This window comes from Amborella trichopoda, chromosome 11, assembly GCF_054954075.1.
Source record: "Amborella trichopoda isolate Santa Cruz 75 chromosome 11, AtrichopodaSantaCruz75HAP2 v2.0, whole genome shotgun sequence".
NCBI classification, from domain to species: Eukaryota; Viridiplantae; Streptophyta; class Magnoliopsida; order Amborellales; family Amborellaceae; genus Amborella; species Amborella trichopoda.
The window spans coordinates 1,217,067-1,329,151 of NC_142346.1; the positions used below are offsets into that span (position 1 = coordinate 1,217,067).

Below are 112,085 nucleotides of genomic sequence, written 5' to 3' on the forward strand. Positions count from 1 at the left end.
AAAAAGAAGATGTAGTAACAATGCCACGGAGCTATGCTCTTTGATCACCATCAGAACTTGAAGGGTCTCTCTCTCAAAAGAAGGGTTTGTCTCTGCTTCTCTCCCTCTCTCTAAAGTGTTGAGTCTAAACAGCAGCAATGGAAATTATATCTTCTCACTTGTTTAAGATCTTTCTTTTTTTCTCTCTACAAACTATCAAAAAGAAGGAAATTGCTCTGCTCACCCCTATTTCTCTCTCTAAAGTATAAACAACACCATTTGATGAAAAAGGTGTTTTTTTTTTTTTTAATCTCCTCCCGTGTTCAAAATCTCTCTCTCCATGGCACCAATAAAAGGAGGCGCGAGCATTTATTTTTCTTCTCTCTAACAACCCAACTGGGAGCAAGAACTTCTTCTCTTCATCTTTGTATGAATAGAAAAAAAATGATCGGAAAAATCCCCGATCTATTGAAGACTGATTCATGATAACAGAATCTTCTTGGTTGCATCTCAAATAATAGGAAATTGCAACAGTGGCATTAATTCCAGCAGGTAGCTGCCTAAAGTGTAGGCGTTCCATTGCACGTGTTGTAACAAGAGGCTTCTGAGGATAGTAAAGAATATACTCCAAAGTATCCATTCGAAGCTGGTAATTGGTTACATAAATGCCCATGACTTGCTTCCCCATGGCAGATTGGTATGTATTACGACGAGACTCCTACTTCAGTCTGTTGTTGATATTTCAAAAGGTGACAAAAGGGACCATATTGACGTCTTTAGGGGGATCGAGCGTCTTCTTTCGATGAAGGAATGAACGGGGGAGGAAGGAAGGAACGGGGCGTCTGCCTCTGAGGAAGGAAGAAATGACTCTGATACTATGTTAGAATTTGTAGGAATATAGAATGAAGAGAAGAAGAGATAACGCAACATTTACGTGGCTCAGGCCGAAGCCTTATGTCCACGGATCCAAAGCCCCAACCGGCTATATCTTCATTCTTTTGGATAAATGTTTACATCAATAAGTATCTCTATAGATAAAGGATAATTATACAATTTGAGGATAAATATGACATGATTTTTAAGATAGAGGAAAATAGTAGGAGGCATTATCACCAAACTAACTTGATGATCAAATAACTTTCACTTGGTCTCTTCTTATATTCTAGATACCTAATTTTATCAAAAGATATATACCCATACATCCATAATAATGTATATCAATACGGACCCGAGATATTCACATACCAACATATATAATTTTTTTATTTTTGGTTCAGGTCGGGTCCAATACGGGTTTGGCAGCCAGACCAGACCCGTTGCCACCCCTAGCGAAAGATAGAAGGTGTGTGTCTCATCTTGATTTGACCGAAAGTTTTACGTTATTCTGTGTAAAATTTGGGTCCGAACAAATGTCTCTAAGACCCTAAAAAACAATATAGGATGGATACTATAGCAGTTCGCCCGGGGCGGGCAAATTCTCACTTAAAGTACCAACCAATGGTTTAAAAACCGGATCGGTGACCCGGATCGGGCTTTTCAAAAACCGATCCGGATCGGCTAATCGACGATCCGGATCGGCGAATCGGCGATCCGGATCGGAATAGGGTGAATCGGTCAGAATAAAGCTTCAAAAAAATCCGAAAAAATTATTAAAATTCATTATAAATATTATTTTTTAGGAATTCAATAAAAAATGAGGGTACTCCATTAAGATTTTTCATGTTTTTGAATGAATATGCGAATATTGATATGTTCTTTCCCTACATGAACCGCCATTCAACATTTAATTTACATCACACAAAAGGATAAACATAGAATTATCATGGAATAAGTATATCAACATACATGGACTACAATATAGCATAAAATTAGTAACATACGAACTAAAAATAAAATGATAGACGACGTTGTTGTTCTTCTTGGTCACGCTGGTGCCATTGATTGAATTCATTTGACAATTCATTGATTCGATCTAAAAACAATTCATTTTCGTACATATCAATTACAAATATTTAGAATAATACAAAATGCAAGCTCCAAACATGGCTACAACTCAATTATCAAGAACATACATTTTTTGTATTAAAAAATTAATAATAAAAACAATTCTTCAAAGAGCCGGCTAACATCAGTCGTTCCAACTAAAAAATCCATGAACAACAGATAAAAAAAATACAGTTTTGTATTGAAAATATAATAACATGCATTTTTTTGCATAAATAATCCATCAACATACAATTTTTTCAACAAAAACTTTAACAATAAAAATTTAAAATATGGTTTAATACCTCATGATAATTAAAACCTTGTCACGATTTTCACATCTTTTCGGAAAATCATCATTTTTCAAAAAATTCGATCATGGAAAAAAAAAAAAAAAAATTTACAGCAAACTCAAACAATAAAAATTAAAAATTGGGTTTAAATGTTTAATACATCATGATAATCAAAACTTTATCACGATTTTCACATCTTTTCGAAAAATCATCATTTTTCAAAAAATTCGATCATGGATAAAAAGAAATAAAAAAAAAAAAGTACAGAAAATTTTCAAAAAATTCGATCATGGATTAAAAAAAAAAATTAACAAATTTTCAAAAAGTTCGATCATGGATTAAAAAAAAAAATCATAAATTTTCTAAAAAATCGATCATGGATTACAAAAAATTCGATCATGGATTACAAAAAATTCGATCATGGATTACAAAAAATTCAATCATGGATTACAAAAAAATCGATCATGGATTACAAAAAATTCGATCATGGATTACATAAAATTCGATCATGGATTACAAAAAAAAAAAAAAAAACATAAAAAAACAAAAAATTCGATCATGGATTACAAGAACAGAAAAAAACAATTCGATCATGGATTACAAAAAATTCAATCATGGGTTACAAAAAAAAAAAAAAAACAAAAAATTTGATCATGGATTACAATTAAAAAAAACAAACATTTCGATCATGGATTACAAAAAAGTCGATCATGGATTCCAGAAAATTCTATCATGGATTACAAAAAATTCGATCATGGATTACAAAAAAAAACAAACATTTCGATCATGGATTACAAAACATTCGATCATGGATTACAAAAAATTCTATCATGGGTTACAAAAATAAAAAATAAAAAATAAAATTCGATCATGGATTACAAGAAAAAAAAACAAACATTTCGATCATGGATTACAAAAAATTTGATCATGGATTACAAAAAATTCTATCATGGGCTACAATAAAAAAAATAAAAATAAAAATAAAAAAAAATTGTTCTTCACAGAGTTCGTTTTACATAAGCGATTTTAACTGTAAAATTCACCTCTAAGTGAATAAATTACATCCAATTGAGTATATTTTCTGATAAACAACAATATAAGGAATCAAAAACCTAAATTTCTAACACATTATTTCTAATATATCATGAAAACAAAATCAAAAGGCGGAAAAAAAAAAAAAAAACAGCGGAATTCGGTTCCGCAGACATCTCACTGTTCATATCAAATTTCTTGCTGTAATTGACTAGATTACGTAAAATTGAAATTTTTAAATCATACTAGACACAATAAATATTAAAAACCCTAATTATTGAACTCATTTTGTTCAAAATATGCCGTGAAATAAATCAAATGGCGGAAAAAAAAAAAAACCCAAAGTTCTTACCTGTTTTTGTGAACCGAAGCCTTCAATCTCCAAAAAACTCAGTTTTTCTCAACGATTATCACAAATTAGTAACAAAAGGTTTTGATTCACAGCTTTAAGATCAAAATGCCTACAAATTTTGAAAGATTCATGCCCTATTTGGCATGAAATTTCAGAAAAGGCGGAAACCCTAAACCCCGAAATTTTTGTGATCCAAAAACAACCAATTTTTCCACCATTTAATTCTTGAAAAAGCTGAATAAAGCTGTTTACAGCCTGCAAATCAGATCACATGCCAAAAAAACAAAAAAAATGATCAAAAAATGACAAATTTGAAAGAATCCGTGAAGAACATTGTGCAACCCGTGTTCTTCACGGACTCGCCGATTCCGCACAGTGAATCGGCGAGTCACTGTGCGGAATCGTCCGGTTCTTTCTAGAACCGGACGATTCCCGATTCTTGAAACGATCCGGTCCATTTTCGTGAAATCCGAGTCGAACCGGGCGAGTCCTGTTCGACTCGGCGATTTTTTAAACGCTGGTACCAACTATTTATCCGTTCACTAATTTATCAAAAACAGACTTAAAATATCAACTATTCGAATTCATGATTATGTGTCTTTGATGGGCATTTTAAAATTAAATAAAAAAATGATTGATATGTTAAAGAGCTAATATCTTTGGTGTTTTTTTGTTGTATATTATTTATGAGATGGAATTAATCTCAACACTCAACTTAAGAGAGCAACATTCATTCAAATCATGCTAAAACCAAACACAACTCTCTTGAAATCCATGTTTTTGATGGGTTGAGGACCGACGCCCATTTTAAACCCCTGCGGATCCTTTTTAATGAGGATATGGATTCGAACTCTTAAAATGATGCAACTCTGAACGTTGAATTCGGTGATTTAAAAAAACAGATCAATGACCTAGATCAGGCAACGCAAAAATTGGTTCGACCGTGGTCTGGAGCACCATTTTACTATGTTGAAAAAATAGTGAAGTGGTGAAATAACACATGCAAAAACAATGAACCGACTAAAGACCGGTCCAGATCGATGACCCAATGCTTTTACTATATAGCAAAAAGGCATTTTACTATAGCAAATTGCTAGTTCTATTCTAGAACTGGTCAATTTCTTATATTTTAACAGAATTGGCATGGGGTGACTAATTCCAAAATTGAACGAGACGATTTTGTGTCGACTCGACGCTTTTTAACTCATTGGTTGAAATGAATGATCTAGGTCAGATGGAAATAATGATGGAGCTTTCTTAGGGATCCAAAACCAAGGTTTCTTTTCAAGACAAGAACTTGATCTTGGGGGGTCAAGAAGATGGGTTTACATATTTTGGATCGTTAATCATCCAAATTGTGGAGAAATGAGGAGGTTGCACACCTTTTTGGCTTGGGCCGATGCCTCACCAATTACTTGCCCTTTTTATGTAGATCCATGAAAACTTGAAAATATATTGTCTAGATCGTGTGTTGCAAAATGTATTATTTTTTGGACTACAAATCTGTGCATACATCGCAACTTCAAGATGATTTCCAACATCGACACGTTTTTCAATCGAGTTTTGAAGAGCACCTTAATTCTACAATTTAAGGTGCCAACCTTATACGAACTTTTTCCTTATCTTTTTAAGTAAGATGCCAAATAGATTTTGTACATTGTGGGCACATAGGCCATCTACCTCGTCTCCTCTTAAACAATGGAGGGAGATAAGCTGCCACTCTCATGCTAGTATGTTAATTATGAGCCAACTTCGTCTCATCTACATCGTCCATTGATGAGGATATATGGTGATCGTTAAATAAAGGCTATGTACAGTATATGCGTGTGCTGAACAAACAAACATGCATACATTATTCGCAACTTTATTCGGAAGGAGTACTAAATAAATGTATATTAGGACCATTTATTTTTTGGTGCAGTTGGCATACGGATGCATCCATAGCTGTAGAGGTAAGGTGCACCTTCAAATTTTATCATGGTATATAATTTTGATGTAAAATATTCTTAGGATTATCTCAAAATCTATTTTTATATCTAATTATAAAATTTTAAAATAAAAAAATGGTTAAAATCAAGTAGATCTATAAACATATGAAAATCTTGAAAATGGACGGTGTAGATAAATATGTTGTAAAATGCACTATCTTTGAGACTTAAAATCTTTTAATGTTTCATGGTCATACATCTCGATGTCGAGATGATCAATCAAAGGGTTTTTCAACATTAAAACTACCTTTTCCAATGGATTTTTGAGGTGCATCCATAGTTCTACATTATAAAGTTGTATTGTTATATAAACTTTTTCCTTTATTTTTTATACAAAAAGGCCATAATTTTTGCTAACCTTCATATGAAATCGAAACGCAGTGGATCTACTATTGGCTGCATTCAAAGTTTGAGAAAAGTTTTGCCCGAACTTTGTCGAAGAAATAACCTATGTTGTCAGATTTGCTTTGGTGTCTTCTTTGGTTTGGTGAGAAAAATGAAGTAACTCGGTGTTTCGGCCGATTTAAGAAAAGACTTCATATTTTTTTAATTTAACATAAATAAATTAGATAGTTATATATAAAAATAATAAAAAAATTTAAAATGGAAATTTTTTAAAAAAACTTTTATATGGATATTTCTTTGCTTAGGCCAAAGAGGTATGAAAAATATGACTGAAGTGGCTCGAAGCGGACCGAATCTGACCAACGTGACAACACCATGCTTCACTATGCTTTGGTCTAGGCCTAAAATCTGAAATCTTCGGTCTCTCGAGCCAAAACAAAACGAATTTGACAACCCGGGAAATAACACACGGCGACCATGCTGGGTTTGGGGTTTCTTGTGACCTGTATTTGCATGGAAAAATAAGTTTTGTTATGTATGCTTTTAGACTTTAAAGACTTTCTTTCTTTCAAAGCTTTTTCCTGTTCTCAAATTTGGGATTTCTTAATCACATTTGGGCAAGTCTTTTCTTTGATAATCTTATTTCTTAGCCCCTAAATTCTTACAATTTGACATAATAATCTGCTCTTAAATGAACTTCTCTTAAAATTTGTATAGTGTGACTTGAGCACATGAACTTGTGATACAAAAAGGATGGAGGGTGATAAAGGAGGAAGTAATAAAAAGGTTTGAAAATAGTGTTTTAAAAATGTGAATGGATTATGGACTCCTATTGGAGATTAATGATATTTATTCCCTCGGGGAAAACTCTAGCTAAAGTATTTTTAGGAATCTAGAAAGTATTTTTAGGTGGCCAAATTTTATAGATGCGAGCAATTCAACTCACTAACCAATTGAAAATAAAAAAGAAAGAAAAAGACTCGGTATGCGACTTATCATTTGCAAGAAGGTGTAAATAGAATATTTGCTTTGCGGGAGTGAAGTTATACAATTGCATTGCCTAGTGATTTCAACTGCTGATCGGATCGATCATCGAATTAGTGAGAGGTTTGGTTTAGTTCGAATCGAGTAGTCTATTGACCGTAATAATTTTACCAATTTTTTTTTAAAGATATAGATAATAATTTAAAACGATATAATATATTAGAAAAAAAGTTACCATTTTGTTTGCCTAATTGAACTAGTCAAAACTAGCAGTTGGACCTACCAAATACTGGTTTTAACTGTTTGCTACCAAATTTGATTTTTACTTTGGACCAAACTGGCCAAGATACTTGTCGGCAGTTTGACCAGTCAAATTGTGGATTTGATGGTGTTGATAACTATGATTTTAACCCCTCTCTCTCTATCTTAAAAAAAATGTAAACCCCCTCTCTAAAATTATGATTCTAAGTAACTCTCTGGTCCTACAAACATCCTATAGAACCCTCTAAGTTAACCCTACTGACCTTTTCTACTGTTCAAATTATAAAATTTACTTTTTTTTTTAATCACCCTATTATCTAAATCATGGAAAAGTTCCCATTGTCTTTCTCTTTCTTCCTCACCCGTGAACCTCTTCCTCCCCCTCTCTCTAGCAAACTTCCCTAAATACTTATCTCTCTCATCTCGTGAACCTCATTCGTAAGCTAAAAGAGGTATATCACAAACTCGATGTTTATAATGAGGTTATTAGGAAAAAAAGAGCATAAATTCTATAATTTGTATAATGAAAACGTAAGGAAGGGGTTAAACATCATATTTTGTTTAACTTGAGTGTTTCCATGGGATATTTGTAGGACTAGAGGGCTATTTGGGGTTATAATTTTAGAGAGGGGGTTTCTTTCTTTCTTCTTTTCTGTTTTTTTTAGACAGTTCGACTTCTCTCTTGAAAGAAAGACTCGTGTGATGTAGCCGGAGTATATTATTATTTTTTTTTTTCAATTCTTTTTTTTTTCTTCATGGCCTAAATCACTCACAAGTAGTCCTTTTACAATATAATAACTTCAAATAAAATAAAAAGAAAAGAATGCAATGAGATCTTAAGAACTTGAAGCCATTCTAAACCTCACTTTCATTAACAAAGAAAAGACACAACTTATGCTTGGGAATGAATAAAGCAATAAACAAATAAGTAAGAAAAAAAAGAAAGCAATAAACAAATAAGTAAGAAACAAAAGATGGTGCAGGAGATTACTTCAATCGGGCTTCTTACACTTCACACCGAGCCTTATGGTGCGAGATCTAATGGTCAACCTTTAATCTCAACCGGAAAATCAAGTTTTGGATAAGCCACACAAATGAAACATAAACCCATTGATCACAAACTCAATAGCTAAGTAAACCCCTTGATAACCTAGTTTGATAGAGATGCTTCTCTTTCTACCACACCCTATATACTTAGACCCAATGTGAGATAAGAGATGATGAGAGAAGAACCATGAGATGACAGAGTAGGGTCTGCCCCCTTTGATTGCATTAGGGAGAGAGAAGGCTTCCAGAGAGAGAGAGATTTTCCTAGTGTGGGGCGTGCCCCCCTTAGATGGATGAGAGAGTTGAAAATTGTAAGATGTAGAGATTTGGGTAGGGTACAACCCCTTTTATAGTACTTAAACAAATTTAAGGTTTATTAGGTTTTCCTTGGTTTACTACTCATGTGATATTGAATATATACCATTGATCTTAGGTGACTTGTGGGGTAAGAGATATGGACTGTCCATTTCATAGATAGGTCATCAAATATCTTATGAAAGGTGCTACAATCATTATCTCTCACTTTCTAAACTATTTTTCCATCAATTAATTCAAATAAGAAATTAATATATGATAATATTATATTTCCTTATTTTATGCTCAAGCCTTCTCACACATACTAAAAATTTGATTCAAAATCTGTACAAGACTCAAACTTTTCAAAATACATCTTTCTTATTCCACAAGACAAGAGCTAGTGCCCGTTAAAATAGTAAGTTCCCTAGGTGGAGCATGCCAATGGGCCCCACCTAATTTGCTATGGTAGGCCCACAAGTCCTATTGGGCCTCCCATATAATTTTAAAATAATATATATTTTTAAAGATTTATAAAATTCATATTTGACTATTTAAATTAGTAAAAAATCAATATCTCTATTTTTATGGATTCAAAATTGATAAATAAAATATCTAGATATTTAGAAAAAATCAAATAATAATTTTAAAAATCATATATTATTAAAATAAACAAAATTAGATACTTTGATGGGAAAATGATCGATATGATTTATGAATAAATGTGTACCGGGGCATTCCACCTCCAACTGTGGAGTACGAACCATACATGCTTTCTCAAACCAACTCAGCGTTGCTCATGACCCACAATCCATGCAGAAGATCATTAGTGAGTCACCAAAGTCGGGCCAATGAGCAAAGGGTCGTAGTCCCTGCCTATGTATTTCAGGTTCCCCTTGGATACGAAACCAAGGTCATCCTGACCTAATGCAATCTTTGCCTCGATGGTGCATAAGGGTTATGTCTCACAGATACACATGCTTCACCCTGAAAGGTGGTTCACTTTCCTGAAAACAACTATTAATGTGTACGTGTGATAACACACGGATGAGGCTTTGGCCCCATCTCTGAAGGCCTCCATCACATATAAGGATCACACAATCCCTTGGCTCACTCTTATGGGCTTACTTCGACCTCATCAAGGGATGACACATCCAACCTTTATCGGTTTGTTTCTCTATGCCCATGTAACATGAGTTTTCCTCAACCAGACTGACATAGCACGTCAAGCATAGTCTAGTATCAGCAAATATCATTTGCTTAGTATGGTCTACACATGACCACACTTCCATTGAGTTAATATTCTATTGTATAATTTCATTTACAAGTACTCATAAAGCCTTTAATGGCCACACAAACCTAACATTTCCCTCTATCAAAATGGTGTCCCAAAAATCTCAAATCGATAGGCCACTTTGCTTGAGTTGTGTACTCTCCTGTATGCATATGATTTACTTGTGGTGCCACTTTAATTTCAAAATACCCTTCAAAAACCCAATGATTTTGAGTTCGAATTGCTGCAAATAGGTAAAATGTTAAAAAGTTCGTCTCTTATAGGTATTTTGATAAAAAAAATTTAAAAAATATATAAATCATGTACCTTGAAGTTTCGGACAGACTCGAATGAGGCAACTTGCCAACCTGAAAGAACTCGAGCAAATCTAAGTCTACTTTCCTGTATATTCTTTGAAGTATAATCCAAAACATACATATAAGTTTTTTGATCGTTTAAGCACTAATGAACAAAATTAAATTATAAACTAATATACATCATCAATCAAGTCGGTTTTGAGTTTCACATCATTTCACAAGTCTCACTTGAGTTTCGCATTCTTTTCACCCTTGTTTCACTATGCATCACACACATTTCACTTGCGTTTCACCTTCACTTGACATGTGCTCCACATATGCTCGTAACATTGAAATCTCCAACCTCCCGCAGGACATTACTGTCAACTTGTTTCCTCAGGGAAAAAAACCTACTTAGGACCTATTTAATGGAACTGAAATTCAAAATCTATTTGAGAATCACTATGTGATTATTTAAAAAAGAAAAATAGTGGATTTTGAATTGGTTAATAGTTAGATCTGGCTCACCAAAAATATAGTGGTTTGTGTTGATTTTAAGACGGTATGTTTTTTAGGTTCAGACAATGCATTTGAGTTTCTTTCCTTTTGAATTTGCTTTATAGGTCAAAGAAAATATATCTCCAGTAGTTGGTGCACTAAAAAATTACGCTTGGATTGAGATTTACTTGAGGGATTAAACAGATAGTATGCTCCCACGGAGCATGAAATCTTTTAACTACTTATTCTTGGATAACTCCACTGTGCCTACGTGATTTATTTATGTGAAAATATTTGTTGCTTCAATGGGAGCATGCTGTGCATATGCTCCCTCAGAATAAAACTTTATGTTAAATATACTTTTTTGGACCTAAAATTTGGGGATGTAACTTCTAGAACCTAATAAGCAACTTCAAAGGGAAAAAAACTAATAAAAAACTCTGTGTCTCATGAAAAAAAAAGAGTCCCAAGATTGAACACAAACCGTCTAATTTTCAAACGGGAAAAAATAAATATAAAACTTTGTGTCTTAGAAAAAACAAAGAGTCCCAAGATTGAACACAAACCGTCTAATTTTCAAACGGAAAAAAATAAATATAAAACTGTCTCAAAAAAAACAAAGAGTCCCAAGATTGAATACAAACTGTCTAATTTTAAGAGGAAAAGATATAGTGTTTAAGAACTCAGATCCCAAATTTCTTTCCATGAAAATAAGCATATGATAACACACACATATATCCCGAACTTCTGCACAAAAAAGTCCTAGCAAGTAGGTTTTCTACAATTGGGAGTAGGTGAAAAGATCCCAATGGAGCATAATATATATATATATATATACTCTTTATTTTTTGTCATCCACTTTACTATTCACCAGAATATACTCTTTATTTTTTGTCATCCACTTTACTATTCACCAGAATAAGTGCATACCATATCTCTTTAATGATGGGAATGTGTCCTACATGTTCTATAAAATTAGGGCCTCTTTTTATTTTTGCGATACATTTTTACTCCCTGACTTAATAATGTAGTATAGATAAATAACCCTTGATTCCTTAAATATTCATATAATTCTTTTAATTGGAATAGTGGCAAACATGTTTGGAATTTGATGCCCCTCCTTACTTTATACGGTTCCCACATTTTTTGAGACAACCAGACATTATTCTCTCCTTCCTCGAGAAGGCGTCACAAAAGCAAAAAAAGGTTATTGCCAAAGATTATGTGCTCCGAGGGGAGCATCTTATGCAGTTACTCCCTCATGTAAAATCCTATCTATGAATATTTGTATTATCGCTAATTTCGTTAGTGTGACCTATTTAGCCAAGAAAAAGAAAAAGACACTTTATATTTTCCCGAAGACAAATAAATGTCTGACAATAGAAAATAGATATTCTAGTTTTTGGATGGCCAGAACTGGGTGTTTTGAAATTACTCATCTTGTGATTCTAAAGTGGATTCTAAAATTTGACGATCAAGCAAATCTTCTTTGGCGCTTTTGCCTGAGAGAGCAAGTATCTAGTATGCTCCTACATGACCACCAGAAATACTTTAGAAAACTAGTTATTTTGCACACCTCATAAAGACCAAAACAAATGCTTGGTGAGTTGGAAAGATAGGCCAACACTTCTCCCAATTTCTGGCTTTGACATGAAAAGGGGAGAGATTGAGAGGAGGAATCCCAAGATAAAAGAGTTTATGGAATGACAAGTCATGTTTCTCTTTCTAAACATTTTGCTAAGTCATGTTTCTCTCTCTAAACCTTTTGCTTCTCTTAGTATTCATGTTTTGTCTCCCTTATCTTTCCAAAGATACACACCCCAAATAGAACCTCAACCACAAGCCCCTAAGGTCTCTCCAATGTAGTGGTAATGGCAAAAAAAAAAAAAAAAAAAAGCCACTTAGCAAGACAATCCAAACACGCATCAATAAGTTTATGGTGAAATGATGTTTTGCTCCCGTAGGATTACACTGTACATTTGCTCCCCAGGGCGTATGCTTTTTGAATTCCAATTTTTGGAGATAGAACCTCTTGAATCTAGGGACGAACCTCAAAAAGAAAAAAAAGAAAAAGAAAAATTCAAATCACACACTTTGTGTGCCTCAGTGTGAGGAACTCAAAATCTGAACTTTCTTTCCTAATAACCATCCAGTGATTCTTAGATGGATCACAAAGGTTTATCAAGGAAATTCTTATAAGCAACTCTTTTGCCCGAGAGAGTTAATGTATAGTATGATCCTGCAAGAGCATGTGTATGTGCTCTATTGTTTATATTGTCTCTAGGTTCTAGTGGCTTGACCATGGCTCCCATGGATGCATAAATGGCATAAGTTTATTTGAGACTCTTTGATATACACAAGATCTTATCATATAAATAATAGTATTAAATGCATAGTTGCCCTCATTTTGAAAGCCAAAAGCCAATCTTAAGAAATTCAACCTCGAGAACTAAAGCCCCTCCTTGTTTGTTAAAATACAAGTAGGGAAAGCAAAAGGGAGACGGCTCAAAGATTTACTTTTGGATGAGGTGGTCATTTGCTTTGCCACAAAATACACTTTTGTTTTTGGGTGAAATAAAATGTACTATTTAATTGTGGGTGTGGTTTGCATAAGGCTGAGGCCTTAAACAATCAAAGTAAGGCATACTTTTAAATAGTATTGAAAGATGTTTTAGAACCGAAAATCTTTATGATAACCTTAAAGGTTATTTTCATCTCTAATTATAAAATTTAAAGCTTAAAAAATATGGTAAATCAAGCAGATCTATAAACACTTGAAAATTTTGAAAATTGACAGTCCAAAAATACATTACAAGATGTATTCCAAGGTTTCAATTCCATTTCTTCTCATGTCCAAGCATCTTGAGGTCGACATGATCAATTTGAATATTTTTAGGGATCGAAACAACTTCCAGTGAAATGTTAAGGTACGCCTTAATTTTATTGTTTAGGGCCTCGCTCTTATATAAACTTTATCCTTTTCAACGGTTAGCTAGTTTCCTTTTTCTTTTAGTTTTTGACAATTGGAAGAAAATTAGAAAAATGATGGAAAATGGCTTTGTAAGGAGGCCATGATTATCAATTATAGTAATAATGGGCTTGTGTAAGTTGTTTGTTCATTGTTTCGATTCACTTTCGTGGAACTAATCAACTACATTTTTTTTGTTTTAGATCTAGATATCAATAGTAAAAATGCTAATTTTAATATTAATTATTCAAACATGACACATCTGTACATCATTTAGACACACAAATACTATTTAAAGTATCTAAATTAATAAAGTATCAATCATATGTGTATATATCCTTCTTATGTCTGATTTATGCCAAAAACCATGTAAATGCAAGTCCATGTTGCCACGAGACCTAGTCACCTAACCAGATAAAATACCATATGTGCCACCAGTGAACTATCCCTTATGGGTAAAAGAATTATAGTTAAACTATACAAAACATATAAGTATATAATGAGACCATTGATTTTTAGTATAAAGAGGTCACAATCTTTTTTAGCCATTGGATGTAAAATCCAAAAATGTGTTACAACATTAGATAAATTTTCTTTTAAACTTTGGCTCCAAACAATGTTATATCATCAGCCACCCAATTTTAAATCTAATAGTTAATGATGATTATGACCTCCATGTATCAAAAGTAAATAGTTTCATTGAATACATTTCCATATAACTATATACAATATAGGCTCTTCCACAAACTAACTAGTAACTAGAGCATTCAAATAAGCGTATGGTTTGTATAAGGCCAAGGCTCTAAACAATTAAAATCAGGTGCACCATTAAATAGTACCGAAATATGTTGTTTTATTATTAGAAATCCTTATGACGGCTAGAAAATTTATTTTCATCTCTAATTATATAATTTAAAGTTAAAAAATAGTGTTGATCAAGCATATCCATGAATACATGAAAATCTTGATAATTGACGGTCTAGATAATACATTACAAGGTGCTATATTTTCAATACTTGAAAACTCTTTTTTCTCATGTCCATACATCTTGAGATTGATATGAACAAATTGAAGGTTTTTCAGCATCAAAACAACCCCTTATTAATAATTTTTTGATATGCACTTTAATTTGATTGTTTAGAGTCCCGGCCTTAAATAAACTTTTTCCTTCAAATCATTTTAAATTTTGAGACACTATAGTACCTAATTACCCCAAAATTTTGTAGGCAGCCTTCTAGAACTGCCCTACATAAATGGTGAATACTTAAGTGGCCTTAAGTTATTTGACAATATGTGGGACCTATTTGCCCTAAAAAGATTTCACTTGGTTTGGCAGCTTTCACGCGCGTGCAAAAGAAGAAGTTTGTGATTATGAGGTCCAGCTGTGGCCTACACACACAAAGGTTGACTTATAAGACTAAAAGCTCTTTATAGGTCTATATTTATTATTATTTTTTTCAAAGAATTTCTAATTTTAGTAATTGTTTTTTTATGGTGTCTATTTTTATTATTATTTTTAGCAAGGAATTTCCTTGTTTTTAATAATTATTTATTTACAGGTCCATTTTTTTTGTTTTTATTTGCAAGAAATACATCACTTTTATAAATATTTCTACGGTCAAAACTGTGGTCCTATAGGGAAGACCAAATTGAGACCAATATTTGAAAAAGCATCGAGGATTGATTTCGTTTTCGGGGCCGAAACCGAAACTCTACAAAATTTCAAGATTATGGGCCGCATTTGAGGCGACGACGAAACGTCCGAAATTTTTGATTTTGTCCGAGGTTTGGGAGCTGGGCTCCGAAATTTTAAAGCTATGGGCTGATATCAGTGGCCTCGACGAAACTTCCGAAATTTCGGAGCGGGGTTCACGCCGAACACGTTGCCTTCCGCGCACGTGTGCGACACATGAGTGAGATCTGTTTGTTATGGTGGGGCCCTGAAAATACTATTCTTGATAATTTTGGTGCAGTATGATGGACGGTGTGGATTGGATAAGGGTGTGAGATGGGGCTATGTGGGCCGTCGATTTGGGTTCAAAAAGTGGTTCATAATATGTCCCCACCCTGTGACGTGGTGCAGCAACTGCCCTTCTCATGTGACTACCCTCTCTTCTTTTGCCATTGCATGTATTTATACCTGTAAACTCTGCACAGGCCACAACTCACCTCCTCTTCTCTCTTTTTTTTATTGCCTTCTTTCGTTTCCTCTCTCTCTCTCTAGATTTACTTTAGACTCTCAAATCCCCTCTCTCTCTAGAACCTAAACTCTCATGTCTCCTCCTTCTTAATGCTCAAATAAAAACAAACACCTGAAGCCTCTTCTCTCTCTCTTTTACCATGGCCAGTAAGCATATTACTCTACATCTGCAACTCCCTGTGCTTCTTTTTATCTTATTCTTCTGCACATCTACTAAGGCTACTCGTCTAGTAACTCCACCAAAAGGTACAAAGCCCTTTACCCATCTCTCTCTCTCTTATATATATGTATATATATGTCTGCAACTCCTTGTGGTTTCTTAGTACTCAAATGTTTTTAAAAAAAGAAAAAAATCTATGCGTTTTTGTTGGGTCAATCTCACAATCTTCATCTCACTGTTTACAGATAAAATTGACGAGAGAGAAGGTGGTTTGGCAAAGCTTGAATCTCCAAATGAAGGCTTTTTTAATGAAGAAAACATGCAAAATGTATGCTAACTTTGATTTGTTTTTCTATTTGGTGTTGGGTTTTTTATAACAAAGGCTAAAACCCCTCCTTCTCTCTCTCTTGCAGCTTCTTGGACAAGAAGAGTGTGAAGCCAAAGATTTCAATGAGTGTTTGAGGAGAAGGGAGCTTGCAGATGCTCACTTGGACTACATATATACTCAGGAGCACCATAAGCCGTAGATCACATCTCTCTCTATATTAACACTGACGGTGATTACATACTGTTTGAAAGTGATAGATGATTATGTTTATTCCAACTCTCTCTTAACACCTCTTATTTAGGGTTTTTGAAGTTTATACCTCTTTCTATGCTCAAATATTTTTAGGAGTTTCATACTATATTTAGCAAATAGTAGCTCTCTTTTCATAGGGGCCATGGGCTGTCATCATTGTATGGGTTTTTGAGCTAAGCACTTTCTCTTTCTAGCCATGGCTTGTAACTAAGAAAGAGTCAGAAGTTTGTTGAAATTTGGATGTAAAAGTGTAAGTGTCCTTGGAGAAGTGTTTGTTTCATGTGATACTTTGATACTTGTGTATTGTTTGGTGACATGTGTAATTAGGGTCGGATAAGGGTCGTTGCATATTCATGGTGACAACTATGGTCTCCAAACATAAATTTCATGCCCACTTGAATTTAATGGGTATTCCTACCTCAATAAAGGGCGTTTTAGAATTAAATATGCCAAAAGTATATCATAATTAAAAAAAAAGAAAGTGACAATCACACTGTGCTGTTACATGTAAAGTTAGGTATTCATGGGCGAGCTATTGGAGGTACGCTTTTGGAAAATATTTTATTTGAACTTTGTAACTCACGCTTAAATACCCAACTTTGTATCTGACAGTTAGGTGTAATCGACACCTAAGTGTGGTTGTGATCTTCTTATATTAGAAATAAATAATCTTATTTTATGCAATCCATTGATTTTATGGTACTAGGAGTAAATGATCTTATATTATGCAATCCATTGATTTGATGGTCTTTGTAGCGTTCTTCTTCTTTTTTTTTTTTTATAGTTAAACGTATAAAACATGTAATTCACGATCGCTTGTAAAGTTGTAATTAATGTGTGTTTCTACCACAATAAAAGCTTCCCAGGTGGTTCAATTGAATAAAAATATACAATAAGGCTAGTAGTCTTTCGTGAAAGAAGGTTATAATCATGATAGTACATATGAATTTAGGCAATTAGCGTTTGCTATTGAGCCCCATTCAGACTTTTTAAAAGGGATTTGTTTTTAACTTCTAACACAATTCTAGGTGCCTAATTTCATATCTTAAGGATGATTGTTTTAGTACAATAAATATTATGCAGTCCCATGGCCATAATAGGTTCATCCGAGCTTGAATCATCAGATCATGATTATATGCTTAACATAACATATGTTTTATATATGGGTGGCACATATGTGAATATTTCTATTTGCTCCGTTACTTTCACTAAATTATGAACACCCATAGTTATAAAGCGAGTTATAAATGTTAAGGTACGGGCTTTGTATAATATGCAAGCATTTGGGCACAGGACAGTTTACTTGCATCTCCCAAACCGATGGATATGGACCACGGCAAGCGCTTCTGAACTTTTTTAAACCTCGATGATGCCAACAAACCTTTCATTTTTTAATATTTTTAATTGCGTGAAATGTCGTAGTTGTGTATTTTTCCAACAAGCCTTTTCTTAGTCCCTTTTTTGCATCACTGTTCAATTATTTAATATGTATCCTTTTGTACTATGGGTGTGGTTTGCACAAAGTTGCACCTTAAACTATCCAATTATGGCATACCTCTAAATTTTATCATAAATATAATTTTGATATAAAAAATTCTTAAAATGGCTTAAGAATCTATTTTCATCTCTAATTATAAACTCCAAAAAACTCCAAAGAATCTATTTTCATCTCTATTTTAAACTCCAAAAAATGGTTCAAATCTTGTAGATCTATAAGTATATGAAAATCTTGAAAATGGACGGTCCAGATAATATGTTGCAAGATCACTATTTCACGGACTCAAAATCTTTTTTTCTTTTTGTATTCATAATCTCGATATCGGGATGATCAATTAGAGGGTTTTCCAACATCCAGACAATTTTTTATGAACTATTTTTGAAGCACACCTTTAATTCTACATTTTAAGGTTGCAACCTTATATAAACTTTTTCCTTTTACAATCCAATTAAAAATCATGAGTAAGCATTTTGAAATTAAATCAAAACACAATGGGTAAAATATTAAGGAAAAATTTTATATAAGTGCAAGGCTCTAAACAATCAAATTAGGGCTCACTTCAAAAATTTCACTAGAAGAGGTTGTTTTGATTCCCAAATGTCGTTAAATTCAACATCTTGACCTCAAAATGTATATACACGAGAAATAAATGGATTTTAAGTTTTGGAAATAGTGCATCTTGTAATGAGTTTTTGGACCGTCAATTTTCAACATTTTCATAGAACTACACTATTTTTTAAGCTTTAAATTTTTTAAGCAGAGATGAAAATATATTTTAAGGCCGTCACAAAGATTTCCAATATTGAAACCACATTTCTCGACATTATTTGAAGGTGCGTTTTAGTTTGATTGTTTACAGCTTCGGCTTTATACAAATTGCACCCAAATAAAATATTAAAAGGTGAGTTTAGTATAAGGTTGCCTCCTGTAGAAATAAGGCAGACCTTTAAAATTTTCTTACAGATGACACGTTATGATGGTTTGAAAATCTATTTTTATCCCTAATTATTTAAAAAATTATACAAAATCGAACAAACCAAAAAAAACTTTGAAAATATTAAAAATAAATAATCTAGAGAACTTGTTACAAGATACACTGTTTTTTTATTCGAAATTTCTTTTTTCTTCATGTCCATACATCAAAAGGTCGAAATGATGAGTTATAGAGGATTCTCGAGTTAAAAAAAAAAAAAAATTTCGTGAGCTTTCACCCAAATGGAATGGTTAATATCTGAGGCTTTGACATATTTCCCCTTGTTTTAGTTTTAAAGTGTTGGGCGCTTAACCATAACTCCCCCCATCCCCCCCCCTCCCCCAAAAAAAAAAAATTTTGGAGGGTTTATTTACACTTGATTTTGTGCAAACTCGATTAACCTTTTGATCAAATTTCAGAAACAAAAAATATTGAGTTGGACCTCTTAAAATAACTTATCATCCAACAACTGAAGCATCTAAAGCGAGTTGCTCTCCAACAAATCAATGTCTGCTTTGGGCCAAATCGAGGCCCTAGGAAATGTTAGTATGGTCCACAAAAGTTTTCTCCACACACATATTTTCTCAAACAACTAAACGATGACTCAATAGGCACGGTCCAAATGAACCACAAGCCAAGCCTAAAGCCTAACCACCATCACCATTCTCGTCAGAGCTTTTTTCCAACTAATTGGTGAAGCCTAAATCCTCGTTAAAAATTAAAACTAACTAATTTGGATTAAGAACCATTTCTCAGAGAACAATCTCAAAATGGACTATGAACATATCATCAAAAAGAAATGTTCTAACAATTTCTTTTTTGGTAACTCCTAATTGGCTACCATGATATGCATGACACTATATTAACCAGATATAACTTTATCCTCAAGCACAACCAACCCACTTATCCTCAAGCACAACCATCCCACTTAACACCTTTCACAGGTGATGCAGACTTTGAAAGGATTAGAGTGCATGCCCGATGAATTTAGTAGAACATAAGAAAGAGAAACCATTGCTGGTACATAGAGATTCTAGGCTCCCTGCCATAGACCACATAAAACACTCTCCATGCCACACACAAACAAACAGAGAGAGAGAGAGAGAGAGAGAGAGAGTCCATAGAAAAGTTAGCACTAACTGTATATATATATATATATATATATATATATATATATAGAGAGAGAGAGAGAGAGAGAGAGAGATCAATAAAGTCCATAGAAAAGTATTTTAAGTGATAAATGTATAAAGAGAGAGAGAGAGAGATCCATAGAGTCCATAGAAAAAAAAGTTCGCACTAACTGTATAGAGAGATAAAGAGAGAGATCAATAAAGTCCATCGAAAAGTTAGCACTAACTGTATAACATGAAGTCGATGCCAACGCAATTGTGTACCCGGTTGTATGAAAAAGCCAAAATGAGGATCTCATTAGTTTTAGCTGCCAATACTATAAAGGTACAATTTTTGCTGTGCCAAGGTAGACTGGAAATGAACCCAAGTCCAGCCATTGTGGATGGGCTTTCCATAAACGATTATCCGATAATGCTCCGAAATCCCAATGACAAACCAGTTTGTTAAATGTGTCCTGATTCAAACTAAAACAAAATGTAGGCAACCAAAATGCAAACCACATTAGAGAGCTCACAGAAAGCAACTTGTCAGAAAATCTATTTCTTTACCAATGAAGAAAATTTGGAAACAAAAAATAAGATCAAGAGGGAGTCTAGCTCCCCAACTGTAGGCACAAACCAACAAGCGTGGATTGCATTCATATTCCATTCATAACACCTGCAGTACAAAAAAATATAGAGTGTGTGTTTTGTTCTTAAGTCTCAACCATCTGCCTTATCCTGCACAAAGACCCAAAGAAAAGCAGCATCAAATTAGTCTTAGACATAAATGATGAATACAGTTAAAGTCATCATCAGTAACAGAAAACCAAACTAAACAGGTGTAGAGTCACCAGTTGTATGTGAAATCCGATGCTGATATAATTCAAATGCAATATTTCCTGAATTAATATCAGAGATTTGGGGCTTCTACATGAAGGGCCACAATAAATTTTTCGGGTCTAACCATATTAAGCAGCCTTATCAAAGTTCATTAAATGAGGTTTCCCAGGCCTAGATTGTAATCAGGTTTAGACGCTTAATATTATTTATTCACAAAATTGTTTCTTCCCTGGAGTTTAGGATAAAAAAGGTTTTGTTAACTCCAGAAAAAAGTAGATCACGTTCAGATGAGCATCATTGAACAAGACATGGCACAAGAAAAATCGATGTGCACACAACTTCCAGAATGAAGAAGGGAGACACACTTGGCAAGCATACATACCTACAGATACACAGACATAGCGGATAGATATCTAAATACATACGTACATACATGTGTGCACATACTACATACCACATTATCGTTTTCAGCCTCTAGCAAATCATCAGCTGCACCTTTTGATATACAGTTCACATGTACAATGGAAACTGGAGAAGAGCTGCCATCCCCACCATTACCACTCATGTATGTGGCTCCTTTGTACATCCATTCATCTCTCTCGTGGCTATAATAATCTTCAAATGGCTCACCACATAGAATGCATATGCACTGGCTCTCATCAGCAGGGACTACAGGTTCCTCTTTCTCTACATTGGAAAGCTTTTCATCCAAGGGAAAGGAAGCATCTCCAGTTGAGGGCCCAACATCACCTTCAACCCAGTTCCTCAAGCTTACATACCAGTTCCTCAACACTCTCTTTCCACTACTCTGTTCATGGTTCTTTGAAGCATGCCACTCCAAGTGTTTGCTAAGCTCTTCTTGACGATTAAACCGCAGGCCACATGCACTACATCGATGGGGCATCGCATCAAAAAGCCCACTTATCACAGATGGGTGTCGCTCCCGGATTACTTCTGGCTTGAATTCAATACCTATGAGATTAGGTTCAATGGCTATTGGGTCCTTGGTATCTACTCTTGGAGCTTGAGGAGGGGCGCTGGAGATTGAAGTAGAGACCCAAAGCTCTGGTTCATCTATAGGAATAGAGGTTGGTGGAGTTGAAGAAACTAGGCTCCTAGAACTAAGCATTGAAGTTGCACTGGTAGCAACAACTGCGGTTTGGTGCTGAACTTCTGTTGGGGCATGAGAAACAGGGGGGTTTGATGACTCAGAGGTTGGTGCTGAAATCAAGCCCTTTGCCACGAGTGAGCTAAGGAGTCCTGAAAGCTGATTAGATACACCACTTGCCGTGCTTGACGCCTGTGATGAACCTGCAATGGAAGAAGCAGGAGGTGGGCCCGGAGGTAGTGGAGGCTGCAACATTCCAACGGGTTGCGTTGACAATGATGACATATTTCCAAGTGGGTTAGGACCCAATAAGGATGAGACTGATGTTACAGGCAAAGAAGAAGTTTGCGGGATGGGAGGTGGACCAGTTGGTAACGGAGGCTGGATGTTCAAATTTGATGGTGTGCTCATTGAATCAGAGTGCCTAGGGATTGCGGAACTACTGGTCGATAAAGGCTGAGTATTTGAAGGAGTAGATTCTAATGGCAATATTCCACTTTGCAAAATAGTGGCCAGTAAAGTCTCTGTGCTTGACTGGCCCTGGGGTTCCACAGGTAGGTTCTTTGGGAGACCTGCTCCAGAATAACCTGAAGTTCGAGGAGGTCCAAAAGTTGGAGGTTGAGCATGTGGAATTTCTAGATTGGGGGGCTGTCCAAAGTGGAGCTGGTGATGCCCTTGTTTAGAGGGAGGCAGTAATGAAGATGAAGCACCATGAAAACGTAGAGGTGGTTGTATCTGTAGAGGTGCTTGGAGACTCTGCAAAATGCTTGAATTGTGACGCTTCGGAGAAAAGGAATCCTGGTTTTGTGTGGACTGATTTATTGCTTGTGAGCCCTTTTGACCTGGTTGAGTAAAGGACTGGGCTTGGGCTTGTTGCATGGGGTCAAGATCATGCAGACTGGGTGGTTGATGAAGTGGAATCTGAGAGGAATAAGGTAAATGGTGAAAAGGAAGCTGAGAAGATGGTGAAGGAGGTCTCTGAGGTTGTTGTCTCTGGTGTCCAAATAACCCACTTGACCCAGGTATCATTTGTGATGTAGGTCCAAAGCTAGAGGGAATTGACCCAAGAGGCATGCCTAGGTTGGATTGATTCCCAGCTTTCCCAAAAGAAGATGACGCCAAACTGGTTGGTAACCCTGTTTGGATCAAGCCATCAACTGGGTGAATCCTTGGTCTTAACTGGGACATGCTCATATTTTGTTGTGGTGGCCACCCAGATAACAGTCTTCGCTCAAATTCAGAGGGTCCTCCTCCCTGAGATGGAGATTCAGCTGAAGTATCTCTCCTGCTCCTTGGATCAATATCTTGTTGACCATGGGATTGTAATTGGGGATCGTCAGGCTCCTGCGGAGGATCAATTCTTAATAAGATTTCTTAATAATATGAAAATAATGGTTAAAGAAAAAGTTAGATTGACTTGCCATATCTATTTAAAATCATAAAGGGAATAAGAATAAAAGAAAAAGCTCAATATTTTGGAGTTCGGGAGTTTTTTCTGACTTTAATAATCAAGAATTTGTGGAATTTGGATGCAATTTCTTAAATACCCTGACATTTTGCAAATCAAATGTAAAAAAAGGAAAGGAATTATCTCCCAAGCTACATTCATTTCATCAATATTAAGATGCAATTTATTTCAAGAGATTCTTAGCGAAAATTTAGGCTATAAGAAAGTAAATGGGTGAATGTTGTTTTACTTATTCTAATTTTGGAAAGGGTTACAACAGAATTCTAAACTAACTCCAAATTCCGAGACAGTAGTTATCATGAATTTGCAAAATTTGGATTCAATTTCTCGAAACAACCTGTCATTTCAAAAACCAAATAAAAAAAGAAAGGAATTATTTCCCAGATCCCATTAATCTCATCAACATTAAGGTACAATTCTTTTTTCTTTTTTAGAAAGTGTTAGGATGAAATTTATTTCAAGAGTTTCTTCGCTAAAATTTAGGCCATAACAACCAATACAAGTGAATCTTGCTTTACATATTTAATTTGGGAAGGGCTAATACCAGAATTTCAACCTAAACTAACAAAATAGAAAACCATGCCCAAAACCATATGTATGTAAATATGAAACAACTAATTTCAATCAACAAAAATAAATCAAAGAGGGAAAATACTCTTTTCAAAGACATTCCATCTTCACCGACTATGGGCTTCTCCAACCGAGATGAAGTTTCCAGTGAGTTCCAGTTGGCATCTAGAGGATCAGACTCAGATGGCATCCACTTGCCCCTTGTCATGCTTGTTGGGTTCCCTGCATCATCAGAAACCCAAGGGTCTTTAGATGACCTATCAGCCCCTCCATGCTCTGTTAATCTAGAATTCATATCATCCCACATGTATTCTTCTTCTTCAGAGTTCTTCCAGTTCCTGGAAATCCCCCCTCTGCCGCTTTTGCCAGCAACATCCTGAGGAGGAGGTAGTTGAGGAACCACATGAGCAGGCCTTGATGGTCTATGACTTCCATATGCATCAGTAAGACCTCGTTGAGGTAATTGTGGCATGCTGTGTCCATTCTTTGGTCCAAATGGTGGGTTTGTTGTAGTGCCTTCGACTCCTCCATATCTACCCCTGTCCAATCCCTCCTCTTTCTCAACAACCCTTTCAATGCTTCTTACAGTTCTAATGTCTGAACGCCTAGCACGATCTGATGCAAATTTATAGTCTCCATAGCCTGTGCTGGGCTTCTTCCCAAACAAAGATTCACTCAATGGCTCTCCACTTTGAGGACGCTGAATGTTCTGAAATTGTAAAGCCCAATTTGATATCTAAGTAATCCAGAAAAAAAAAGAAAAGTAACATCTCATTTATCCAACACTAGAAGCAAACACGAGTATGACCAAGCAATTGACAAAACTGCAATCAATGATTCACAGTCAGGGATTTGATTCACAAAAACTAACAAATGCAGATATCAAATGGTGATGTCACAAGCTCAAGCCAGAGGATTTTATATCAGAAGTCAACCTGTGAGGGCATTATCTTATGGTAACAAGCAATAAGCAAAGCTCAAGAAATCCAAGGGAAACAAATGTCCCCACTTCCACACAACATAATGGGCACACACATATCAGCCATAAGTGGGGTAACAGATGCCATTATTGAAACTCTTTAAGAGGGGGAGGAGGGAATTAAGCTTTAAACCATTATGAATGCCTGGCCTCCTACTTAATCTCAATCATCGCTTCTCTAGCAGTCATTCTTACCTTTTTAACAGTTTAATGTTAATTCTCATGTACAAATAGAACTGCTTCTTTTCGAAGTACAACTATGATAGCTCAGCAGTTTAAAAGTGACACCAGTTCAATTCTGTGTAACACAAAAGAATTGTCCATTACAATACAAAATTCACACGTTTGCAACGGGCAAGAAAGCTAAAGAGATGAAAGGGGTGCTACTCATTTCTTGATTAAGAGCTATAATCTTCACCCCAGCTAGTTAGCATATGAAAAAACCATCCATCAGTTACTAATCATCCTCCATCTGTAACAGGTTACATGGGAAATTCCCACATTTTGTATAAATAGTGACATTTGAATCCTGAATGATGTGAACTGTTTCGTATCCTTCTGCTGATAGCTCAGTGCCTTCTGCATGTTGCCTGATTCCAGTGCGAGTCTACTGATAACATATGTACAAGTCATAGATGCAATCATTACATTAGTAACCCCACTACAAGTGAAATGTCACTCTATCTTAAATCCAAGTTCAAAAAAGATAAATTGTGGGTTCCACAAGGAGCCTATATCAAAGCATTTAGTGATGAGACATTATGCAGAAGTAGATATCAAGATAAGAAAACCAGCCATCTATTGAAAAGATCAGGTTTGTTTTTATTTGAAATTCTGAAAAGATCAGGTTAGTTTTTATTTGAAATTCTGAAAAGATCAGGTTAGTTCTTTTGGGTATTCAGAATATGTTGTACCAACATGCATACGCAAGTAAAATATGCTGAATTGCTTTGGCATTCAACCCGACAAGACTGTGATAGGTTATAGAACATGTACATTTGGGCAGTCATTAGCTACAGAAACAAGCATTTCATACTTTGTTAGCACGAACACATATACCATCACTTCACATCTAGTATAGATAACCTTGTACCATTAACTGACCTCTCCAATCAAGGATATCAGATCGTACACAATTTCAAGGCTATATCATTTATACCATTTAGATATTATACAAGAGAATTCCACTGATGCTTCTTTATTGTGCCTCGTCTGAATTTATTGCAATGGTTCTAAAAGTTCCACAACCTTAATAAACTAGGCATGGAACAAAAGCGTCTCCTTCTAGAGTGTGACAGAAATATAAGACAGCCGAAAACTGAATTCCACCATATGAATCTCCTCCCCACCAAGAGAAAAAAAAAAAGAAACAGAACTCATGTATCCAACAGGATAATGATCTATCATGAAGAAGGCTGAAATCACAACAACACCAAGATATGCACAAAAAGAAAGGGGTTAACACAGCTTCAGTCATATCTGGCATAATCTAATGAATAAAACTAAATTAATAACATATGGCATAAAGGTAAACAGGGAAACTAATGTAAACAGGGAAACTAAGGTAGAAAAGTCATTACATTGAAGAATTGGAATTCCCAACAGGTGTTAAAGCCTACATTGAAAAGAGAAAAGATCATAAGGGAACCAAACAGGTATGAAACTGCAACAAAGGTACCTTAACAGGAAGGTCCGGCCACTGCTTTGGACTCCCACTGGTCATAGCTCTGTCAGAACTCTCCATATGATCGGCCAACGAAACGCCATTGTTGTCCGCGCTTATTCCTTTTGCCTGGAACATATGGATTCCATAAAGGAATAAAAAGAGAGAAATTTGTAGACATAATTTTGAACTGACAACCAAATAAAAAATATTCCATCAGATACAACTGCATCAGCACTATAACACACTAATTTAGTAAAAACCATGTAGTGCGATTTTGCTATATAAACAGCAGTGAACTTGAAACAAATGGCTTGGAGTATTACCACATTCTTTCATGAAAGAGAGATTGAAATGGAAAAAGGATATTAGGAAGACGAGATGAAATTGCCTCACAGAGATCTTATATCATTAACATGAGATAGTTAATCATTACTGTTACTAGCCAACATACTCATAATCATTGTCGTAAAGCATTTTCCCAACTATCTGGGGACTAGCCAACATACTGTTCGCACTAAATAAAAGAGTAGACCAAGAAAAATACAAATCGATACAATCTCAAATTATTTTTGGACAAAAAAATAGTCAGTTGCATTAGAACCACAACCAGAATGACCAGCCCAAAATCATTTCAAGCAAACAAAACCTTAGAAGGACATGATAGTAACTAAGATTGAAAAGGGAGCAGAATATGGGCAGTCTGAGGCAGAAGCAATACTTTTATTTTAACATCACAGTGGAGGCATTGCGCAATTTGAACCCATTCCTCATATGAAACAGATGAGATCATTAATTGATCCAGCCACAATATCACATTCAAGCAAGCTTCTTTTATTTACAACAAAAGCCTTCATAACGGCTCCAGTGGGATTCTAACGCATGCCTCCTACATGCAAGAGAAGAGGTTCTCCAACTGAGATAGCTGTCATATAGCATTCTGACTATATATTATGTGTTTAAGACGTAATATAATTTATATTACGAATTTCCATCATTATACTTGGTCTAAGAAGGGTGAGGACCTTAAACTTTCCCTTAACCTGCCCCATGCCCAGGTGAAGGAGCTGGGGTGTGTTAGGTAGGCAGCCAACGTAAAACTTTGTCAACACCTGTCATGAGTCTTGAACTATGCTAGCCTCACTAAGGGATGACCCTTAATAGAGCAGAATGGCAAACCAAGACTTGTGTAGCGGACCCCAATTAGTTGGAAAAAGGTTTTGACGATGATGATGATGATTTCCATCATTATAGTATACAATATTTGCATCGAGTGAATGCATTTTTTAGAGTGACCAGAACCAGATAAAAAATATGGGCATAAACATCACCTACATTTGAGAAGAATCCAGATTCAAACACCAAACCAGTAAGTTCATGTCATTCAATTTACAAACTTTAACTTAGGGTATGTTTGGTTACACTCTAATGTCCTGATATTTCAGGATATTATAGAATCTAATATAATTCTAATAATAGAAGTCTGTGGACCATGTTTGAGATGATCAAATCATATTATGTAATATCCAAATAACCGTCTAATATCAATATCCCCAAGTATTCAGCTGAGTTGAAATTTTGGGGATACTAAAAATTTAATGGGCGGCATTCTATTTCTCCATCACTTGATGGGGCTCACTTTCTCGTTCACACAGAGGCCTTACCCTTGCTTCTAAGCCGAGACACTTTGTCTCTCATCCAGCCCTTTCTCGTCCAACAAGGGTTTCCTCTATTACCGTTCTACTCTCGATGTTGTCAATCTCTTCACTTCCTCTCCTCCTCCGAAGCCCCATCGCCACCACCATCATATCCCATCCAAACGACCTACTAATTATGGCTTGTTGCATTATGGTTCAAGCCCCATGTAAAAGTGAAGCAAAGCTCGGCTCTCTGAAACCATTGGAGCCCAATCCTCCATAATCGCCTGCAACTCATCAATGGCTTTGAAGAAGATTGCAGGAAAATCACCAGATTCTGGCCAAATCGGGTTTTTCTCCAGCTACCTAAGAGAGGATTACTGGCTCTAACGCCAGTATCGATCTATCAAGCTCAAAAGGCTCTAGTCCATCCAATTTTTACCCAATTTTCATAGGGCTTCTTGTTTACTTTTTTTACTCTTTCTTCTTTGGGTTTTTGTTTACTGTTTTCCAAATTTCTCTGGTTTTCTTGTTTATTGATTTTTTACCCAATTTTCTTTGGCTTTTTGTTAGCTGGCTTTACACCCATGTTGCCACTTTCTTTGGGTGTTTGTTTACTGTGTTTTTTGCCCAATTTTCTGTGGGTTTTGTTTACTGTTTCTACCAAATTTTCTTATGAGTTCTGATTACTTTTTTTTCGCCCAATGTTCTTTGGGTTTTTGTTTACTATTCCTTACCCCATTTTCTTTGGGTTTGTTTTTTTACACTGTTTTTTACCCAATTTCCTATGGGTTTTGTTTACTGTTTTTTTACCCAATTTTCGTTGGGTTTTGTTTGTTGTTTTTTCCTCAGTTTTCCTAATTATTTAGTTTATTGTGAAGGTAAATATGGTGAAGGTGAGTTAGGGGACAGTTTCAGTCTTCAAGAAGCCTTGGCTTTGCTCATTTCGAACTGCAAAGGTATAGTTTAATGTCAATGGAGGTCTCTTTCTCTCTCTATATCTTACCTTTAGATTGGTCCCGAAAGAACTTGCTTTTTACTTCAAATCTCCAAGGCACTCACACGGCCAAGCATTCAAAGGGTGGGAGAAAGGCTTGAGAGAGAGAGAGAGAGAGAAATAGGTTCTATGCGTGACTAGTTCTGATAAGATAAATGGATGAGGGACGTAGAGCCTATGAATTTGCCCTCTTGAAAAAACCCCCACCATTGCAGACTTGCTTCTCCATTCTCTAGCCTTGGTGTTTCACAGGGAGAAATTGTGAGACCATGCCTTTCCCATTTTCTGTGTTCCTAACAATCAAATATTCTTGACCTAAGAAAATTACAGCCAAACATGCATAAAAGAAGATATATAAGAATAGTATATAATTCAAAAATATGCAAAGCAGCCAATGCCTTTATTCATATTTTTTAAAATTGAATATTCAGATTCTGTTTTGTCAAACAGAGCCTTAGAATATATTATAGACGCTTGCTATGTCCTTATCCTGATGTTAATTCCGTAGTTTTTTCATTAATATAGCCTTTTGATGAGCTTTCTGCAGATTTTCTGTTCTATATTCCAAACATAAGTTCCTACATGATGAAGGAGTTCTTTAAACGTTAATATCCAATGAATTATAGGAAGAAAAAAATGGACTAAACATGCCAATTCTCAGAAGAGGACTTTAACTGAATGCTAAAGCTGAACTGTTTTATTGGAGATAGCTGAACTATTTTATTGGAAATACCTATTTACCTTTAGTTAAGGAATGAACATACACAAAGAAGGATTTACTGGCAATATACAATTCATTAACACCTACTTAAAGTCATTACTGTGACTGAGTTGTTAGTCCAGGTTCTAACCACTTCAAAATCAGAATATCCAAAGATGCCAAAATTCTCCAATAACCAAACAAGGATGCCATGAACCCTTGAAACTATAACAATATGATGTTTGACAAAACATGACATACAAAACTGAATAACCATTATATCAGATGAATCAAGCACCAGTATTCATGAAATATCCATAACCAGTATCAACTTACAAGAGAACTTCATATACTAGTACAATCTTACTTACCCTGCTTGATTGTTGAAGGCGTTGCCTGGCTTCTAAGTACTTAGGATTTACATGAATGCTATGTGGTGGACGCTGAGAATCAGGCCTTGAAGCTGGTGCTCCCGAAGAGGAACTGTTTGTGGCAGGAGGAAAATCCAATTGCTTCTCAATGATCTGAAGTGGGGCAGGAGGAAACACCCCTTTCCATGTCCGGAAAAGATGATGCATACCAGCATGAATAGAAGGATCAACCTGTCTATAGGCCTTGCAGAATACCTAAATAATAAAGAATGTGTTATGACATATGAGAATCAAGAAATAAAAGCTAAAATATAATTTATGGAAGTATAATTTTAGCCAGAAAAACTCACATCAGGTAGTCTGGCTGCAAAATACTTTATATAATCTCCTCCAATATTTTTTACAATGCTATCCAGAAGATAGAGAGAAGGAAGTTTTTGCTCACTTGGAACCTGCATTTAATGCTAAATTCATCAGTGATTACAGATTATGAAAGACCAAAAGAAGGGGCAGAAACCAGAAATCATGCTGGTACTCTGCAATCACAACACTCCCTAACAAAAGGAAAAAGTACCACAAAAACAACAAAGGGTGTGATTATTCTGTCTGATCTCAAACCTCTCAAGTCAAAGCCCAATTTATGCTGCATACTACAAAGATAGTTCCTATATCCAACATGTCATACCACTATTCTTTTTGTCAAAATTACTCATGAACCCTAGCAATTTAAGGTGTCTTTGTGACATTTCTAAAACTAACGAATTTTACTTTTTCAAACATAAGTTCCCCTCCTCACAAGCAAGTGTGACCTGACCTCTTTTGGCCCTACTTCGAGGTGAACATGCCAGACCACCTCTCGCCTTGCCTTTTGAAGCAGCAGAAATGGCCCCTAGAAATCACACCATATCCAATGATCTCCCATGGTTCGCTCATTCCCAGGCCACCCATTCTTTCTTTCTTAATTGACTAGTAGGTTTTTAGTTTTCCTTTATAATTATACTTCCCTTTTCCTCACTCCCTCTCTCTCTCTTTTCAAGTTCAATTTTCTTGTTCTGTCTTTGGTTCCTTTTCTAAAAATGCCCTCTAGTCATGTAGTTTTATTTGGTGGTCCAATAAGGTTGAGGACCTTAGACTTTCCCTTATCCGTCCCAAGCCCAGGTAAAGGAGGTAGATTGTGTTAGATAGGCAACCAATGTAAAACTTTGCCACATCTTATAATGAATCAGAAGAACGAAGGAACAAGATTAGCCGACCCCAAATAACTAGGATAAAGCTTGGATGATGATGATGATAATGTTGTTGCATCTGGTAGTTTGCTTCTTTTCCCTTTTGTTGTAATGGGAAATGTATGTAAGTATAGAAAGACAAAAAACAAAACAATTTGAGTACTATAAGAGCTTCAAATTACTCCAAACAGAGAGACACTAGTGAGTTCGCCAATGCATATATCCTTTTCCCTAAAAGATAGCTGATGAAAATTTCCATGCATACAAAATGTACTCCAAATCAAATAGATCAAATTTTTCATTGAAGCGGTCAGTATTTTGAAAAATATTTTCTTTATTTTTTATAGTTTGGAAAACAATTTATTTGATTTCTGACATTTTCCAGGACAAATGAAATAACAAATACAAAATAAATGGCCATAAAAATGGTAAATTTTACAAGGGGGAAAAAAACAAGCTTTAACACAGTGGGTGCACACCCTGCATCAAATGGATCCTATGCCCACCATGAAAAGAGAATAAATTACACTGCATTTTTAAGGAAAAACATGCACTTTTTCTTTTATGCCCATTTCAAAACATTTTCATAGCAGTCTCCCCGAACCCTACAAGAATCTGGACAGAATTGGATTCACAAATCACTATTAACCACCTTAAGGGTCTCAGGATCCCTCCATGGCATTGCTTACCAGATTTGCTTCCATTCAACAATCTTTGGAAGGTCTACAAAGGTTAGCCTTTCATATTCTCCATGAAAGAAACCAATGTTTGAAAACTTGGACACAGTGACGCCCGAGCCCAAGTCAGCGGTTTGACTCAACCAGTCTCAAAAAGACTTGGCCAAATCTTTGACAAAAGTACACAATAGGGTCCCAGACCTAGTTTGACTCAGAAGATTCTTGAGGTTTTGGAACTGGAGCCGAGGACCCTGCCAGGTCCCAGTAACTAGGGTGAGTCTGAACGCAAGTCAATGAGTTCTCAATCACTGAAAGAAACCAATCAAAAGGCATTATTGACTGTCTTCGGGTATCAGTTACCCTCCATACAATCATTTAACAATCCTTAAAAAGCATAAAATGGTTCATCACAATAATTTCCATGAAGGAAATAACCCAGCCAAATGGTTGCCCAAAAGGGGCTGCAATAATCAGTTACTATTGACTAAACTTCCAGCACTCTCCACATTCTTTATTCCAAGCATTGATCTTAGAAGACATTAGCATCGTCCCTTTCCTTGATTTCCTCTTTCATTTTGTAGCCCACTTTTTCTATTGGGTTTTGCTCCCAACTATTGTACGGGGTGACTTTGTCATTCAATTCATTTTTCATTCAACAAAACTTATACATTTACCCAAAAAATGAATTCTATCAAAATAAAATTGCATATGCTATTTGTTAACAACCCTTGTACCTGATGACCATGTCATTCAATACAGTTTTCATTCAACAAAAACTAATACATTCACCCAAAAAAATGAAGAATATCAAAATATGATTTCATATGCTATCCATACGACAAGATGGAGATGGCAAAGAACTTATTTGCGTTCTCATGACAACAAATTAAATCCTTGCGATCCGCAAGTTAACACTTACAAATGATATCATAGTACTTCAATGCACAGGCCAGGTTATGAACTATACAATGGTCTCAAATATAATTCAACAAGCTTCAAAGTCACTACCTCCTTTTGCATCTTTTTCACAAACAGAAGTCTCAGTCCATCAAACATATAAAAAATCAGAGTCTCTCAAAATACTTTGTTGTTGTCTAGCAATAATTTCAGAGCTGTTGATATGATAAAACAAGATTTCTAGTGGCCTCGAAGTCAGAAAGATACCAACCTTTTCTTTTCTTTTTTTTCTTAAAGTTAGAATTATATCAACTTTCCCAGTTAAAAGAAAACCATCCAGAACATGTGAAATCAACATAGGAAGACATAGATAGATAGATAAAAGGTATACAGAGAAAGAAAGTGAAAGAGGGACTAGCTAGAGAGAGACAGGGAGAGGGTAAAGACATATAGAGAGAAGAACTAGTAAAATAGGAAGGATTCATATACAGTATGAAGAGAGAGAAATTGTACCAAATTACCTCGAGAATGTTACCGCAAACAGTAGCTGCAATCCATTTTGCAGCATGAGTGTTCTCACCTGCAATAATGGTGAGATTCGTGATAATTGGCTTTGAATTGAATGTGAGCTCAGCAAGAGCAGTCTTATACTGGCTCAAGAGCTCTTGAAGGTGGTGTTGTTGCTGAAACTGAGCTCCTCGACCTGAATTTTCTCTGGGGTTATCAGTTTCTTCATTAGCCTCCGTTCTTCCTCTCTCCCCTTCTCTATCTAACCTATACCTAGGGAGCAATGGGCCAGAGGTACCTCTAAGCCCCGGCCTTTCTCTCTCAACAAGGCCATTAGGCCCTCGATCTCTCTCGACGCCCTCGATTAACCTAGGCTTCTTTAGAATCGAACGGTCCGTCGGTCTTCGAGAGCTATCCATCTCCATTTCTAACCTAGAAACCTCTCAGAAACGGTAGCCCTAGCCCTAAAACCCTATTTCTCAGAGGTTCTAAGAGTATGGGGTGGGAACCGAGAGAAAACGAGTGAGAAATTGGAAAAGGAGTTACGGGGTGGTGCAGAGAGAAAAGAGGGAGGAGATAGGGAGGGCTTTGGGGTGGTTTAGAGAGAGAAAGAGGGCCCATGGTTGCAGAGGTTCTAAGGGGAAGTTAGAAATGGCACATAGCGGAAACATTTGAGCTCAGTATGTCTTTCGAGGGCTTTGCTCATAAATGATACCACCGTCCTGACATTTTTAGAGAGAGAAAGAGTGTGAAAGAAAGGGTGAAAAAATTTTAGTGAGAGGAGAGAGAGGGCGCAAAATTGTTTTTTTAGATAAATGGGCGCAAAAATGTCAGTGACATAAGGGTTAGAGAGAGAAAGGGTGAAAAATGTTAGTGAGAGAAGAGTTAGAGAGAGGAAAAGTGCAAAAATGTTAATGAGAGAAGAGGGGGCGGGGGCATAACACTTCGAATCACTATTTCCAATGAAAATTTGATGGAATCAAGTCCCGAGGGTGTATACTATGCTCCTGCCGGTGTAAAGTGTATACTTACCCTCTCAAGCAGAGGAATTAGGAAGGTTGTTTCTTTGGGGGTGTGGTTTGTAACGCTCTAAAGTCTAAACAATTAAATTAGAGTCTACTTTTAAATAGTATAAAAAAAATGTGGTTTCAAAATAAGAAATCTTTTTGATAGCTTTAAAATATACTTTATTTTTATTTATAAAGTTTAAAGCTTCAAAAATAGTGTAGATTGAAAATATAAAATATACTATTTTCAAAACTTGTAATCCATTTTTTTTTCATGTGTATGCATCTTGAGGTTGAGATAACCGATTTGAGGATATTTGGGTATCAAAACAACCTCTTCTAAATTTTTGATGCGTGTTTTAATTTGATTGTTTAGAACCCCGGCTCTATATAAACTTTTCCTTCTTTTTTGTATCCAAAATTTTGGAACTTATAGGCGGAATCACGAGATGATTAAATTAAAAAAGTAAATTTTGAAGTTTGTGACGCTTGAATTTTACTATTAAAAAATTGGATCGAAAATTTCAATTCAATCTTAAAGACATTATTTTTTAAAGCACACATAGAGTGTGACTAGGAAATTTTTTTATTGAATTCAGGTCATGTATTGAATTTACGGTTCTAAAACTTGGGGTCGTACGGATACTCTAAAATTGGTTCTTACTTAAGAGAGTAAATAAACATTATGCTCCCTCAATAACATAAAACCTTTTGGAAATAGTTGGTGTTTGAAATCGGCAGATAGGAAATCAATGGTAGAAATGGTCCCGTTTCTTGCCCGAACCAATAATCGGCTGGTTCCTTATTAGCGAACCGACCGATTTTCTCAAAGAAGTGGAATGTTATCGTATTTTTACTTCTTAATTAGTTGTTTCTTTTTGAAATTTTGAAATTTTTTATTTTTTATTCTTCAATTGACTAGAGCTATCAATTTGAATCAACAATTCCATATCGATTTTCCGAATGGCCGATTCACCTAATTAGTGGGGGTTTTAAAATATTAAAGGGAATCTTTTAAACATAGAAACACTAAAAAAATAAGACATTGCGTCTGGCTACCTAAAAATCTATTACATCATAATCGATTACGAGAAAATATAACTATTTCCGCTGTTTGGATAAGAAATAGAATAACATTACCGGAGATTTTCTAAAAAATCATTAAATACATTTTTTATAAACACTCTTTAAACCCCTTCTTTTGATCTGTATTTTTTTAAAACCCTTTTATCTTTAAGCCCCTTCCTCTCATAGGAATGCTTTTCTTTTTTTAAGCCCCTTTACTCTCTCCTTTGAACTTTTTCCATTCTCTCTTTTTAGCATGTTCATTCTCTTTATCATATCTAATCAATGAGAAATTACACATCACAATTATAATAACAAATTTCACCCAACATAAAAAATTACATAACACAATTATAATAAAATATACATTCTCCTTACTATATATAATCAATGAGATATTTACAGTGCAATTATAATAAAAAATTTCACCCACCATAAAAAATTACACAACACAATTATAAAAAAAAAATCACCCAACATACTCCTCATAAGAGATTAGTAAAAGCTCAATTAAAATAAGATACTTCTTTAGTTTCCTCCAATACTTCAAAATTTTCTACTGCAAATACCAAACTTCCAGTTTACTAATCAAACTTCTTCCCATTTTTTAACTTGTACCATAAAGATTTTTAATTTGGTATCATAAATTTATTGCTTATTTGAAATTATATAGATAGGCATTTGAAATACTTCTATAAAAACTAAATAAAAGCTTATCACAATAAAAACATGTTATTCCAATCATATTATTCCAATGACTTATCATGTTGAAACCAAAGTCTAACCATTTTAGAATATATGTGATTCCATGTAAGTGCCAAAGGCATGTAAAATAAGTAAAAAATTATTTTGATGATGACTTTTGAATAGTACAAGTTATTATTAAAAAATCTTTTTGAAATGGTGATGATGTTATTATTAGGAAATCTTTTTAGAATGATGTGATCATAAATTTAATTTCACATTTCAATAGAATTTTGTGACAAAATAAAGATAGAAATGATAGTTTATAAACAAGTACTGGTAAAATGTTGGTAATACATTTCCCATATTTATTCTAGACATAGTCAAACAATAGCCATGTATTTCTTAAGTTACATCTAAATACTATACAAACAGTAACAATCCATTTGCGGTATTACGCAGACAATATATTTCTAAATATCCAAACGACCACTAAAGGCATATGGAGAGAGAGTGGGGAGGGGAAGCGATAAAAATAGGAACTTTGTTATTTATATTGTTTCAATATCTGAATAAGTGGAGTGGACTGATCGTAAAACTTCTTATCCAGATCAGTCCACATTATTCATCCTAACAAAATTTAAAATTAAAATATAAAAGCGAATAAAATAAAGCTTCAGGCTGGAAGGTGAATATAGGGGATCTAAAAACATACTATATAAGCATAAAAGAAAAGAAAATATGAAAAGGGTAAATTTAGGGGAACGAGGTCATTACCACTATCCCGAAATTTAATTGATAGGAGTGAATATAGAGCGGATATAGAGAACAGAATTAACAAACAGTCCAAAGACGAGAGAGAGTAAAATTTTTTGAGAAATTTATCGATTATTATTAAAATTTGAACTATTTATCAACAATATTCATCAATACCATATCTTATCTAATTTTAAAAGAAAAAATTTATATAAGGTCGTGACTTTAAAATGTAGAATTAAAGATGCACCTCAAAAATCCATAAGATAAGGTTGCTTTAATGTTGAAAAATGCTCTACTTTATCATCTCGACATTGAGATGCAAGAATATGAGAAAAAAAAAAAAAAAAGATTTTGAGTCTTGGAAATAGTGCATCTTGAGACACTACATCTAGACCGTTCATTTCCTAGATTTTCATATGTTTATAGATCTACTTGATTTTAATCATTTTTGGAGTGTAAAATTTTATAATTAAAATAGATTTTGAGATAATCCTAAGAATTTTTTAGGCTAGAAATACATATTATGATAAAATTTTGAGGTATGCTTTAATCGGATTGTTTCAGGTTGCAACCTTATAGAAACCATACCCAATTTTAAATCATTCATCGTTCTTTTGATCAAATTCCATATAACAAATGAAACATTACATGACTTTTCAAATTTATCAAATTACGCCTAATAAAATTGTTAATTTTTTTAGAGAAAATTACATATGGATACCATTGGAGGGCCCTCATTACCATTTGGTGATATTGTTGCCTAATATTATTAGCACCCCCCGCCCTCCTGGGTGATATTGTTGCCCAGTATTACGAGAACCCCCCCCTCCCCCCTCCTTGCGGTTTTTTTTTTTTTTTTTTCGTAGTTTTCCTCCTATACGGTAATGACAATACCAGACAAGAAGTCAATTTTTTCTACAATCACCAAGTGTTGTCCAACGTTCGAATTACCGAACAATTTGCTCTTTTGTTAAAGTTGTTGTCTGGCAATGTTGACATCAGACAACTCTTTAGTTCTATGTTGTTCGGTGTTTGTATTATTTGACAGCTCTTTCTTTTTATTTTCTATTTACAAATAATTCAGGACATGAAAATACGCTATATTTTATATTTTATATTTGCTTAACACAATATATTTATATAACATATATTTTATTATATAATACATTTTATTTATGTAATAGATATTTATAATATATTATAAATAGAAATATATTAATAAAACCCCAAATTTTTCATGTCAAAATTATTTGTAAATAAAAATTGTTTGGTATTAGAACTACCGGGCAACAACTTAACAAAAGAGCTAGTTGTCCGGTAATGTGAATGTCAGATGACTCTTGACGACTGCGGAAAGAATGGGCTTCTTGTCCAATGTTTTCATTGCCGGACAGGAAGGCAACTAAACAAAAAAAGAGATGGATAACACAAAATTTTAGAGATGGAGAGGAAGCATTAGATAAAGGTACTAATTCACATTAAATAGCTATAAGTGATTGTGACGTCTTTATGCCAAAAATAAATGGTAACCCCAATTAGAGAAGAGAAAGTACACTGTCTACAGAAACATCTATGGAACTGACATAAAATTGACATGTGTGAGAGAGTAACAAAAGGCTAAAGGTACATAAAAATCAGGGTCGGCAATGGCCCGGTCATCGAATGATAGAGAGATGAGAAAGAGAGACAAGATCCACGTGAACAAATGGAGAGAGTGCAAAATTTTAGAGAGGGAGAGGAGGCATTAGATAAGGGATGCTATTTCACGTTTAATGGCTAAAAGTTATTGTAATATTTTTGTATAAAAAATAAATGATCTCATTACGAGAATGAGGTTGGGATCATGTTGGTAGCACCACTGGTGCCCTAACTAAAATCTATGCTTCCATACTCACTTAACGCATTAAAAAACCACTAACGATTGAAAAAACAAATAGGGGCTCATTATCCCCACCGAATTACCTCAAAAAAAAAAAAAAGGATTGCATAGCTTACAATCCCAACTAGATAAGAAAAAATACACCATTTACATAAATAGCTATGGATTACGGCTCAACTCCCAAGGAGTTGATATAGAATTGATATGAGAGATAGCGAGCAAGTATAAAAAGATTAAACGTACATAAAAATTAAGGGTGGCAGCCCGGTCAGACTGGGCTTAAGAAATAAGGGCCTGGGGCCACAAAATGTGGCCCGAACGTCGGGCTTGAGTCAGGCCAAGGCATGCCCAACCTGGCCATTATTTTTCATTTTTTGCATTGTTTTCTTTTAATTTTGTCCAACATGGCCTGGCCTGGCCCCGCCATGACAAAGCCAAGGATGGCCCGGCCTACTGCCTGCCCTAACAAACATAAAAGAAATGAAAGAGAGTTGTAGAGAGACAAAATCGTAAAAACATAAGGGAGTTTATGGAAGAAATGGAAAGGTGAAGAGACAGAAAGCTGGGGTTTTATTCTTAAAAGAGAGAGAGATTAGGTGTAAAGTTTCCGGGAAAGTATGTATAACAAAAGAGAAGTCATAATTTTTTCATTCTCTCTTTTTCTACTATAATGAATAAGAGCTTCACGTTCCTATGCGCTATTTTAAAAGAATGAAACGAATATAATGAGCAAAGCATCAGTAAGATTTTCAGGTATAGAGAGAGAATCATAATTCGACTTATAAAAATTTCGAAAACTATGATCTAAACCATCTAATTTATTTGTTACATTATTAATAGAGAAATGATCCAATAGGACCCTCTCCCCTCATGTATATAGGACCCCAAATGATCACCATTAAATTTGGCACGGATCTATAAAAATGTCAAGTCCCATACCCATATAATAACTTTTCTAGAGATCCATATCAACTTTAATAGTAATATTTTGGAGTCCTTCAAACATGGATGGGAGAGGGCCCTATATGACCATTACTCTTATTAACATCTTATTCCCAAAAAATACTTTTTATTAGCTACGTATTAGAACGGAATCATCAATTTATAAAATCAATGGTTAAACTGCATTAACAACAAACAACCAAAGTCTCGTTTTCATCTTTATAGTGCTAGTTCTAGCAGCCATCCAAACAACATTGTTTTCAAAACTAACTTTTACATACACTGGAATATGCAAAACCAAGTATTGAGAAAAACCGAGGATTTGCGTATGTAAAGACCCAAATGACTTTCAAAGGGGTCAAAAGTTTATAAATTACATTTGGGTACGCTTTTAAATTTTTATATCAATCAAGTATTTTCTTAAAATATGTTGAAATTTTTTCCAAATTGCGCCTATTTGATGTTGGGATGCGAGGACCCCCACAGTTGGAGTTTAGGGGAAAATACTTTGGGAAAGAATACAATTTAATCCCTGTTTTATCCTACAATAAAATCCTCATTGGTAAAGTTCATTGAAAATGTATTGTAGGCAATCTAATCAGAAAAGGAATCTCCACCTTTGATAAATACTTATATCTTTATTCAAACCAAAAGTAAGTGTTTTGCTTGTATGCACAGACAAAAGAGAGATCCTCTCATATTTTAAGGATTGCTAACTTCGACGACCTAATCCGTAATCCCTAGATTTTAGAAATTTTGTTTTTAAAAAATATTTTTCTTCCTGCCCTTTTTCTATCTTGAAATTATAATAACAATATAAACGTGCAGCGCGCAGGCCTTCAATTAGTATCTGTTATACAGTATGTACTTGGCTCTCTTCTCATGCTGTCACAGCCGATAATGTCCCTTGCACATTAGCAGATTTTCTTCCCTGAAATGAACAACTGCACAATTCAGAAATCTTCCCAACACATTCTTTTCATTTCTACAAATCAAAAGACTAACCCAAACATTTCCAGACAATTTAAAGAGTAAGAAACACTATCATGTATGTTGATTTCTAATAAAAAGCTCAAGCATATTCATCAAAATTTATGCAAAATGCAGAAATTCACAGAGGAAACCTGTCCAGCCATGCTCCACATATGCCATAGAGCAAAAAAAAAATATCGCCCCACATGACAGTAAGTTTCTATGACAATTTTCTGAGATATTCAACTCCTTTCGTAGTAGGAAACCATATGACTCATCAGAAAACCGGTCGACCATATGGTCTAAAGATCATATTTGATTTTCTTAAAAGCTATCATCCAGGATTAAATCTTTAAAGTACAATAGTTGTTCTTCATCAAATGCTAAATAACATATCATGCGCCATACCTTTTCAAGACCAAAACAGATACCCGACATTCTGTGCTACTTATCTAATACCCATTAAAGATGTGTTATTTAAGATTCTACCCATATCTTTTGGTTTAATTTCAAAATACCCCTAGAAATGCACATGATCATGAGTTGGAACAGTTGCAAATGGCTAAAATATTAACAGTTCATCTCTTAAGAGTATATTGATATATTTCCCAATGTAAAATGACAAATATGCACACATTTTTCTGGAATGTTAAACACACACAGTATGTTAGTATCTGCATCAGTACCAAGATGTATCCAAGTAAATAAGCCGCCAAGTATGATGATAGAGCACAACTGGATTCTTCTGTTCACATGGTACCGTAAGTCCTTTTTTGGGTAAACAATACAACGATGCGCACTCCTCGATTTATGTGTAATACAAATGTTTAAGTTTTTCAAACAAAGTAAAGAAACTTGAGCCCTTAGGGGCATAGAGCCCATACAAGGAAATAAGGCACGATTCATAAACCGCCTTTATAGCAATACGGGCATACAAATGTTTCCTAAGACTACTTGCACGCAAGAGGATGCACAACAGACAAAAACTAGCCTTGATAGTATATAAATGAGAAAAAAACATACCATGCAATCGACAGTCTGCATCAAATTGGCACTGGGATACAGCCTCCTGAAGAATCCTTATCAGAACATTATTTAGGTATAAATGGCGGTAGTGCTTTATATTAATCTAGGAGGAGTGATTAGTTGAAGTGAGTGCGCTAAAATACTAACTCGGGCTACAATCTAGGCACCTACCCAAGCCAAGCTACTCGGAAACGACTATGACTTGCACAAGTCAAGGCCAAGGTATTAAAAATAAAACCCTAGAAATATCAAAAACATGAGTAAATGTTGTAATAAAGAAAAGATCAAATTTCAGAAAAAATAAAATTCCCAAAAATATACAAAATCAATAAAAATACAAAACAATGAATAGCAATAAATTAATGTTATTAGCTTAAAAAAGAAATATCTGAAAATTGGAAAACTTCAGAAAAATATAAAACTGTAAAAAACATCGAAGAATTAAGGTATAATGAAAATGAATTGTAAATCAATTATATTTTATTTAATAAAAAAAATCAGATTATGAATTCAAACTAAAAGATGAAATATAGCCAAAATTTGGGGGCCAATCCCCAAACCTTCGGCCTCAATGGAAATCATTGCCTCCAATCCTTATCAAAGCTTCTTCAGGCAACCGAAATAAAAACCTCCAAAACCAATTTGCTTTGAGTTCAGTTCTAGGAGATTTGAGCTCTTAAAAATTATGATAAATAGTAAATCTGAAATTTCGGTCTTGTGCTCTATTGAGGAAATCAAGCCTATGCTTAGATCAAGAACAAAAAGATAGGCTTTAGGGATTAATTTCCATAAAAAACCGACCACCATTTGCGAAGAAATTCATGATTTTTCAAAACCAGCCAAAATCTTGGCCGATTTTTCGATCTCAAAGTCTCTCAAATCCAGTGTTTTTCCTCATCCATTTTTTCTAACAACTAGATGGGGCTAAAATCTAATGAAGCAAAAAATTTTCACTTAGATAGACAACCCTAAGCCCACAAATGAAAGTAATAAAGAAAAAGAATAGCAAATTTCTGCGCCTTGCACCAATAGACAGTACACACCCAAAACAGTACTCAGACAAGTACTGAAGCAACTCACCCAAGTACTTTGCAATTTGAGCAAGTCATGCCTGAGATACACATTACTCAGATGAGTTGCTACAGTAATCACCCATGAACAGGGTACATAAAGAAAATCATATGCAACTCTTATTGGCACACAGTGGGATGATTTAGTAGATACTTCATTAAGTTATAAGGTTTTGTTCAAGTATTTTCACTAGGAGGAGAGTGAATGCTCATGACCTACTTCTCCAAAAATTTGAGGTAGGCTTGGTTTCGAGAAGAGAAGCATGAACTAAACGAATAATTGCATTAGAGAGTTTCAGGTAGGGCATCCAAAGAACAAATAAATAGTAATGGGAAACCTATCATGAGGAGGCACTACTGGTGAAAGGACTCAAAAAATTTCAGGATCATGGGGGCCGAATAGAACAAGAATTTGCCTAAAGGGGACCTTGAGGGAGTTAAAATATACAATTCAAATCTCCTGCACAACAAACATATACACGCACACAGACTCACGGGAAGTGATACAGTTTCTTGCGGAACATCCGTTCATATTCAATTTTGGCTTCATTCTATGAAAGCTATGTACCACTTAACACAAAGAATGCATGATAGTTTAGTTAGTATTGCATTCAATGGGCATGGCAAACTTGCTTTTTTGACCAGCTATGAGCACATACACTTTCACCTTTATCATTCTTGAATTGAAAAGAGGCACATCAAAATTATGTATATTCAGAAATCATTGTCATCACACAAGAACATGCAACAACAACAATGGTAATAACGACAATGATATTAAAATCTGACATGATAATTATTAAAAAACAGAAAAATAAAGATAGATTTTCATCAGAGAGCTTTCAACCTTAATGTCAGGGCCACTGAAGTTACAGATGACAGATTGAAGTTTAACAAACTTCAAGATGTTCTCAGGCAAGAAAAATATACGATAACTGAACAAGAAAGATATCTACAAGCAGAGCCAAGAGATAGCTCATTAACTTTTGTCTCTTCCTAAATACCCCTCTCAGGGGCCTCCTCCCATGCACAGGTGTCCAATACACCTTCACCAGCCAGATAGATCTGAGACTTTGCTGCTCCTCAGGTTCGATGTGTTGGTTGGTTGGTTACTCTGGACAAAGCCCACAATTGAGATCACCCACAGCGTAGGGATTTTTTATTCCATTTCATTTCCTTGTGTGTCGTGATGCTGAGGACGATGGACCACCTCTTTATTTGTTCCAGCTTCACCAGGGCTGCACGGTCTCTTATTTTGAGACTTTTTTTTGGGCCATTTCAATTTATCAATACTTGGTGGATGAAATCCTTTCCAGCTGGTTAGGGGGTCCCTTCATCCAAAAGGGAGGATCATTTGGTTACTCAGTCCACTGTATTTTTTCGGTCACCTGTCTTGAGAGAAATAAAATGATTTTTGAAGGAAAATACTCCAGGGCCAATACAGTAAGAACTCAGGTTCGACATTTCATCATTACTTGGTTTTGGTTAGCATGGAGTTCTTTTGATACTCTGCCTTGACCTAGATCAGGAATGGTATGATCCTGCACGCAGTAGGGTGCTGGGCCACATTCATGTTGTGTGGACTGCTCCACCTCAAGGCAACTGCCCTTCAGGTGTTACGGTTGCATGTAGGGACTGTTTGAGCAACACCAACTAGTCTTTGCCAATCCTATGGGATCATGGATGCCAATACACCTGAAGCAAAAGAACTCTGTAGGGCCTCAAAATATTCCTTCAAGGATTCATGGGTCCAACCATTGCTCAAGATGAGCCCTTGAATGTCAGTCAATGGGCCTGTGAAGATGGACCTACTGGTGGAAACTAGCCAAAGTGATGTAGGAGGTCCTCAACCTTTGATGGGATTGATCATTACATGAAACACATGCAAGGCAAGCAGATGATTTGGCAAATCCCCTTGCACGTGTGGGCAACAGTACACTTGGCCTTTCTGTTGGGCAAGGCCCCCCTCCTCAATACCCCTCTCCCTCCCCCTTTAACCCACTGAGCACATCTACCTTTGTCTCTTCCTATCGGAACAACTCGATTTAATCAGTTTTCTTCTACCCCTGAATGTTCTCTATCCAAAAGAAAAAGAGGTAATCTTTAGCTAACTTTGTGTTCAAATAAGCCATATATGTGATACATTGAATCAGAAGAAGAAAGAAGAAGAATGCCAAAGAAGATGCATGCGAATAAATGTGTATGAACATGGTTGAGTTTGGAGAGTTAAATGGCTTGCACAAAAGGAAGCATTGCCAAATACAACAGAAGAAGGACATATATAGGGAAAAGCACCTAATACAGAAAAAGAATAAAACAGTCCTTTATCAACCATTGACAATGGAAAAAAGACCCAAAAAAAACAGGAGAGAGAAATTAAACACTTCAAACAAATTTAGACGGTACATGTCATCATCAAACAATGATTAAGAATTTTCAGGATTCCAAACTTACAATTACGTTACTCAGCCAAATTAAAAAGGAACAACTCATTTTTTTATGCATAATTTACATGACAAGGTTACATTTCCAAAATGGATGGGATATACGCCAAGGTGCAAAAATCAACTTTGGCTCCACTTTATCTTGGATTCCAGACCAAAAAACTTCAACCCACAATGCACCAAATTCGAGGTGGTTTTTGTCAAATGTTCAATGAGCAATTTATCATACAAGGCTAAATTAGCCTCTGATAGCAGATTACGCTGCCGCATGGCTGCAAAGACCTTTCGTGCTTCCTCTACATTCCCATGCCGACACATGCCACCAATAATGGCACAATATATCACATCCTCAGGAGGGCAGCCCTGTTGCATCATCTCATTCAAAACCTCAATGACTTTATCAGCTTTACCTGACTTACAAGCATGGAGAATGTTGAGAGTGTACTTGAACACCAAAGGCCCGCTTGTGACATGGCCCAAACAATCCCGAACAAGTAGAATAGCCGCATCGATCTCCCCATCTCTGCAGAGCCCTTTAACAAGGGAACAATATGCGGGCACACTAGGAGTCCAAGACATCTCCTTCAACTTGTTATACAATGAGCATGCCTCTTTGAGTTCACCCTCATCAATAAAGCATGGGATCACATTACTATAAGTAAAAGCATCAGGTTTAAAAGCCTCACCTGAGCCCTTCTCCATTTCTTCAAAGAGAGAAAGCGCACTCTTTACCTCCCTGACTTTGTGAAGCCCGCTGATTAGGATATTGTAGATTGAGACACTGCAATACCCTCTCTCCTTGAGGGCCTTGAAGACTTCCAATGATTTTAATACTCTCTGCTTCTCCCCTTTGCCAACCATGAAGGAAAAAAACTTGAAGAGGTTGTCCTCGACAGGCTGTGGCCCCAGCCGCGACATCTGTTCAATCAACATGAACATATCATCCAATCTATTTGCATCTGCATAAGCAAGAAGCAATGGATTCGTGGTCAAGAAGCTCGGCACAAGGCCCTCTCTAATGGCTATCTGGAAGAGCTTGTAAGCCTTGTTCACTCCATTCTCATTCGCATCACAAAGCCCCTCTATCAGAGAATTGTATATAGAAAGATCAGCTCGATACCCACTATCATTCATCTCCTTCAACAACCCACATGCAAAAGCCACCTTGCCCATGGCCACAAACGAAGAGATCAACGAACCGTACACTGACCTATCGATCAAAAAGACATCGGCCTTCATCTCTTTAAAAACCCCATATGCCTTCTCAATCTCCCCTGCCTTGCAAAGACCACCAACCAATGTCGTGCAACACATAGCATCTGGATGAACGCCATCTCTCTCCATCTCCTCCCAAACTTTCCAACATCCATTGAAATTTTCCGACGAAACAAGAGCCTTTAGCATCGCAGTATAAGCAAATACATCAGGCTTACATGCTTTCTCTCTCATCTGCCCCAATAGTGTGAATGCCTCATCCAACCTGCCTTCCCTACACAGCCCCTTGACAAGTATCATGAAACTGATTCCCTCAGGGACCAATCCATCTCTGTCAATGTCCTCAAACACAGCCATGGCCAAGTCAATATGCTCAGTCCTAATCAATGCATCCATGACCCTGTTGATGACAAAAACACTGGGCTTGCACCCAAATTCTCTCATCTTTTGATAGACATAGTGAACCCGAAGGCCCCTTCCAGATTCAGCATGAAGCCTAATGAGGAGCTCAAACTGTTTTGAGGTGGGCTCTTTGTTATGAGCCCTCATAAGGTCCGGGACTTGATCAGCTGCTCTGTGACGGTTGGCACGATGAAGACAGCACGCAAGGGCATTGTAGCAAGAGAAATTGTGGCGAAAGCCCTTTTGGTTAGTAGCCCAGTTGAAAAACCGGGAGGAGAGGGAGGGGTTGAGGAGAGAAGATTTGAGGATTTCTGTTACAGTGGAAGGGGGTACCCTATGAAGCTTGTTGAGGTCAGAAAGGACTTGGGGTCCCCATGTTCCGTGGCGACGGATAGTATCACATACGTAGCGTGCGATTGGGGAGAGTTTGCGACTGGCGGACGAGAGAGAGGAGGGCTCAGAAGATGAATGGGTCTTTGTTTGCATCTTTGGTGTAATGCAATCTGGATTCCAGAGGTCAGGATTGAAGGTTTTGGTGGGGGGTTTGTTGTTGGGTTTGTAGAGAGGAGGGAGAACGGTTCCTCTGGTTTTGCGATTTGTGAAGAGACCCCCTTCAACAATGGGGCGGCTCTGAGAGGGCTTTCGGCGGCCATAGAAGAAGTAATACTTTGAAGGGGCCATCACATGCCTTCTTCGCTGCTTCTCCTTTCACCCGGTTTCAACTCTTCTCCTTCTTCCTTGATAGAACAACTTTGAATGCTGCTTCTGTAATTAAAATTAGTTTCTTGTCCTTCTTCCTTGATGGAACAACTTCTCATGCGTCTGCAAATTAAATTGGTATGCTCCTTCTTCTCCTTCTTCCTTTCCTTCTCCTTCTTCCTGAGTGGAATTACTTCCCATGCTTATTCAGGAATTAAAATTGGTAGCAGACAGCAAAAGTCATGGACCAAAAGAGCAAAATATTTACACCAAACTAAAGCTGCAATGGCATTATAAAGGTGATTCCAATTGGAAAAAGGAACATCAGAGAGTAGATGCATTAGGTCTGAGAATTATCTTGGTGATGGCTCTGTGTCCCCTTTGCCATATGATCCATCTATAGTTCAAGGCAAGCACAATAAAGAGTGAATCCATAGATAAAAATAAAACAACATAGATTGGAGCAAAATGCTCTAAAAATACAGCATAAATGAATCAATCAAAGAAATACAGATTGCAGTTCACATTTCGGTCTTGATGCTAGGTCAAAATCCAAATTTTTGAAATTGCTCAAAATACAGATATATCACGTGATAGGCCGAAATTTCAGAAAAAATATACATAAAATTTGCCCTATAGTAAACAATCAAGCTCTTCAATATTAGGGTTTTTGGAGGCCCTTCAGTGCCGGGAATGAACAGCAAGCCCGAAAAAACTTATAATTTGGATTTAAAAAAGGAGTTTTGGCGCAAGAGGTCACAATCAGTTTTATTCATTGCATATCAAATCTAATAGGTTAGGGATATAATATGCAACCACTATTCTAAACAATCATGTATGTGGTATTTATAGGACTTAAAATTTTAGATACAAACTCTCTTTTTTATCTCAATAATTAATTTTTAAAAAATTAATAATAATTTATACTTGTCAAAATGAGTCACCTCCAACAATAAATTTTAGACAGTCTATTTGATGAATTTCAAGATCTAAATCTTTATGAATTCAAAATCTTTTATTTTTTAACATTGTTAATATGATGAATTTCAAGATCTAAATCTTTATGAATTCAAAATCTTTTATTTTTTAACATTGTTAATATGATGATAATGAAGTTATTTAAAAACTTTGAAAAGAAATAAGGTCATTCTAAGACCTAGATCTAAGAATCTCACCAAAATAGACGGCATATATTAATTGGGTTAAAAAAATACGATCTAGATTGCTTTTTCAATTATTATTTTTTTTGCAATTGTTCATTAGAATGAAAAGAGTGTATATTTTAAAATTTGGATCCAATAAATGGCCCTAACATGATTTATCATTATATTACTATGCAACCGTTACATGAAATCACTCCCCAATCGTTTAAAGTGTGTCACAACATTTGACAAATTCTATTTCAAACTTTGTACCCAAACTATTACACATCCTCAACCACCCGATTTCAAATTTAGCTATACGTGATGATTGTGACCTCTTTGTATAAGAAATAAAAAGAGAAAATTACAAAAAAAAACCTCTTGAGCCAACTTTATTTACAACTTATCCCCAACCCATTTTTTTATTGCAACATTTACCCTAAAACAAACTTTTCTAGCAAATACCCCAAACAAAAAAGTTAATAACTGTTTGGACCAAAATGCCTTCTCTCTCTCTTCTAATACGGATTGCTTAACTTTTCCCATAAAACACAAAAAGGCGGTTCGACAGTATAAACAAATGGTCCGGCAATATACCAAAGCGGTTTAGCACTGACAAAGAATGGTCCAACAATAGGCCCATGCGGTCTGGCATGGCCAAAGAACAGTCTGGGAATAGGCCCATGCGGTCTGGCAACAGGTCCATGCAGTCTGACAACAGGTTCAAAGTGCGGTCCGACAATGTCAAAGAGTGATCCGACACTTTTTTTAGTTTGATGGGGTCTGGCAATTGGTGCATGGTGGTCCAGCAGCCATATCGCCTTTGGTACTGCGTAAGCCCACGTGAATGTCTGGTCATAATTAAATTTTTATTTACAAAAAGGGTATTTTCGTCAAAAAAAATGTTCATGTTTTTACTTGAGGGTATTTGCTAGGAAAGTATACTTTAGAGTAAAAAGTGGAAAACAAAAGTTGGGGTAAATTGCATAGGAAGTCTATTCTTGGGAGTTATTTGTAATTTTCCCAAATAAAAATAAAAGAAAAGTATATAATGAGACAATTTATCTTTGGTACAAAGTGGTCATATTTAATCTTGACTAATGGATGTGAAATTAGATGGTTGCATGTATTCCATTGACTAAGCTCAAACTTCAATATATAATTTATCAAACTTTGTGACACATACAAGCTATCAAATTTCATATCAGATGGTTGTAAGTAATTGTGACCACCTTGTATTAAAGGTAAATGATCTCATTGTATACAATCCTAAAAATAAATAGTTTCAGTGTATACATTAATGAAAAAGCTATGCTAGCAAGGGACACCAACATAGGGTTCCGAAAGTTGCCTTTCAAGTGCTTATTTTAACCTCTAGATGTATGGATCTAAAGAAAAAAATTTTAAGTCTTACAAACATTGTATTTTATACGATTCTATTTTAAAGATTTTTTAGTGTATATAGATATACTCAATATTTATAATTTTTTAAATTTAAATTTTCATAAGTATGTTTAAACATGGGTTTTCAAGGCATCATAAGGCTTTGGTCACCAAAACCATATCTTCTAGTCATATTTAGAGGAAAAAGTTTATGTAAGTGTGAGGCTCTAAACAATCAAATTAGCGTGTAACTCAAAATTTTCACTAGAAAAGGTTGTTTTGATGCCCAAATATCCTCAAATTGATCATTTCGACCTCAAGATGCATATGAATATGAGAAAAAAAATGGATTTCAAATTTTGGAAACAGTGCATCTTATAATGCATTTTTGGACCGTCAATTTTCAAGATTTTTAAGTTTTCATAGATCTACTCGATCTACATTATTTTTGAAGCTTTAAATTTTATAATTAGAGAAAAAAATATATTCTAAGGCTATCTTAAAGATTTACAATATTGAAACTACATTTCTCGACACTATTTGAAGGTGCGTTTTACTGTGATTGTTTAGCTCATCGACTTTATACAAACCACACCCATATTTAGATGTGCATCTTACTTGTATGGTGGGCACCTTATGCAAATCTCACTTGCAAAGGAAAGGGGGGAAACACTATATTTGGAAGCCTATGATCAGAACTCACTCATGATTGAATCATGACCCTCGTGTCAAAAAAAAAGAAAAGAAAAAATAATTGTATACTACAAGATATGTACAATAAGGTCACAATCATTTTTAATTATCATTAGCTATCATATATAAAATTTGGTATCTAGGATATATGATCATAAAGCTGGAGAAATCTCAAAACATACAAAAAAGAAATTTTAAATTTTGGACTTTGAGTTCCCCGGTTTTATGTACAACAAGATCATTTACATCTACTACAAGATCATAATCACTCTGTTACAAGAAGTTACCCACCCTCAGTCATTAGATGTGAAAATGTGTTAGTTTTCTGCATTATTTAAGGAAAGTTTTCTTAAGAATTGGGTGCAATCAATGGGACAAACTCAGGCTTTCTTATATAAAAACTCAGTCTTAGGTCTGAAACAAGATCATTTACCTTTTGGTTTTTTTTTTGTGGGGGTGGGGTGTAAGGGGGGTTTATATTCTTCTAGGACCTGTTTGATAACTGGAAGCAAGTTCATGAACTGTAAATTGGAAGTTCCTCTTTGCTGGGTAGAAAAAAGTTACGGTAAGAAGTTATAGGTTTTTATATTTGATAATCTGCTGGAATGTTAAAGAAATTCTATGTTTCTATATTTGATAATCTCCTGGAATGTTAATTAAGTTTTTAAGTACTTGTGTTTGATAACATGCTGAACGATTAGGAAGTTCTGGGTATCTGCGTTGGATTAGTTATAGAAGTAATAGACAAGATGTAAAATGTTAAAATTGAGACCTAAATATTATTTATTATTTATTAATTTTTAGAATTTTATTTTTTGAGATAAAATATCAATTGAAAGTAAAGCACGTGGATTGAGAGAGAGAGAGAGTTTTATTGATGAGTGAGACAAGCTTCCTAGAGAGAGATATATCAATTGAAAGTACAGTACTTTTTGATGAAGGAACAACCTAGGATTTTCAAATTCCGAAGTTTTTGTTGAGGGCGAGGTTTGTATAAGGTGTCAACCTTATACTAGTGAAGTAAGATTCACCTCAAAACTATGCCAAAAATGCAATTTATGTGCAGCAAAACCTTGCAATAATATGAAAATTTATTGTTGCCCCTAATTATAAAATTTAAAGTTTTAGAAATAGTGACGATCAAGCAGATCTATAAACACTTAAAAATCTTGAAAATAGATGATTCAGATAATGTGTTAGAAGATGAACTATTTTTAGGACTAAAAATCCCCTTTTTTCATTTCTATTAATCTTTGGGTCGAGATGATCAATTTGAGGGTTTTCAAGCATAAGAACAACCTTTTTTAGTGGATTTTTTAGGTGCTTTTTACTCATATAGTATAAAGTTGACACCTTATATAAATTTTTTCCTTAGGTTAAAATCAATACATGAGACAATTTAACAATACAAAAAGAACGTTGGATTTTTAAAATCCAAAGATTGTAATACATGAAGTTTTTGTTTTGAATGACAGTCACTTTTGTATACTTCATAATTCAAACTCTCAAAGTCCGAAGTTTGGGTATTTTTAGGAAAAATTCAAAAATGGAGAAAATAGATTTGGCATAGAATTTAAAACTTACGGAAATTTATGCAATGATGACACATACAGAAATATTTTACATATATTTCTCTTTTTCTAGGATCGTAGTAAAGTCCAGTTGGTAATGGTATTATATTGGCGAATTGGATCATAGAATACCAGTGCTCGTTTCTTTGCTTTTACCATGAAATCTTGAACATCAATTAATAATTTGCAACTGTTGATGTCATAACATGACAATAATCCTGAATCTCTTTCAAGTTAGAAATTGATGAACCACAAATTTATCTTGTTTCAAGTATAATATCATTGAAATGTTCAAACCAATAAGAAAAAATCCAAGCCATTTTAGAAGATCATCATCACTAGAGCTTCATCTCAACTATTTGCAATTAGCTACATGAATCATATTTCATTATTCTGCTCTGTCAAGGGCCATATGGTATCTTTCTTTGCATGATATTTCCACATTTCTCTTTTTTTATCATTGCTATTTCTTTTTGGGCAGATTTTTTAAAGGGCATGGCTTTTACGACATCTAGTAAAGCAACACCTCAAAACACTGGTGAAAAAAATACAGTTTTGGCACTTAAAACCCTAGTGATGGCTTGATGACCAGCAAATCTATTTATACCCTTGACTACAGAATTTAAAGCTCTAAAAATGGTGCACAATTGGGGAATTGTGCACACTATAATGGGCAGTCCTTAAAACACTTACGAAAATAGAGCATTTTTAGGGCATGAAATCTATTTATTGTCAAGGTTGAGATGATCGACATATAGGTTTTCCGGCACATAACTGCATTTCTTTAGTGAGTTTTGAGAAGTGGCTTTATAAAACCGCAGCCCTACAAGATGCTGTGTGTTTATTCTTTTCTATTTCTTGAAATAACAAAAATGTAATATATATCTTTACTAAACATATCTTTGTACAAGAGCACATGTGTAGACAACGACATAATTCATTGTAACATACATAAAATACAAACGTAAATGCCCACAATGCAAGAAAATGCCATAATACAAAAGAATTAAGTGTACAGTAAAACTGCAAAAATCTCAAAATAGGTGGCCTCAGGTTTCACTTCTAGGTCTTTCAAGCTTTCATCAATTGTTAAAGCTTCATTCATCCCCAACTTTGGCCAATCATGTTTTGAAATTTATCAGTGCTCAGGTTGGTAAGGAGTAAAGGACCACCAGCTCCAAGGCTCTGAAATGGAGTAAAACATGTCAAACAGTAATTACAGCCCTAGCAGTTTTTAGGGGGACCTATGCACAATTTTATCTCATAGCTTTGAGGGACACACACATACAGGAGATGGAGTAAAACATGTCAAACAGTATTTACAGGCCTAGCAATTTTAGGGGGACCTATGCCCAATTTTCTTTCATGGCTTAGGGTGGCACACGCACACATGCACAAACACACACACACAGGAGATGGAGTAAAACATGTCAAACAGTAATTACAGCCCTAGCAGCTTTTAGGGGGACATATGCCCGATTTTCTCTCATGGCTTTGGGTGACACACACGCACACACACATGTGAGCACTCGCCTACACACATATCTAATGAGGATTTTCTTTTTTCTTGAAAATATAAATTATTATTTAACAAGTTAATATTAATATACAAGGAATATACAAGTTTATTTTTTGTTATTATAAGTTAATGGGTTTTGTTAGGTTACATCATTTGTGGTTTATACCTTTAAAGTCCTCAACATTTTTGAACATTTAAATACCCTTGAATTGTAATGCAAAATTTTATAAGTAGGGGTAGAATGAAAATTTCTATAAGAAAATAGTGGAATTCTATTAGTAGTTAAAAAAACAATTAATGTATGTTGTGGGTGATGTCACACACCATGCCGATGGCGTCATTCTCCAATATTGTTAATAAATGCTTTTGTTTCTATTAAGAAATTCTAATTTACCCTTTGCTAAGTACTTAGAATACCCCTAGACAAAAAGTTATTACACTATAGGATAAGGGTATCTAAGTGTCAAAAAAATGATGAGGACTTTAAAGGTATACATGACCAAGTGGTGTAGCCTAACAAAACCCTTAGTTAATATATAAATAAGAAATTCAGTTCAAATAAAATAATTTCATCTACGATTAAGTGAAACCTATAAGTATTGGTCATTTGGATATAGGAGTAATTTCAGAATAAGATTTTTAGAGTTTTTCAGATCTTAGAAACAAAAATTACAGTTTCTAAAATATTTTAAACTTAAACATGAATATAAAAGTTTGAACTTTTTTTAGTTAGCATTGAGAAATAAGTTTTTATTCAAATTTCACTATTTTCTCCAATTTAAGGATGACATGAAACCTAAAATTACATGTGTACTTATGAACAAGACTAATTGTACAATATAAGAGAAGTTTGAAAATAAAATTGGTATGGTTTTCAATTGAAGTGTGTTATTTTTTAAATTAACATATTTCAACAGGGGTAATTTTAAATGTGACACAAGGCAAACCTCCAAACCCACCATAGCTCTTAAAGTTTGTATTTAGAAATCCTATTGCAGAATGCAAATGTAAGTAGATGATTGTTAACAAAAAACAAGAGAGAACAAAGAAAAACAACCATTTCTTTACTAGGAGTATGCATGAAACTGCTTCAAAGTAATGTACTACTATTCAAAAGAAGTAATGTAATTCTCCTATTTGACAAATTCACTCTGCTGTACAAATATCATTTTGTGTATCATGCCATTCACCTAACAGCACAGTTCAGGGGTAACAATCGGGTCGCCTTGATTCACCTATGCAGGTGTGGCAAGGGAGTCTACATCCCTTGATGTGATCACTGTTTCTTAATGGACGGTTTACAAACTGATTTTCTCGATGCTTCTAGATTTATACAGTTCTTGGCACATAGATAAGTCCACTCATTCCAGGTGCACTTGAATGACCAAGGGGCTGGAGCAAAAGAAACAACCGTGGAGAAGGGGGGGTGGGGGGGGGGGCGAGGAGGGGATTGGGGTTGGGAGAAACAAACGAAGAATAAGACGACATGGACAAGACCCACATCTTCTTTATCAGCTTTGGGGCAATATGTTCTTAGTGTGCAAAACTACCATCAATCATGGTAAGGTCTTTTTTTTGGTCCACTGGATCTTCTTAGCTTCTAAGAAACTGATGGATATCACATCACATTGCAATCCTCCTTTGGTTATTACTGCAATGCATGACCTCTTTGTTTGTGGTCCAAACAAGAGCTACAGCGGATGGAAAAAGGTCAAGAGCATTTTCATTTCCAAGAAGGGGGCGGAGGTTAACATCTACCTCAGCCAACAATCAGAAGACCATATCAATTGGGCTTGGTTAAAAAGAAGAAAACCCAGACAAGGGGCAAAAATTTACAACTGTTCGATCATAGACTTGTCCCTAAACATCATTTTTTATTTCTTATGTTGTTTCCTAGGAATGATAAATTTTAACTAAACAATCGTTGTTAATAGAATGATGGTTGAACCGACCAGGTAGATACCACAGACCATAACTGGATTGTTCTGTTTTCTGTTTGGTACCCTAAATACTTAAACCAACAAATACCTATACCTTGATTTTGTGAGTCACATAACATCAAAATGATTTGCCAGTTTGTCAAAGTAAAAAACATCAAGTATCAATGAAATTAAAAGTATGGTGAACAAAAATCACATGATAAAACAACGTCAAGACAAATCTTTTCAATAGAAAATAAAAGATTGCTATCATACACCTCTTGGGTTGAATGACTGAAGCATAAAAAATAAAATAAAAAAAATAAAGAAACGTTAAAAGTAGAATTTGTTACTTTCGATTCTACTTTTTCCTTTTGTTACAAGACCAAAAAGAACACCGCACTTAGATAATGAATGTTACAGTAAACGCCACTGCATCTTACACAAGGTGATCCCACAGTTGATATTCGTTCCACAATACAATTGCATCTAAAGGAGGGATGCCTTTGAGCATATAAAGAAAGGGGCAATGAAGAGGCTGCCCTTAGAATCATACAACAACCACGATAAGACGTATCACAAAATAAACGCACGAGTAATCTGTTAGACCAAATGGTAACAGTGATTATAATAGATATTAAGGAATGGGTATTAGAAAACCAGCGGGAAAGAGTCCTGCAACCCTTTGTTGTCACATGTTGGCAGGTTATAGGGCATTGAATAAACATAACTCCATATGTTACAGGGCCATTTCAAGGAGAGAAGATGTATACTCCAAAAGATTTGGCCTAGGCTGTGATTTAGTGAAAGGAGAGAATAAAACAAAGGAACGACCTGGTTGGGGAGTTTTATCAGGTAGTGGATTCAATAAAAAAGTAAATACAGGAAACCATCACACTATCAATGAGAGGACCCAAAAACGTTATAGGCCCAGGACAGGGTCTGAATTTAAAGAGCATTAAGCCCTTGGAAGCCATCAGGAGAGAGCTATAGCAGGCAATGCCGTCTTTCTTATGCAGCATTAATATATGCATTCATAGATTCGTGGGAATTAACATAGTTTCTTTTAGTAAATCTGTTCACCTTCAATTTGAGCACTATAAAATCAACGCATTACAGCACAGGAAGAATTTATCACTGTTTAAAGCAGGATTATTGCATTCAACAAGTGCATACACTTTTGTTTGTCCTTTTTTTGGGTAACAAGCACATTACACTTTTAGGATCAAACATTCTTGGACAGAGAAAAAGGTACTTCAAATTATGTACAAGTGGAAGGAAAGATTGGAGTTGCATGAACCGGGCATCATAACAAAATTATAAACAATAATTGTGAAAAAGTTTTTTCAATAACAACGGTTGTAATGATAATGATATCAAAACATAGATTATAATGATGGGAAAACATTATGCATGATCCCAGCCACACATATTTTCCACCAATCAATTTTGATCAGACAGCAGGGATAGCTCTTTACATGATGTGGCAAACCCGCATGGGCATTTGGAACCAGGTTTGACAGTTACTTATTTCTAAGTTTCGAGTCCCCCTCGCCACCCCAAAACTCTTTCAAAAATCTCAAAACCCAGTGACAAAAATACCCAGACCTCCTCTTTTATGGCTACTCTTGTGGCCAAACACTCGCAAGAAAACATTAAACATAAGCACAAAACAACCTTCCCAAATTCAGAGGCCTCATCCCTCTCTGGATTCTTAGGGGTCAGTTTTTTAACTTTTGTAGGTGAAACCTCTGCTAATGATACAGGAATGGAGATGTATTAGAGATTCTAACCAAAAATCAGCTGCCAACCTTTTGAGGTTTGAGACTTCTAAGAAAATGGAGATTTTCTCACAAGGTTCTGGATAAAACCAGCTTTATATTTTTCATTGTTCTGGCTAAAAATCACAAGGTTTTGGCTGAAAATCACAAGGAAAGGATACAGTCGATATTCCAGCCAAAATTCAGCTATTTTTTGCAGTTCAAACTTTTGACAATTCATCAAGGAAATAGAAAAGATCCTGATAAGATTCTGACAAAAAGATTAGCCCCTGTAATTTCCAATTACTTCCTGGAAAAAACCTTTGCTGTAGTGGCTTTTCCAGCATTTTGTTTGAAAGAGGGAGGGGTTTCAAGAGGAAGAGTGAGACAGTTTGGCAAGGGATTTAAAATTACTGGCTGAAAGCCAGTCCCACAATATAGCGAACTTTTATACAATAAACTATCCCACATCCAATTAAATCAGACTGTGGGGAGTCCATGGCAACATATAAAATATGTGGTTAGACACATAGAAAGTCTCCCCTATAATGATTATGATAGTCAAATATAACAAGGAAATAATCAGATACCAAGTCATCAAGAGATATAGCGGTAGTCATCAAGGTGTATAGTGGCCTAAAAATTGAAGAATTGAAACGAATTTCTCTTTCAACCTTAAAGACCGCCATTGAAGTTTATATGACAATAGGCAGACGGAATCTTAATACAAATCAATAAGTTCTTTTGAAGTTTCAGGGGAAAAAATATTTGATTGCCATGTAAGAAAGACCAGTACAGCCCATAAAAAGATTGCAAGTTGCATTCCAAATAACATAGAGGAATATACTCACAAAGAAATCTATAATTAAAAAATATCTCCTGCTCATAAAGGAACTTAGCAAACCAGAAATTCAACTAGCACATCCATGAAAGTGTGTTACTTTCAAACAGTGAATATTCATCACACACAGCACCCAATCATTCAAATTACTACTATCAAACACTTTCCACAATGGATGCACATGAAGAAGAAGGAGAAGGCAGAGTGTGCATGGCTTAAGTATCCATATGCCATTAGTAAATGCAGAACAAGCCCTCAATAGTCTTACCAGAAAAGAAGAGAATATTGATTCTTAAAACAGTAGAATGGGTGAGAAACCTGCGTGCTCTTTCCCACACTCCAAACGAAAGAGAAATGGTTTGTCAACTAACCTGCAGAGTTCCACCACTCAAAACTTTCATCAGTGAATGAACCATGAAACGTAGGCCTACCCTAAAGGGCAGCCATCCAAGCTATAGATATATCCACCTGGTTCAACAGAGAAAACAAGAGCCATAATAAGAGGCCAGCCAACCCCAACCCTAAAAATCACACAAGACACTACCATAAAACTCAAGAAAAAATAATTCATTTCAAAGTTAAAGTAAATAATGTTCCAGTTCAATGAACTCAACTAATTAGAGAGAGGAGATCAGCAAAGTGTGCCAAAGATGCTATCACTAAAGGCCTAGGTATTTGTGTCTTCATTGTGATCTTTCGTAAGCTGTTTCATTTGTTTTGAAAGATCATCTAAAGAAGACTCATTCAATTGGTTGGTTCCCGAACCTTCAACTCTTTGCTGTGAACCCACGTTCCAAAAATTGGAAACACCAGCTGCATCATCCAGTTCTTGACCCTCATAGTAGAAGAGATCTTCCCAAACAGGAACAGTAGAAGTAGGATCACTTCCGCTAAAACCCACATCTGGTAAGTCTTCTTGTTTCATAAGGAAATCAGCAGGAGACATCAGTTCTGAAAATATCTTAGGTGACAAATGATCAGGAAAGGATACAAAGTATTTGGCACCAGTTGAGCTTTCATCAGTTGGAGAGGTCATAACATTCTTCCCCATAAGCAACATGTCACTAGGATCATGAAATGGAAGACCAGGATTGAAGACTGGGACTGGTTCTGGTTCTGGTTTTCTCCCCAGTGCAATAGATTCATCGTCTTTCCCTCCTACATGAGCAATATCCCAAGTTTTTGCTTCTCCTAAATCAAATTCTTCTTGACCATCCAAATCTCCTAATATATCATTAGCCAATTCAGCAAGTAGGCCTTGACTTGCCAAAGGTGAGGGAGAGTCACCTGACTCAGCCTTGTATTTCACAAGTTGGGTTTCCTCAGATGAGGCAGAGGAACTAGGTCCAGCTTGCTGATGCTTGATGAATCGCCTCTTTCTCCCCCTAGAGTCAACTTGCTGGTTTTCTCTTAGCTGAAAAATTTGAGCCAAGAAAGCTGGATTTTGCAAAGACTTCGCAAGAAAGGAAACCATTTGCTTCTGCCTTTGCTCTGCAACTTGAATCCTCTGATTCATGGTCTCCAGACGGTGATTTGTCATTTGGTGTTGCTGCTGAAGTTTCACAACCTCTTGCATCAAAACATTCTTGTCCCTTCTTAACCTTTCAATCTCATTTTCCAAGCCAAATTTCCCAACTTCAACACAAGACCCCAAAGGGTGACCAATCTGTTGCATTTGTTGAGACCTTCTCCTGTGAATGTTCTTCAATAGGTGCCTCTGCCCTCGAAGAAAACCCTCATTCGCAAACTCCCAACGATCTGCGTCAATCTTTCGAAAACCCTGAGAGGATTCACCATGTTTCAATCAGGAAAAGAAATTTGGGAGAAATACGCAACAATTGCAAAAAATAAAGTTGGCAAAACTTAGACATAAGTTTGTCAATAAAATCTCCACAAACACAACGAAAAAGTACGAGAAATTTACAGAAAATTAGCTCAAAGAAGCAGCACACCAGAAGAAAATGGCTATTGGCTGAGAAAAGCAGCACACGCATCTTGGGTTCAGTTATTGATTGGGGTATCACATCATGTTTTTACAATTGATCTAGCCACCACCCCCAACCCCGCACAAAGAAGCAAAAAGACAATACTTGTGCCAGTGGTGACTCAGAAAAGATATTTATTTTCAATCTGTAACAATAATTGATCCATGGGATAGGAAAAGTTGGGTTCTATGGGCTAGTCTAGAAAAAAATAGCAAAATGGGTTTTAGAACAAATCTAATACTCCAATAAGGAACAATAAAGGGCGACTCCATGAACAATAAAGGACGACTCCATGAACTCAAATGCATGTTATAATACATCTCAAACTATGCAACATAGTTGATCAACACCAAGTAACAAAGAATAGAGGTACCATAAGCATCAGAATACAAAAGCAGACAAAACAGAATGCAATATACCCTTTAAAAGTGCCAAAAAGGTTCAGAATTAACCCCCTGAGTTTTACACTTAATTCATTGTCCATTTTCATGAATTGCACCCACCTCTCTATGTTTATCATCAACTAACAGACCCAAGTAACAAAGAAAACAAAAGAACTATGATCACAAAGAAAATACCTCTCAAAGTTCCCATATGTTCTCAAACCCCACATGGGTGTTCAGCCAGCATCCGTTATCATTGTTTCTATTCTTCAGTGATATATATCATCAAGAAAAGCAAGATGAAGGGGGGGGGAGAAACCTAAAAATTTTGAATACAAAGGATTTTTCTTTTTTGTGGGGTTGGCCTGTATAACCTGTGTTTAACTCAACTCATCATCAGCAGCCATTTTTGGGAGAAATGGGGTTTATCTGATAAGAAAAAAAGAATCACAACCAGTCATTTTTGGGAGAAATGAGGTTTTATCTGAGAACAAAAAAGAATTATTACCATTTGATCCCTCGAAGATCACCATTGGACCCTGTCGTTCTCAGGACTCTCTCCACTTCTTTCGGCTTTAGGTCTCTATCTTCTACTTTTCTATGTGAATATTATTCCCTCCCCTTTATTGACTTTCATCTAAACATGTTACCTTCATTTCTTTCTTCTGTTCCCCTGTTTTGACTTTCTTCTAAACATATGGTTTTGTATATTTTCATTTTTATTTAACGAGTTAAGCAGTTTCAAAAAAAAATAATCATAACCAGTCAGAGAGAAGATGGGGTTTCCACATAAGAAAAACACAGAAATTTCTATAACCATAAACCCCAATTTGTTTCACCTAAGAGAACAAAATCAAAAGACCAACATCTGGTCAAGCATCTGCTCTGCAGCTTCAATAAAGAGAAACCATCAGAACGAGACATGGCAATTGTGTCTTCATTGTAATAAACAAAAATTACATACAAATATCCTCCCAATTTACAGAGTTTCAGATACAAATTCCAATTACACACTCTCTCCCTCTCTCTCTCTCAAATACAATTTCACAATCGCTTTCTTCCTCTCTCTATCACAGCAAAAATACAGCTTGTGACTACAAATACATGAAAATCCACCTAAGCTAAACCAAATTACAATTCGAAAAAAAAAAAAAAACAAATAACAAATAGGAAAAAAAAGAAGAAGAGAAAATTTAGATACAAATTTTTTGTCAATTGCAAATGAAAAGTACATACAAAATTACAGGAAACCCACATATGTATTAAGCTGGCGAACGAAGCTAGAGAAGTTGTTGTGCTTGAAATGCCTTGGCAAAACAGTCCTTGCAAATTCCATGGGGTCCCAGACCACGAAGCTCTCACCACTACGACTCCATGACACCACTGGATCCAGCAATGGATCATCAACCAAATCGTAGGTTTTTGTGAGGAACGGTGGTATTGGGACTCCTTGCAGTGATTCCAAAGGCTGAGGAATGGCCGGAACCCCTTCCTGAAAGTCCCCTCCAGAATCCAATGGCTCAGAAGAAAGCACGGGTTGCTCGAGCAAATGGGAAGAGGAGGCACTTGAAGAAGGTCCAGGATTGGAAGCCATTGCTTGAGAGGAAGAGAGATTTTCAGAGAAAATTAGGGTTTTGAACGAAGAAGCAGAAAATGTAGGTTTTGAAGATATTTTCTCACAGAAAACCAGGGTTTCAAGGACTGGAATGGTTTCGAGGACTGAAATTGCAGAGAAAATCAGGGATTGAGGAGACTTGAAGAGCAAACGAGAGTCTGTAAAGAGACGCAAATAAAATTAGGGTTCGAAGCGAGTTGCAGAGATAATCAGGGTTAAAGCCATTGAAACCAAACTGGGGCGCGGAGCAAGGTGAAGTAGGTTTTAGAAATACGAAGGAGGGTTCCTTTTATAGTAGAGATTTGAAAGGGACGCGGGAGCAGAGCGCGTAGATAAACAGTAGAGAGAGAAAGTGATTTGGGATCCAGTGGATAATGAGAAGAGAGAGAGAGAGAAATGGAGACAGGTAATAATGAAATAATATTATAGAGAGAGAGAGAGAAATGGAGACAGATAATAATGAAATAATACTATAGAGAGAGAGAGAGAAATGGAGACAGATAATAATGAAATAATATTATAGAGAGAGAGAGAGCAAAGATATTAAACAGAGAGAATGGTTAGGAGGTAGGAGAGAGATGATGAAGAAAACATAGAGAGAGACAGAGGAGAAATAGCAAAAATAAAAGGATATAACATAGAGAGAGAAAAAGCGCAATAATGGAAAAATTACAGAGAGAAAGAAAAACTTAGAGAGAGAGAGGAGAAATAGCAAAAATAAAAGGAAATAACATAGACAGAAAAGGAGTAAAAAAGTCAAAATAGTTAAAAACTCAGAGAGAGTAGAATCCATAAAAATTATCAAAAATACGGTTTGTATAAAATCGACGCTCTAAACAATCAAAATAAATCGCAACTCCAAATAATGTCTAAGTAATATTATAAATCTTTATAATAGTTTTAAAATATATTTTTATTTTTAATTATAAAATTTAAATTTTAAAAAATAATTAAGATCGAACCAGATCTATAAAAACTTAAAAATATTGAAAATTGACAGTCAAAAAATACGTTACAAGACGTACTATTTTCAAAACTTGAAATGCGATAAACAAAGAAGAGGAAAAATAGTTAAAAACATCACCTCATAACCCATCGAAAATTGCAATTCAAGCACTAAAAAACCATTCCAATCAATCATCTGGGTTTGAATATTTTGGTTGTGAAAAAAAATAAAGATTTTTAGTTTTAAAAATAATATATATTGTGACAAATTATCTAAATTGTTTATTTTATCTTAAAAATAAATGCTTATAGTTCCGCAAGTTTTATGTTATTTCTTAGTTTCAAATTTTATTATTGATTTTAAAAATTGATTTTAAAGTAAATATTTTGATTGTTTTTAAAGATGAAGATTTGAGATGATGCTTTATTTTATTTTAAAACTCAAGCTTTGTGGCAAGACGAAAACAAAAAAAACAGAAGAAAGAGAAAGTATAATCGATTAAAAAATGATGAGAGAGAGAAACCGACATAGAGGGAGGGGACACCCTTATGGCGGTTGGTTTGTGGCGGGCGATATTTTTCGGTTGGGTGTTGGTGAAAATATACGAAAATACCCAGTTGTTTTTACAAGATGACGAAATTGCCTTCAAGTTATTTCTCTAGCTCAAGCCTTAGGAAAGGTTTTTATACATCGATCAAAGCTTTCCCTACCATCGAGCCGTGAGTGAGTCATTTATCGTTTGATCTTAGATTTAACGTCTCTTAATATTGTATTTTTAAGTTTTTAATATAAATTGTATGAATATAAAATTTGGCACGTGTTATCTTTTCATTGGGGTGTACTTATAAAAATATTAAAATAATATTTTGATAAAATATAATGACCAAAATACTTTTTTAAACTTTTAAAGATATTTTGGTATTTTTATTTTATTAAAGATTTTTTTTTTAAAAAAAAGTGCGAGTTTAATAGATGATTGGACACCCATATTTTGGTGTTAAAGTGTTTTATATAAAAATCATTAAAAATAAAATGGTGTAAAGACATGACATTGTGATTAGGACAATCTTAACCCTCCATTCAAAATGAACGGTTGGATAAAGGGAAACATATAAGTTTTATATTGTAGGGCAAGCACAAAAAGCTTGCCCCAAACATTAATCTAGTCATAGTTTTACCCATTGTAAAAAAAATTATATAGGGTTGTAACTTTAAAATGTAGAAAAAAAGCACACTTTAAAAATATATTTAAAGTGTTATTTTGATGGTGAAAAACCCTTTAATTGATCATCTCACCTCGAGATGTACAGATGTTGGGAAAAAATAGATTTTATAGTATAAAAAATGGTACAGCTTGTAATACATTATCTAGGCCGTCAATTCTTAATATTTCAATGTGTTTTTAGATCCGGCCGATCGGTATTATTTTTTTATTTTTAAATTTTATAATTAGATTTGAACTAGTTTTTTCCAGGTCTTCATTGAAATTTTCGACACTAAAATTACATCTTTTGGTGAGGTTTTGGTGGTGCGCCTTAGTTAGATTGTTTAAGGTCGAGACCTTAAACAAACCACATCCTTTTATTTTTCTTCTTGATTGTTCGGTTGCTTGATAAGTGTTTTTTGTAATTAGTTAAAAATAAAATATTGTAATAAATAAATTAAGAAAAATAAAAGATAAAAACGATATGAAATTTTTGAAAAACCAAGAATAGTTAATAGTGTGTTACCTATAACTAAATTTTATATTTGGCGACTCAAATTGATTGTGACTTTTTCATATCAAAATATTTACAACTTTGTTGAATAAATTCTCGATTAAGATGTTTGAGCATAAAATTGACCACCCCTTAGCATAATTATATAAGAATCTAAAAATGCTAAATTTTAAGCAATTGTTTGTTTGGTGTGAGGCTCTAAACAAACAAAATAAAATTCATATCCAAATAGTGTTGAAAGATGCCATTTCAATACAAAAATATTTATGATTACTTAAAGTTTTATTTTTATTATAAAATTTAAATTGATTTTAGACCCATCATAGAGATATTTCCATTGCCGAAAGTGCTTTCTAGATGAAGATTCGAGGGGAGGCTTTATTCTGTTTTCATAAAGCCGAGGCCTTATAGAAACTTCATCCATTTATTAAAGCTATGTAAAGGGCAACCTTCTAGCTAAACTGAGCCCTTGGATTCTGCTTACATATATAGTTATTTCATCATGGTGAATCAATGAGAGAATAAGATATGAAAATATTAATAAATGTTTAATTTTTTCAATGCTTTCGAAAATACAAAGAGATGGAGACAGCATGTGAGAACCCCATGATCTCTTCATCCTGCTCTTTAGTAGATTGCTTAGGGCCATGAATGAGAGAGAGAGAGAGCCCATATGTCTAGAGAGAGAGAGGGCCCATATCTATGTTACAGGAGAGCAAGAGGGCCCAAAAATATATTTATGTTAGATCCCAAAAATATCTCTATGTTGGATTTTTTAATTAATTTTTAGGATTCAAGACAGCCATTAAGTCTAAGGTATTAATTTAAAAATCGTCGAGCTGATCAAGAATTACTCAAACTAACATTGGAGTCATATTTCTTGTTGGACAAACATGAAGTTTTTTTAGGATTAAAGACGACCATTACGTCTTAAAAATTGCCGAGCCAACTAAAAATTACTCAAACTAACATTGAAATCTTAATTCTAATTAGAGGAAGATGAAGTTGCCCGATTCTCTTAGGTTTTAGTACTATTAGCAAGTAAGAAAATTTATGAAATATTTTATTATTAAAATTTAAATATAGCTTATTATATTTTATAATTTATGTTCAAGCTTACTTTTTGAAAGCATATATTATGTTTTAATTTTGTATTATTTATATACAGATTAAGTTTAAATTTTGAACGTTCGTACTGAAAGTATAAAAAATCAACTTAATAAACTAACATAACTTTATCATTGTAAGTTCTACGCATACTTTGGTCATTTTAGTTATTTAAAAATATTTTTCAAAATTTTCAAATTAATTTTAAGTAATGTAAGTTCTATCCTTGTAAGTTCTAACATATCTAATGAGGAGTATGGATACCTTAAAATTTAAGCTTAATCTAATATATAAAAAATAAAATTAAAATACAAATATGCATGGCAATGGGACCCAAGCATAAAACTTAAAATATAATTTATTGCTTATAAATTTTGATAATAAAATAAGAAATTTTTATTTTGTAAATTACTACTTAAGATTTCATTTACAAAATAATATTTTTGTAATTTCTTAACAATTTTATTTCTTTACAATTTTGTTAGATATGGCTTAATTCATGTCAGAAATCACCTAATAAGCCGAGGCTGAATTAGAAGCCAACTCCAATTTAAAATACTGATTAGAAAAAGCGGTGGCAATGGACTGGGACCCGAAGACCAAACCCGACCTGCGTCCAGGTATGGGTCAAAAAATTGAACCCAACCCGAATAGTGTTATTATTTAAATAATATTTAATATATCATATTTTAATAATATTTCATTTATATTTAAATAAATATAACTACATATTTTAGTTATAATATTTAAATGTGGAGTGCTCGCATTATAGAGTAATTTATCATTGTACTCAATGAATTTTAGACACTTCTATACTATTGTTTTGTACATGGACTATTTTTTTAATAAGGGTATTTTTGTCATTAGGGACGTCATCTATATGACATGTGATATCACTCACATAGAACATTAAATGCAGATGATGTCACACCCCATACAGATGATGGCACACCTCTCCTAATGACTAAAAATACTATTATCTAAAAAAAGCTTCATGAACAAAATAAGGTTATATAAGTGTCCAAATTTTACTGAGTACAATGATAAATTACTTTATAGTGTGAGCATCCTAACACAACCCATATTTAAATTATATATATATATATATATATATATATATATATATATATATATATATATATAAAATAATACTTAAATATATTTAAATACATATATTTTTAAGTTTTGGGTTGGGGTCCAGGTATGGTTGGGTCTGGGTCCTACAAGTTTTTTCGGGTCCAAGTCCTGGACTCGATCTTGGAACTTTGGTAGGCTGAAATGGGGGCAGAAAATGATACAATTTCAAAAGTTGAGAACTCGAACTCTTCTTGTTTTCGGGCATGCAGGAGCGCTATCTCAATAGGATATTTATCCCCTTTCGATTGAGTATTTGTTGTGCATAAGAAGGGCAATTCGTCCTCAAGATACAAGAAAACAGAGAGGTCTTTTACAATGTTCATAAGTTCTATGCACTTGAACTTGGAATCCACACATGAGACACTAGAGTCTTAAAAGTTTAGAGAGAGAAAGAGATAAAATCGAGTGGAGAGAAAGAGAGTTAGGCGACTAGTTTGCTTGCTGGAATCGCAGAGAATAATCTATTGAGAGAAGCTAAAAAATTGTTCTAAGTGTCCAAACTTGTAGGGCCTTTGTTATAGAGCACCAAGCGGCTGTCCATTTAGTGTTGTGGTGGTTACATGCACCACCCAATAACTACAAATTACATGCACCCTAACAGCTACAAGTTACATGCACTTGATGATTGTTGTTATAAGTCTCCCTCTCATTAATGTCGAGATGACCGTTGAAAGTCACACACGCATCAACGGCTAGATAACCGTTGGATCCCCTAAGAGCCGAGCTCACAAATAGATAACGAGTCACGAGCCCAACCTGCACACATGCTCGGGCGAGGGGCACTTCATAGGCTCGACCCGCACACGTGCTCGGGCGAGGGGTGCATCATGCGCCGATGCAAGCGTGAGAAGTGCAAAGTGCGTCTACAAATCTCCATCTCATCTATGTTGAGATGACCGTTGGATATCCCACACGCATCAACAGCTATATAATTGTTGGATCCCCATGAGCCGAGCTCACAAAACGATAACGAGTCACGAGGCCGCCCCACACACATTCTCGGGCGAGAGGTTCCTCATGTGCCTGACTTGCACACATGCTCGAGCTAGGGGCGTGTCGATGCAAACGTGCGAAGTGCAAAGTTTTTCTACAAGCGCCCTTGTGGCCACGCCCTCGCACTTGCATATGCACACGCATGTACATGTGTGTGATGCTTCGCTTGCTCTGCACATATGTATTCTCTCTCCTTTGTACTTGAAGTATATTGCATAGGAAAACATGTTCTTAAATATGGCTCAACAAACTCTCTCATCTTCAATATGGGATCAAACTCACTTCTTTCTCTCTCTATAAAAGCATTTTTTGGAAAGTAAAACCAAAGTTGTTGTTTTGAAATACACTTAATCATTTTTCAAGCAAAAAATACTAACAATTTCCTCCACTATCTCAAAATAACAAAACAAAATATAAGAAACATATTATTTGCATACCATGAAAGTATCTTTCGATTCGAACTTTCACTTAGAGTGTATAAGACAAAGTCCATCAAGTATTGTGATAGAGTATATCTTTGACCCATGTTGCTTATTTAACATACTAGTAGTATAACTCGCAAACAATATTAAACTCTAGTGTCTTTTTAGCTGATAGCACGTTTTGGGCCTTGTGCTTATATCCCGATTTCATAAATATTCTAGAGACGAAACCAACTCACTTCCACAATTATATAGGCAAAACTGCCCCTGTATATAAAACACTCGGACTTATAAATATAGTTCATAGACTACATTAACAGCGTAGCTCATCCTACTAACATACAGGTCATCACTAGACTTATCCACTATATGGGTTTCCTTAGAATGGGTACTTACAAAAAGTTTATGTCTAGTGACTAAATTAATCATACGTACAGTTTATTTTTACCACATTGAACCTAGAATTTTGAGGTTACAAAAGACTAAGTTGGGTTCCCACTATAAATAATTATTGAATATACTCTAGCCCCATTCGTATTGACATCTTACTAACGTCATCCATTACAAGGCCTTTAGTCAAACGATTAGCCAAATTTTTCTTTAATATTACATATTGTACATTAATCACTCCATCCCCAATTAATATTTTAATGGAGTTGCGCTTTCTCACAATATGTGTAGATTTTCCATTATATAGATTATTACAAGCTCTCACAATAGTAGCTTGATTATCACAATATATTGTTTCTGCATGTCTTGGTTTTGGCCATATGGGAATGTTATATAACAAATTATTTAGCCATTCGGCCTCTTTGTTGGCAGAGTCTAAAGCAATAATTTCAGACACCATCTGGATGTGGATAGTGAATCTTGAATTTCATTATTCCAATTAGCATCACTATACCTTTCCAACATTTCAGGATAATCAACATATTTTATATCATAATTGATAGTTCACTTCAAGTACCTTAATACTCGAGATATAACATCTCAATGCTCTTTACTTGGACAATTTGTATATCTGCTAAGTTTGCCAACCACATATGCAATGTCAAGCCTCGAGCTAGTCATTGCATATATCAAACTACCAATTACCCTAGCATATTCAAGTTGAGATATACATCTCTCATCATTTATTTTTAACTTAATATGAGGATCTATAAGGGTAGAGACCAACTTACTATCAGTATGCTCAAATTTATTAAGCATTTTCTCAATGTAGTGAGTTGAGTCAAGATTAATACTTTCTATTTTCTCACTATTTTGATACCAAGTATCACATCATCCTCTCTTAAGTCCTTCATATCAAAGTTAGATACGAAGAACTTTTTAGTTTCCTCCACAATTTCAAGATGGAAAAAGTTTATATAAGGATGCAACCTTGTAATGCAGAACTATAGATACACCTCAAAAATCCATCGGAAAAGGTACTTTTAATGTTGAAAAACCGTTTGATTGATAATCTCGACATCGAGATGTATGACCATGAAAAATAAAAAGATTTTAAGTCTCAGAAATAGTGCATTTGACAACATATTATCTACACCGTTCATTTTCAAGATTTTCATATGTTTATAGATCTACTTGATTTAACCATTTTTGAAATTTAAAATTTTATAATTAGATATAAAAATAGATTTTGAGTTAATTCTAAAAACATTTTACATCACAATTATATACCATGATAAAATTTGAAGGTGTACATTACCTCTACAGCTATGGATGCATTTGTGTGCCAATTTCACCCTTTCAAGATTAGAGCCAAAGATAAACATGTCATCCACAATAAACAAATTATGACACATAAAGAATTTATTTTCTCACTATACACACATTTATCAGCCTCATTTCTCTTAAAACCATATGAAATTTCTTATGCAATTGTTAGTTGCTTGTTTTAGTCCATAAATAGATTTAACCAATTTACACACTTTATTCTTATAACCTGACATTACAAATCCTTCGGGTTGTTCCATATATATATATTTTCATCTAAGTCACCGTTTAAAAAAGTAGTTTTTACATCAATTTGATATACGACTAGATGATTGATAGAGGTAGCAATTCTTGCCAGATGTGCATATGTGTTAAAAGAATCAATGCCTTCTTTTTATTTAAAACCTTTAGCAACTAATCTTGCTTTATAGTTTTTAATAGAACCCTCATAATTTATTTTTCTTTTAAAAATCCATTTACAACAAATGAATTTAAAATTAGGTGGAAGTTCTACTAATTTCCAAGTTCTTCTAGCTATAATGGAATCCATTTCATTATTTATAGCTCCTCTCCAAAAATTCTGCATCTTGAGAGACCAAAGCTTCATTTAGAGATGTAGGATCTTCTTCCACATTTGAGACTATAGGTAAAGAATTCAAAATTTTATTTTGATTAGCCTCAACAAGATAAATATAAAAATCAAGTCCAAAATTATAAGACGGATCATCTCCGATTCTCTTACTTCTTCTTGGTTATATTATTTCATCATCATTATTTTCTACATGTTCTTTATCAACACATTCATTATTTTCATGATTATCATCATTTTACATGCTACTTGATTCATTGAATTCACTTTTACAAGTGAGATTTGCAAAAAATTCAGCATCTCTAGATTCCAAAATTGTGTTTTGGAATTTTGGATGTTCTATATTTCCAAAATTCTATAATTTTGGATGTTCTATTAGATGGATCATCTTCGATTCTCTTACTTCTTCTTGGTTATATTATTTCATCATCATTATTTTCTATATGTTCTTTATCAACATATTCATTATTTTCATGATTATTATCATTTTGCATGCTACTTGATTCATTCAATTCACTTTTACAAGTGAAGTTTTCCAAAAATTCAGCATCTTTAGATCAAAAAATCTATACTCTTTACTGTTTTGATAATTTCCTATAAAAACACATTTAGATGTTCTAAAACCCAATTTATTTATTTTAAGATCTGGAAGTCTAACATTTGCAAGTTCAAGATGCATTCTGAAGCAATGTTTCTTCTTATTTTAAATATGTAGTATACATCTTTTAAGGTGAGTACCTTACCCAAACTCAACTTTAGATCCATCGTACTCTTTTCAAGCATATTTACCATAGCTTAGGTTACAAGTTGAACTGAATTACCATCACTCGCTGGTTCAAAAGTTTTAAACATGTCTCGATTATTAGACACATGAATGGTAGCGCCGGTATCAACCCACCATCCATTGTCTTTATCGCTCATATTTACTTCGGTTACCATTGCAACAATTTTTTCTTCAGTGGTCAAGTTCACTTGGTCTCTAGGCCTTTTCAGCCCTTTTCGGTGTTGGCACTCTCTTGAATAGTATCCTGGTTTTTCACATACATAACAAGTGACTTTCTTTTTATTATTGTTGGCAATAGACTTTCGGCTCTTATAATTTTCATTATAGACATTGGGAAATAAAAGCTTATTGTTATATGGAGAATTTGATTTTTGCTTAAAAAGATTTGCCTTAATTGATTCTTCCTTTTCTCTATTGTCTATTCTCTTATTCAATGTGAAAAGATCTTTGAAGTTGAACCAAATCAATATCAACTTTCTTGTGTTTCATCATTTTTTGGTAACTTATGAATTATGGAGCCAACTAGAAAGTATTATCCAAAGAAATACCACAAACTTTAAGTTCATTGACTACAAACTGCAACTCATATACTTGAGATAGTATAGGCATGTTTTCAATAAATTTAAAATCTAAAAAGTTCGAGATTATAAATTTTTTGTTACCATATTCTTCCGTGAGGTACTTGGTTTCAAGTGGTTTCCGAAGCTCTCTTATTGTACCAACGGAACCATACATGTCATAGATCGGGTCTGCCAAGGCATTTAGGATGTGATCCTTGCATATATAGTCATCCTCCATCCATCTCTTATATGATTGAGTTTGCTCATTGGTGGAGTCACATAATGGTGGCCGCATTACAGGCATCGACTCGGTGATTATATAAACCACTTTGAGAGTGGTAAGCAAAAAGAGAACCTTTTGCTGCCATCTCTGGAAATTAAGCCCGTCGACGTGTTCAAGTCGAGTAAAGTCGTGATTCATGACTTTCAAAGAATTCAAGGCAGTCTCATTTCTTTCACCCATGAGATGTCGTCTTGAATTGTAGGAGTTTTTATAAGGTGAAATAGGGGTAGAAAATGATACAATTTCAAAAGTTGAGAACTTGAATTCTTCTTGTTTCGGGTACGCATGAGCGCTATCTCAAGACAATATTTGCCCCATTCGATTGAATATTTGTTGTACATAAGAAGGGCAATTTGTCCTTGAGATACAGGAAAACAGAGATATTTTATAATGTTCTTAGGCTCTATACACCCGAGCTTGAAACCCACACATGAGACACCCTAATCTTGATAGTTTAGATAGAGAAAGAGATAAAATCGAGTAGAGAGAGAGAATTAGCTCACTAATTTGCTTGCTGTAATTGCAGAGAATGGTTTATTGAGATAAGCTAAAAAATTATTCTAAGTGTCCAAACTCCCATGGGTAGGAGGACCCTTGTGATAGAGTATTAAGAAGCTGCCCATTTAGTGTTGTGGTGGTTACATGAATCACCCAACAGCTACAAGTTAGATGCACCCCAACGACTACAAGTTACATTCACTTGATGGCTGCTATTACAAGTAAATGCGAGCGTACGAAATGCAAAGTGCACCTTCAAGCGCCCTCGTACACGCACGTGTGCGTACCCGTGCATGTCGCACTTTTTGCGTGCTCCGTACATGTGCTTTCTCTCTCCTTTGTACTTAAAAGTATATTGCATGAAAAAGTGTGCTCTTAAATATAGCTCAACAAACTCTCTCTTCTTCAATAATGAACTCTCTCCTCTTCAATATTGGACTCAAACCCAATTATTTCTTTCCCAATAAAAACATTTTAAGAAAGTAAAACCAAAGTCTGTCGTTTTGAAATACACTTCAGCATTTTTTAAACCAAAATTACTAACACCCAACCCAGCCCATTGCCACCCCTACTTCGAATACTAACACCCAACCCGGGCAGTTGCCACCCCTACTTAGAGAAAGAGAGGGGTACGTAAGTGTTAAATTTGTTGTTTAGTTTGGGTGGCTCACAAGAGTCACCATCTCCTAAGGGAACCCAATTTATGGAACTCTTTGAACAAAAACAGTGAATAGTTTGAATTAAGCAAATGTCGCATCAAATCAGACTTTTTGAGTAAAAACAGTGGAAGGCTTGAACCAAGCAAATGCCACCGCCTTTTGGGATTTGAGGATTATTAAGTGATTAATAAATGTCTCACTCGAAAATGACCTCAACTTCCATGTTAGCCTTTCTTATTAGCCACCTCTCTCTCTTTCTCTCTCTCCAATGAGGTCTATCTCCCTCTCTCTCTCTCTAACGGAGTTAACTTTGGAACACGTTTAATTTTAATTTTGTTCTACAATGGGCAATAGTGATCCTTCTAGAAGTCTCTCTCTCTTTTAATGTTATTGGTCACTCGTTAAGACAATAAAATGGTAAAAATAATCCAAATAAGAAAAGGTGTGGTTTCCATCAGGTTGCAATCTTAAACAATAGCACCTCCAAAAAATTTATCATAACATGTAATTTTGGGGTAATTTTTTTTTTAGGATTATCTAAAAATCTATTTTCATTTCTAATTATAAAATTTTAAACTCTAAAAGTACTTCATATATGAAAATCTTAAAAATTGACAGTCTAGATAATGTGTCGCAAGATGCACTATTTCTGAACCTCAAAAACCTTTTTTTTTTCATATTAATGCATCTTGATGTCGAGATGATCAATTAGAGAGTTTTTAACATAAAACCAACTTTTTCGATAGATTTTAGAGGTGCATCTTTAATTTTACATTTTACAGTTGTAACCTTATATAAACTACTTTTCCCAATAAGAAAAGATAGTTTCGAAGAAAGGAAAAAAAGAGAGACAGATATAGTAGAGTAGGAAGAAGAGGGAGAGAGGTGAAGTACGAAAAGGAAGGCAGAAATGGTTGGTTGTAAAGGCTCAAGCGCCAGCTGAAGGAAGTAGAGAACCGTAACTTGTTTAGCCATACGGCTGACAATGAGTCGGATCGGGTCCAGATCCACTGAGATCTGGATTTGGATTTAAAAAGTATATATGAGATTCGGATCTAGATCTAGACCTGATTCGATCCAGAATATTCAGATCTGAATTTGGATCCAAAAGTATACATGGAATTTGGATTCGGATCTCGACCCTATCGGATCTAAAAATTTATTTTATATATTATTTTATATCTATAAAAATATAAAATAATACATAACAAAAAATATTATGTAACATATATGCATATCTACAATAATATATAATATTTTAATAACTGGGTCGGATTTAGATTAGATCCACCTGTACCCGAATCCAATCCAAATTAGTATTTGGATATGGGCCGTACCTGGATCTTGATAGGATCCGCAATTTGGGTTTTGGATCCAAACCATGTAAATTCTCACCTCTATTTAGCCATAGTATCCGCGCTTGGTGATTTCACACCCTGTTTATGTGGAAGGATTCAACAATCCTTCATTTAAGTAGATATAGAATTTCATCCATAATGGAACTCCATGCTCAAGGGATAAGAGGCAATTTACACCACCTGATGATATTTGCCGATTCTCCATCTATTGATTATTCTTATTATGTTCCGGTTGGAGTTGATACCCAAGGTTTTAGCGCCCAAAGCTGAGCCTCATTGATCCCACATTGGTGCAGCCATCCCTGAAATGGCCATAAAGTAGACCCCCTACTGTCCTATAGAAGACCTCCATTACCAACCTCTCCCCATTATATCTTACACTCCCATCAAACTTTAGTTTTACCCAATCCTCAGGTGGGGGATTCCATATGGACGGTTTGATAATCCTAACTGTTCTAAGAAGCAGTGAGTCTTTAAAATTTCGAATAAAGTACTCACTGGGGATGTATTTATATTGCTTCTACGCTTGTGCCCACAAATTCAAAATTACCTCGAGCACTTGTAAATCTCTGCTGTTTCCTTCAAAGGTCCTGCGATTTCTTTCTTTCCAAATATTCTAAGAAATATCAGAGATACCAATCGTCCATAACATCTTCCTGTTTTAGCAAAGGATGTAGCCTACAACTTGCATGATGAGCTATCCTACAATTTCTGGCATCATCCAAATGCCATTGGGATTTGGACATAAGCAACTCCCAAATCTTCCAAGATAAAGGCCAGTGTAGGAACAGGTGTGAATTTTCATCTTCTCCCCTTTGGCATAAAAGACATGCATTAGTAATTATCATCCCTATTTTCCGGTGCGGCTCCACTGAAATAGATCTGTCCTGCGTAAGTAGCCATAGGAATGCTTTGACTAGATTGGGAACTGATGGACGGTGGCAGATGAGATAAAAAAAGGGAAGTAGAATATGTGTGTTTGAGAGAGAGAATACCTCTTACATCAATGGTTGAGAAGCAACAAAAATGACAGATGAAGAATGGGGCATGTCCCATTTTAGAGAGAGAGAGAGAGAGAGATAAACGTGCAGTATCCCCCTCTTTCCTCTATTTAATAATACTTACCCTGTTATTGGATGCCTTTACATATACTGGAGGGGGTACATGGGAACTAGCACATGATAGAGGCTGAGTAACTTGGTTGAATCCGCGTCAATTCTAACAACTTCCTGAACATCGTTACTTAATTTTAGCAAAGATCTATTGGTGTACATGCTGATTTACAATCAATATGTTCAAATTTATTATCTTTTCAAAGAAACTCTTTAGTTTTCCCCACTACTAAGATACGACAAAAAACACCCAACGTATAACTAACACAGACAGAGAATGACACGAATAAAGTTTCCTGAGCATGTACATATTTATCCATCTCATTTCCCCAAGTTCTTAACTTCTCTAATTTTTATTGCATTTTAATATGGAACTTCCGCAGCAACAATCCCAATAGAAACTAAGGTCTTGCTACCATATTTGTTGCTTGGACAAAACACCCATTCTAGCAGCTGAACATTCTATCAAATACATGATAAACCCAAAACTTGAAAACTCCTATTAACAAACAAGAAGCTCAAAATTTGTAAATGGAAAAGATTTTTGGTAAATTTGTTAACTCAGGAATCATTTAAACATTTTGGGACCTTAAACTTTTTTTTAACCCATCTCATGCCCGGGTAAAAAAGCTGGACGGTGTCAGGTAGGCAGCCAACGTAAAACTCTGCCAAAACTTATGATGAAGACCATAAACACATCCAAATCACTACAAGTCCATTAGCAGCTCAAATCCATGAATTTGGACAATTAGAATGGATCTAAAGATTTTCTTAGAATTGAAATGAATGGTAACAAGAAGCACAAGATGAATGACTTTCAAGGCTTACACTATTATTTTTTATATATTCATGATCCTGGTGATCAAGATGATAAACTAGCTAAATTTTGCCTCATGTCTCTATCTCCAGTATGGATTTTGAAAGGTGGACGCACTAGAATAGATGCGTTTGAGAAGCACCAAAACCCTATACTTTGCAGACTCCATTTCACAGACATTAAACCCACTAATATTTGTAGGTTCAATATAACAGAACAAATCCAATTTGGTTACTCCTCTTCTGAAATTTTTAATTACTTCCACAAAAAAATAACACGACATTGTTACCTAAAAGGCTTCATGTTAAAAAAGGCTCATATGCACATTACAAGGATTATATCCAATTAACTTCCCCCAAGGCTAAGGGAAATTGGATACCATGGTCATCAGACCAAATTGGAACATTGCTAACTGTTGATTTCACCATGAGATATTGCTTTTAAATGCAAAAACTTGTTCATAAAAAATGCAAAAAAAAAAAAAGGAGGACAAAATGAATACATGATCAAAAGATAAAAGTGAAGAAATTTACACTTAGATTCGGAAAGGCTGCATCAAAAACTCATTGGATTACGAAATAACATCTGCTTGTCATGTCTGGTAAGCTCGCCGAAGCAGTAAGCAGCAGATGAGAGTACTATACACTCAATAACACCCTGCTATGAAAATCCAGAAAAGCATGAATCAGGCTGAAATAGTTGAGAATGTTTTTCCCTTCTTTTTCCTTTTTTATAATTGGTGGTTTTCTTATGTACGAATTACCTTTGTTTTTTCCTACAAGTAATCCTTATGCAAAGGACCCATACCCAATGGGTGATCCCTTGTTAGTTCCGCATGATGGAGAGGAAAAGCTAACTGTAGTGGAACCCACCAGGACATTCACCCCTTCAAAATTCAACTCCACCATCCATCACCAGGAACAGATGGTGGTTAACACTCCGGGTTATTTTCGAAAATCGGGGCATTAAAATCAAATTGGGGTTCACTTAGTGATAGTTGAGACTACTTTTTTCTTTTCTTTGAAAAAAACATATCATGTGAAGCCACAGAAGAAAGGTAAATGCTAATCTAAGAAAGCACTAATAACCAATAGGGAATGAGAGTACTTACATGAACACCTAGACTTGTGAAAAGAAACGTAAGAAACAGCATATGAATACTCACCTCAATGGCTAATTCTGGTGAATGGGACCCCTGCCACCATGGAAATTGTTAGAAGAATGTGTTGGATGTGTACTGAGAGCAATAATTCGTGGGTTATTGGCCTTCAAGTGAGTGATGAAGCCTCATCAATGATGGTTTGAGAAGACGGAGATTTTATCAGTGACTTCAACTGCTCCATAATAGTGGCAAAAGAAGGTCGTTGCCAAGGTTCACTGCCAAGATTTAGACAATTGAAGAGAAGCATCAGAGTGATGGCACTACAGTAAAACTAGTGTTCTGTAACCTGCACTAGAGCCAGGACGCAAGGGGTACCAGGAACCAGTCGACTCAGCATGGTCCCGAATTTGACAGAGACCCCCAAAAAAAGCACAAAAAATCCCCCAAAAAATGAGGGAAATTCAGGAAAATTAAAAAAGGAACAACCAAAAAAAAGAAAAAAGAAAGCCTTATGCAAAATGATAAAAAATGAGAAGTTAATTTTATTGGCATACACTCGATTAAATTTATGATAATCCAATGTAACATTCAATGCTTCTATAATTTCTAATTTTCTATTGCAAATTCAAATGACTTCCATCAATTTCCGAGTTCCCAAGTCATATTAAAGAATAAAGATAAGCAATAAAAAGCTCCACATCCAACAACCAGATACACAATATACAATGGTAGTGACAGTCTCACAGACATGGAGAGTTAGAAACAAGGAGTAGAGAGCAGAGCCTTGGATTTGATAGAGAACACAAAAATAGGCTTACTGACAAATTTCAACTTGGGTCGAGCTAGGTTTGCAAAACAAAAAATGCAAAACCAAAATTTTTGTCTTTTCTTCTTTTCTTTTTTTAACATTGCCAAATTTGATATTAGGAATCAATAGAGGACATAAACACATCCCGAGGGGTGCATTTTCAGAGAGATCTAAGCTCAAATGAGGGAGACAATGGAAGAAAGAGGGGTCATATTTCTGCCCCCCCTCTATATCATAAACTATCGGTCTCAGCGAGTTTTTGTGGATTCGCCTGAGTTGCCACAGTAACTTGAGCGAGTACTGCTACAGAGGAGGCCCCTAATGAGTTGGAGGGCTTCAGAACTCAACAGGTTGCAGAGCCCAAGTTGGATACCGTAATTTTGGAACACTATTTTAGAACTATAAAAGAAGTGTAAAAGTTAAGACTGCAAAAAAAATCGGAGTAACATGTTTTTGTTGACATACTTCACCCAGCACAAGTCGATTATGGAAGCTATCTCCCGACTCACATTGCTTGGAATCTGAAGCCTTCTGTTCTGGAATGCAACAGCAGCAACCACCTGGAAACAGATAAAGAAGTATTTAGGCGTGTTGGCTCAAACCTAAAGTTTGACTCTGTGAGTGTGCGTCAGTAGATGAATAACAAACCTGGGCAGGATTCAAATTACTCCATGGTTGTTGCAATGTCACAAGTTCCCACAAGATCACCCCAAAGCTATACACATCAGATTTCTCATTTGATGGTTCATCGCGAAGAACTTCTGGAGCCATCCACTCAGGCTGATGAAATATGAAGGCTTTTGGACCATTATTAAGAAAGTTGAATTCTTGCAAAGAAATAAAGAGGTAAAGCATGGACATTTGATGTTTAAACTAGCATAAAGATACTTACAGTTCCAGCTAATGACTTTGAAGAAAGAAATGTGTTTGCCTTCAAACGAGAAAGGCCAAAATCACAAACCTGGATATCACCATAACCGTTAATCATAATGACACTAGAAATAACATGTGACAGGAAAAGGGGAACACTCAAATTAGAATGACATGTCAAAGAAAGAGCTTCATGGTAAAGACAGGTACTATAAACAACATTAAAGAATCCAAAAAATCACACTCTTATTCCCAATCAAACGATATACATATTCTCTAGCTCTTGACAAGGTACTTCAGACGTTTTCAGAACGAGCAGGTCAATGGAAATGAGCATCTACCAAGGTAAATGCTGATATCCTTCTTAGTGGACTGAGGAGAACCTCACAGATGAATATAGTTGCTAAATCTTACCTTCACTGTCCATGTCTTATCAACCAAAAGATTTGGGGACTTTAGATCCCGATGAACAATGGGAGGATTATGGCGATGCAGATAATTCATCCCCTTTGCCTATGCATAACACAAGTAGCTAGTAAGTCGGAAAAACTAAGATATTACAAGCAGAAACCACAGAGAGGCGCTACGATGTCCCTTACCTACATCTAGCAAAAACATCGTAAATAAATTCATATTAAATAAAAGTCTTCTTTATTAATTGTAACGAAGGGTCAACCAACTAACCACATCAAGTGCCATACGCAGCCGGCGCCTATCATCCAATAATTCTCTTGCAGCAGGTTTACGTAAAAGCCGATACAAACTTCCCCTGCAAAGCAATGCCTCAAAAAGTGTGAATTGACGCATTCATTTCCTTATCCCCATCAAATTTAATAACTAAGCAAAAGATTTCAGGAAGCAAACCTTGACAAATATTCAGTGACAATTGACAAGTTTGGAGGGCGAGTCACAGCACCCATGAAAAGAACAATGTTTGGATGCCGCAAGCGCTTCATAATAGCCACCTGATGGACAAGGTACAACCAACACTGAGATCCCAATATAGAAATATTACAAGTATTTTCAAAAGCTAGTGGACTAAAATAATTCTTCGGCAAATCTGGAAAAAATTAACCAATTCTATTTCTAACAACTTTCAAATTTGACCTGTGCAACTAGCAAGTGATGAACCATTTGTCATAAATCAATTAAGCCATCACTATACATCCAGACCATTAGGAAATGGCAGAGGGCATTGTGGGTAGATATGGTTGAAGAGGAAGGCAGACTGGTGAAGAGCTAAGATGCACAGCTGCGGATATGGATACAGCAGTGATGGTTACAAGTACAATACCAATACATACATCATCGTCGTCGTCAAAGCCTTTTCCCAACTAATTAGGATCGGCTACACGAATCCTAGCCTGTCATTCTGCTCTATTAAGAGTCATATCCTCAATGAGGCCATACGTCCCCATATCTTTTCTCATTACTTTCGACCATGTCCTTTTTGGGCCTACCCTTGGTCCTTTATGAGCCTTCTACTTAAACTAACTCGTACCTCCTAACTGCGTCTGCACCACACGTAACCAGCCCACCTAAGTCTACTCTCTCTTATCATATCGCCTATATATATATATATATATATATATATATATATATAGCTTATGTGTTAGACACATTGATATGCATATACCAAATCATAATGCATAATTTCTATTTTATCAATACCATATTTGCATATTGCATATTAATATCATTTTAGATTTCAGAGGTATCCTAGGAACAACCAGTAGAGGTATCATTGCCATCTCTGTTGAAATAGGTACAGTGAGGCATATACAAGCATCCAATAACCATAGGGAGAGAGATGCTAAAAGAATTTATTTTTTTATTTTTATTTTTTTTTGGGGCCACACCGGGGAAGGGGGTTAGGTGGGTATGTTGTGGCTTACAAATTTCCCTTCAACAAGGTGGATGAGGTGTATGTTATTTAACCTGGATAGAGATACAGGGGTCAATGTTAACTAGGGCTGCCAAAGGATTCTGCCATAGTAAACATATTATAGAGTACAATGTGGGTTTGTGTTTGTGCAAATAAAACATGTATGCCGAAAAAAAAGGCAACAATAACCTGGGCAGGTTTGGAGAATTTCTTTCCCTACTCTAATTTGGATCATTCCAAAAAAAAGAAACAAGAGGGTGAAAGAAGATCATAATCAATCTTTTTGAAGAGTGCTAAGGGAGGTAACATGGAAGATGCAAAATAACACTCTGGAAGCAATGTAAGTCTCACCAAAGAATGTAACAGAAATAATTATTTAGCGAAGGTGAGTGATCGAACATCCCAACTCTCCTTTAATGACATAGTGCACATGTGTAGTGAGGGTCTTGTGTGTATAGAGGGTGCCAACAAGCCACGATTCCTGGGTTTTGTGCTGCCGAAGCACGGTGCGAAATTTTTAGGATTATGCCAGGCCCAAATTAACTTTCAGGCAAGGCACAGGCCCAGGCTGAATGCCTTTGATAAAGCCCGGGCCAGGCCCAACCTGGCCCAAATTTTGGAGTTTTAAGGCCAAGAAAGATACAGTTTGTGGGTCAGTTTTGACCACCTTTTATTACGCTCTCTCCAGCTCTACCCCTCTCTTTCTAACCAATATGGGACTAGACAGAGGGAGAGCTAGAGAGGTGAACATAGAAGATGTAATATATGATGTTAAACATCAAAAGAGTCTAAGATTAAACTCATGCTTCATATTAATAGCCTAGTTTTCTCTGTCTTCAATCTAGGCCATCCCAAAACCTCAATTTTGTTGATCTGAAATCAAACCCCATCTCTCCTAGAAACCCAATTTTTTCTCCCCAAAACTGTTTTTCTTTAAATCAAAATCCACATCCACAACCGAATTCCTCTTCTATCTTTTCTATAATCAACCGAAAACCCATTGTTTTATGGAAAACAACTCCTTCACAGCTCCTTCCCCAAGAAGCTCATGCAAGCGGCCAGATAATCCCCAAATTCCCTACTGAATATAGCTTCCATCAAGAGAAACCCACCATGGAGAACCTAAGAAACTAAAAAAAAGTAGCCGCCAGACTCCAGCCAATGAGCAATCACAAAAGCAGCACATATCCCTACATCATAAAAATCTACCAGAGTGAGAGAGACAGAGAGAGAGAGAGAGAGAGAGACAGAGAGAGAGAGAGAGAGAGAGACCTTGTCCACCACAACGGCCCATGCCCCATTGACATCCACTTACAGATTACATACCAGATGCATAGTACCCATCCCCAAAGACCCAAAAATCTCACCAGATACCCAACTTGAATCATATTGGCTCGACCTCTAAGAGAGAGAGAGATGGAAGAATGGTGGTAGCTTTGGGTTTCTAATTGTTTTTTTTTGGTTGGGGGCCGGGGGAGGGGGGGGGGGGGGGGGGGTGCTTTAGTTCGACTTTTTAAGGAACATTAGAAATTTCCATAGACTACGGACAGTCTAGTACACATGTATCGAGTATATAATTCTGAGGCGGGCCAAGCGTATGAACCAAAACTAAAACAAACTTCATTGCGAGGCCCAGGCGTTGCGTGCAGGCCCTAAATTCTAGCCCAAGCATGGCCCGATGGAGGCCCATTTGGCAGCCCTTTGTATATAGATTGACAGAAAGAGCTTGTAGTGATACCATTGTGATCCTCACATCTTGTATATAGTATGACATATTAATACAACTTGAGGAGCATAATTAATTCAGAAATCATCAAAATGCTAGTGATTGCAACATGCATTTACTGCTGCACAAAAATTGTGAAAATCCAATGCAAATAATATTCATACAAAATCCAATGGAGCACCCAACGAAATTTTAGTTAGCAAACTCACAAGTTTAACTCTTGTATATATTTTCATATGTATTTTCAGTTAACAGATTCAAATAAACAATACAACATGAGAAGCATGATTGATTGAGAAATCACCAAAATGCAAGTGATTGCAACATGCGTGTACTGCTGCACAAAAATTGTAAGAATCCAATGCACATGATATTCGTACAAAAGGCAATGGAGAATCCAGTGAAATTGTAGTTTGGAACTTGTGAGTTCAACTGTGGTATGGGTAGGACACATTAGAGTTCATGAACTTGAGGTTTGAGATGCATACCCCTTATCTATGTTTAGGGTTTACATAAATAAAAACTTAATAATGAAATAAATAAAAGTTCAAATTATATTATTGGATTCTTTTAGAAGAACTATCCTACACATCCTGAGAAGAATCTAGACTTGTCGGATTCCACCTGTTGCAAAAATCCTCCCTTCAAGATTCTTCGGAATGGAAAATCCAGCCGTGTCCAGGTTGTACTTGTACCTGTGTCCAGACGTGTCCAACACGGATATTGGAGCCTATAGTGAAATCCATGCAATATAGCCTATGTGCAAGCCCCACAACACCGAAAGGCCACAATAATTCAAAATCCAAAGGCCTTTTCTTGACAGATGTTGCAAGCCCAATATACAGGCAGTGAATCCTTACACATGAACATGTGTAGAATTTGCACAAAAAGTTAGTTTGCTTTAATTTTTCTATGGCTCTATGACATCTTTGGTAAACAGAATATCACATCAGATTATATGTTAAATCAGAGAAAAGATGCCAGTTGTACACCACCACTTCTCTATATTTTTATAGCATATTTCATTTTCTCAGAAAGATCAAACACTTTAAAGTCAATTCGCAAAGCAAATATACGACCATCAAAAAAGGTGAGACAAGGAGACAACAACAAACCTCCCTCAAGAATTCCTTAAGACGCTCTTCTTGGAAGTCTTGCTCCATGAGTATTTTCACAGCAACATCCTGTCCACCATTTGTTTAAAACATGAGTAAACAATCAAGCGTGTACTTTGCAGAAGTCTAGCAAGAAAAAAGGCGCTGTCTCTACACCAATTGAGAGCCAAAAGGAAACAAAAACAAGATCATGGATAACACAAGGCATCTTGAAGTTCAATAAAAACTTAAAGACACATAGAACAGGATGACAACTTGATCCATAGATAGTGAGATACCAGTACACATCCAAAATGCATTTCAAAATAGTTTTTCTTAAACATGATCAATATGAGAAACCAACATGGATTTCCATTTCAAACCATAATAAAAGAGTGATATCAGAAAACCCAACTATTCACAGAACTTATGGCGGATTACGATTCCTATGTAGCAATTACAATGATGAACATCTGTTATTTTACAATAGATATTTTCATCACCTAAGAAACTCTTAGTCACGAAACACAAGGAAACAAGGAGATAATACTTACTGATCCATGCCAATCAGCGCGATGGACTGTGCCAAAGGAACCTGAAATGACAACAAATTATCAAGTAAGCATAAAGACATCAACATAAGCATTTCAGAAGGCTCACTTCAAAAAAGAACAAGATGCTACCTGCTCCAATTCTCTCCTTCAGTAGAAGATCACTCCATGGAATATCAAGTTCATCCACAGCCAGAGGTAGTTCACGGGATGATTTGCTTGGTATCATACGTACAGGATCATTGAGTCTCAAGTCCTTGCCCTTATCAATCGTCTGGTCAACCAAGGCTAATATTTGTGGAACATTTCTATGCCCATGTGGTTGAATATGTTGCAATGGCACAGAATCATTGCCACTATCATTGAAATGTATACCTGTCAGTTGGCGACGATTAAACCATTCATCAGAAGGCTTGGCTTCATTAATCCCTCGATTATGGAGCTGGATAAGAGCAGGCTGAGAAACTTCATCACCGCTACTGAAAACATGAGACATACACATTGTGTCTGGGTACTTGCTGTCAAAATTCTTCATGGGCAGTGCGTCTTCTTGACCAGAACCTCTACCTGTTAACGTGGAAGCATATTTCATAAATTAATCACACTTTTCCATATAAACATGCTTATGCATGTCAATTATACACAGATTTTATGCACAACTCTGAGAAGGAATCCATCCCCTCAAAAAGTAAAACACAAGCTACCAATTAAATATTTCTTCAGATTATTTTGGTGAAAAGCAAATTAATGTCACTTTGATAGTATAAATTCTGTAGTCGTATTATTGCTTTCACAAAAATATGAAGTGAAACCTATAATACTAGAAGTTTTTTCATGGTTTGGCAGTGCAGTCTACATTGAGGTTTTGATGTTTTATCACTACAACAATGAACTTCTGAAGTAGAGGCAGTAGCTACTCATCAGTTTCTAGTTTCCTATCTCTTTTTAAGTGTCTCGAGCATTTCTATTCTTTTGTTGCTGAGATTTTTTTTTTTTTTTTTTTTTTTTTGAGATTAATTGACTTTGTTTGCTGAGAAGTTGCACATACGTCAATCAATTTCAAGCATAAACATTGTTCTATAAGGGCGATTTTACATCATATTAAAGCAGGGTTCTGCTGAGATGTAAAATTCCAGACCAAACCCAAGCTTGTGATCTCCCATATTGAACTGGCCTCATAAAAGCCTCAAGATAGGTACAGTGCAATTATGTTCCAGACAAACTCAGCATGCACCTTATGATAATATATAGCCCCATAAGAGGTACTTACAGAATGTGGCGTTATATTAAAGTAGCAGCAGCCTTAGCGTAATCTATATCATTTTTATGATAGGCAGAAAAGAAAAAGAAAACAAATAGAAAACAAAAAAATGTCCATCTCATTATTTCATTGCAGCAACAGCTTGCTTAAAGAAAAATCATATCCAAGATGAAAGTTAGTGGACAGAACAAGCCATATTGATTATAACAGCCTAGAGAATCACCTGTTGAGAGACCATCAAAGATAAGATCCAAGGACTGGCTATCCATGAAATATTGTTTGGCCAAAGTCTTGAAATTTTCAGTAACCTCTATTGATTTATATCTTGGAGGACGCAAAGGCGAAGATATCGACAAGGAAGATGGGCCATTCAAAAAGGAATCTGGCTCGCATAAAGATCCCGGGTTCCCAATCAAATCAACTAAGTATTCCCTGAAAGGAGATTATTGCATTTAGCAACTAAGCAAATTGGGAATATGCCTTCACACCATAAAATCCTAACAACAACCGTTGAGAAAGGTTCACAGTTATGATATTCCATATAGTAAAACTACATTTACAATATCAGGAATAAAAATTATAGCACAAATAAATAAATTTAAAATATAGAATGAAAGCTGAAAATCATGGGGAAGAGAAGAAATTGCATCCTAAAACACAAAAACTATAATTTGTCAACATATTTAGACAAGCAGTTACCAGTAAATGTAAACTCAATAACAAACAATCACATCTACCCACACGCCAACAAAAATAAATTGGCAACCAATTATACAGTCATAGAACACAGATGACTGACTCAATGCACGAAAGAACTAGTCACCTCTAATATTCATCAGTGGATAGAATGCACTGGAGCCAAACCAAATCTAGATAAAAAGGTATGTATTTTGGGCAAGGAGAAGTTCCTGAGGCCAATATGATAAGAAATCATGACAAACTTGGGGAATAGTAGATTTTTTTTTTTTTTTTAAAACTGGTATAGATTATTATTATCATTTATTCATTTCAACACAAAAGAAAGAAAATAAAAAAAATAAAGATGCGTATTGTAGTTGACTAGGAAATCGACTTCTGATCCACTGGAAAGAAAGTAATTCATCAACCAGCATACCTGTCTGCTCCGAACCGCACTATGCAGGAGGAAGCATCATCTAGCCCACAGTATTTGCAACCTTTAGCAATCCGACAAGGTAGATCTATAGTATCAGCTAACACCTGTAGAGGCCACAGTAATAAATATATCACAGGAAGGTCATTCACCTCATACATCAACAAGACTTAAAGCATTGCGACTGGGATAGGATTCCACGGCGCAATGCCCAGGTAAGCTACATGGCATATTTCTGTATATTTCGTAAAACAGGTCAAATAAAAAATGAGAATTTTCTAATTGGTAAATTCAGGGCAGATATTGTGAAAACAACTAACTATTGCAAAAACACACTAAAAAAAAACTATAATACACAGAAGGAAGTTTGAAGTTTACTTTGAAGAGTAGGGTGCGGTGCCTGCAGAGACCAACAGATAGACTTCCTACAGGGAGCACAACAGAGCCCAAGGAACCCTTGAGCACCTTAGTACACTCCTTCCATTGGTCCATTAACTCCCCTTCTTCAGTAGAAGCTGCAGCCCTTATTATTCAAATAATATCTTGGTTACTAGAAATATTGAGGGGGTATACAAAGCATTGTAGCCATCCATAAGTAAACTGGAGTAAATGACAAAGAAGGGGGAAGGGAGAAATAACTCACCCCATACGCGAGCATACAAGCTTCCCCAATTGCTCAACTACTTCTTTTGTGGTAATACAAGAGAATGACATACCAATCACCTTATTTTCAAGCTCTCTTAGCTCAAAATCACTCCTTTTATCAATCAAAACCACCTCAATTGATGAATCATTGGGAACAACAGCCATTAGCGATTCAAGCGATGGCATCCGTCCACTTTCTTGCTGATCAGTACATACAGCCCATACGTACGAATCCAGACCCCAAATTTGGTAGAAACCATCTGGTACCTTGTCACAATAGGATAGACACCCATTTACCTAGAAGATGCCAGAAGTACCACCAATGACAAGATCGTTGAATACCAAATAGCCAGAAAACAAAGTCAATATCAAAAGTCGTTTTAATAAATGGTAATTTACTATGATTGTAGAAAGAAACAACTTGTAGTATACAAACTAGGGAGGATTGAATGTGTAAAATTCAAAATATTAAAAATGATTTTGAATAAAGAACTGTTTAACTCAGCTGATAAGTTAGAGCAGTTTCATGCAAAATACATGCTTATAACTAACAATAAAAATCAAACTTACATCTATAATTTCGCATGAAAGAAAGAGGTTCAATCCATGTCAGGATGACTTTGTGGATCTTTATCAGAATCAAGAGACAAACATACATTATATATTCGAAGGGAAACACATGATACCAAGTAGATAAAATGCGGATTGAAACATATAGGAGGAAGAACGCAACTACACTGAATCCCAGATTAATTCATCAATATTAATAGAGCCTTTAAATTTCAATAAACAACCATTTAATTTTAACAACTTGGGTCCATTCTGGCTGATACTGAATTCTGGCTGATACTGAGTTTCTCTAAAGAAATTTCATAAGAAATCAGGATGAATTAATCACCTAATTATTAAATAAAATAGCGTTAGCCATCCACACATTAGCTCCAATTCTTGTCCTTCTTCCTCTTCTCATTCTCTTTTGAATAATTTATTCTACTCGTCCTCCTTCTAACTAATTCTTGTTGGTTGCATCAGATGATTTTTATGAAAAGGATTACAATGCATTAACCACCTATTGATTTTAAAGGGGGGAAAAAGGCCTTTGCCACCAATATCTCCATAGCACAGTGATATCTGTATCCCAGAACATTTGTCTAGAACCACCAAGTAAACAAATTCATAGAGAGAGACAGAAAAAGTAAAAAATGTACCCAACAACCATGAGGCAAAGTTCGAGAGAGAGAGAGAGTGTGTGTGTGTGTGGAGGGGGGGAGATGAAGAGAGAGATTTACCCAACCATGAGAGAGATTGAGAGAGAGAGAGGGGGGAGGGAGGGTCAATGTACCCACAAGCATGAGGTAAAGATTGAAGGAGAGAGAGAGAGAGTACCCAATATCGATAAGCCAAATATTCGAGACAATTACGAGGGGACCCGAGCACAATATCACCCGGTCGATTGTCCATGAAATTGGGATCTTCAGTATGAGTGGCTTCAGCTGATAACCTGAGAGCAAGAGCCAATTGCAACTGATAGCTCTCCTCTGTTTGTTGAGCAAAGCTCTTTGAATTTGAAGAATTACTAGTGACCTCAACCTGTTTGAACCTAGAATCACTACTACCATTTTTCCAAACCTCTTCTTGTAAAGGATTGAAAAAAGCAGGATCATTTGTATTCAAAGAAACACTTGGATGATAATCCCCTGATAAAGAGCTTTCTGCAAAGCTGCTACCGCTTGATTGTCTCTGTAACCCGCTGTTGGGAAAAATGGACGGCCCCATCCTGCCTCCTGGTTGCAATCCGACGGCCAGATTTGATCGAAAATCACCATCAGACCAGTCAAAAACCCTATCTGATTTGGCCTTGTTCTTGTCAGAGGGAGGAAAGGATTCATAGGTTGCAGTGTACTTGGATTGATGGTCTTCTGATGAGTTTGGGTACTGGCTCAAGAGGGAGTAATTGGATCTCCTTCCAGGCATTTCCATAGGAAGATGATGAAGAGAAGTTGATCAATCAATAAAACCTAACACCCATTTTACTTTTGAATTCGACCTAGACAAAGCTTGACAACTCACTGAACCTTAATTCCCCATTTTTTCCAACTAAATCAACCTATAAGCAGCTCAAATTATCAGAACCTGCGATTTGTGCCTGTGAAATGCAGCTTGCGCTCACAGATAATCAAACCCTAACTCACCATTTCCAAAAACCAGATTTTGTGCTCTACTGAAAGGTACTAATCTCAAAAGAACCAATTCCCCCATTTTTTTTCACCTGTAAATCGTCCCAGGACACAGGTGATGGATTAACGAACCTAATCCATCATTTTCACCAATAAATTCAGCAGCCCATGCAAAAAATCAATAAATGCGTAGCTACAATCCGCAGTTTCTCAGCTGAACTGTCACAAATTCTCCGTTATCACAAGCAAATTCTTCCCTGAAAACAGATTCACACCAAAGGCCAAAACCCTATCTCATCATTCCAAACACCAAATTTGCCCCCGGATCACTCTTTTCACCAATAAATTTTGCCCAAAAAAACATAATCCTCGGAACATCAAAACCCTAATTCACCGTTCAAGCTTCAGAATTGAGGTCCAGAACACCATTTTTCGCCCCTCAATCCTGCCGTAGAAGCACCCGAAACCAATCAATATGCCCTAATTCACAGGTCCTGCAAGTTCGTCATTTCATAGATAGAGAGAGCAAAGAATCGTCGAGCGCTAATTCGCCATTTTCAGAATAAATTTTCTGCCAAAAACACTGATATTTGGAAAAGCCGAACATTTGGAAAATCGGAAATTTCGGCGAAAAAGGCATACTCTCGGTGGTCAATGCCATTGGTTCTCTTCCATGCCCAGAGGACCGCATTTTCATACTTTCGGCGGCCGATATAATTATAAATTTCTTCCATTTAAAAGCGCACGTTAATATTGATTAAATGGAGTTCGCACGTACGGAGAGAAAAATGAGGGGCATTTTTTTACATTTTCTTGGTCATGAACTACTTGGGATTTTTTTCAATCTGAAATTTTACGAACTATTTAGAATTATTAGATATTTATTTTAAAAAAAATGAAATTTAAGTCTGATTAAATTTTGGATGGTCCTTATTCTATCTGGAGACAAGAATGAAAATTTAAGAGTTTTTCTTATTGAGGTTATTCCATAAGTTGCATAGTTTGGGGTATTAAAAATAAGGACCCAGTTTGGGCTCATATGTAGAAATGTGCTGCCCCCCCCTCAATAATAGATTTTTCAAATGGATTTTCGCTTTAGCTTTTAAGGACAATATAATCTCTAACATGGAGATCATTAATATATAAAAATAAATAAGTTTAAAAACTAAAAAATAATTTTTTAAAAATATTTCGACTATTTGTTTGGACCACAATTTACATTGTTTATCCATATGGGGGAATGCAAATGTTAGCATGCATCCCCTACATATAACATTCTACATAAATTTAATTTTAGGTGGGATTTACCGAAGGGAGTAAATAAACATTCTACTTTTGTGGGAGTCGAATATCTTTTGGTGAATCTATTTTATAGATGATTTTGAATTCCAAACCTTATGAAAATCTCAACCTTGACAAGTCCGAGTTTGGAAAAATAAATAAAAATAAACTTTTTTTTTTTACATTAACATCGTTTGATTGTAAATTTTTGTGGGGCTACATTTTACAACATGCGTCAAGGGACACTATTGTAGAAATGCGTCACCTAACGCACAAACTACTTTTCCTTTAAAGATCCATAACCCTATGATTATCACATGGAAAATGTTAAGGGTGTGGTTCATATGAAGTATCAACCTTAAACTGTCAAAATAAGGTGTAGTTTCAAACTATGTAAGCTTTGATCAATCAAAGTAATGCAAACCTCCAAATTATGTCAAACGTTGCAATTCTGTTGTTGGGGATATCCCGCGATGGTTTCACTTCTAATTATGAAATTTGGAGCTTGAAAAACAGTGCACGTCCAGCAAGTCAGTATATCATAAAATCTTGAAAATATATAGTCCAGATAATGTATTATAAAATATACTATTTTTATTTTGAATTTTTTTTTTTTTTTTGACATCAATACATCTTAAGGTTAAGATGACCAATTAGAGGACTTTTCAACACTATAACATCTTCTCTTTTTGGGTCTTTGAAGTGCGCGTTACTCCTGTTGTATAAAATTGACACCTTCTAAAAACTTTTAGCAAATAACTAAGGAAAAATATACAACGAGAAACTATTTACTTTTGGTATAAGGAGGTTAGAAACACTCTTATCCCTCATATTTCAATCGGTAGTTGTAAGAGTGTCATTGATTGAATTAAAAATTCAAAAAAAAAATTCTCAAATTTCGTAATCAACCCAAATCATCTAATTTGAATAATTAGATGTGAATAATTATGACCTCCTTATAATAAAGACAAATAGTCTCATATTAAACGATCATCATCATCATTAAAGCTTTTTTTTCTAACTAATTTGAGTCATCTATACGAACCCTAATCCGTCATTTTATTTCATTAAGGGTCATACCACTCAATGAGGTCATAAATTCCCATATTTTTTCTCCCTGCTTCCCACCATATCTATTTGGGTCTACTACTTGTTCTTTTTAGCATTTCCCTTCAACTAATTCGTACATCCTAATAAGTGTTGTACTAGATATACGCCACACATGACCAACCCAACTAAATATATAATCCCCAATATAATATATGAATAAAATTTTAAACTTTTTTAATACAATATACGAAATCCCAAATTTGACCCACCTCTCTCATCCCAATTCCAATCTCTCTCAACCCCATCTTCTCTTAGCACAATGATTTCTCTCTCTCATCTTTTCTCTTTGCACAGTGATCTATCTCTCTCTACCCACCTTATAATTCCTCTCTCTCATCTTTTGTCTCTGCACAATTATCTCTCTCTCTACCCCCTTATAATTCCAAGCATCAATTGGCGAATGGGAACATGTTTGCTTACACATAAAAATGTAATGGAGAATTGTGCTTTTCTTAATACGAAGTATTTCTCCAAGTTGATGGGACAACAATTAATTTTATCTAGAATAAATTCTCTCATCTAAACTTTTAATATACTCTAAAGGGTGTGGTTTACACAAGATTGAGGCCCTAAACAACTAAAGTATGACGCACTTTCAAATAGTTTCAAAATATGTTGTTTCAGTGTCCGAAAATTTTATGATGGCATAAAAATTTATTTTCATCTCTAATTATAAAAATTAAAGTTCAAAATAGTGTAGATCGAACAGATCTATGAACACTTGAAACTCTTGAAGATTCACGGTGTAGATAATACATTACAAGATGCATTATTTTCATGACTTTAGATCTATTTTTTCTCATGTCTATACATCTTGAGGTCGAGATGATCAAATTGAGGGTTTTTAAACATCGATACAACCTTTTATAATAAAATTTTGAGGCATGCCTTAATTTGATTGTTTAAAGCCTCACCTTATATAAACTTTTTCCTACTCTATATAATATTATGTTCTTAGTTTTCTAGTGATTTTTAGCTACTTTTCATTAAGAACTTGTAAATTTCAGCAAAGTATTTTGAATGAAGTAAGAACAATTTTTCAAAAGGATAAACTTGTAAATTGTTTATAAGTTTATCTCATATCACCTTATCACAGATCATGTCAAACAATTGGATATTATCAATAATAATTTTATTAAACTAGTGAATTATGTGTGATAATCAATACATCCAAACATAATCTACCTACTCCAATTTAATGAAAAGTCATAATTAATAACGCCTCGTAGCAATTACGTCTCCCAAATCAAACATACCTACATGGAGAGAAGAAATAAAGAAAAGAAAATTACTACATTTGTTTTTATCTCGAGCGCCGAAATAAGATGCAAATGTCTAAAAAATTTGTTTTATTACTTTTTAGAAAAAATACTAGTGTTTAATTCTTCATTATATAGGGTGCAGTTTGTATGGAGCAGAGGCTCTAAACAATCAAATTAGAGTCCCACCTTCAAATAATGTCGAAAAATTTGGTTTCAATACGATAATTTTTTTACTAGCCTTAAAATATATTTTCATCTTTAATTATAAATTTTAAAACTTCAAAAATAGTGTATATCGACCAGATCTATGAAAACTTGAATAACTTAAAAATTGACGGTCAAAAAATGCATTACAAGTTGCACTATTTCCAAACCTTCAAATTCAATTTTTTTTCAAGTCTATATATCTTGATGTTGAGATGATCAATTTAAGGATATTTGGGTATCAAAACAAATTTTTGAGATAGGTTTTAATTTGATTGTTCAGGGCTTAGGCTCTATATAGACCTTTCTTATATATATATATATATATATATATATATATATATATATAACGATAAGTAATATCCATTGAGATAATGAAAAGGTACACCACAACAAAACAAAAGAAAAACTGCTCCCATATAGGAAAAGGAAGAGAACAACGCACAAAAATGGATGAGAGCGAACGATACAAAAGGGACCTAGGTTGGGACCAGGTAGGAAGGGCGTTGTTGCCTCCTTGGCTAGTCTCAGCTTTATCCCTTATGTTCCCTATGAAAATATAGTTTGTGATTCGGACTTAGACCCAAACCCGGAGCTGGACCTAACCAAACCTTATTGGACTTGGACATATATATGAAAATATAGTTTGTAATTCGGACCTTGACCTGGATTTGAATCCGGACAGGATTGGATCGGACCCAAAAATTACAATATCTATGCATTTAATTGTATTTAAATATATTTTATAAATTGAGACTCAAAAACTATTATTAAACCCAAATTTGAATAGTATTCAGGTCCAAGATTTGGACCTGAATCCAGCTGAGTCTAATTTTTGGACACATACCAAGACCCAAATCAAATCTACCTCTTGGGTCCCAGGTCAGGTCCAGATCCATTGTCACCCCAAAAAATAGACCCCCACACACTATATGTATTTATGTATTATGGGTCCATGCCCTAATCCTGTGAAGCTGACCGGACGTGAACCCAACCCATTTGTGGGCCCGGTGCAGCTAGGGTTTCGCCTCATGAGCAATGTTTGCTAAAGAGGGAGCAATATTTTCATGACAATAAAAGAAAATATTTTCATAATTTTCTTTAACGCATTTCGCCCTAAATTTCGTTCCAATACCGAAAAGTAGTGAAAATTTCGGTTAATCACGTAGTTGAGAAGGATGGGAAAGCGTGACATGTGGGCCAAAGGCATTACTTCCAATACATAGGTTCAATGAACTTTACATGAAACTCCAAAATCAATCCAAATCCATTTGTATTCTAAAAACCATCAAACTGATAAGGACTTTGCACTTTTCAAAATATCCAAACCCACCTCCACCATTTTTTCAACAATGGGAGCCACATCCCCAATATTTGAAGGACCACAATACCCATAGCTTCGTTCACCTAACTTTTCCATATGGGGTAAGATTTCTCTTTTTGGTCTAAGAATAAATGGCTTCTTCCTCAAGTGTGTAAAAGTAAAACACTCTTCTCAATTTTATAATGAGCAATTATTGTAATTTTTTACTTTTTTTTTTTTGCATTTAAGGGACAATATTGTGTGGATGAGTTTATATAAGGTTTTATACGGTAAAAGTAAAGTGGACATCTAAATTTTGCCATGAGATATACTTTGGATGTCACAAATCATGGAAAATCTATTTTCATCCATCATCATTATTGTCAAAGTCTTTTTCTAAAATCTATTTTTATCCGTATCAATAAAATTTAAAATCTTAAAAGAGGTATAGATCAAACATATTTATAAATATCGAATTCTATACAATGAGATCGTTTACTTTTGATACAAAGAGGTCACAACTACTTACAACCATCCGATGTGAAATCTGATGGCTTGGGTGTGTCACAAAGTTTGAGACAATTTCTTTTAAAGTTTGAGCTTGGTCAATGGAATAAACGCATCCATCTTATTTTACGTTTAATGGTCAAAATTAATTGTGACCACCTTGTACCAAATATAGATGATCTCATGGTATGATTTTCCTATAAACACTACAAATCTTGAGAATAGATGGTCTAGATTACTTGTTACAAAGCACACTATTTTTAGTATTTGAAAATGCTTTTTACTTCACATGCATTCATCTCGAGGTTGAGATGATCAATTAGAGGGTACTTAAAGTCAGAACGCTCTTTTGAGAGGACTTTTTAGGTGCACCTTATTTCAATAGTTTAAGGTTGACAACTCATATAAACATTTCCTTATTCTATTGGCCTTGGTGGTAATTACTATAATATTTTATCTCAATAAATGGAGAAAAAGAGTATGTCGCCGTCCCCTCACTTCCTAGGGCAAAAATCATTTTTTTAGGACCCAAAGTTTGGGGATGTAGCTTAACTACCACGCTTAGGAAAGAAAATTAAACGCACTGTAGATGTGCTTGAGAAAATTAATGTATTAACACTAAATAAAGGCTGCTAATGTTTTGGATGTTTAGAGTAAATAATTAAAACTGAAAATATTTTTTTTATTTGTTCTTTTTTAACTTATTTGGCAATTTTAAAATGGATCCTAGATACCATATCAAGAGAATCATCCGAATCAAACAATATTTTTTGATTTTTTGGGTAATTCAATGGGGAAGATAGAGCCCTGTCATTTTTTCTCGAATAGTTTAGGAATCAGTTTTTTGAACGTATGAGTGAGGTGGTATCAGTGGAGTCAGATTTTTGAACATATGAGTGAGGTGGTATCAGTGGAGTCAGATTTTTGAACGTATGAGTGAGGTGGTATCAGTGGAGTCAGTTTTTTGAACATACGAGTGAGATAGTATCAGTGAAGTCAGTTTTTTGAACGTATGAGTAAAGTAGTATCAGTGGAAATAAAAATCACAACGTATTGACTAAGATGTGGGGTACTGCCATCATGACCCCAACCCTTTTCCCAAATGAGTACAATGGCCTCAACCTCTTGTTGAGGTTGCATATCCTCGAGGGAATAAATATACATTATATTCTCATAAGAGTAAATTATAGAGTTCACCATTAAATTTGCTTGTACTTTACTATTTTTTTTCCTTTTAATATTAAGTTCATTTTTGCCCTACCATCCAGCGATCTTCCATGGCCAAGCAAACCTTGCCTTTACCTTCTTCAGAAATCAATAATAGAGGTTCATGCAATCTTTCAACCATTGAATACATTGGACACCTTACTGAAGAAAAGTCCGTGCCCTTGCTTTTAACAAAGAAAAGCATCTGTACCGTTCTTATAAAGCAACTCTCTCTCTCTCTCTCTCTATTTTGTGTGTGAAAAACACTTAAAAACACATAAAAACGCATATAAGTGAGATTTTACTTTATCCAAAGCTCATCACATGGTCCCAGTTGTCTCATAATATTTAAATTTTAATCATTGTTTTACTAGTCATATTTATTTAAAATTTGAGGTGTGTGCACATATGACCAACACGCATCAAAATAAAATATTTAAAAAATATTTATTGAAAACTAAAATAACAAAAACACCCTTGAAACTTCATAGGGGTATTTTAAGTTATTTTTATCATCCAAATTATTTGGTTTATATTTTATTCAGGTGTGCCTCACTAAGGAACACATACCTACAAATTAGGTCACTATGATTTGTAATTTTTTATTATAAAAAAACTATCATATTTGCGACCTTGTGATAGACTTTAGATGGTAATAAGTCGTAGGTGAATATATATATATATAACCACATCTCTCTATCTCTAAAATAAAATATATTTGAACCCACAAACCAAGGTGTTAAGGCAAGTACTCCAAACCGCAAAGCTACTCCTTGTATTTATAAAGGGTGTGGCTTGCATTAAGTTGCAATGTTAAACAATCAAATTAAGGTGCATCTTCAAACTTTGTTATAAGATGCATTTTTAGTGTTGAAAATTGTTAGAAGGGCGTGAGAATCTATTTTCATCCCCAGCCATAAAATTTTTAAAGTCTAAAAATGATTCAAATCAAGCAGACCTACAAAATGTAGGAAAATATTGAAAATGAATGGTGCACATAATGTATTGTAATATATATTATTTTTAAGACTACAATAATTTTTTTTTCCATATCTATACATCTTGATATAAAGATGATCAATTAGATGTTTTTCCTACATCAAAACAGTCTCTTTCAAAGGAGTTTAGAGGTGCACCTTGATTCTAGATTTAAGGTGTTAACCTCGTAAAGATTTTTTCCATTTATAAATTATCCATGACTATTCTTTAATCACACATCCTTATCCCACTACAAATAATGTGCTTGGTGCTTATGACGTATGAAACCTGTATTCGTAGCAATGCAAATGACTACTTTTCAAACAAGATACAATTAGTTCTATTTAGTTGTATAATATTTCTCTTGTTGGGTAGGTAGGTTAGCTTCATTTAAATGGAGCACAAATTTGGAGATTTTCACTTATAAAAAGATAAAGAAAAGAAATTGGAGATTGGAATCTTGACTTAGGTACGAAAATTAAATCCCTTACAACTTGACCAAAGAAAAAAAAAGAAAATTGAACACTTTCTCTAACAAGTCTTTAAATATTTACACTTGGGCTATGAGTCGTGAAAGTCGGAGCTTGAATTCCCTTGGTTGGACTGAGCTATTATTGTTAGGAAAAGTATTAAATAAAACTATTTATCTTTAATACAAGAAGGTCACAATCACTTTTGACCATTAAATGTGATATCGAATGAATGAGAGATGTGTCATTGATCACTTTCAAAGTTGAAGAAAAGTTTTTCCTTAACTTTGTGATTCACCTTTCCTCTCCTAATTTCCTATCTAATGGTTGGAGGTAATTGTGATTTATTTATACGAAAAGTAAATAGCCTTATAATATAAGGAAATTTGTCAAAATATTTGTGAGAGTTTAGTTATTTAATATTCTATTATTTTTTAACCATTTTAAGTCATGATTATGTAATTTTTTATGGGTATTTTAAAATTAAATCAAAAGATATGGGTAGATTGTTAAATTGCTCATCACTGATAGGTATTTTGATAAATTTGCCTATAATATATAGTCCCTTTAAAGGAAAGGTCACTGCTCACCCTATAGAGCATATATAATCGTACTCAATAAATTTTGGATATATTTTATTATTGTACTCAACAAATTTTGAACATTTATATACCCTTGTTTTATTTTCGTAATAGTATTTTTAGTCATTAGGAGCATTGTGACATCATTCACATAGGGTGTGATTGATCTTACCCACATGTAGCACACATAAAACACATTTAATGCTCCATATAGGTGATGTCATAATCCATGTGGATGATGTTATACTCATTCGAATGACAAAAAATACCCTTATTAAAATAATATTGTATTACAAAAGAATTGTATATTTCTAAAATTTACTGAATACTATTATAAAATACTCTAAAGTATAAACACCATAATACAACCCTTTAAGGAAATGTTAAATTCATATGAAAACAGTATGGAGACTTGATCTAAGTTTTTTTTTTTTTTTTTGGGAAGAATTCCCTAACTTCGGATCACAAACTTAGGTAGATTCCAAGTCAATTGGGCGATTTTTAAATGAGTGGTTCTCACATCTAATACCATTAACACAAGGGAAAAGTTTTTATAGAGCCGAGACTCTAAATAATCAAATTTGAGCCTACCTCAAAACTTTCATTACAAGATGTCGTTTTGATGCCTAAATATCTTCAAATTGATTATATCAACATCAAGATGCATGGACATAAGAAAAAATTGGATTTCAAGTTTTGGGAATAGTGCATTTTGTATATAATTTTTAGACTATCAATTTTCAAGACTTTCAAGTTTTCATAGATATGTCGATCGACACTATTTTTAAAGCTTTAAACTTTATAAATAAATATGAAGATATGTTTTAAGGCTATCACAAAGATTTCCAGTAGTGAAACCACATTTCTCGACACTATTTTGAAGGTAGGCTCTAATTTGATTGTTTAGAGCCTGGGCTCTATACAAACCGTACCCTTAAAACAAAGACCTAGGAGTAGGTTAGAAAGTACACTATGCTCCATATAACCTAGTGTTCGCAAAATGGGCCGGTCCGAACCGAAGCCGGCCGATTAGATCAGTACCGGCAAGGTACCGACTCCGATTAAGGCCGGTTTTGTGGTAGTAATGGATATCCCGGTCTCTCCAAAAAAATTCAATACCATAACCGGCCGGTTTGTCGAACCGACATTTTTAATTAAAAAACGATCGATTTTTGCTAACCGGTCTGGTTTACCTATATAACACCTGATATAACGTAAAAAATGATACATCTCAAATAATGGCCGTTATTTGACACATCGGGCGTTATTTGTAACAGAACCCGTGAATCTAATTTTGCAGCCTTCTTTTTATTCTAATTTCTAATTTTTTTTGTTTTTTTCGATCAATTATTGCACTTATACACTTGAAATTTTCTATAAATAATTGTTTATTGAATCAAAATCGAAGCAGAACGATTTTTGGTGGATTGAAAATGGTGGATTTCTGAAACTGTAAAATTTCCTCCATTTTATCAATCTGAGCTTCAATACCCCATGAATATGCATGGAAATGGAGGAATTTGATGCATTATTGAAGGTTTAAACTTTTCCCAATTGCGATTTGTCGAAAAAGATGAATATTTGAGGTTGATTTCGGCCAAAAGTGAGCACCAGCGAAGAACTATATTTGACGAAAAAAATTGATTTTTGATCTATGTATTGATCGTTTTTTTTCGAATTGATCAGTGAAGTTCGATCATCAAGGCTTCATCAATCGAATACATTAGCTATGTTGATTTATTATTGAGTAAATTTATTGATATGATTTTTTTTTGCTGCGTTTTGTTTTGAAAATTTTGTGAAGTGAAATATCTGCCATTTTTTGCATAACAATCTCAATAGTGAATGGATCTTCATGAAATTTGGGGCATCTGAATCCTAATTGAAGTATCTATCATATCCCCATGTCAATTTATTCAAAAAAAGAAAGATTTGGGGTTGATTTTGACTCTAAAATTTATGTGTTCTTTGGCTCGATTTTAGGGTTCTTAAATATATATATATTTTAATAAAATTACATTTTATTTTTATAAAAATATGTTATTTGTGATGAATATGAGAAATTTTTTTTTTTTTTTTTTTATTTCATATATTTTTGGTGAGCTTGTTGGATTGTTTTTAATGTTATATATTTTTTTTACAAAAATATGTTTTTTTGTGATGAATATGAGAAAAATATGTTTTTTCTTTTTAATGTTTGATATTTTTGGCGAGCTTGTTGGATTGTTTTTAATGTTATATTTTTTTTTTATAAAAATATATTTTTTGTGTGATGAATATGAGAAAAAAAATTTCTTTCTTTTTAATGTTATATATTTTTGGTGAGCTTGTTGGATTGTTTTTAATGTTATATATTTTTTTGATAAATATATGTTATTCATGTTAAAATTGCAATCTTATATAATTTTTTCATCTTAATTCTACATTTTAAGTTGCATGTCTATAAAAGGCACAAATTCTATGGCAAACAGGTTAATATCTTGAATAACTTTGTTGCCGAGGTGATTATTTTCTGGTTATGGAGGTTATTTATTGATTCATGGTCATGATAATTTAGGGGAATAATCTATCAATGGCCAACTTTGCTTTTCTTTTTCATGGATGATCAGTAGTGTTTCATTATTTTTCTCTCACTATTTATTTATTTATTTTTTTGTTCGTATAATGATTTTGTTTTACTCCATAATTCCCATCGATTCAAGGTCTCATGGCTCCTCATTCCGATAACCGTGCACCATTTTTTTGCTTCTTAGTCCTATTTTTTTGTTAATGTATTGTTGGTTTATGGGATTATTGTGGATTTTTTTTTTTGTTTTGATGAAAAATTTGATAATTGACTGTTGATGTATCTGTTGTCTTGTGTTCTCAACTTCTTGTTTGGTTATGACATTTTCTTCTAATTTATTTTTTTATTTGTTATGAGTTATCTATCATTTGTTGCAATTTCATACTCCTGAAATTCTGTTTATTAGCTTTTATGAGGAAAAGAGGTAGAAACTAAAAAGTGTTTTACTCATCTCTCATGTTTCCACATGCTGAAATGGATAAAAAATTAACCCGTGTTTTTTTAAATATGCATTTTAATTCTACATTTTAAAGTAGTCATCTTATATAATTTTTTTTTTTTTTCATGTTAAAACTCAACTCAAAAAGTTACTGAGCAAGTGAGGTTTGGCATATCTCCATAGTATAAATGTCAAATTATAAATCGTATTGCATATCTCCATAGTTTTCAAATACTAATTTATATAAAACGTTGTTTCAATTTTTTTTTGTAAGATAAATATATGTAATATGATAGTATGTACTTAATATAAGCTTTTTTATTTTATTTTTTAAATTTTTTTTGGGGGGTTTTTACCCTTTTTTTTAAAAAAAAAATCTACTTGACAGGTTAGTCTGGTTAACTGCTTTGGTTAGTTCGGTTCCAATTCTAACCGCTCCCAGCCCCTTGATCGGTTAACCGTTCTGGTTTGATTTTACGAACACTAATTCCAAATCATGGTCAGATTTTGATGTATGTTTTGTTACTTATTTAAAGTTATAGGTAAAATGTTGATCTCTTATGTGAATTTTGATCAATCTCTAAACGGTAGTTGATAGGGTTAATTAAGCAAATATTTAACGAATATCTAGTGCTCGAATGGAGTTGCATCCTACCACCCAAAACTGATCGGCAAAAGTAACAAAAAGGAACATATTTTAAAAAGGTCATTCTTAAGGGGGTTTTTTGAAAAGCTTTTTTTTTTGGTAGAAAGAAAGACGATGTTGCAATATTTTATCTTCTAAAAAAAAAACAACTATATTCTTTTTGACAGCTATTTTGATTATTACACATGTAGAAACATTAAAAAAAAAAAAAAAAGCATTTGGTAGGGCTGCACCTTTATAAAGCTGAACTTTAAATCTGATTGAAAAATGAAGTATGTTTTAAAGATCACGGAGTATCTTAAATCTATCATCTTGACCTCGATGATCATGGATTTGAAGAAAAAGGAAAAGGATTTCGAGCCTCAAAACTAATTTTGTAGTATGTTTTCTAGATCGTCCATATTGAGTATCCCAAATCTACCATATCTGTACCATTTTTTGAGTTTCTTATTTTATAGTAAAAGGTGGGAATAGAATTGCAGGCCACAAGGATTTACCATTTCAACAAGGTCCTAATGTGCAACTTTACTAAACCACATTTTTGCGGCCTAGTGAAAATTGCACCCTTAAGAAACTAAAGACAATTTTCGAGAAAAGTGCACTTCCAACCATAATAATAAAGACTACCAGATTAGCTAGTCGAACTGGTCAGAGTGCTGACTACCTGGCCCATTTTATCCAAATAAAAAATCAGGGTTGGCAAAAACCTTTGAAAACCATTGCTTAACCATTTTTTGCCAATTGGACCAGTTAATTTTGACCAGTTAAATTGGATAAACAATATTAGAAATCTTTTATTGTAATTTGTATCACATTTTTTTATTATTATTCCTAATTGTTATTTATTTTTTTAACCATTAGTTAACCAGTTTGACCATCGGTTAACCGGTTTTGCATAGACCAGATCTTTTACATGTTTGATGACCAGTCCGATCCTAATGCCATGAAAACAACTTGCCAATTTCTTATTTTGGGATAGGTTTGCTAGAATTCAAGACCTAGACATAGTGCTTTAGTCATCTCACCTTAACCACCAAACAAACTAGCTAGAATCCTTAATCACTAGGATTTAATTAAGTCCACAACTTACATATTCCAATTGTTTTGGAAGGCCATGTGATTTCAAGGTTTAAAAACCAAGATCCGTTTGCAACTTTCATTTTCCTTATGTCTGTACAACCCTGTCCACCAAACTAAAACCTAACATGACAACGTAATGGAGAATAGCTCAAGTGGGAGGGCTTTGAGGAATAGAAGAATACAAGCAATTTGTTCACTATTATATGAGACCAATTTTAGGGGTCTCCTCTACATTGGCTAATGATCTCTTTTTCTATTTTCTTTTTTTTTGATTTTTTTGTTTTTTTTTGTTTTTTTTTTGTTTTTTTTTTTAACATTACCAAAGACTTCCGTTTGGGTATGTGATAATCCATTATGAGGAAATGGATTGTCATGAAATAGCTCATCTTCAATGTTTGGGTACACAAAAAATAGGTTTGAAATGAAACGAATTATGGTGAAAAGAAACAAAATTATGATGAAAATCATGAAATCCATTTTCCGTATAAATGGATGAGAAATGAATTACGGGAAGTGACGAGTAATCTATTCCCCATGGGACCCGTATGCCTCTATTAACCCATTGAAAGTTGAACTCCGTTTAAAAGGCTTTCCATATTTGTAACGCAGGTCCATTCTTGTAAATGGTCCATTTTTACATATTCCAAGATATTATATTTTTTACAAGTCATTTGAAGCCCTATTTCTTTCAAAGCATTTTTCAGTATATATGAAATGCAAATTTAATGGACGTTAATATCTTATTATTATTATTATTTTTATGTTGGTAGCAGTGTTGTCAAATTTGCATCCTTTGGCTGAAGAGGCCAAGTCTTCACATTTTAGGTCTAGACCGAAGCGAAGTGAAGCTTGGTGGTGCTGCTGCTTTGTTCAGATTCAAGTTGTTTTGATCAGATTTAGGTATACTTAAAAATATCTATATAATTTTTTTTTGAAATGTTTATTTTTAATTTTTCCATTATTTTTATGTATAAATATATAATTTATTTATATTAAACTAAAAAAAAATCTGAAGTCTTCCTCCAAATCGGCCAAAGCACCAAATTGTTTCATTTTTTTCACCAAATAAAACTTCGAAACGAATCTGACAACGTTGGGTAGGAGTTGGTTTTTGCTAATTATAATAACGAATAATTTATGAATCATTATGCCAAATTGATATATTCTAAGCCTAAGAAATTTAAATCAAGTCTTCAAATCAATGTTCGAGCAATAAAAAAAATAAAAAGACAATAATAAATTTCTCAGAGTTCTTCCAGATGTAGCCAAACAATAGCAATGTATTTTCCATATTGCATCCAGGTCTTATGCAAACAACAACAATCTATTTCCAAGTAATATATTACACCGGTAATATATTACGACTGTAATGTATTTCACAAGCATTATATTTTTTGGTACCCAAACGACCCCTTAAAAAAATAAATTACAAGATACAGATAAAATTATTGAAAGATCTCTCTCATTATATAAGAGCAATGTTAGGGGTCTTCTCTAGGACTATATATATATATCCACAAGTGGTATATATATATATATATATCTCCACAAGTGGGTGGTGATGCGGCTACGAAGAATAAAAGCAATTTGTTTATCATTACTATAATAGAAGGGCAATGATAGGAATCATCTCTAGATTGACTAAATAATATATGTATATCTCTCACAACCCCCCCCCCCCCTCCCCACACCTCTTCTCCCCTTAAAAGTGGGAGGAATGAACGGGTCTAGAAGAATAAAAGTAATGGGAAAGCTTTCTATACTTCCGCCATTCGATCTAAATGAACGGCTAAGACGGATTTAATCACAATGTTATGCCTCTACACTATTTTATTTTTAATTTTTTTTTGACAAAAGTTTTGGACACCAAAATTTGGGTGTCCACTCCCTTTTAAACTCGTACTTTCAAAAAATATAAAACAAAATCGCTGAAAGTTTTAATAGTATTTTGGTTATTTTATTTTATCAACTTTTTTTTTTTAATATTTGTTTTAGGTGCACCTTATTGAGATGATGACACGTACAAAATCTGAAAGAGAGGTAGTATATAACTTCTATACAGTAAAAAAAATATAAAAAGCTTTACTAAACATAACAGATGATAATGTCTATGTATCTCTCTTACTTGTGCACAAACACACATAGGTGCACACTTATTTGTGATTAATTAGGATGAAAAAAATGAAACTCTAGACATCACATTGTGGTACACTGTCCTAACAACCCCTGCCTAGAGCTATGCAATCTCTTTCATATACACACATGCTCTGAGATCCAGTTTGGATAGTGTTAAATTGTAGCATTGATTGCCCTTGTTAAATGGAGGCAAAATATAGTTTCGCCTCCACCACAAATGTGCATCTTTTTCTATAAAAGCGGGGTGATATCCCATAGCTATTAGGCCCACCTCAAACACCACGAAGGGGTGATAATGGACCCGGACCCTGAACCTGACTTGGTACCCAATTGGAACACCGGATCCGGGTTCGGGTATGGGTCCAAATATTGGACCCTACAGGGTGGGTCTGATTCTAAATCTTGGACCAAAACAATATTTGAGTTTGGGTTTAAGTCCAAGTGGGTCTTGTTCCAGGTCTCATATTACATTTTTGGATTCCAATTTATAAAATATATTTAAATATATAGATATTTTAATTTTTAGGTCGGATCTGGTTAGGTCGAGTTCTGGGTCTGGGTCCTATATTATATTTTTTAAGTCCAGGTCTGGGGTTTGGGTCCCACATTATATTTTTTGAGTCTATGTATGAGTCTAGGTCCCACATTATATTTTCAAGTCCAAGTCTCGATCCAGGGACTTCGGCTCTGGTTGGGTTTGGCTCCAGGTCCGGGTCCGGCCCTGACCCATTGCCACCCCTAACACCTCGGGGTCGTCTAGAGAGCTGCACATGGTGCTTTATACACATCCAAACGCCTTATTCGAGATACCTCTCTATCTACGCCTGCATTCCATGAAGAGCATGTCAATTTTTTTTTCCCTTTTTGATTTTTTTATCCACAAATTTGATTTCAAACTCCAAACTGCATTCGATAGCGAATTCAAAAATGAAATTCAACTCTCAGACCACGGTAGAAAGATCTCGATGCACTTACGGAACAAAGAAAGATGATCATTTTGGTGTTCCAACGTTTATTTTATTTTCTGGATTTGAACCCAAAGTTAGAACCAAGATCCGGGTGGATTGGCCCGATCAAAGATTGAGATTGACAAAAGTCTGAAATGAAAAATTTAATAATGATAGGGCTTGATTATAGGGGAAACCTAAATGACCGACCCAACGATTCTGATCCGGATCCACATTTGGAATTTTCCGAATTGCAGGGTTTTCAACAAAAAAAAGAAAAAAGAAAATAGAAAATGCAAAAAATGTAACTCAACTCCAAGTGGTCCTTTTATAAGGCCATGTGATTTCATCAGACATAAGATGACATCAAGACTCTCATTTTTTAACAAAATGTATCTGTGAAACCAACGTAACCCTGTTCTTCTTGTAGTTTTTGTCATGCTCATGCCTCAAAAAAATACAAAAGGATGGGTCACATACAACAAGACAAGGTCATAAAAAATGAATCTTATTTTGGAACCAGAAGTGTAACTAGGGTTGGGTCGACCCGGGGGCTACTCCGCTCTGTGCCTAAGTTTTGGGAAATGGCACCAGGGGTTTAAGTCCAACTCCAACGGACATGGATCCTACCAGGTCAAGAGTCTAGGTCTAGCCCAGACCTATCCAAGTAGGATCAATAGAAAAAAAAAACACACACACACAGACAGACCTAACCTGATCTAGTACTAAGTATGGCTATGCTCGACTAGGCTAGGTTTGGGTCCAAGTCGACTTGACCCAGACCCGACCCTGGACCTGACTTGATTGACTCTCTAGAAAAACCTCATTTCTTCTGTAAGACCAGGAACACGTAGAAGCTTTTAAACCAAATATCAAAGGAAAAAAAATATATAAGGTATCAGCCTTATACTGTACAAGTAAAGTGCACCTAAAAAACCAACGAGAGAAGGTTGTTCCTATGCTAGAAAACTCTCAAATCAATCACCTTGACCTTGAGATTCATAGGCATGCAAAAAAAAGGGGATTTCATAGTCCTAAAAATAGTTCATCTTCTAACACATTATCTGGACCGTCTATTTTCAAGATTTTATAAATCTGCTTGATCATCACAATTTCTAGAACTTTAATTTTATAATTGGGAGAAACAGTAAATTTTCATATCATCGCAACACTTAGCGGCATCGAAACTGCATTTTCGGCATAGTTTTGAGGTGCACCTTACTTCAATAGTATAAGGTCGACACCTTATACAAACCTCACCCATTATTAAACCACATGCCTATTTTCCCTAGTGGGAAAAGAATCATAGACTAAGACAGTCCCGTCTTATTTGAAGGTGATGACACATCATTGTCTTACTTTAAATCCGTTTTCAATGTTTCCATGCTTTGCTCACTACCCCAATGAAGGAAGATACGTTATGTCATGGGATTCATAATCTACTATGAATAATAAAACATGCAATTTTTTTTTATTAAACCATGTAAGATATACTTCTAAATGGCATCGCTCTTACGGATTTTTTTTTTTTTTTTGATACAAGGAGGTTACAATCAGCCGTAACGATTGGATGTCAAATCGGATGGTTGCGTCTCCCTTTCCTGTCCTTTGGATAAAACTGTCGTTTACAGAGGCTTCAATCTCTATCAGGGTTTGCAATCCTCTCTCATATTTTACTGGGTTTCAATAGTTTCTGTAGAAGGTTTCCTTCAAACGAATGTAAAAGCTCTTGCAAAGCAACATGTACTTAATGATAAATCAGGGTTATGCCCTGTTACAATCTGGGCACCAGCTAGGATTAGAGGACGAGTCTTTGTAAACTAAGAAGTGAATTAGAGAGATGTGGTTTTGGATGTAAAACTTTTGAACTTTACTTCAAAATTGCAGAGGTTACGTCTGTATATGTTTGAAGGCACTTTGCTGCGAGAGGATAGTGAAAGGGGTGCGAGAGGAACGAAGTAATTGGGACTGGTTAGAGATAGAAACTCTAGAGAGAGAGAGAGAAAGAGAGAGAGAGAGAGAGAGCTCCAAGTTATTAAAGAAGGAAAAGGGAAGACACAGCTAGGGTTTTTAAAGAGGCACACATTTGCCCAATCTTTCTTAACTGCTAAATTCATATGAAAAAAAATACCAAACTTTCCATTTTAGTAAAAGCCCTTGTCATCTAAAGTCGTTTGTTTCAGCACCTTTCAGAAAATGGACAGACTGCCAAAAAGCTCATAGTACCTTATCTGGTTCAAAAAATAAGAAGAAAAGAATCCATTTGCATAAAGCTCAACCGAGGCAACTTGGAACATGGGAATCCCCGGTTTCTCGCATTTGGGATTGTGCAAATCTCCTCTCATGTTTCTCCATACACCTCTCTCTCTTTTCTCGGTAACCTTTTACCTCCATGACGTTCATCGCTCTCTCTAGAAGTTTGGAAGGATGACTTTTAAAAAAAACATGTCTTTTTATAAAAAAAACGGGTTTAAATTAGCTCAAGAGGTTAAAAAAAGTAAAATCTACAATTTTTATGCTTCAGATTATCTTTTAAAATTTTGGGTCTGTGAAATAAAATCTAAAATAAAAAAGTATGGAAATATTTTACCTAGATACAAGGATATAAATGAGTGTATGTATGCAAAAAGGATTCAACCTTCAAATGATGGCCAACATGGTGAAGTAAATGGGCATTTATGAGCTCTTAAGAAAGTAGAAATATTTTTTTCTTGTTTTTGGTAAATAGAGTGCAGTTAACTCGGCCAAATTATTCAACCTTGGCCAGCTGCCGTACCCTATACCCATGTACCCACTTTTACCTGAACAATTTTTTTTTTTTCTTTTCTACAATTTTTTACAATATTTGATCTATTTTTTAGAGTTGTTCGAGAACTACCAACTCCAACAAGATAATGGTGCGCTCATAGATATGTCAGGGCAACCAGTTGCCCGATTTTGAAAAGTAATTGCTCAAATATGGGCCCTCCATTCAAAATGGAGGGCTGACAGGCTAGATAGTGTTTCTTTGTGCGTGTGTGTACATGCACAGCGTGTACATGTATAATGAAACCCATGAAAGAATGGAAAACCCATTTTTATATAGAAACTGGCACAACTGTTGATGTCTTGCACGTATTAGAGTATCTAGTACTCCTAATATAGTGGGCAACACAATACACCAATATATGCCATACAATTATATACGCCGTATAGTAATATAACAAAACAAGGGTGGGTTTCTATAAGGTTGCAACCTTAAACAATCCAATTAAGGTGCACCTCCAAATTTTATCATAATATGTAATTTTGGTCGAAAGAATTCTTAAATTTATCTGAAAATCCATTTTCAAATCTAATTACAAACTTTTAAACTTTAAAAATAGTTAAAATCAAGTAGATCTATAAACATATGAAAATCTTAAAAATAGACGGTCTAGATAATGTGTTGCAAGATGCACCATTTTTAGGACTCAAAATATATTTCTTTTTTCATATTCATATATCTCAATGTCTAAATAATCAATTAGAGGGTTTTTCAACACTAAAACAACCTTTCCCGATAGATTTTTTAGGTGCATTTGTAATTCTACATTTTAAGGTTGCAACCTTATATAAACTTTTTTCATAAAACAAACCTTCAATAACCATGTTAGGCTGCATTTGTTTGAGCCTAAACATACACTATTTTTCATTTAAAAGAACAATATTTTGAAAACACATCTTAAAAAATGATTTTTTTAAAAAAAAAAAAAAATTTCTAATGAACAGATGCCCTCTACTTTATGGAATGATTAGATCTGGTTTTAAAATTGGCTTTTTCTAATCTAGATCGCCAATTTAGATGGGAATCAATCAAAACCGAACCGATTCCAGGATGATATGGGTCCCAACCCGGTTCCCATCCTCCTAACATCCCTTGTTTACATTTTTTTTTTTTTTTTTAAGGTTATTTAATGTTTTTTTAGATTCACACCATATTCCCAATCTATATTTTAATATTTTATATTTAATTTTGTATTTTTCATCATTTTTTTAAATCACTAATTTGAAGTGATCCAGACTTGACTTGGATGTCCAATCCAACAATTTGACATAGATTTGCTAATCTGGATTTGAAATACTGAATCTAGGCTTACGAGGAATTTTTTTTATCTCAAAATTTGTTCATTAGATGAACCATTTTAAAAAAAAGAAAAAATTGATTTTGAGTTTAGATCTCATTGTTATAATTCCTTTATTGGAGAACTCATTTTCACCTCTTTTAATGTGCAAAATTCCGTTTTTGCCCTTTTGTGAGGGCTTACAACCATGGGCAGAGGCGGAGCCACAAAGGCGAGGCGCTCAAGCAACAACGGAGCTGCTCATTGACTCTCTCTCTCTCTCTCTCTCTCTCTATATATATATATATATATATATATATATATATATATATATATATATATACTTTTACCGAACTGCTTTACGGGTTCCAACCGTTCTCCAGTTATACCATCATATATATATACTTTTACCGGACTGCTTTATGGGTCCCAGCCGTTCCCCAGTTATACCATCGTTCCTCTCAGGCTTGCCCCCCAGGCAGTCCCTTCGATCCAATCAAGACTTGTCTCTTATACAGAGCCTACTTATACTTCTTGACTTGACCGAAGGGATATATATAAGAAAAGTCTTTCCAACGTCTAGCCCCCAGGCAGTCCCTTCAATCCAATCAAGACTTGTCTCTTATA

General features: G+C 34.9%; 5 protein-coding genes and 1 long non-coding RNA gene across 13 annotated transcripts; 2 read left to right on the forward strand and 4 right to left on the reverse strand.

Moving 5' to 3' along the window:
* The first annotated feature begins 8,834 nt into the window (after nt 1-8,834).
* Nucleotides 8,835-16,818, forward strand: PSK3 (PHYTOSULFOKINE 3 PRECURSOR). Its single transcript, XM_006851651.4, has 4 exons — nt 8,835-8,905; nt 15,912-16,039; nt 16,199-16,281; nt 16,367-16,818. Exons 1-4 carry the CDS (start codon nt 8,835-8,837, stop codon nt 16,478-16,480), a joined length of 396 nt encoding a protein of 131 aa, XP_006851713.2. The 3' UTR covers nt 16,481-16,818.
* Nucleotides 16,819-20,284: 3,466 nt separating this feature from the next.
* Nucleotides 20,285-34,687, reverse strand: LOC18441417 (pre-mRNA cleavage complex 2 Pcf11-like protein). 2 transcript variants are annotated; one of them, XM_006851650.4, is made up of 7 exons: nt 33,771-34,687; nt 30,800-30,901; nt 30,450-30,704; nt 26,760-26,873; nt 24,188-24,811; nt 21,411-23,408; nt 20,285-20,854 (listed from the first exon to the last, which is right to left on the reverse strand). In XM_006851650.4, the coding sequence occupies exons 1-7, from the start codon at nt 34,179-34,181 to the stop codon at nt 20,837-20,839; spliced, it is 3,522 nt and encodes a 1,173-aa protein (XP_006851712.1). In that variant the 5' UTR covers nt 34,182-34,687; the 3' UTR covers nt 20,285-20,836. The 2 variants fall into 2 exon arrangements, with proteins under 2 accessions (XP_006851712.1, XP_088708048.1); XM_088851922.1 differs by having other exon boundaries at nt 33,830-34,452.
* A 10,882-nt stretch (nt 34,688-45,569) lies between these two features.
* EMB3131 (Pentatricopeptide repeat (PPR-like) superfamily protein) lies at nt 45,570-48,738 on the reverse strand. Its single transcript, XM_006851649.4, has one exon. It carries the CDS (start codon nt 47,900-47,902, stop codon nt 45,725-45,727), a length of 2,178 nt encoding a protein of 725 aa, XP_006851711.1. The 5' UTR covers nt 47,903-48,738; the 3' UTR covers nt 45,570-45,724.
* Nucleotides 48,739-53,573: 4,835 nt separating this feature from the next.
* LOC18441415 (heat shock factor protein HSF30) lies at nt 53,574-62,850 on the reverse strand. 3 transcript variants are annotated; one of them, XM_006851648.4, is made up of 4 exons: nt 62,372-62,850; nt 59,363-60,528; nt 59,120-59,216; nt 53,574-53,894 (listed from the first exon to the last, which is right to left on the reverse strand). In XM_006851648.4, the coding sequence occupies exons 1-2, from the start codon at nt 62,708-62,710 to the stop codon at nt 59,416-59,418; spliced, it is 1,452 nt and encodes a 483-aa protein (XP_006851710.1). In that variant the 5' UTR covers nt 62,711-62,850; the 3' UTR covers nt 53,574-53,894; nt 59,120-59,216; nt 59,363-59,415. The 3 variants fall into 3 exon arrangements, with proteins under 3 accessions (XP_006851710.1, XP_088708050.1, XP_088708049.1); XM_088851924.1 differs by lacking the exon at nt 62,372-62,850 and adding an exon at nt 61,312-61,572 and having other exon boundaries at nt 59,514-60,528; XM_088851923.1 differs by lacking the exon at nt 62,372-62,850 and adding an exon at nt 61,312-61,572.
* Nucleotides 62,851-77,656: 14,806 nt separating this feature from the next.
* On the reverse strand, nt 77,657-91,349 carry CTR1 (Protein kinase superfamily protein). Of its 5 annotated transcripts, none has more exons than XM_006851647.4 (16): nt 89,870-91,349; nt 88,482-88,780; nt 88,217-88,361; nt 87,842-87,945; nt 86,951-87,159; nt 85,599-86,033; nt 85,470-85,510; nt 84,937-85,005; nt 81,075-81,175; nt 80,895-80,979; nt 80,625-80,723; nt 80,233-80,301; nt 79,989-80,120; nt 79,806-79,900; nt 78,596-78,807; nt 77,657-78,087 (listed from the first exon to the last, which is right to left on the reverse strand). In XM_006851647.4, the coding sequence occupies exons 1-15, from the start codon at nt 90,461-90,463 to the stop codon at nt 78,699-78,701; spliced, it is 2,586 nt and encodes an 861-aa protein (XP_006851709.1). In that variant the 5' UTR covers nt 90,464-91,349; the 3' UTR covers nt 77,657-78,087; nt 78,596-78,698. The 5 variants fall into 5 exon arrangements, with proteins under 5 accessions (XP_006851709.1, XP_011625983.1, XP_011625984.1 ...); XM_011627681.3 differs by having other exon boundaries at nt 77,657-78,090; XM_011627682.3 differs by having other exon boundaries at nt 79,989-80,137.
* Nucleotides 91,350-100,901: 9,552 nt separating this feature from the next.
* LOC148779664 (uncharacterized) lies at nt 100,902-101,336 on the forward strand. Its single transcript, XR_016044409.1, has 2 exons — nt 100,902-101,165; nt 101,249-101,336. It is a non-coding gene; the product is annotated as an uncharacterized LOC148779664 (long non-coding RNA).
* Nucleotides 101,337-112,085: the final 10,749 nt, after the last annotated feature.

Bases quoted from the DNA above. Each gene is read 5' to 3' on its own strand.
- PSK3 (XM_006851651.4), top strand. From the start codon at position 8,835: ATGATAATATTATATTTCCTTATTTTATGCTCAAGCCTTCTCACACAT. The intron at 16,040-16,198 runs GTACAAAGCCCT...CACTGTTTACAG, and splicing joins TCTAGTAACTCCACCAAAAG to ATAAAATTGACGAGAGAGAA. The intron at 16,282-16,366 runs GTATGCTAACTT...TCTCTCTTGCAG, and splicing joins ATGAAGAAAACATGCAAAAT to CTTCTTGGACAAGAAGAGTG.
- LOC18441417 (XM_006851650.4), bottom strand. From the start codon at position 34,181: ATGGAGATGGATAGCTCTCGAAGACCGACGGACCGTTCGATTCTAAAG. The intron at 30,705-30,799 runs GTGAGTTTTTCT...TTTATTATTTAG, and splicing joins TTGCAGCCAGACTACCTGAT to GTATTCTGCAAGGCCTATAG. The intron at 24,812-26,759 runs GTACCTTTGTTG...TTACAATTTCAG, and splicing joins GGCCGGACCTTCCTGTTAAG to AACATTCAGCGTCCTCAAAG.
- EMB3131 (XM_006851649.4), bottom strand. From the start codon at position 47,902: ATGGCCCCTTCAAAGTATTACTTCTTCTATGGCCGCCGAAAGCCCTCT.
- LOC18441415 (XM_006851648.4), bottom strand. From the start codon at position 62,710: ATGGCTTCCAATCCTGGACCTTCTTCAAGTGCCTCCTCTTCCCATTTG. The intron at 60,529-62,371 runs GTGGGTTTCCTG...GAATCCTCTCAG, and splicing joins TTCGCCAGCTTAATACATAT to GGTTTTCGAAAGATTGACGC.
- CTR1 (XM_006851647.4), bottom strand. From the start codon at position 90,463: ATGGAAATGCCTGGAAGGAGATCCAATTACTCCCTCTTGAGCCAGTAC. The intron at 87,160-87,841 runs GTATGCTGGTTG...ATCTCCTTTCAG, and splicing joins GTGCGGTTCGGAGCAGACAG to GGAATACTTAGTTGATTTGA. The intron at 79,901-79,988 runs GTTTGTTATTCA...ATCTGTTTCCAG, and splicing joins GTAATTTGAATCCTGCCCAG to GTGGTTGCTGCTGTTGCATT.